We start from the raw sequence: 144,179 nt of genomic DNA, 5'->3' as shown, positions 1-144,179 counted from the left end.
TCTCTGACCATAATTGTCTGACTGATAATTTTTTCGGATGGACTGTTTTAAGTGTTTTTCACCACTTCCGATTAATGCTGAGAAAGTTCTTCATTAAGTCATTGTTGTGGTAGAAAATCCAGAATAATGTGCCTTTGGTCTTAAGCATCTTATTTTTAAGGTCATTTTGGCGTTGGAGCACAACAATGCTTGGATGTTAAGTCCCCAGCTAAGGATTAAGTCGGGCAGACGCCTCCACCCATGTTATTTCTGTATCTCCAACGGCCTGTCCTCCTCCTTCCACCCACCACCTTTCCACCTCTTTCAAGGCCCAACTCAATGCCTTTTTCTCCCTTTGAACCTCTGTAGTCACTCTAGTGCTTCGCAGCCACACTGGTAAATAAAAGTGCATTTATGGTTGCACTTTTGAGCTTCCTCACCCCCTGTGGGGCTGTGATTCTCAAACTCTAGCCTGTTTCAACATCGCATGGGGGCTTGTTAAACCTGGATGGTTGGGCCCAACCCAAGAGTTTCTGATTCAGCAGGTGTGAGAAGGGGCCTGAGAGTTTGCATTTCTAACAAGTTCCCAGGTGAGGTAGATGCTGCTGATCCAGGGATCACACTTTAAGAATCTCTGCAGTAGGGAATCCCCTTTTATCCTTCTCTGCTTGCTACATTCTCCCCTCACCCCCAGGAAAACCTTTTGTATTTGTATGGAGTATATATTGTTTTGTTACAACAAACAATAAGTCATTTATAAATTTTAAAAGTGAATATTTAAAGAAAATATTTAATTTCTATCAGAGCAAGTCAACTCATAATTAATTGTGCTATATCCCATCAAGAAAGTAAAAGAAAAACTCCTCTTATTCTTGAGTATCCACTAGGGGTCTATAATAATAAAAGGGTAATATGCTAATTAGACCGGGAGACCAGACATCTTCCTACCATCCGATTTCCTTCTGGACAAAGCCATGGTGGTGGGAGCTGAGGCAGAGGTGGTCAGGGGTGATCAGGCCAGCAGGGGAGGGCAGTTGGGGGCCACGAGGCTGGCAGGGGAGGGCAGTTGGGAGCCATCAGGCTGACAGGGGAGCGGTTAGGCGGTGATCAAGCGTAGGCAGGCAAGTGGTCAGGAGCCAATGGTCCCAGATTGCAAGAGGGATGTCTGAATGCTGGTTTAGGCCCCATCCCGCAGACATCTGGCCTAAACCAGCAGTCAGCCATCCCCCGAGGGGTCCTGGATTGGAGAGGGTGCAAGCCAGGCTGAGGGATCCCCCACCCCCATGTACGAATTTTGTGCACCGGGCCTCTAGTATTATAATACTGCTTAACCCAGGTATTCAAGTCCTTCCTCTTTCGTAAGTAAAAGAGTTAACATTTTTCCTATTTTATTAATTTATTGTTTTGGGGTTTGTTTGTTTTTTTGAGAGAGAGAGAGAGCGAGCAAGCGAGAGACTTCAACTTGTTGTCCACTTATTTATGTATTCATTGGTTACTTCTTGTATGTGCCCTGACCAGGGATTGAACCTGCAGCCTTGGCATATGGGGACGATGCTCTCACCAACTGCGCTCCCCAGCTGGGGCCTTCATTATTCCTGTTTATTAGATGAGGAAAACTGAGGGCCAGAGAAGCTGGATGACAGCAAGTGAAGGAACTGGGCTCTGGATCTAAAATCAGGGGACCTTCACTACCAAACGTTTAAAGGTAGACGTCACCTTTGGTATTTCATCTTCGTCAGAGCATCACGGCCGAGAAGAAAGGATATTTCAGCAAGAACTAAGCAGGAAGCATTTGGAAGTGCTTAGGCAGGGATGAGATACCCAAGTTTCAAATTTGACTTTCGACACAAATGAGATTTGTCAGGTTACTGCTGATCTTGCCTTTCATTTATTTCTCTCAGCAGAATCTACCCCAACAATTGACCAAAAATCTTGGAAGTGACCCAACTGTCTTTCATGGAGCATCAGAGGTGGCAGCAGTGTTAGAAATCAACTCTTGTGACATCTCTATTTTAGACAGGAACCTGAGGCTCAGAAAGGCCTGAAAACTGAAACACAGCCACTTGGGACTTGGCAGGGCTGGGACCTGAATCAACTACCAGTTTGGCCCAGGCAGGCCATGCTCATTCTCATGAATGACTCAGTGAGACATTGAACCAGCATTCCTACGTGACCCAGTTTATCAGGCAGGTGCTCCCACCAATTGCAAGCTGGCATAGGCAAGATCCTCACTGATTCAAAGTTCCCCAGGTCACTTTTAACGGAACAGCCAGTCATGCCATTCTCATCATGTCTTTTTGGAACTAGCTTTCATTAACGTGTTCTTTTACATCAGGGAGATCAGATTTGCCACATTCTCTCTCATCCTTCAAGACCCCTCTCCATATCACCTCCTCCATGAGTGCTTCCTCCTGGTAGAGCTGGGTTTCTCTAAGCTTGCACTCTCCCTCACAAGTTGTCCTGCCTCACTTCAGGCAGGGTAGCTGCATTTGTTCACCACAGACTGGGTGGCTGTAACAAGAGACATTTATTTCCTCACTGTTCTGGACTCTGGAAGTCCACTCCATAGGATCGCTGCATAGGCCGGAAGAGGGTTCCTCAGGGCCCTTGTGGCTCCTTGGTGTTCACTTGGCTGCTGAATACCTTCCCATTCCCTCTTCCCTTAAGGTGGACAATTAATTCACTTTGTAATATTTGTGTGATCTTGATCATTCTTGATCCAATGGGTGGTGCCAGTGTGCATCATGACAGCCCTCGTGCCTTCTCCTAACGTTGCTGGAAATCTCTGAACGTCTGATTTTCACCCAAGTCAAAGCTGGTAATGAAGTCTTTAGGTCAGTGGTTCTCAACCTGTGGGTCGCGACCCCTTTGGCAGTCGAACGACCCTTTCATAGGAGTCACCTAAGACCATCCTGCATATCAGATATTTACATTACGATTCGTAACAGTGGCAACATTACAGTTATGAAGTAGCAACGGAAATAATTTTATGGTTGGGTCACAACATGAGGAACTGTATTGAAAGGGCCAGAAGGTTGAGAACCACTGCTTTAGGTGGTCATTGGTTTACTTTTCAAATCTTCCCTTCTTTCCTGGAACTAAAGGCACAGGCTCTCTTTTATTAGCATCATTCTTGGCTGCGATGTCGACAGTGGCAAGTTAGGAGCTCCATTTGCTCCTCTAAGTGTCCTGTCACTTAGATACATTTCAGGGCACTCCTTGGCTCCAGACCTCCCTCTGGAGTTTCCTCAGCTGGACTAATTTGATATATCACCTCAACGAATCCCATCAGCCGGGCCCGATTTGGAACTGAGGGTGAAGATAGTTTATAGGGGCAATAACAACAGAAATGTCCTCTCTGAGACAGGCAAATAATTTCCTCTCTGCTCCAGTCCAGGAGCATTTCCCTTAATCTTTTTAATGCCCGAGGAGCTGCTGCCTCCTGTGTCCTGAAGGCTGTTTTCTTCCCTGAAGGTCATGCACTGAAGGTAGAGCAGGCTCTTCATTTCTGCTCTGTTGGGAAGGCACCCCATTTTATTTGGTTTCATTTGGCATCTGTGTTAAAATGACTTAGTGGTGAAATATAGGATTCAGAGTCACTGGTGGTCCAGGTTAAGCTAAGGTCCCATGTTGCCTAATCAAAGGGTCCTTTAGGCCTGAACCAAGCTGGCTTTCTGGGTCCCTTACTCACTGGGCAGGGCGGCTGATGACCCATGAACCTACTAACCCAACTGTGCCCCGAGGCCCTCAGCTCTGTTGGTAACTTGATTCCCATTCTCGCTATATTTCTGCAGGGTTCATCTCTTACCTTTTGTCCTACACTGAATTACCTATCTCTCCACCTTTCCTTAACCTCCCTGGGAAAGACTCCAGTCACCACTCTCCAGTCAGCTGACATCTTCCATCTCTGAGAAATGCCTTGTCTCAGGGAAGGAGGTGTTAGAGCTGGACTGGGGTGAGCGCCCCCTTGAATTTTTACTGACTTCAATGAAATCTATTTCAACACTATTTAATCAATGCCTCTGTTATCATTGTTTAATAAACATTTTTTTTTCCTGTTTAAAACAGTCCCTGAATTTAGTTCAGTAAGTTCACAGTTCTGCTGCACCTGTGTCCAACTAGCTAGCCTTGCACTTTCTCATCTCTCTTTTTGGATGAAGATCTGTAGTTCTCCGCTGTCAATACTTTAAAATATACATATATATATATATATATATATATATATATATATATATATATATATATATATAATTTATTTCATAGAGGAAGGGAGAGGGAGGGAAAGAAACCTCAGTGATGAGAATCATTGATCGGCTGTCTCCTGCACACCTCGCACTGATAATCATCAGTCTGTTCCATTTCCATGCCTCCGATTCTATTTTATTCATCAGTTTATTCTGATCATTAGATTTCTTATTTATTTTTATAATCAATTGTTGATAGAAAATGTATTGGCTGTCATTTTGTTCATATTTTTTATCTTTTTCTTTTCTTCTTCTTCCTCTTCTTAAAGAATACCCTTTAACATTTCATATAATACTGGTTTGATGATGATGAACTCCTTTAGCTTTTTCTTGTCTGTGAAGCTCTTTGTCTGACCTTCAATTCTAAATGATGGTTTTGCTGGGTAGAGTAATCTTGGTTGTAGGGCCTTGCTATTCATCACTTTGAATATTTCTTGCCACTCCCTTCTGGCCTGCATAGTTTCTGTTGAGAAATCAGCTGACAGATGAATGGGCATTCCCTTGTAGTTAACTAACTGCTTTTCTCTTGCTACTTTTAAGATTCTCTCTTTGTCTTTTTAATTCTGATGTGTTATTTTTATTATGATGTGTCTTGGTGTGATCCTCTTTGGGTTCCTCTTATTTGGGACTCTCTGTGCTTCCTAGACTTGTAAGTCTATTTCTTTCATAGGTAGGGGAAGTTTTCTGTCATTAGTTCTTCACATAGGTTTTTAATATCTTGCTCTCGCTTTTCTTCTGGCACTCCCCATACTGCGAATGTTGGTTTGCTTGAAGTTGTCCCAGAGGCTTCTTATACTATCTTTATATTTTTGGATTCTTTTTTCTTTTTGCTCTTCTGGTTGGGTGTTTTTTGCTTCCTCATATTTCAAATTGTTGATTTGATTCTCAGAATCCTCTAATCTACTGTTGAATCCCTGTATATTCTTCTTTTATTTATCAAGAAAAGGTGACATATTTTCTTTATTAAGTATCATGGAAGACTGGAGTTTGGGAGACAATAGGAAACTTTATAAAGATATTAATTCTTTATCAAATTAATCTTTAGTGTGATTCACAGCATTAAATCAGTGTACATATGTTTAAATCTTTTTTTTTTAATATATTTTATTGATTTCCCACAGAGAGGAAGGGAGAGAGACAGAGAGCTAGAAACATCGATGAGAGAGAAACATCCATCAGCTGCCTCCAGCACATCTCCCACTGGGATGTGCCCGCAACCCAGGCACATGCCCTTGACCGGAATCGAACCCAGGACCCTTCAGTCCACAGGCCGACGCTCTATTCACTGAGCCAAACCGGTTTTGGCTGTTTAAATCTTTAAGTCAAAATTTTCACCAGTGTTTCACATAAAATGCAGTAATTACATGATGAATAAAACTACCTCAAAAAATGAAATGTATCCTTATCTTAACCAAGGGAAATTTTAAAAAGATTATAATATGAAACTAGAAGGAAATAAAATCTACTTTTTAAAAGAGGATGTTCAGATAAAGACCTATCCCAGCATCAATCTTATATATATATACTGATTTAAATTCTTAAATAATTGATCTCTAGTTTTTTATTAAAAAAAGCTTTACTTCTGATATTTTATTCTATCAGTTTTTTTAGTGAGCAATGAAGTAAAAATGTCACATAATTACACTTATTTAAAAATATTCTTTTTAGTTTCAAAGACATTTCTGTAATAGTCATATAAATCAGCAACCATAACAAATTAAATCCAATTATTGTTGCCTTCAGTTCATGCAAGAAGCTATCTCTTAATTGTATGTTCTTTCTTTAACTACATTTCCTAAGATGGCACATTTTACTTTAAGATCTGGGGGGGTGGGGGGGTGGGGGGGTGGATTAATGAACCTTCTTAGTTTCATCATTTAGCATTAAGTAGCCGGTATGCCCTTCACCTAGGTTTACTAACACTGAACTTGATTTAAGATTATTATTTCTTTGCCTAGTCTCCATGTGTACCCATCTTCATCTTACTACGCGAAGACACCTCACTTGATATTTTCTAAATCATTCCTCCCAGGTATCTCTCTTATTCTTGCCTCTTCCCTCAATTTCTTCTCTGAGGTCAGAGGTCAGCAGACTTTTTCTATAAAGAGCCAGAGCCTGTATACTATTCTTTATACCAGTCAGTGTATGCTTAATTTCTGACTGGCCTTTTCCCATTTTTTTTTGGAGGTTTCTAGAAGATTCTTGAGTAACCTTACAACCGTAATGAAAACTTCCATTCAGCCAGCTTTCCAGTGGTTCTGGATGATGGTTGTTCCATATTTTATTTTTTTTTATTTTTATTTATTTATTTTTTAAATTTTTTTTAAAGATTTTTTTATATATATATATATATTTTATTGATTTTTTTACAGAGAGGAAAGGAGAGAGATAGAGAGTCAGAAACATGGATGAGAGAGAAACATCAATCAGCTGCCTCCTGCACATCTCCTACTGGGGATATGCCCGCAACCCAGGTACATGCCCTTGACCGGAATCGAACCTGGGACCTTTCAGTCCTCAGGCTGATGCTCTATCCACTGAGCCAAACCAGTTTCGGCTGTTCCGTATTTTAGTTGTAATCTTGATGTGGCTGTGGGAGGCGACGAGTACAGGCATTTACCTATGCCACCATCTTTGTTGTATATCGATATTTTTGATGAAAACGTACAAGGACACCCTCAACTGGATACCCTCTGCCAGTAACTACCTCTTTCAGAATTCTACTATTTTTTCCTCCAGAGTCATTTTTAGTGAACTTGTAATGAATGGGATTTGGGGGTATCTTTATCATAATCACCTATGTGGTGCATGGATAACTAGACCATAAAACTTTAATTGTAAAGCATTATATTTACAATTTTGCCTTTCCTTCAATGTCTACTGAATAATTTAGTTTTGTGCTGTTGAGATTCTTGAATTAGTTCATTCTCTTCATAGTGAACTTCTTTTTTATTAGCTATTGATGTCTGCATTCAGATGTTGTTAGGAGTCTGTGCAAGTTCTTTTTTTTAAAACTTATTGTTATTGTTAAAAGTATTACAGATATCCCTCCTTTTCCCCCCTAATAACCCCCTCCACCCTGCCACCACCCCTTCCCAGGCCTTCATCACACTACTGTCTGTGTCTATGGGTTATGCGTATATGCATGTAGGTTCTTTGGTTAATCTTTTCTTGCCCTTCCTCCCCCTTTCCCTCTGAGATTCATCAGTCTGTTTCATGCTTCCATGTCTCTGGATATATTTTGTTTGTTAGTTTATTATGTTCATTAGATTCCACATATAAGTGAGGTCACGGGATAGATGTCTTTCTCTGACTTGATTATTTCACTTAGCATTATACTCTCCAGGTTCCACAGCAAAAACAAACAAACAAAAAAAACACAAACCCACAAAAAAAAACACCCATCAACAAAATGAAAATGGATCCAACTATATGGGAGAACATATTTGCCAATGATATATCTAATAAGGGGTTAATTTTCAACATATATAAAGAACTCATACCACTTACTATTGATCCTTTTCACTACTGCTAAGGATTTTCCACCTCAGATGGTAATCTTGTCACCCTGACCTTGAATCGGCCCCATAATCCTTTCTTAATAACATGTTTGGTAGGACATTTTATATATTTATTTATATTTATCAGTGAGATATCCAATGCATACATTGCATACATATTATATAAACACTGGGGGCCCAGTGCACAAAAATTTGTGCACTCGGGGGGGAGGAGGGGTGCCTCAGCCCGGCCTGTGCCCTCTCGCAGTCTGGGACCCCTCGGGAGATAACGACCTGCTGGCTTAGGCCTGCTCCCGGGTGGCAGAGGGCAGGCCTAATCCCTAGGTGCAGTCCCTGGTCTGGCTCAGAGCAGGGCTGATTGGGGAATTGGGGTGCCGCCCCCTGTCATGCACAGAGCAGGGCGGATTGGGAGGTTGCAATGCCACCCTCAGTCACACTCAGGGTAGGACCGACTGGGGGGTTGGGGCACCGCCCCCTGTCACACTCAAGGCAGGGTCGATGGGGAGGTTGCGGCGCCACCCCCTGTCATGCACAGAGCAGGGCCAATCAGGGTGTTGGGGCGCTGCCCCCTGTCACGCACAGAGTAGGGCGGATCTGGGGGTTGGGGCGCCGCCCTCTATCACCCACAGAGCAGGGCCGATCAGGGGGTTGTGGCGCCTCCACTGTCACACTCAGGGCAGGGCCGATGGGGAGGTTATGGCTCTACCCCGTCACACACAGAGCAGGGCCCGTGGGGTGGGGGGGTTGGGGTGCCGCACCCTGTCACACACAGAGCCCCAGGGCGATCAGGAGGTTGGGGAGCTCCCCCCTATCAGGCACAGAGCAGGGCCGATGAGGGGGTTGGGGCACCTTCCCCTGTCACACAGAGAACCACAGGGCAATCAGGGGGTTTGGGCGCTGCCCCCTGTCATGCTGATCCCGGTGCCGGGAGACCTCGAGGCTCCGCTGATCCTGGTGCTGGGAGGCATATTACCCTTTTACTAGATAGACTAGAGGCCTGGTGCATGGGTGGGGGCTGGCTGGTTTGCCCTGAAGGGTGTCCCAGATCAGGGTAGGGGTCCCCACTGGGGTGTCTGACCAGCCTGGATGAGGGGATGATGGCTGTTTGCAGCTGGTCACACACCCTTCAGGGTGGGGGTCCCCACTGGGGTGCCTGGCCAGTCTGGGTGAGGGGCTGAGGGCTGTTTTCAGGCTGGGACTGAAGCTCCCAACTGCCCTTTTTTTTTTTTTTACTCTGGGCCAGCTTTAGCTCTGAGGCTCCAGCTCTTAGGCCTCAGCTCCTGAAAGCAGGTATCTGGTTTGTTTAGGTTCTACAATCGAAACTCTGTATCAACTCCAGGTCTGAGATCCCGGCTGGCTGAAAGCTGGTTTCTGGGGTTTTGTTTAGCTTCTATTTTTGTAACTATGTTTCAAACTGCCAGTTCAGAGGCCTGCAGCGGCAGGCGGGGAACGTTGGAGTCCTCCGCCACTGAGTCACTGAAGCAAGCAAGCCTCATGTTAGTTTCAAGCTGCCTGGCTGCCCGCAGTCATCTTGGCTGGCAGTTAATTTGCATATCGCCCTGATTAGCCAATGGGAAGGGTAGTGGTCGTACGCTAATTACCATGTTTCTCTTTTACTAGATAGGGTGCTTTAGATAGCTCTCTGAATTGTTAAAATATAATAAGCACAACATCCTGTATTTATTCCGGTTAGAATAAAAAGCTGTCTATGGAATAAGAAGTTGACTTTTTCAGACAATTATTTTCCATGTCACATTCTTCTTCTACAGTGCCTGCTATTCTGAATCCAGGCAGATCTTCCCTTTTTGAATTTCTGATAACCAAGGACATTTGTTATTTTCTGTGTAATCTCTACAGACCTTATAATCCAGTTACTAGTGCCCATCTGACATATTAAGTGATAATTGATTCCTTAATGGGCATTGCCATGAACCCGTTTCCATTTTTTATGCCAGAACACGTTTCTTTCAACAGCTGCATACAGCTTTCGAGCCTTTTCTTTTATGTCTAATTTCTTTCTGTCTGTTGTACTTTTTGCGACTTCCAGTTAATTCCTTAGCCTCTATCTTCTGTCCCCGATCTGATTTCTAATGTCATGGTCTCCAATCAAGTATTTACATTTTCTTGCCTCACTGATTTCTTTTCAGTCATTAAATTTTAATTTTAATATTTCTAAATATGATATTTTTAATTAATGTTACTTCCACCTAATGCTGGAGCAAAGGTGTATTCAATAATATTTTGGACATATATTGAAGCAGGGGGTCCCGCGGGGGTGAGGCCGACAGAGCCCTAAGGAAGCATGCCCGACTCCGGAGACCCGGTTCAGTGATGCAGATCTAAGTTTATTGTGTAAGTGCAGCAACATATAAACATTCTGGACCAATCAGAAGTTTATCCTTAGGGCAGCTAATGGTAGGAAAGATCAGGGTACTATGTAGGGGCTCTAGGGGGCTTGCTCAGGCGGGCGCTGCCACTTCCTGGTGTGCCGAGGAAGCTTGTATAGGCGGAGTGTGCTCACACCATTGCATCTGCCACTGCACTGAGATAAATCTCCTGAGCTCTTCCCACAATATATGTATATATTGTGGGAAGAGATGTTTCTTCTATGGATTCTGGAATAAGCTTTTCTCCAGTGCTAAAGGACTACTTAAATGAGAATATTTTTAAGACAGCTAGTTTAGGATTAGAATTCTAGAAGATACTCTGGGAATGGCGATTCCCTTTCAGTCTCACTGTGGAATTTCATGAGCCACAGCTGGTGAATCAGGGAAGAGGATTTTCTCATGAAGGTTCACTTTCCTGAATTCCTCACATCCTGCTGTTAGTGCCTATTCTGCCTGTTCACAAGGCCAGCTGTAGTTGGGGGTGGATTATTTCGGAACTTTGCAGCTGCATGTAATAGAAACTGAATTTAAGCTTTGTTAGGCAAAAAGGGTCATGGGACTGTATTAAGGATTCTCTTGCCACCCAAGGTCTAGAATTCAGGAATGTCTGGAATTAAGGTTAATGCTCTCAGGATTCTCTCACTTTGTTACTTATGCACATCTAATTTATTCTTTTCCCCCAAAGACATGCTTCTCATTTTCCCATGGCATAAAGAGGGATTTATGTTTCCACAAATCAAACTTTTCAAGAGAGATTGGCTCTCTCATTTCCAGGTCCAAAATTCCCATGGAATGAATCAGTATTCACCCATCTTGTGTGAGGTTTTCACTCCTAGGCCTATACAGAAGGTTGAAGCCTTAGGGAAGATGGGGTTAACCAAATTTAGAACAAAGACTCACCTCTCCATCATGACCTGTGGCCATGACAAAGAGTTACCTGATTTTTATAGGGGGCTTCTGCAATAAACATCTCACAAGGAGGACAGATAATAAAAACCTCTCCCAGGCAACTGGTTCACACCTTCTACTCTCTTCTAAAACTTCTAACATCACCTCCCCATTCCCTAGTCTCAACTTTGCTTTTCATTCCACTGGAAAATAAAAGCAATAGGAGAAAATTCAACATGTTCCATTAGTAAAGCTAATACTTCTTTTCTTTGCCTTAACCTCCAATAACCATGGGTGATCTGTCCTTCCTTATTCTATCTAAAGCCAATTCCTCTACCTCATCATTAGTTCCCGTCTTCTCTCTGCTACTTCAGGACTTCTCTCTTCCTGTACCTCCAATTTTCCCTCTTACTGCATCATTCCCATCAACATACAAATGAACCATAAAATCTGCCATTAAAAATAAATCCTCCCTTGACCCACGTGCTCCTCTAGCTACTACTCTGATCCTCTTGGAAAAAAAACTATTTATCTCTATTCTATGTTTTTGGTTACTCACCTTTCATTCTTCTTGAACCTCCTCCTGTCAGCCTCCTCCCCCACTACTTCTCAAAAACTGCTCTTATCATGGTCACCAATGACTTAAAGTTGTCAAATTTAAAGGTATCTGTCACAGTTGATCAGTTCTTCCTTCTTAAGACACTTTAAATATCATGTAAATAAGAAATGTGATGTTACATTGAACACCTACTTGATGATGTTACATTGCTGTTACAGGTCCACATCACTAAAAGATGAATGGTGGAAATCTTTTAGTGAATACATTTCATAGTGATTATTATACAAATGTTTGCTGTTGTTATTTCTAGGCTTCTCAAACATACCACATCTAAAATTAAACATTTTCTCTTTCATCTTTCTCTCACCTCTAAGCCACAGAAGACATAGACAATTATAAACATTCCTAGATATTTCCTTCTCTTCTCGAACTCCAACATCTCCTCTCCCATTCTTTACTCTCAGATCATGATCATGCTTCTTATTTCACTGAAAAAAACCTACTCCTCTTGTTGAGTTTTCCAACTCAAGTAAAGGCATTTCGTTTCCCCTAGGTACATAGACCAATGTCCTTGGTGTCAAGGTTGACCCATTTTTCCTTTTAACAACTCACGTCTAATCTGTCAGCAGATCCAGTTGGTTCTACAGAAGTTAATGTTGTGGGTTTTTTTTAAACCACCATTACCACCCTACACCATTTATTTTTTTGATTGGGATAATCTCACATGGATAACTGATCTTCCAGTGTCAACCTTTGATCTTTTTAATCTTTTATCCTTCGAGCAACCCAAGTGTCTATTGTCTCCTTTCCTTAGTAGAGTGTCACCACTGTGAGAACAGGTTTTGTTCGCTGCTATTCTCCCAGCACCTAATATAGAGCCTGGAACACAGAAAGCGTGCAGAACAATGTTAGATGAAAAACTCCACTAATGTGTGAGCTCACGGACAAACAAACCAACACCTTGGCTTATCAGCTTTTGTATTTCTTATGCATAATATACTGTCAGACAAAGAGTAGGTGCTCAAAATGCATTTGTTCAGTGAATCCCTGAGGAGTAATACAGGGAAAGCACAAATTCCTCTCTCTGCTCCTTTCACATGCTGTCCTTTTGATCCTCTCGTTACAAGGGCACTGTAAAAAGTCAGAGAGATAAATCTCTCCAGCATTACCAAGTGATCATTTGTAGGGATGAAGAGCTGCAGATGATAGTGGATCAAAAGGGCTGGAGTAGGGAATTTATTGAATAGAGAGTGCAGAAGCAGAGCTGCCTGGGAGATTGTTTACAGGGAATGAAGGCACAGACTTTCTACATGGGAAGTTATAACATCTCTTACTTAGGAACATGGGGATCTGTGAGCTTTCAGAAGCTAAAGAAAAAATAAGCCATGACTTTAGCATAGTAAGAAATAGCTTTGTTTTTTCCTCCCCCCCTCCATTCATTCTTACCTTCCTGTTTGTTCCATTCCTTTTTCTTTTCTTTATCTACTGTATCAAGCACTTATTACCTGCCAGGCATATGAATAAGTGCGGACACAGACAGGATCCTTGTACTTATGGAGTTTATTGCACTGGATTGGTGGGGCATGGAGAGACATTCAAGCTAGGAAGCACACATAGAACAAAATGGTAAAAGTTTTGAGGTCATTACACGAAGATGTAGGTACACCTGACGTATTATTTCCTTACACGTAGAGGAGCATCTAAAGGAGAGTGTGGGGAAGGAGGACATTGCCCAGGAGATTATGAGATTTGATCTGGGTTTTAAAAAATCAGTAAGAATCTTCTAGCTGATAAAAAGGAGAAAGGCATTCTAGATAGAAGTGACAGCAATGTGAATATGCTGAGAATAAAATAAGGTGTGTTTTTAAAACTACAATTGTCCCATATATCTGAGGAAGAGATGACATATTTGGGTAATTAAGAAGCTAAAGGTAGATAGAAGCCAGAATATAAAGTTTATTAAAAGTAAAATGAGATGTCTGAACTCATTCTGGGTGCTCTAGAAAGTAATATTAGGATTATAATCAGGAAAGTAAAATAATCAGTTTTTTATGTGGTAGTAAGATAACATTAATAAAGGGAGGGTTTCCTTATTTATTTAGGATTTTTTCAAAGCATTGAAATTTATTTTTAGAGAGAGAAGAAGGTAGAGGGAGAGAGAGAAACATTGATATGAGAGAGAAAAATTCTATCAGCTGCCTCCTGCATGCCCCCACACTGAGGATCAAGCCCACAACCTGGGCATGTGCCTTGACCAGGAATTGAACCAGCAACCTTTCGGTGCACAGATGATGCCCTGCCAACTGAGCCACATCAGCCAGGGCCTATGAGGATTATTTAATGTGCCATACAATGCTCGTGACTTTAAGAGCTTAACTACAGTGTCTCATTTAATTCTTCTAACAAACATTTGGAAAAGTATTAGTAGGTGCATACCAGCGTTAAGAAAACAGAAGTTCAGAGAACTTTCTCTGAAGAATATGGCTAGTGTGTGATCAAAATTCTTAGGCCTCTCACTCAAAATCCTGAAAGTATCGATGGGGTTGGGGGTGGGGAGAAAGGCATTCTAGATAGAAGTGACAGCAATGTGAATATGCTGAGAATAAAATAAGGTGTGTTTTTAAAACTACAATTGTCCCATATATCTGAGTAAGAGATGACATATTTGGGTAATTAAGAAGCTAAAGGTAGATAGAAGCCAGAATATAAAGTTTATTAAAAGTAAAATGAGATGTCTGAACTCATTTTGGGTGCTCTAGAAAGTAATATTAGGAGAGAGATGGAGGCAGTCAAAGGGGGTAAAGAAGGGAACATCTGTAATACTTTCAACAATAAAGATAAATTTCAAAAAGTCCTGAAAGTCTTAATCACCATTTTCATAATTGTGACTAGAAGAGAGGCTGAAGGGGGAGCGTGGTACAGTAGATACAGGAAGATGAGTTAGTACCAGGTGAACCTGGAGTGAAATGATGAGAGTCTGAACTAAAGCCACGGCAGTGGAGATTGAGGGAAACAATAATCTTGAGAAAAATGAAGGAGATATAATTTATAGGATGGTGACTAATTGGATGTTGAAGGGCAAGTAAAAAGAGAGTTTCGAATGTCGGGTGTTTGGCCATGTTAACTGGGTGGAAGGTAAGACCACTCATTCATAGAAATATAAGAAGATCTGATTTGGAAGGGTCCAGTTGTGTGTTGAGTTGGCGGGAACTGTAAGACCTGGGCAGTTGGATACACAGGAATGAAACCCAGTAGAAGGCTGTGAGCTAGAGGACAACTCTCAGCACATACACGTGGATAAGCTGACCAAGGGATGGCTGGCAGACTAATTAGAATAGAGGACTTAGGAAAGAGCTGTGGAAACCTAAACATTTAGTATGTTACAAGGAGAAGAAAACCTGTAAAAGGGGTATGAAAGGAGACTGAAGGAGCTGGAGCAGCCAAGTTGCAGGCTAAGGGAGGTGTGGGATGGTGGCTAGAGCAAGGCGGGATTATGGGAAAGATTTTTGGGAGGAGCTAGGAAAATGATTTGGGAGGGGATGGACTCCAGGGAAATGTTGAAAAGATTATTTTTTTATAACAATAATGTTGATAAACATCAGAAATAGATTTTTAATTTGTTTCAAATGTGCTGGTGAGGTGGGGATGGAGAGATGCTTCACCTTTATTCAGGTTTGCAATCTACACAAATACTGTTACCTTTTAAAGTAGAAAATAGGTATTTTCCTTCCTCCCTCCCTCTTTGCCTCTCTTTCTCTGCATTTCCTAGAACACAGGAACTTGGAGAATGGAGGTTCAGTTTTAATTCCTCATCAGTAGATTTTTTTTCCTTTTGCTAAGTCAGTATTAACAGTTCCCACCACAGTGCTGCCAGTGGAAGATTTTAAGCTGGGGTAGGATGTCTGTTTGACACAGTGTTGTATCCAGAGTTATTAACACTCTCAAGCTGACTTTCTATTTCCATGTCGATCCTTCCTTTAGAAGCAGGATGGATCCTTGATTCCAGCTTTAAATCCCTTCGACTGAAAGATTAAACATTGTAATATTTCAGATGTTTCAATACAACAATCAGAAAAATGCTTCTCCCTTTCTTAACTAGCGTAGGGGAACATTTATAGTGGGACCACGGTGAGCATTCTCTTCATCTTTATGTTCATAAGTGGAGACTTCAGGTAAGATGCAGTTCATTGATTTCAGAAGCATTGAATTGCAGTGGGAGCAGGTGGGGAAGGGAGCGGAGATAATGGGGGTAAAATGGATGGAACGCTTCCTCAGATGGAGTTCGTTACCTCCGTGGCAGGATGCTGGAAGATGTAGAATTACAGGTTGACTCTGCCCTTGGTACTTGTACACAGGCTACAACTTTTCCTGCGAATAAGTGAGACCATCTGCACTTTTGTCACATCTGAGTGCCAGTGACCTCACTCTTAGGCATGTCAAATGGCTTAGAACAAGTGGCATTTTCTCATTCTGCCAGGGGATGAAGCTAGTCTTCCCTGGACTCTGTGGTTGTTCCAGTAAGGAGGACTTAGACCAGCTGGGCACCACTGACCATCTAAGGACTCAACAAAATCTCCATGGTCCCTTCTGTGGATACTCAGTGGCAGTTAAAAAGCTGATATCAGCCTTGTCATCAGCGGCTTTTAACTACCACTGAGTATCCACAGCAGCCAGCACTGGATATTTTGCAAAATGGCGCACGTGCTACAGAAAAAAGGTATGGTGGTTCTTCAAAACATTAAAAGCACATGATATAGCAATTCCAATTCTGGGCATACATCTCAAGGAATGGAAAGCAGAGTCTCAAAAAGATATTCACATTCCCATGTTTATAGCAGCATTATTCACAATAGCCAAAACGTGGAAGCAACCCAGTGCCCATGAACAGATGAATGAATAAGCAAAATGTGGTATATACATGCAATAGAATATTATTCAGCCTTAAAAAGGCAAGAAATTTTGCACCTGCTACAACATGGATGAGGACATTATACTAAGTGAAACAAGCGAGTCACAAAAAGACAAATACTGTATGAGACCACGTACATGAGATATCTAGAATAGTCAAATTCACAAAAACAAGTTATAGAATGATGGTTGCCAGGAGGAGTGAATGAGTGGGGAGTTGTTTAATGGGTATAGAGTTTCAGTTTTGCAAGATGAAAATGTTTTGGAGATCGGTTGCTTAACAATATGAATATACTTAATATCACTGAACTGTATACTTAAAAGTGGTTAGTACGGTATATTGTATGTTAAAGGCATTTTATCACAGTTGAATACAAAGGATTATTGGGGAGTAACATTGGTGAAAGAAAAAATGAGGAAAGAAGAGGATTAGGCAGGGGAATTATCACACTGTGATGTAGACCTGACCATCGTTATCAGGCAATAGCAGCACAGGAGCAAAGATTGCCCCTGAGAGGGGGCTGTACTGGGTGGAAATGGGAGTAAGGGTGAGTTTCATTTTCCTTTAGTTTGCATTTCTGTGTTTTCTACATTCCTAACAATTAATAAAAGAAACAAATTATTATTATTAATCAGAAAAGAAATAAATTATTATTATAATATATGGAAATCAGTAATCTCAACTGTTGAGCAATTAATTACTAATTAAGTAATTGCTCTGCCATATTAGTTGATATATGTCAATTTGATATTGCATATAAAATAGACATCAACCTTATTGCTTTCTTTAATTTTACCCTGTATCTCTACTAGAGTATAAAAAGCATTCAAATGGATTACTGCAAAGATACTAACACCATCCATACACAAACCTCTGAAAGCATCATCTTATTTCTGTTGAAAAATGGAGTTCTCATAGCAGGTTTAGGCAGTGGTGGTGACTTCCAGAGCAGGCAGTGGGGGAAGCAGGAAGACAGTTAGGCAATGTCATTCCGCGATGTGGGTCAAATGTCGTCAGATCCTCACATGAAGGGAGCTTCTCAGAACAAGATGCAAGAGTAATCATCAGAGTTATGGCTCTTTAAACTTTACATTTTTTCTTAATCCTTACCCAATGATATGTTTCTATTGACTCTAGAGAGAGAGGGAGGGAGAGAGAGAGAAATATTGATGAGAGAGACACACATCGATCAGTTGCCTTCCATAAGCACCCTAACCTGGGATCAAACCCACAACCTGGGTATATGTCCTGACTGGGAATCCAACCCATAACCCTTCCTTGCATGGGATGATGCTCTGACCAACTGAGCCACACCAGTCAGGCTAAATTTTAAATTATTTGTGGGTTGTATACCTGGATCCTGGGTAGTTTGGTGCAAGAGGGCTTCATTCACAAAAGAATAAAAATTTTCTAATTTCAATTAGGGCAAATGTCTAAGGGAGCAAAGCAATTACAGAGAGAACTACAGACCAATGGTTGCGAGAAATGCAGAGCTGTTGGCTTTTCTATATCTGTTAGGTATAACTCCACTGTGGTATTGGGAATTCATTCATGCAAAACTGCATAAGTAAAATATTACTTATTCCTGCAAACTCACAAAATAGTAGATCAATAAACTGCCAGGAGACAGAAAACACTGAGTAATCACTTGTATCAAGCTGAAGCTATTCCTGTTTCACATTTCTGGGACCCAGCTTTATATCTAATTAAGCAACTGAAATGATTTATGGACTTTAACATTTACTTTAAAAGTGGAATTTGAAGGGCAAATTTGTCTTTCTCAGCTCTACCTGTTCTAATTGGAATCTTAAGTCACCAGTGATGAGACTCAATACAAACTCTAGTTAACGACTCGCCTGGGTTTGGATAAGGGTAAACTGATCATAGAATAATTTACTAAAATCTTGGTAAGATTTTATTTTTTTGGTAGCATTTCCTCTTTTATTTTTTTAATGGCTGATGGGCATGGATTTTGTTTTTTTAATATATTTTTTATTGTTGATAGTATTACAGATATCCCCTATTCCCCACACCCCTTCTCCCAACCCCCCCCCCCATGTCTTTAAGCTCTCTTAACCCTGTGGAAGTTTAGGAGGTGTCTTGCTTATTCTTTTTTTTTTTTTTTTGCATGCATTCATAAAAAGCTTCTGCAGCTAGGCACTATTCTGAGTGCTCATGATATTGCAGTGAATAACACCCAACAAAGAGTCCTGTTCTCAGTGAGCTTAGCTTCTATTTTGGGGGGGGGGGTGAAGGGAAGATAAGCAAGTAATAAAACTAATAAGTGAATAAATTGGACATTGGAAAATGATAAATTCCTTAGAAAAGAACAAGGTAGAAAAGATATAGGGAAAAGAGGGCGAGGAGAAGTGCAATTTTAAATTGGTAGAACAGGGAAGGCCTTCATTTGAGCAAAGACTTGAAAGAGGCTTGGGGTGGGAGATGTAGAGGAAACAGCAAGTGCGAAGGTGCTGCATTCAGTCAGCACAGAAGACCGATGACCCAATCAAATTGGATACTTGGAGGAGAGTTGATAAGTGGTCATTTACAAAGATGTTGGTAGGTTGTAGGGAAATGACAAGAGACAACCTAGTCTTCAGCAGCTAGAGACAGTGGGGGTGCTATAATCATCACTAGACTTGAGTGAGTGACTGGAAATTGGTTATTGGAACTTGGAGGAAGAGACAGCTGTGTTGAGAGTCTGCCTGAATGGAGCTGTGACCTTAGGTTGAGTGATGTAGACCTGTGACAACACTGCACAAAGGAAGCATCAGAAAGGAGAGGAAAGGAAAGACTTGAACCTCATGCTCATTCCCTCCTTCAGATCTTCTGCTGGGCTCTCCATTGGACAAATCCATTTGGAAGAAGAGCGCCAGGGAGACCACTCCATCAGTCATAGGTTTCATCCTTCCTGGGCACAGAAAAGAGATGAGAAGGGTGGGGTGGGTCTGGAGGGTTGGACTAAAGATATATGAAGCAAGATCTGAGGCAAGATCATGGCTGAAGTGAGGAGGAATAGCAAGGATGCCACTGTGATTACAGAGGAGCAATTGAGTTGAAAAGTGCCAGGAAATGAGGTCTGAGAAATAGAGTGGAATTTGATGGGCATTGTCAGGGATTCTGAAGTCCTTAGCTCTTACTATGAATGAAACAAGGAACTATTGGAAAGTTCTGCATGAAAAGATGACATGAACTGACATATCCTGAAAGTATCTTCCTGGCTGCTGAGTTAAAAACAGAATGCGGTGAGGCAAGGGTAGAATTGGAACACCAATGGGAACAGTATTGCCTAATCCTGGAAAGAGAGATGGTGGTTTGGACAGGAGGACACAGTGGAGCTGGTAAGAAATGGGTTCCTGAGTAAATTTTCAAAGTAGAACCCGCAGGACTTGGTGACAGACTGAATGGAGGGTGTGCACAAGAGGAAAAGAGAGGAGTCAAGGAATCAAGGATGGCTCCAAGTTGGAAGGATGTAATTGCCATTGCTTGATTTAGAGAAGACTGTGGAAGGAGCAGGGGTTTTGAGGAAAGCTCAGCAATCAGTTTGGACATGTTGAGTTGGAGGTGTCTGTTAGGACATGAGCAGGCAGTAAGCTTTATGAATCTTGAGTTTAGGATGAAGGTCTTACCAGGAGATAGAAATGTTGTGTATGTTAGTGTTAGATGGCATTTAAAATCATTAGACAAGATGTCATCACTAAGGGAGTCAGTATGGAGACAAAAGAGAGGGAGAGAAAAAACTGGGAAATGAAATACTCCCCAGGGGAAATCAACAAAGGAGGCAGAGAAGGAGCTGCCAGTGTAGCAGGGAGAAAAAATTGAAAAGAAGAGAAGGTTGTTTCCTGAAAAATAGGTGAAGAAAGTGTTTCTAGGAGGAGGAACTGATCAACAGTGTCAAGGGCTGCTGACGAATCAAGTGCAATGAAGATCTAGAATTAGCCATTAGCTTTAGTAGCACGAGGTCGTTAGTATCCTTGATACCTCTGGATTTCATTGAGCAATGGGGAGGGAGAAATTGGTTAGAGAGGATTTAATTAGAATGGGAATGGAAAGATATATATTGGAAATAATTAGTATAGATTTCTCTTAAGAGTGTTTTACTTCAAAGGTGAGGAGAAAAATAGGGCAGTAACTGGACAGGGGGGAGCCAAGAGGGATATTCTTAAACAAGAGCTAAAACAGCATGTTTTTGAAAAATAGGAATGCTCTAGAAGAGACGAAAAATTGAAGACGCAAGAAAGAGAGAAGAAAAGAGAACTGCTGGACAATGTTTTGGGGAAGACAAGAGGGAGTGGAAGCTACTGATCAAATTGAGGGATTGTCCTTAGATATGAATACAGACAGTTCATTTATAGAAATGGTTTTCAACCGTGCATATTAGAATCACCATTAAAACTCTTGATGTCCACCTCTCATCCCTTAGAAATTAAGACATAGTATCTAGGAGAGGATACAGCATAATCTTAAAAAATAGTTCTTAAACCTTAGCATGTAACAAAAATCACTTGGAGAACTTAGTGAAATGCAGATTTGGGGCCCTCCCTTAGATGTCCTGATTCAATAAGTCTGAGTCAGTCTGAGGAGTTGCATTTCTAATACCCAAGGTGATACTGATGCTGCTGAGCTTGGGACCACTCTTTAAGGATTGCTGATATATAGTAATAGGAGCAAAGTTGTATATGGGTTTCAATGCTAGTAGACTGGCCAATGCTGTGCTGGCCAGAACTTGAAAAACTTCTCCTCTGATTATTAAATATTCTCAGTAAAGTAGAAAGAACAATCATAAATTGGGAGAGTCAAAGGGTGGGAAGGTGTCAGAGATTCAAAGAAAGAGGTCAAGTTATCTTATAATCACTTAGTAAACAGGAGTGCTAATGGTCTAAGGAAATGTAGCATAATCTTTTGGCAGCAATAGGATCCACAAGAAGTTGGAAGCCAAAATTTAAAATGAGATTAACCAGCAATTGTGTCCGTTTTACTCTAGCCTGTATTAGTGCATAGATGGAAGTGTAGAGAAGGTAGAAGATGAATTTAATCAGGTTTTCCCTAAAGGGTGTTACAAAGTGAGAAGGGAATAAGGAATTGAGAATTTGTAATAATTGAAATTGAATTTACATTTTGGTAAGGAGAAAAAAAAAACCACTAGGAGAATGAATGGAAAGATGATAGAGTAAAAGGAAAGAAGATTTTTTTTTTTTTTTTGGAGTAGAAGGATTGTTGTATGTTGGAGAATAGAATTTTTGTAATTGAGATTAAGGAAGAATTGCATTTATTTATTATGCCCAGTCCTGGGTTATGACCATGGGAGTTTGTAGTTGAGGCATTGTTCAGATTAAGATTTTAGAGGAGAGAAGTTTAATGATCTGAGAATCCAGCATGCTGGGAAAATCATCTATATGAATATTTAAATCATTAGAGTGAAAGATTGAAGTAGTTTTGAAAAGAGAGTAACAATAAACTAGATTCTAAGGATTTTGAGAAACAAGAGGGATCCAGAGCTGGGGATTTTAGGGAAGATAAAATGCTGTGAAAGTGGCAGTGAGGGCCCAGGAGATCACTTCCCAAGCTCCCCACTCAGGGTATGGGATTGTGGGAGGAAATACTACCTCTTGAGAGGGATTGAGTGGCAGCGTACTACCAGGGAGATCCAGGTCTTAGACTAAGAAGAACAAAAATGCCCCAGGGGAGAGGTTGAGATAGTTGAGTTCCAGAGGACACTGTGGGAGAGTTGAGAATATAACAGGCATTGAGGATATAACAGGCATTGGGACAGACTCGGGGATATGGAGAGATGTGGAGATTAGAGAAGGTGAAAGGTCACCCGGGGGTTGGACTTTCTTAGGATGATGCATATAAATAGTGGAAAGGGCCATAATTTGATGAATCCTGATGATCTCAAAGCAGAGTGGTGTTGCGTCTTTGAATATTGAGAGGTAGAGTAGGGCCTGAGACACCCCTTTATGGCTTCTGAGTAGATGTGTGGAGGCCAGAGAGGGGTAGTCTTACTCTGAGAATACAAAGCTCTCTCCTGTCTCCTGAATATGGAGTCTTGGGTGTGTGGAGAGGGGATGTTTAGCTTGAAGAGCACAGCCAAAGTTATCTTAATTAAAAGCAACGATCTCATAAATGTTGCCAGATTCGGAGAAAAGAAACTCTAATGATTGCATGGAGAAGAGAGGCAAGATTTTTGGGAGGGCTTACTCCTTATTTCTGATACATAAGACATGAACAATAAAATGAAAATGTAGAGAAATTCCCACCAGCTACCCATCTCTCAGTTGGTTAGTTGGTTTTATTGTTCTAGCTTTTATATATTTTTTAGACATTTCTAATAGCAATTGCCCATGTATTTGCTTTGGCTTTGACCCGCACTGTGTAAGCATGGCCATTAAGATTTCTTGGCAGAACCCTGAGCTTTAGGCAACCTCAGATATTTTGTTTTGGTGTTCCCTTAAACCATAATTTCTCTGGATTTGGTGGGTTAAAATTCAACCCAACTTGTACTCATTAAGTGTTTTTGGTGTGCACAGTAATTGCTTCTGTCCTCTGGGAGATGCAGAAGAATGCTAAGATGCTTGCTAGCTTAAATGAAACTAGATGTTGTTTTGCCTTTCTCAGCATTTTTTTCCTGCTGAACATTTCCAGATAATATCAAAAGTGCATCCTGAGCTTAAGTTTGTGTCATTATGGCTATTATTAAAATTAAAGTTTATAATTTAAGAAAAGGCCTGTACATTTTGAACATTAAATTGTAGGTAGAATAACATCTGCCTTCTAACCAATTTAAAGTCCAATTTACATATGGAAAACAAAGTGACCTTTCACAAATGCTAATGAGATTATGTCCTTTCTTATCTCAGAACTCTCCCAAAGGCTTTGCATCAGCGACTACAAAATACAAAGAAAATGCCCTACATTTCCATCATGTTTCCCATTGCCCCTGCACCTGGCCACACCAGTCCTTGCTGTTTTTGAACATGCGAGGTATGTTTCTACCTAGATCTTTGCCCTTGCTATTTCCTTTGGCTGCAATACTTTCCCCCAAGATGTACACAGGCTTGCTCTATTATTTTAGTCAGGTCTCTGTGCAAATATCATCTACTCAGACAGGACTTCCTGGATGATCTTATTTAAATAGTAACTCCCCACCTCCTAGTACTTGCTACCTTTCTACTATGTTTATCATTCTTTGAACTCGACAGCCTTACATTATATTATAATGTTTATTTGTTTATTCTTGTTTCCGCCAATGAAATGTAAGCTTCCTGAGTCAGGGATCAATTTTTCTGCTGTGTCTGGGTCACCTAGGACGCTTAGAACCCAAGGTGAGGTGAGCCCGAGTTGCATCACCCTCCAGGGAGAGTGTGATAACAGGAAACACTTGGCAGATGGCCTGGAGTTGTCATGTTTTTCTAACAGTACTTATGGTCTAACTAAATATTTCTGATTAGGGAACAGAAAAGATATTTTAAACATTTTATTTTTTTTATCTTTTAAACCTTATGGTGATGAGCCAGGCCCATAATAAGTGCTCAACAATTTTTGTTTAATCAATGAATTAATGAATGAAAGAATGTATATTCTGAGATATGCAGAGATCTGTTACAAATTACTAGGTCTTCAGATAATTTCTTATTTTGCAACCACTATTCCTCTAATGCTAAAAGTATTATTTATTAAGACAAAGAAAATACCTTTCACTTTGCTTTATGTGAGTATAAGAGTGATTGTGACATTCTTTATGGCTTACTTAGGCCTACAATTAAAAGAAAAATATAAGTATATTTTAAATAATCAGAGATATGAACTTTTACAAATATACTTAAATTGTAGTTTGAGAAGCATTTAAAACAAAAATAACTGCATTTTTAAGCTTTCACATAGTGACTCTGTAACTTAAAAAACATCCTATATAATAAAAGGCCAGCCACCATCAGTGTAACGACCGGAACAACCAGAGACCAGAACCACCACAGCCCCTCGCTGAGCTGGCCCCATCCCCAAGCAAGCGATTAGGGGTTATCAGCAGGCAGGCAGAGTGGTTAGGGATGATCAGGTAGGCAGGCCAGCAGTTAAGGGCGAGTGCACAAATTTTCATGCATTGGGCCTCTAGTATCCAAAATAAAGACATATCCAAATATAAGTTAAAAACTTATTCATGTTTAGAGTATTGTATTCTTCCATGCTTCAATTTTTTTTTTATTGCTTAAAGTATTACAAAGGGTATTACATATGTGTCCATTTTATCCCCCCGCCCTAGACAGTCCCCTAGCCTCCCCTATCCCCCAGTGTCTTATGTCCATTGGTTATGCTTATATGCATGCATACAAGTCCTTTAGTTGATCTCTTACCCCCTACCTCCTGCCCCCCAACCCTCCCCGGCCTTCCCGCTGTAGTTTGACAATCTGTTTGAGGCAGCTCTGCCTCTGTATCTATTATTGTTCAAAAGTTTATAATGGTCTCTATTATCCATGAATGAGTGAGATCATGTGGTATGTTTCCTTCATTGACTGGCTTATTTCACTTAGCATAATGCTCTCCAGTTCCATCCATGACGTTGCAAATGGTAAGAGTTCCTTCCTTTTTAGAGCAGCATAGTATTCCATCGTGTAGATGTACCACAGTTTTCTAATCCATTCATCTACTGATGGACACTTAGGCTGTTTCCAGATCTTAGCTATGGTGAATTGTGCTGCTATGAACATAGGGGTGCATATATCTTTTCTGATTGGTGTTTCTGGTTTCTTGGGATATATTCCTAGAAGTGGGATCACAGGGTCAAATGGGAGTTCCATTTTCAGTTTTTTAAGGAAACTCCATACTGTCTTCCATAGTGGCTGCACCAGTCTGCATTCCCACCAGCAGTCATGCTTCAATTTTTAATGTAGAAAAAATTAGGGTTTGACATTTTTGGATATGAAATTCTGTCCTCCCTTTCCTACGGTGATTGCTTAACTCTTCTTTCTCTCCTTTGCTTTTCACACAGGATTTCAGAAAAGATGTGTGTGGATAAAGTAGGAGCTTGGGAAGAGCTTGGGTTTCAGGCCCCATTTTGCCTCTCATTAGCCATGGACCTCGGGCAAAGCACCTGACCTTTCTATGTCTCTGAAAAAAGGGTGTTCTTAATGGCTTCTAAGATGGCATTTTGTTCTTCAGGTCTCTGGGTTTATGGAGTCCCCAACAATTCACTCCAGATGGGATTTCCTGTCTCTGCCACACTCTACTCCACTGATGAGACCAAAGTCAAGTGGTTGCTTTTTTAAAATCATTTTTTATTTTCAATTACAATTGACATATATCATTATGTTAGTTTCAGGGTTACACTCCAGTGATCAGACATTTCATAATTTAATAAACGATCACCCAAATAAATCCTGTGCCCACCCAGCACCATGCCTAGTTATTAGAATATTATTGACTATATTCCCTATGCTGTACTTCACATTCCCAAGATTATTCTTTAACAACCAATTTGTACTTCTTAATCCCTTCACCTTTTTCATCCATGCCCTGTTATCATTTGGAACCCTAATTTTTGGCCACTCTTTTCAGTACCTCAACTTTAACTGTATTCATATCCTTGCAGTTTTAAAAAATATTAGTTCTTATTAGGAAAGCACTTGGCTTATATAAGAGATAAGTAGCAGTAACAAGAGTTGAATACTTTCATGCATGAGAATGAATGGGACAAGTTGTTGTGTGTCTTTTTGCTGAGTTTAATATGCTGGGTTTAATTAATATAGTTGGAGAAAATGCAGGACAAAATCAGGGCTTGTCATTAGAGCACAGTATTGTACTCAGAGAAGAGCGTGAGTTCTATAATATGCATTTTACATGTCAAAATTTTCATAGATGTCAACTTTTCTAAAATCAGTTTTATTGAAGTACAATTTATAAACAATATAATGCACATGTTTTTAAGATTTATTATTTTATTTTTTTACAAATGTATTTTATTTTTCCTATCACCATTTATCCTTCCTAAACCCTCTTCCACCCCAACACACACACACACCCTCCCCCTGCCATCACCACACTGTTGTTCATGTCCATGAGTTCTCACCCCATTTTTTCTCTCTCTTTTTTTTTTTTCTCAATTCATCCATGCCTCTGTCTCCACCATTTAATTGTGCAGCTCTTGAAGAATACAGGTGTTAAGACATGATCCACTGAATGTGTGATCTGGGGTCCGGTTCTAGAGATTGGATGTCAGTCTGCAGGCAAGAGGGAACCATTTGAAAGACCTTTAAACAGAGGAACCTGGTGGCAGTTGAAGGCTGTATTGCAAGAATAAAGAGCTGAAAGAAGGAATCAGTTTAAAGAGTCTTGTTAGAGTCCTTTTTATGAGGATTTGGAATTGGGAAATGGCAATAAAAGAGGGAGGGGCCAGAGTGGAAATATATTTAAAAGATAGGTTTAGTGACCAGTTGTATATAGGAGATGAGGAGAGGGAGATTCCCATAAATCTTTTCTGTTCAGGCTGCAGTAACAAAATACCAGAGACTGGATGGCTTAAAATTTATTTCTCACAGTTCTGGACGCCAAAGTATCTGAGATCAAGGTGTTAACATATTTAGGGTCTGGTGATTCTCTGATTCCCCTTTCATAGACAGCACCTTCCTCTGCTGTGTCCTCAGATGACAGAAGGGCAAGGATATCTTCCTGGCTTCTTTTTTAAAGTCTTTATTGTCTGGAGTATTACAGATGTCCATCTTTTTCCCCCATTGCCTCCCTCCACCTGGTTCGCGCCCCACCCCAGGCTGGCGTCACACAGTGGTTGAGTGTTGACTATGAACCAAGAAGTCACGGTTCGTTTCCCGTTCAGGGCACAAGCACAGGTTGCAGGCTCGATCCCCAGTGTGGGGTGTGCAGGAGGCAGCTGATCAATGATTCCCTCTCATCATTGATGTTTCTCTCTCTCTCTCTCTCTCTCTCTCTCTCTCTCTCTCTCTCCCTCCCCCTTTCCCTTCCTCTCTGAAATCAGTAAATATATATTAAAAACAAACAAACCACTCTCTCCACGGCTTCTTTTGAAAGGGCACTAATCCTTTCACTGGGGCTTCACCCTCATGAGCAAATCACCTCCTGCAGGCTCTGTCTTCAGGTACCATCACACAGGGGGGTAGGTTTCAACATATGAATTGGATGGGAGGGGTACAAATGTTCAGTCTATAGCACAGGATAACAGGGAATTTTAAATTAAAATATTGCTAATATTCCTTTCTATTTCACTTTCCTCTGCCACGATTCCTTTTCTACAGCATAAAGAAAGCCACAAGGTCAGAACAGTGGCTTCAGAATTTATCTCTATTAGATGGAGACTTTGACAAATAATAGACATTTTCACTGTAACATACAGACATTTTAACATAAAGCCTATTTTAATGATTTTTATGTATAATCAAGTGGCTTTAAATTCTATACAAAATTATAAGAAGACCGACTTGGCTAAAAATCAAGAAAATGTCACCATTTTGAAGGGAAAACAAGTAAAATGTACAATGTGGGAAGGCTGGGAAGGAAAATGGGGAAAACATTTGATGATGTCATCCTGCTATTGAGTTGATGCTAATATTCTGTCAATGATTAGTATGCAGACATTATCTAATAAATTGCTCTTAAAAAATAGAATTTCTGATGCATCCAATGTTCCAAATTCCTTTTGGCTTCTCTGTACTTTATCATATTTTATTAGATTTGGAAAGCTTTTCAGTCTGGAATAGCATATTCCCCATATGTTTAGGTAGAGAAATAAAAAGAGAAAGAAGGAAGACATTAAATGAAATAGAATAAATAGAAATAAGTATGCCTCATATTATCCTCATATTATAGTTATAATTGTAGTGTATATTTGTAGCACCTTCACTCTTCACATTTCACTTTCTTATCTTTTATTTATGACAAGAATGAGAAAGCAACATCATCACCTTCATTGTACAGGTAAAGGAATTGAGTCCATGATATTTTAGGTAATGTGTAAGGTTTTATAATTTATAAGTGGCCTATCTTCATCTTGACTTTGGTGTCTTAACTCTTTAAGCAGGGTTTATTATTCCACTGTGTGTATTTTTCTGGGGGGAGGGTATAGTTAGCAGAAGTCATTAGAGGATTAGTAGAGAAAAACATTATTCTTTTTAAAACCAATTGTCTCTCTTGAACTCCATCTTGCACACCTGAAATTCAATGGCAGTGCAAAGTGAACTGACCAAATTCCATTACCCTCAGACTTTGTGTAAATTTTCAGTAGGTATGAGTCGCTCTGACCACTTCTTTCCCCTTTTAGGAAGAAAGCCTTGGGCATATATTAGTTTACCTCTTAAGTATCTGATTGGTCACTGGATTGGTTTCACACACCCAATTCTTCTGACACTTGGAAAGTAATGTCAATGAAAAAAGGCTGAAATAAGAACTTCCCAATGTGTACCTTTTGTCAAGAGTTTTAAGAATGAAGTCATAATGGAAAAGCAGGCTCACTAATTCCCCATCTTCATGGTTTCCTACCTATTGAATTAGTGAGTCACCCCTCTGACACCTCTTTGGCTCCAGTCTGGCTTTGTCTCGTGCAGACGGGACTCAGTTGTGCTTTGACTCAACTGGCTGCTGCTCTGACTTGGTTGGTTCCCTTTGTCTCTCCCTCTGCTCTGCTGCTTCTTTCCAGAATTGCAGCCAACCCTGACTCTTCAGCAGTTTTTAACTCCAGCTGCTCTTGGCTTCCTGCCTCCTGACCACTCAAGTCTGTTTCTGTCTCCTGTGCTAGCCCAGAGTTCCCAATCCACATTAACATTCCCTATCTAGCAGGTAGTATGCACAGGTCTTTTGCTCCATTTAAGTTAAGACTTGCCCCCCTTTTTAGGCACTTGAATCCAATCCTTTGGGGAAAAGGCCGGTGGACAATTCTTACTAGGGTGCTTTTTTCTCTTCTCACACATCTGACTGTGCCTTTTGTGAGGTCTGTATTTTAGCTTTAAATGAATATATTACTATTCTAAAGGTTGTAGCACGGTCACCATGTTAACCTTCTGGGCATGGGTGGTCTTAACTCCTCACGGGGCTTGTGCATGTGGTTTCTGGGTCTTGCTTTGGAGAGCTCCACCAGGAAGTGTGAATCAGATTGAAGCAAAACTCCTGGTTGGACTATTGATGGACAACTGACAGCAGATCTGATTCCCAGCCAATATCCTGTGAAAGCATCACTTAAAGGTGAAGGGCCTGATTCCTCACCTAGAATACCTTTTCCATGTTAAAATGATATTATCCATTAAAATATCACATAACCCCAGCCAGTTTTGCTCAGTGGATAGAGCGTCGGCTTGCAGACAATAGGGTCCTGAGTTAGATTCCCGTCAAGGGCACGTACCTTGGTTGCATGCTCCTCCCCAGCCTGGGCCTTGATTGGGGTTTGTGCAGGAGGAAACCACTCGAGGTGTTTCTCTCATATTGATGTTTCTATCTTTCCTTCTCTCTTTCCCTCTCTCTCAAATCATTGGGAAAAATATCCTCAGATGAGGATTTAAAAAAATCTTTTTTAAGAAGTCACATAAAATTCTAGCTGGCTGTCAAGTACTTGTAGAGACACATTCTTGTACTGACATAAACATTTCCATAGCCATGCTCCGGCAACCTTGAGACAGCTGGTACCAATGTGGGAGAGGGCAGAGCCTTGAGCATCAGTACTAGCTGTTTGACAACCGCTTTCAGCAGTAAATTAAAGCTGAAGGAGTCAAATATGAGAAATGCCACATTTAAGATGACAAGGCCATATCCCAGGGGGGTAAGCTTGGGATGGAACCCCATACTTCCTACTGGGACTTCTAATAATGCAAGGTAGTGGGAGGATGGGCAAACCAGGATGGAGAGGAACCATGGGTGATCACAAAAGTGGCTGTTGGCACAAATTATAGTGCTCAACGGGATCTGGCTATCTCAGCTTGACCTACATCAGCCTACATTCTCTTTCAGGAATGGATGGTGGGTTAGGAGCAGTGAGAGGAGAGCCAAGTCTGAGGGTTGTTGCAGAGAAAGGGAAGGAGTAGTGGAGCTCACTCTTAGGTGTGAACTTGAATCGGTTAAAAAGAATACAAATGGCGGTGCAGCACCTACAAGAGAAAGGGGGAGGGTGTGGCTATCATCAAGGCCACAGGTAAGAGGTCAGGGGGTTATTTATAACGAGATCTCAGACCTACTACAGAAACAAATTCTCAGTGGACAAGCAGCTGGCTAAGGTTCTTCTCAGGCCCATTATATGGCAGCTGTGAAATAGAACTAAGACAATTCTAGATTATAATTTCCCATGTAAGGTCTTTCTTGATAGAGATGGACTCAGTCCCTGGGGGTGGGGGAACTGACTCTTTGACTGAAGACACTGACTCCTGTAAGAGAAGGAGGTGTGGGAGGGAGTGGCAGGTGCAGTGTGGGGAGATAGGGTGACTAGCCTTCCTGGTTTGCCCAGGACTGAGGGGATTCCAGGGACACGGGGCTCTGACTTGTAAAAGTGAGACTGTCCTGTTTTAATTGCTGGTCACTCCATGAGGTAATGTATTTGACAGTCTTGATCAAATGCCTTCTCAAGTGTTCCTCACAATTCAATAAGGGAATAATAATATCTTTACACAAAATGTATGGTAAAATGTGGGATTGGTAGTAATTTGGGTGAAAAACTAATATTAACTTGATTTTTACTGCCATGTTTCATTAGAGAATCTTAGAATCCTGGAATTGAGAAGGAAATGAAATGTCAATCTCTCATTGTCTAAATGATAAAAGCAAGACCCTTGGAGATTAGATAAATAACTCAAGTTTGTGTGGTTACTTAAGGGTCTCATATTTTGGGTCCAAATTCTTTGCATGACCTCATCAATTTTTTTCTGCATCACCTAAAGACTCTTCCTTTTTCTCTTGGCAAGAACCTTTAAGAGATTAGACCCTATGAGGTCTCATAGTCAAGCCATTATTCTGAACACCTTAACCTTACACAGTGCTGTATGTCAATTATAGCCTAATGAAACTGGGGGAAAAGAGCCCTTGCCACACATTGGCTAGTTGTTCTTCTTCAGTTAGATTCAGCCAGCCTCCTTCACAAGGTTATCGCTAAATCTACTATAGAACTCTAAGAATATCAGGTTGTAATATTTCTATGTTAAGTATCACTATTACTAGTAATAGCATGACTCCCTTTACCACCATTACTGCAGTAGGAGGGGAATATAAGACAATGCTTATTTCAACCCTAATTTCTTAGGTGGATAGTAATGCAGATAATCATGAATTCGAGGAATCCAGCTGTAATTCTTGGCAACTAGATATCTCTTGTGGTCCCTGCTGTAAATCTCTGGGATGGATACTCAGCTCTGGGGCCAGACAATTTAGTTTTTCCTACATGTTGTCAGTTTGGTTACTGCCTCGGCTATAAGGCATAGTCAAGTCTTGCAGAGGAAAAAGAATTAAAGTACTGCACAGTGGCCAAAGCGTCGACTCTGTAAACTGTTACAAGGGAATTCCATACCTGCAGAGTGAGTGAAAACGACAAGTCTTTACGCTTCAAAGTTTACAGGAGCAGATCGATTTCAACTGGAGGGTCAGCCTGTCATATTTCATTCCATATATTGTCAGGTCCATCATGTCTAACATGCCCAGAGCAGCTCCTGGGGGGATTGTCTGCTACCTGGAGTCACAAATGCAAGAATGTTTTGAACAGGTCTACGGATAAGATGTGTTCATACTTTAAATGTGCTTCAGGTGTTTATGGTGGAAAAATAGGCAGATTCCTCACTCTTTAACATTTACTTTAGAAGATTACTCTTGAAAAAGCTTCTTGGTATTTCATCTGGCCCCCTTCCAGGTTGAATTGAGCATAAGTTTGATCTGGGTTAAAGGTTGAAAGTATAAATTCATATTTTGATGCTTGAACCTATGAAATCACCAAATGGCAGGTTAAATAATTTAATATCATCATCAGTGACTTTGTTTTGTTAACATGACATCACAGATTCAATTTGCTTGAATTGGCTGACTCGTTTGCTCAAACAATGTCCTGGCTGTTTTGGAACTGAGTAGGTACTGTTTTTTGGTGAGAAAAATTCTCACTAGTCCCAGGAAAACTATGAATTTTTGGAATGGCGAATAAAGAAAATGGGGATTCAAAACAACGTATCTGGGCCTGAGAGTGTATTACCTATAGTAGTATTGAGTGACAGGAAGGGCAATTGATGCTTCAAGATTGAATGGTTCATTCCCATAATTCCAGGGAATATTATTCCAAACTGCAGAAGCTCACCTTAGTATTGTGAATCTCCAGGTAGTTCTAAAATGTCCCTTGATGACCAGTGGATAATCTCTCATGGGGAATTTTCTCGTTTTAATTTGGTTAATGTTACCTCTATCATGCTCTTACATAAGCACCAAGTTCAATGTTATATAAGTGGTAATAACCAAGAGTTTCAGGCTTCAGTAAATATACAGCCTATTAAATACAAAGTTCATTGCTTTTGCTACTTAATAAGTGGTTAACTTAAAATAGTTACCTTTTTGTTGGCATAAAAGACCTTGCATGTACTTTCTAAAAACAATTAAAAATTAGCTTCATGAGAAGATCAAATTTAGATGGTTAATAAGCCCATACTGGGAACTGGGAGATTGCTTTCTCAGACAGAGTGAGAGTTTTTCTCTATAACATATTGCTTTTAATAAAGAAGCAGCCCCTACATTAGCTATTCCAACATTCATTACGAAGGAAAACATAATAAAACATATCTTGTCAGATTAAAAAGCTCCTGGATCAACCTTTGCAAGACAAAGTGGAGCTCCTGAATAAATAGATTATATTATGTAGGGAAATGCCAGAAGGCAATTTTAATTATGCTTTCTGCAAACATGTGATAGTATTTCCCATAAATTATTGTAGGCGAACCCTGGGGACAGAAACCAGCCGTGTGTTTTTAGGGTGGTCACATTATGTGGTTGTTCTTTTGCATCTCTGCTGTGCTTAAGAATGCCTGGTTTTATCATTTTCCTTAATTTGATTCAACTCGCATTTGATTTTATAGCTTTGTCAAGAGTAAAATATTTATCTAATCAGTCAGACACAGAAAGAAAATACAGTATAGAGGACACATTGCATGGTTTGGCCACGTGCAAAAGAGCAACACCTTCTTCTTGTGGACACAATGGTGTGAAAACCATCACACTGTGTGAGCTGGGTAAGCCAAACACATCTTCTAGCCTTGGTTTTACCATGTCAACATGGGAAAATCGTAGCTAATGCTGCTTTTGAAAATATGTTGCAAGAAAATTGCCTGAAGTAACATAAAATATGATAGCCATGCTTTATGCACAAAGAGATTTCCTAAGGTTTTCATTGTAAATCTAGATTATACAAACAAACTTAAATTCACTAGGAAAGCTGTTTATTTAAAATGTAATTGATTCATGTTCCTATAAAACAGATTTTCACATCTCATGCTTGCTTAAACCACAGCAGAGACCACCAACAAAGGAAACCACTGTGTTTATAATGAACTTAATGAGGGTATGCAGAATTTTCCATATTTTGTGATATGAAAGTCTGTTTTGTAGCCAAAGTTGGATCTGACAGCAGAAGCACTTGGGGCCATTTTGAGAAGTCTACCCAAATCAAGGAATTCTTCCTTTGAAAGGATCCCACAAAATTTATCTGGATTCACCTTAATGTATTTCTAGAACAAAACTTCTGCATAACATACCACAGAAAATTAAAATGCTGTTGCCAGTAGGTTTAGTATGTTGTATGATATACATCTTCCCACTACTTTTTATATAAAATCAGTTTGAGGTCAGCTGAAATAGCTTCTATCTAATAGTTTCATTTTAACATTTCCAACATGTAGTGTCTAAAATGTAACTAAGTTAATATGATGATTGCTTTCTGAACTACTAATGCCTTTCCTATATAGAAAGTATCCTTTATGGGCAGATACTCTGTGACAAGTTTGACTTTTTTAGGTAATTTCTCAAAGTGACAATCATAGCATATCTATATTATTCCCCCTGCCCCCAATTTATATGACTGGGATAAGCCTGAATATTTCAGTATTCTCACAGTAAATAAGATGTTCTAACATTAACAAAGGATAATTTTATTCGTTTCTATTTTAATATTATTTAATTTTAAAATAGACAATATATTTACATGGTTCAACATTGCATAAAAGGATATGCATTGAAGGTTATCTTTTCACCCATCTCTTTCAGCCACCAGTTTCATTTCCTGGACACAAGAGTGTCACTGATTCCCCGGGTTTCTTCCCAGAGAAATTCTATGCTGCAAATACAAAATGTACATCTATGGATATATTCTATGTGCTGGGGACCCTCTAATGAGCTATGTGGAATGTATTTCCCATGTGGTGATAACTCCCTTCTTCTTCCGTATTGTGCCCACGTCAGATGGTTGAGTGGTTTCCACAGGTGTACCAGGCAGTAGCAGCAGAGAGGGCCTGGGACCGAACATGGTAGGTGGGTGGTACGCTGAGAAGAGGTGCCACGAAGTCATACTTGTGTTGAGGTGGTTCCTGAGTGACCACATGCAGTAAAATGTTGAGCCAAGAGGACATGAGAAAATGCATAAGAGATGTCCAACGCATGGTCTGACTATGCATGATACCTCAAAGTTAAAGAGGGGCCAGATAACGGTTGTTGATACAGAAATTCTAGCAGGGACTCAGATTTCAATAAATTTCTACAATTTTAGGAGATAACTCATCTTGAGACTTTTCAAATCATGGATTAGCTTTTTTGACTAGGCTTTCCTAGTAGGCTGTGTGTGTGTGTGTGTGTGTGTGTGTGTGTGTGTGTGTGTAGTAGAATATGCATAATAAAATTGACCATTTTAATCATTTTAAGTAAAATTCAGTGGCATTAAGTGTAGTCACACTGACGTTCAACCTAATAGGCTTTTGTAGAAGTGCATGATAGAATTTTTAAATTTTTTTGCTGATGTCAAAAGTTACTGTTTTATACCTTATTTTTTTTCACTTGAATCCCCAATATATCAAAAAATGTATGACTCTGAAGTCTTTCTGCATATCCCATGCCATGAAGATCACTAAAAGCCTGTGTTTTGTTTGGGATTCTAGAACTCCAAAATAATTTTAAATGGCCACTATTTCACTCATTGTTTTGAGAAGCGTTAGGTTTAGAAGGATCTGGACATGCATTATTGGTATTGTCCATAAGCCTGGGCAACATCAAATTGTGCAGAGATCTTTCTCCTAAGCCCAAAGGGTGATCCTTGACAGGCACTGGCCTTGGATGACAATTGGTTGTGCCTTTTGATTATATAATCCTTAGACAGAGTATATCTTTGTACCTTTTAGTGAGTTTGTGCACTAAAATAGATACTATTTTTTCTCCTTTCAATTCACAATCCTTAAAACATCTCTTGAGAAAAGAACTAGTTTCTAATAATAGGCTGTATCTTATGGGAGAAAGGCTTAAATTCCAAGGATGGGAAGCATTTTCCTCTCAAGAAGCATCTAGCCTTCCTCTCCCTAGGATGAATGAAGCTTCTCTAGTGGTGCCACACTGCACACTTGTAAACTCCTTTCAGCAACATCAACTCTATGGTTGTTGACAGACATATGCGTGCAAGCATGCACACAAACACGCGTTCACACATACAAACCACTGGTCAAGGATCTTACAGAAAGTATTTGTCAAATGTCTGTTCTAATTGTAAATAAATCAAATCAGTGTCACCTTCCATTCTGCACACACAACAATTTGCTGCAGGTTCCTGTCTTTGTTTAGCCTGCTATAACAGAATACCACAGACTGTGTGACTTATAAAAAATAGAAATTTATTTCTCACAGTTCTGGATGCTGGAAATCCATGTTCAAGGTACTGGCAGATTCAGTGTCTGCTGGGAGTTTGCTTCCTGGTTCTTTTGTATATTGATTGATTTCAGAGAGGAAGGGAGAGGGAGAGAGAGAGATAGAAACATCAATGATGAGAGAGAATCATTGATCAGCTGCCTCCTGCATGCCCCCTACGGGGGATTGAGCCTGAAACTCGGGCATGTGCCTTGACTGGGAATTGAACCATGACCTTCTGGCTCATAGGCCAACGCTGAACCACTGAGCCACACCTGAGCCACACCAGCGGTCTGTTTCCTGCTTCGTAGACAGCTGTCTTTTCCCTATGTGCTCACTGGGTGGAAAGGCAAGGGAGCTCTCAGGAGTCTATTTTCTAAGGGCACTGATCCCATTTATGAGGTCTCTGTACTCATGACCTAATCCTCTCCCCAAAGCCCCACCTTCTAATACCATCACATGGGGGATTAGGTTTTCCATATGAATTTTGTGGGGGACACAAACATTTAATCTTATAACAGTTCCTAAAGCATCAAGTGTAGGCAATTTTCTGTATGACAAAATTTTACTCATCTCACATGCTCAGGTTGAGTCTATCATGAGGTCTTTGGGGAAATAACGTGCTAGGTTTTCTGAACATGCAGTCTTTTTTTTTTTTTTTTAAAGGAATCTGTGCTTAACATTTTTGACCTTTCAATTGAAACATGAGTATAATTGTTCAATGACTTTGGCATGTCGGAACTAATCCAAAGATATTATTGTATCTGAGATTTCCTATGTTTTATCAAAGAGCAAGAGAAACCCTCTTCACATTATGAAGACCACGAATATCAGCAGCTTCCGAGTTATTTCTGTGTTATATCTTACTGAATTAGTCTTTATTTTGGCCATTGAAATATAAATTCAGCCAAGGAATATTATAAGAAATTATTATAACTTTTATATACATGCTTAAGGTAGTCTCTCAACTTCAGTACTATTGACATTTTGGGCCAGATGATTTTTTATTGTGAGGATTATAGGATGTTTGGCCTCTACCTACTCCAGCTGTGATAACTCCAAATATCTCCAGATGTTGCCAAATGTCCTCTGGTGTGCAAAAATATCTACATTTTATAAACACACACATATATAGGAAAACCCTGATTTAGGCATGGTTTCTAGAGCTAGTCTCAATGCCAGTTGAATAAATCGAAGACATCTAGGGCTGTAGCATTGTTAAAATATAAGAATACTTTATACCAGTTGTGAGTAGGAGCTGTTCTGAGTCCTCCAAATACTTCTCTCACCCTGCTCTGTCTCCTCCACATGACCCATTTTCACCTCCCTTCTATCTAGAAACTCAAGGCTTAAAACTCTCATAGCAAGGGGACTCCAAGATCTGTCTTATCGATTGTTAAATTTTATTAACTATTATTTTGTTTATTTTATTATTTATATTGTTTTTGTTGTCACCCCATTCTTACAACTTAGAAGCAACTAGGTTCATCACACCCCTCAATTCACAGTTGAGTCCTAGAACAGAAAGTCAAATTACTTCCTTTGTTATCTTGCTAGAAAAATGCTATATTTTTCTCTGTTCTACGTATGCATCATTCCTCTTCAAAAATGACTGCATTCCCCTTACCAATGATCTCATGTTAAACCATATTCTTGTTGGAGTTTAGTTTTAAGATAGACTTGTTATGAGAGTCAATGGAAAAATATCCGGAGAGAAATTGCTACTCAAACTTACAATGTAAATATAGCTCCAGCTGCAATGATAACAAAAGCTTTGTCAACTTGCACACAATGGAGTCAATGATAGTGCTTTGAATTCATTGCATGGTACTTGTCATTCACTGACAAACTGCTAGCACTTCCCCACAGATTTACAGACACCGACAGACATATTTATTCAGTAGTTAACACAGCTCTCAGCCATTTGCAGAATTATTAGGCATTTGAGTATTTTCTTGTAGGTTCCTTGGATTTCAGAGAAATCTTTTTTGTTTGAACCTAAAAAAAAATCCACTTCTGCTTATGCCTTATGTTAAGAATTATGACCAACTGAAACTTCAAAAATTAAAACATTTCCTTAAAACATGTAAAAATATGTCATATTAATTTATCTACAGTTAAAACTTGAAATAACTATTGTTTTTTGGTTATAGAAATCAATGGACTATTTATTGTGAAAAATAAAATCTAAAAAAGGAAGTAATAGTACTCTTTCATCTAACAACCCAGAGATAACAATTTTTAATCCTTTTGTATATATTCTTCTAGATTTTATATGCAAATAGTATTTTGATAAAAAGAAAGCACACTGTAAATCCTTCTTTTTCTGCTTGATATAATGTGGACATAAAATAGTTTGCATGGTTCACTGGTGGTAGCTGTGGAGTATTGTATTGCATAGATGATAGTTACACGTTTGGCCTTACTGATGCATAGTTATATTGATTTTCTTTTATGTGATATTCAACATTGCTGCTATGATTCTCATGCATATATCTTTGTGTGTTTGTCCTTTATTTCCTTTAGATCAATTCCTCAGGGTGATATCATGAAGCCAAAAGATACCCACATTTAAGCATTTGGATCTGCCCAGTGTCCATCCTAATAGGGCACAAGTGCATCTGTACCCCATATCGCTACTAGACACATCCTAACCTTTGGAAATAGGTTTTCAACACATGAAGAAAGCCACCCATATTTTGAAATCTTGGTTTAGTCTGACTGTGAAAGTTTCTGATTGTGTCTTCTTAAGCAACGATTATAAAATTCAACATCTTCCCAGGTAAAATCAGTTTAAGTGATAATAGAAGGTTGTCGTGAAGTCCAGTGAGATGAGAGAGTAAATTATATGTCTGGTTATTGAGAAAGTAGACTCTATCAATTTACCTTATGAGAACAGTATCGACTCTGCAGTGAAACTGACTTGGGTTTAAGTTTCTCCCTTAGAAATTCTGATGAAGAGCAGGGGTGGGATTTAAGGTATTGCATTATTTTTATCACACTCAGGACAAAGAATAACCTCAGCCTCACTTTATAGTGCTTCTGATGGAGTTATTTTTGAATCCCTTTTCTCCACCTGTGTTTTAGAAGCCAGAGCCCAAGTGAAACACAGTTTGCTTTTGGGTTTGATGTGAGATGGTTTCCAGAAGCCTGGCGATAGCTCTCAGTCATAATGACTCCAGCCAGGGACAGAGCCTCTTCTCTGGATCTGGGTAGAATGACAGCTGATGACACACTGGACTTTAATTTTTACATATACTGGTTCTTGGAAACTTGGACAAAGCAATAGTCCACGCTGGATAGCTTAACAATTTACAGATGAGGAAACTAAGGCTCAGAGAAATTATGTAATTTCAAGAAGATACTGCAGTTGTAAGCAGTGGTGCTGGGATTTACATACTGACCAACTCCAAAGTCCACAGTGTGTTCACTGCACACTCTCTCCTCTTCCCTCCGCCGCCCTGCACTAACCTTTCGTACCTTTTTAGCCTGATCCGTAGACAACTTATGTTACAGAAGAGGAAAAGTAACCCAGATTCTCTTTCATAATCATTGACATCTAATGGGGGTGAGGATAAACTGAGTCAGAAAGGAAGGCAGCTATCATAATAACAGACTAATACCTCATGATTTTGTTCAGGCCATATTTTATAAACCATTCCACCACTTTTATTTTTATTTTTTATATTTTTATTGATTTCAGAGAGGAAGGGAGAGGGAGAGAGAGATAGACACATTATTGATGAGAGAGAATCTTTGATTGGCTGCCTCCTGAATGCCCCTTACTGGGGATTGAGCCTGCAACCCAGGCATGTGCCCTTGACCAGAATCTATCCCAGGACCCTTTAGTCTGCAGGCTGATGCTCTCTTCATTGAGCCAAACTAGCTACAGACATTCCACCATTTTTAGACAAATAAAAATTGTTCAGGGATCTGTAGTTAAGACTGCGTCTTCTGTGCACAGAACCCAAAGGAAAGTATTTTTTCAACCATATTCATTAGTTGGGATGTTCCAAAACATATATTTGGAAGCAGCAGTTTACATCCTTTTGGAGTATTTTAGAGCACTTTAGACTCCTTTCTCACCCCTTTCCCTCTTTCAGGGAAATTCGAATGTTTTATTTTTCATCAGCTACTTCCTAGGAAATTGAATGGTTTGGTAATTTCAGATTTGGGTTCAGTTAAATTTCATTCTGTATGCATTGAAAAGCTTGAGTGTTCCTTCATAACACTCAGAAACATCAAATGGGATTAAAAAGTCAGAAATCAAATGACATTACTTTATTATAATATAGTCATTCAACCACTAAATTATCATATTTTGGTTCTGAGTCATGAGGCCGCATTGTTATTTCAGGAAAAAAAAAAAAGTTTGAGTAGAGAGATAGCAGTTTTCTTGAAAATGTCTACATTTATCTTCTTTCCTTTGACTCATCTTATAAGGAGAGCATTGAAAGTTAGAAAATACCATGAGCTATTGACACATAGAACCCAATTCTTTTCTCAGGAAACAATAAATTGGATGGTAGAACATTTCAGAGAGAAGACTTTGGCTTTTTTAAAAATGAAAACAAAATTTTGAAACCTAATCTTGTTCTAGGAAATCTTATTTTTGGGTGTACCTCTAGGGGGCAGGCTAAGAAGGTCTGGATAGAGTTTGACCAGTATTCTCCAGGTATTAGGGATCATTTTGAATTAAAAGAAAATCTTTAGGGAACCACTTTGAAGTATTCCTAATTTTATTTCATGTTGCCTCTCTGCAAGCCGCTCCAAACTGCTACCCAACAATCCAACCATGCCCCCAGCCCCCTCAAGATCTATGACAGTGACCCAATTTCCAACATTCTCTTTCTCTTTTGTAGTCTATGAATATCCGTTAGGGATGTGCTACACAAAGCAATGTGCTGATAACTTAATGCATGCCGCCATGGGACAGATAACCATGGCCTAATTTTAAGTGGTCTCAGGCTACATTTTTGCGTATATGCCTTAACCCATATATCTTTTCAGAGCTCTCAATCTCACTCCGCCGCTAAGCACCCCTATGAGCATAAAAGTGCAGTCACATAGATGAAAACTGAAGAGCAATGTACAAGTGTTCAATAATAGAGCAAAGAGATATGTATTATACAATTTTGCCATTTGAATTAAACACTTGAATTTTAGTAAATATATATATATATATATATATATATATATATATATATATATATATATATATATCTCACATGTATGACTCAAAGTCTCCCAGTGACTTTGACTTCCCATTTCACTCAGGATGAAATCCAAAATTTTTTACCGTGACTTACATGCTTGACCCGATCTGTTCTGATACTCATGCAACATAATCTTCCTTTTGCTCACTCTGTTCTAGCCCCAGTGGCCTCCCTGCTCTTCCTCAAATAGGTGGAGGGTTTGCCCATCTGAGGTTCTTATCTTCTGCTTTTCCCTCTTCCTGTTACATTCATGCCCTGGGTATTTGCAGGCCTCACTCCCTCATCTCCTTAAGTTTTCTGCCTAATGGCATTGAATCAAGAGTCCGTTGATCTTTTTGTGTGTGTGTTTCTTTTTATGTGTAAAAATTTTAATCATTATAAAAGAAATAGTTCATAAAATTTGTGTATTTTATTTTTTAGTTTAATTTTATTGTTTAAAGTATTACAAATAGTAGTACATATGTCTCCTTTTTCCCCCTTTGACCTTCCCCCGGCCTCCGGGGTGAGGGCATGTGCCAGGGGGGTAGGGGAGGCAGGAATCTTTTTGTTTTTAATAAGTCTTTTATTACCCCCCCACACACACACACACACAACTCTGTCATTCTCTTTCCTTTTACCTTGCTTATTTTCTTCAGAGCCTTTTCACAATTGATACTATTTCTTTCTTTCTTTGTATTTGAAGTTCCAGGGAGTTTTTGTTCCCTGGAAAATCCCCAGCACCTAGAATCATGACTGACACATAGTGGGTGTGCAATCAATGTCTGTTGAATAAATGATTCTAAAGAGGGTACCCACAAATGTTCCAGGCTTACTGTTGGGGAACTTACCAGAAAGAGGTTATTGTCTTTTTCCTGTGAAATCTACCAGCCTTATTTTATTTTTAAAATTAGGCCTGGAGTTGCCATTATATCAATGGACTCATTTGAATACATTTTTTTTCCCTCCTTAATATAAGTAGAAATGCTGCCTCTACTATTTTAATTTTAATGCTTTGTCATAGTTATAGGGCTTGAGTTAGTTAAATACATGCTCAGGATACATAAAAAAAAAAAACAATGTTTTTATTTCCAAAGATATTCTTCAAACATGGTGACATTAAACTGTGCTGCTTGATTAGATTTTCCCCTAACAAATGGAGACCTAAAAAGGACTTATGTCCAATATCAATTATTCATACTCCAACAATTTGTGCATCCATGAGTTGGCCTCTTGACCAACAATACACTGTACCTTCACCCTGAATAGAATGCAGGTTGCTGTCAGGTAAAAATATATCCTGACTTGAATAATGGATATTTGCATTTATCCCTGGGAGGCAGGCACACCAGGCCGTCAGTTGGGTGACACATAGCTGTCAAAGCAAAACTGCATAGAGAGAGACCAAAACACTGCAGTACTTGAGATATTCCTGCTGTTTAACCAACAGTGACTGACATTCGGAGGAGAGAATGGAGGTAGAACATTTATTTATACTCCCTTGTTCCTTAGACCAGCGCAGTCAGCTGAGCAATTCATTGCTAAAGGCATGTGTAAGGGTCATTAAACATTTCAAAACTAATCTACTTCATGTAATTGAAGATTTTTATCTTTTGGGTTGACTCTGAGGTACTGGAAGAAGGAAAACCTTAGGAAAAATGTTGGCCCCTGTGGTCTTTGCGGCAGGACGATTCTCTGTTTCATGTGATGGTCTTTGGCGGCGCTGATACCACCCCTCTTTGTGAATCATGCTCTGTTAGGGAAAGCAGAGCAGAAATGAAGTGGAAGGAAAGGGAGATAGATTTTTGAGATGGTCATTTCACATTGAAGAACTTTGGGCTTAAATCTAATTTTTCCCTTACTAGAGCATTCGAGCAACTCCATTCTATACCTTGGCTTGTAGTTCTATAAAGCACATTCAATAATGAATTCAACCTATACTTTTATTGAATGCCCCGGTATCTTACTGGGTGGTGGGTATAGAGTTATGATTAAACAGACATGCCCCTGGTTTTAGGAAACTTATAGTCTAATAGAGAAGGGGGACAGAACAGAAACAAGTGAACAAACAATATTTAATTACATTTTGGATAAGTGCTGGGAAAACAACTCTGGAAATAGTGATGCAGAGTAATGGTAATGGGTCGTTGGAGATTTATTCAAATCAGGTTGTCAGGGAAGCCTTACCTTATGATTTGGTATTTAAACTGAGACCTGAACAATGAGAAAGACAGGGATCAGCATGTGCAAAGGCCCTGAGGTTGGAAAGAGCATGGCAATAACAACCTGAACCAACAATTGAGTAGAGAGGTGGCATAATGTAGAGGATAGGAGCAAGGACATCAGGGACTTGCTGGTTGCCACCAAGTTGGCTCATCACCAGTTGCTGTGAACAAATCTCTTCTCTCTTCAGTGCCTGTTTCCTCACCTAAAAATAAGGGGGTTACCTAAGAATATTCCTATGGTGCCTTATAGCTCTGAGTTGATGGGAATCTTTTTATTGCCTTATTCATTTTTGAAAGCTATCACACCAGAATTTATTGGTCCCTCATAGGATCACAGAACTAAAAATGATCTTAGGAGATTAGTCTAACACTTTTATTTTGTTTTTAAGAAAATAGTGGCCTAGAGAATTCTTCATTGTCCTGAAGCCGGTTAGTTGTAGAGCAGAAACTACAGTTCAGGTTTTCTGCCTAAGTTGTCAAATAAATATGTAATCAAACCCAGAGAAGTTGAGAAAAGACTGTGGTCTATGTTATTTATTTATTTATTTATTTATTTATTTATTTATTTATTTAATATATATACTGATTTCAGCAAGGAAGGCTGAGGGAAAGAGAGATAGGAACATCAATGAGAGAGAATCAGAGGTAGAGGGAAAGGGGTCGAGACTGGATCCAGAAGGTCAAGGGGGAAGGTATGCAAAACAGAAAGGTTTAATACAAAGGTTCCTTTTAGCTGTTTTTTTCTATTTGACACTTTGTTCATCCCACACTTTTGTGTATCTTACGTTACCATATATTTGCTCAAAAATTATTATATGACAGAGAGACATTTGGCCCTTATTTTGGTTTCTATTGACATATTTTCAAGAACTTATCTACAGATAATCAAAATGACAGTCAATTCACATAAAACCTTGAAATAAATAAGTCCATCTAAATAGTTGATAAAATTATTCTTAGTTCACTTGAATTTGGCTAAACAATAGTTTAGTACTACTTTATGGCTACTTATTCTTTACTGGAAGAAATGGGTTATTTATTGAAAACATTGTATTTTGGCCTGAGCAGTGGTTTGGCATCGACCTATGAACCATGATTCGATTGCTGGTCAGGACACATGCCTAGGTTGTGGGCTTGATCCTCAGTGTGGGGTGTGCAGCAGGCAGCCGATCAACGATTCTCTCTTATCATTTCTGTTTCTTTCTCTCCCTTCCTCTCTTTTAAATAAATATTTTTTACAAAAGAGAAAACATTGTGTTTTGTGTGTAGTGCAGAAGGCAGTTGCCCATGGCGAGCTTACACTGTTCACTCCCGATGTGTCTGAAAGACTGAATGGTGGGGCAAGCCCACCAAGCTTTCACTTGCATGAGATTATGAAGTCTCCTGGGCAAAGCTCACCTACAGGAGGAGAGAAGCAGAGTGATGTTCCCATCAAACGTTCCAATCTTCAGAGGAGAGGAATCTTTTTATGTAATAAAGGTACAATGTTTATCACCACCATTTGTCCTAAAGCTCTTTCCAAATAGTATGTCTAAGTATGAGGGACAGGAGAGGATATTATGTCAAAACTGAAAGCAGTATTTTCACAAAATAGCCCCTGAGATATTGGGAACGTGAAGCATTGCTGCTAGGAGCCCAATGTCTTCAGTAAAAGGAAAAGAGGTATTTCCCCATTTAGCTCCGAATACAACATTTTCTTGGTTTGTTGAGGACTGGAGAGAACATAGGAAGCTCCAGCACACTGGAGGCTCTCCCTTTTCAGTGGGCCAGGCCTCAGGGTGTGGCTGTCGTAATTCTAATGACACCTGGGGCCAATAGCTTTCAACAACAGCCAGAGAAAGACACAGCATCCCAGTCATTCTCCATAATCGCTCAGCCACTGGGGTAGTGACATTGCAACGTGAAAGGTCCTGCAGTAACATCGATGCTGGTGGCTGGGCACAACAAACCAATTCACACAGCTCAGTGGTGGTGCTCAGCAGCATGGCATTGCCAAGTGATCTTCATGCAATCCAGTGGTTGGCAAGTGTCTAGTCAATAACAGTAAAGGGGATCTTGAGGAAAAAAAAAAAAAAACCCTGTAAGATGCAACCTGGTAACAGAGAAGCCAAAAAAAAATACCTTCTGGGGATTCCCCAATATATGGGTTGTACTTTGCAAGAGTCTGGAAGTCCTACAGTAGCAAATAAGCCCAAGATAGGTAAATTATCATTGTTCATTATAATGCTGTGGCCTGGAGAACCACAGACTTTGTAAATATTTTAATTTTGACATTCATGCATATGTGGCTTTGTGCTGGGTAAGAACTATTTTATTCCCCGATTACCATAGATCTCTGCTGTTTAGGCAGAAGTATCTGGAAGACTACTTTTAACCCTTTTCTCATTGAAAAATTCTTCCCTAAGTATTCTAACATATTATTATTATAAAGTTTAATATTTTATTCCTTATAAGTATTTTTTCTTTAAAAATTCTGCAGAGATCTTGAGTTTCTGAAAAAATGTATAACAGCCCTTAGCCGGTTTGGCTCAATGGATAGAGTGTCAGCCTGTGGACTGAAGGGTCTCAGGCTTGATTCCAGACCAAGGGCACATACCCAGGTTTCAGGCTCAGTCCCCAGTAGGGGGTGTGCAGGAGGCAGCCGGTCAATGATTCTCTCTCATCATTGATGTTTCTATCTCTCTCTTCATCTCCCTTCCTCTCTGAAATCAATATATTTAAAAAACAACAACAAAATAAAACGTATCACAGAAAATCAACAACCCATTCCATAGGACTTGAGATATTTACAAAGTAGACACCAATTTTTGCAATTTACATTGATGTTTACCAACATTCACTACTGTTCCTTTGAAATTAATTAAAATTTCACATCATTTTGTTGACGACCCTTTTTTTACCCCTTTCCCATTACTATTGACTCAATCCTTTGTTCTGATCAGGAAAAAATGTAGAACATCCACAAAAAAATGTATAGTGGTTTCGGCCCAGGTAAAAGTCATGACCTGGGAGACAGATGGGTGAAGTTGTCTGCGGGGACCAGGTGTTGTATCAGAGATAAAAGGTCCTTTTACTCTATGTCTCATCCATGCTGCACATAAAAACTGATGGAGACTGAATGGTGAATGGCAATAGTAGGACAAAGCGAAGGATGTGAGTCATTAAGAGTGTTCAAACACGTACAATCATCCACTGGAACTGAAGCCGTGCAAAGGTAGCTCATGATCAGCTCCAAGGTTGCCACAGGGACCTCTTCCAAGCAGAAGGTGAATACAGACATATTTCATTAAAAGTATATTCTCATTGAAAGATTTTTTTGAGAATTATGAAGTGATACATTTACTGTTTCTAAACCTGCAAAATGGGGCAATAGTAATTCTTACATCATGAAACTGGAAGATGAAATGTAATTAAATGTAAAGTGCTTAGAACAGTTCCTTGCACTAATCCTGGCCTCCTCTCTCTCCACCCACCAAAAACTATTGTGGTTATTAATATGATTTAAGGTGACATATTTCTAGGGATGATTCCATTGAGAATCAGTCTTTTTTACAATGTTTTTATTGCTTTTCAGAACTTGGATAAATGCACTTTTACTCTTTATATGCGTCAAATCATAATAGCACAAAAGTTGGTAGCCATTTTATGACCCATTTCCAGCAGTTTTTGTCTTTTTTTTGTTTCACTTCAGAACATTCAATGGTGTCTTATCAACAAATCCTGAAGAAATTGCAGTGTGAAAACTATGGCATCCTATTTTAATAAAAACATCTTCAGTGAATTCTTGGGACAATGCTTCTGAAATATAAAGTACGTTAGGATCCATTTTATGGAAATGTGACTTATGAGGCAATTCTTTTCTGATATTTAGTTGGTATTCCTTCTGTGTAAAAATAAGCCAAATTTTAATCTAAAAGATTACAAAAGTGCCTCTCTTCAACTGGCATGCTGTCCTGTTCCCATCGAATGAGTCTATGAAGGTGAGTGTGTTCATGAACTTGACATGCGCTAACACTGTGCTTAGTGACTGAATCCAACTGTATCTGCATTGGCACATGTCATCCATTAAAAACTAAGAAACTATCGCCCTCTTGTTCAGTTCTCTTACCCATACCTTAGATTATGAACCCTACTGAGAATATACTACTCACTCTCAAATTCTTAAAGTTATTTTAACATGCTTTCATGTCAGATATTATTTGCTGACTTAATATAGTCCATCATTTATGTCTTGTTCCACTTATTGTATAGTTACCCACTGGGGAATACAATGCCCAATAGACAGTTTTTATTCTCAAAGACCTTATGGTCTCAGAGGGGAGACAGACATTTAATAAATCTGTGAAGGGTATAAGAGGGCTACAAAACAAGCTACAGGAGAAGTGAGAGGCCCATCCGCAGCAAGAAGATGAAGGAGTGAGAGATCCAGGGGGTGGGTCCTCCATGTACATTTTCACAGGCAAAGCAGAAGGAATCAAACTTCTGAACGACTTCCAAGTTGTCCCCAAACGAGAAGATAATACACAACATGTGCGATGATGAAGACACTGACTCACAATCAGATACAAACATGGGAACATCAGATCATTTGGTTCTCTTTGGATTTTCATCTGAAAAAAAAATTTAAACGATCCATCCTTCGGGCCATGGAAACAATATGAGGGCTCTTATTCACTTGTCACCCACGACCAACTGTGATTCAGAAAATGATTCCCCTGCCTCCTCGTCACACCAAGCAATGGCAGGAGGCACACACTCAGACGCTGCTCATCCCTGGGTGAGAAGATGGGAACAGCACAGAAATAGGAACCGAAGAGTCTGACTTGGAACAACTTTTTAAAAACCAATTATGCTTAATGTGCCCATAGAAGGCAAACATTCCTGGCACGTGTTTCTGCAGTCCCAAACATTGCCTTGGGTGTGTTTTCCATTTTCAGCGAAGGTATTCAGGGTTAGGTTTGGTAGCAACGTGATCCACGGAACACTCATCCAGAAGTTTGTTGAGGAATGCTTTTCTGGAAGATGACTTATCTTAGAAGGGGCTGAGATCACGTTAAGGCTTGTTTATAAGGTATGTGGTACGCCTCACTCCTTGCCGAAACACGATGTGCTTTAGTGTGGCTCATTAATGAAGTTCATGAGAAACGCAAGTGTTCTGTGTCATCTTCTAGATATTCCTTAGGAATGTAGCACTTACCCAATTGAAATGGCCCGTGAAGGCTTCTGGCTCCATTCTACCCATCAGCTCTCTAAAAGCAATCTGATCCCAGTCAAGCACAGCCCTCGGATTCTTTCAGCTGTTGAGTTGGTCCAACCTGTAGGAACAGTGGTTCTCAACCTTCTGGCCCTTTAAATACAGTTCCTCATGTTGTGACCCAGCCATAAAATTATTTTCGTTGCTACTTCATAACTGTAATGTTGCTACTGTTATGAATTGTCATGTAAATATCTGATATGCAGGATAGTCTTAGGCGACCCCTGTGAAAGGGTCATTCAACCACCAAAGGGGTCTCGACCCACAGGTTGAGAACCACTGTGTTAGAGGAAAGATTGCCTAACGTCCAAATAATGGAGTTCAGGAATGAGATGAAATATCCTGCGATGGTAGGCTGACCACTAAGAGGGCTCCAAATGCTCTCACCCCTGCTGTTCGTGTGCTGGTGTGGCCCCTCCTCTTTTGTGCAAACTGGACCTAGTGACCCAATTCTAAGGACTAGCACATAGCAAAAGTGACAGATGTCACTTTCAAGATTAGGTTTTACAAGTCTATGCCCCCCCTCTTGCCAACACTATGTTTTGCGGACATGCTCCCTCATGCTATGCTCTGCTTGCTTGCTCTGGGGGAAGCAAGCTGACATATCTGGAGTTGCCCTGTGGAGAGGCCTATCTGGCAAGGAATTGAGCTTGGAGGCAGAGCCTTCCTCTGTTGCACATTAAGATGACTGCAGCCTGTGAGACTCCCTGAGCCAGGGGACCCAGCTGAGCCACAACTACACTTCATTTTCTATTGAAACTAAGATAATAAATGTCATTGTTTATAGCCAAAAAGTTTTCAGATGATTTGTTACACAGCAATGGATCACTACTACCCTTGCTTATAGAAGTGGTGAGGCTTGGCAATGGGGGCACAGAGTTTGGAAAGAGAATGGCATATATATTTGTGTCTGTCTGAGCCACCAACCAGACAGAATCTTTATGACAGATGTTCTGCATATACTGTTTACAATCATTGCAACAACCTGGCAAGGGTGGTGTTGTTCACATCTTTTGGATAGACTGAGATTATGAAAACTCACTTATTTGGCTCAAAACACTTAGCCAGAAGGTGACAGAGATGAGAGAGAAACCCCAGTCTTTCTTATTCAGAAACCTTTGTTCATTTCTCTGCATTAATGATTCATAAGAGGTAAGGGCTGGGTTCACCCATAAGAGCTTTTTAAAGCTAGTTATGTCACTTTTTCCTTCTGCAGGTCCCAACACAGTTTGCACTGAATCGTGCCACAAAGTGCCGTTGGACCAGAAGAGCATTGAACGTACACAAGTTCAGCTCTACTCCTTGCAGCGTGGGCCTATAGTTTGAAAATTAAAATTGCACATTTCCACCAGGTTCTGATTGAGGATCTGGTAGCCCTTAGCAGCCTCTCTGGTGATTAGTAAGATGATCATGTGACTGGCATTCTGGTGTTGTTTTAATTAAGTTAAAAATAAAGCAATAGCACCCAGAGCCCCACTAGTTGCTGGCCTCATCACAGTGTGATGTGTGCCAGATCCTACCCTGGCAGCAGCCCCACATTGGCAATGGGTTTGGCTACAAGGAGAAGTTGGGAAGAGAGTGGGTGAGTAGAGAGTGCAGCTTTCATCTGGTGGTGGCAACAAGACTATGAATTAATAGAAGAGTACACCGTAGTGCCACACCTGAGGAAGATGAAGATGTAGGTGGCCCTCAATACTCCTCTCAGGGATTCTAGGGCTGAGCAGGGCAGCTGCAGAATTGATTTGACTCTGAAAATAGGCTGTGGTTCTGCCTCACCAACTCCTGGGCCGGGTCCAGGGTCTCTCATGGGCTGTAGATTCAGCCCATCAACTCTTATAATAGCTTCCTCAGCCCTGGCTCTGAGTGGGCTTCTCATTGCTCATGAGCTTTCCTGCAGGTCACAGCCTTACTTCCAGAGCAATGGCCTCCTCACACACACTGGTGACGGACATCGCCATTAGCTTGCAAAGCCAACTCCTGGAATAGATGACTGTCGAGGTCTCTTCTTCAGCTCCTTCCTGCTACCTCATTGCGTTTCACATAAAGGATTTTTCTAGAGCAGTACTGCCCAATAAGGTTGCTACTAGCCATGTGAGGCTGTATAGCATTTGAAATGTGGCCGGTGAGAGGGAGGAAATGAATTTGCCATTTAGTTTAATTTGAACTCATTTACATTTAAATAACCATATGTAGGTAGTGCCTAATGTGTTGGATAGCACAGTCCGAGAGGCTGTCATTCTTTTGTTAGTGTATTTTTGGCAAATATTAATAGAACATTTTCTATGTGCCAGAATGTTGTATGTATTCATCCAATTTGCACAAAACCTGAGGAAGCCCTTTGTATGATTTATATTTTCCAGAGCAGAAAGTTGCATTTTAGAGAGATGAAGTGGCCTGTATTAGATCACACAGGCAGGAGACAGGATTGAAAATAAAGTCTATCTGGCTCCAGTCTTGCGTTTTCTGTACAGAAGAACAAGGCTAGATCATCAGGAAGGAAGGGCGAAACAAAATAGACACAATTAAAATATAACCCTTGTTATAATGGGTTGTTTCATTTTATTGCTTATTGTAAACATTTTGGCCTCAGCAAATACAGTAGTTTTTAAATAATCATCATTCAAAGCTTTCACAACAAATACTATTTTCCCCCAAGATGTTTCATCTGTAAAAATAATCAGTGAGCTCCAAAAGTCTATCCTGATAATGTGCACATTTATGCTATTGTGACACTAAATACAAATAATAAAAATAGTCATCTCTGGTAGGTCTATGGGTTTGTGATATATTTTATGGGAGGCCATAAAACGACTCAAAGAAGAGAGATGGTGTGGACGGAAATGGCTCCTATGTGGGTAATGATTGCAGACTATAGGAGGTGCGTAATAAATGTTTATTGATGGTGAAGATGATGAGAATTCAATTTCCACTGGTCTTTTCCTCTCCATTTTTCTTGAGAAATATATGGTGCATTTGCAACCAACATTCTGCAATTCAGTCACAGAGACCCCTGCACTTTGAGCTGCACAGCTTCAGTTGGATTGGGTCTGCTCACACTTGCAAAGAAGAGAGATGAATGAAAGCGGAGGTTCTGTGAAAATTGTGCTAAATCTCAGTCACTAGAACAGGCTGGAACTCTTGAATGCACTGTGTCTTCATGAGTAGGACAATTGTCAGTGCCTAAAACCAAGCAAGTCATTGAAAACTCACTAGTTTTTAAATCTCACTGGCAGTTAAACCGTATTTCAGGCAGATAGATGTATTTGTAAGTAAAATATGCTATGTATATTAGCTACTAAATTTCCTAACTACAAGAATGGGAACTATAATTTATACCTTAAGGCATTTTGTTTGTTTTATTCAGCAAATTTTTAGCACTGTTTTGGGGTTTCACTGAAACATGACAATGATGTCAGCTTAAACATTTTATATTTAATTGCAAAGTGATACAAAAATTTAATAATCTAGTCCCAATATTTTCTTAGTGTAAATATTAAATACATGAAAAGTACAACATAAAAACATAAATGTTAAGGCCACTGGCAGAAAAATATGGCACATTAAAGTTATTTATTAACAATGTTTACACCTAAAGATAGGCATTTGATAACATTTGGATTTTGGCAAAAGGCAACAAGTTGATATTAATATCCTAACTTTTCCATTAACTGTGTAACTTTTCAAGAGAATAGATTATCAAAATATCACAAAAGAGAAATAGAAATTTGTCCAAGCTATGGCTGAATGGAAATCCACAGAACAGAACCCAAACTTCATTTCTTCCTCTTCTTTTTTTTCAAACCTGTATATCTTCATGGTCAAGTTCTGAGACTTTTCTTCCTGACACAAAAAGAAAATATTTGACTTGTGATCTTTTAATCTGAAGTGAAGAATTTGTTGCTTATGGAACATTTTTTCCCACCATTGAAATAATCTTTATCATAATACACTAAGTAAAGCCAGATGATTTTTAGGTGGCAGTAATTAGCATTGAAGAGTTCTTGGCTTCAAGCAACTTTGAATCCCTTTGATCCTGTTTTAACTCTCAAATCAAATAGGTAAGATCCAACTATTCCAGTAGTTTTTGGTTTTGGAGGCATACAAATCTACCCCACACCTGCATATAACATGAGCAGAACTTTGAGGAGCACCTTCGACCATTTGATTGAGCTAACCCTTCTAGAGCAAGTCTCTCACAGATCGTCAGCCAGGTTCTATTTGAAGCCTTGGCAACAAGGCGCTTCACAAAAGCCCTGAAACCAAAGTTCCTATAACTTCCATCCAGTGCTTCCAACAGAATAAAGCACAGAGTAGGTTCTCAGGCACTTGATCAGCATTTGCTGATGAACGGAAGAATGAATAACTCTAGTTCTGACTCTTAAAGCTACGTGGAATACAGACTCTAATGGTTTCTTTATGTACTCCTGTCTTACATAAATCTTCTCTTTGGATCAGTGTTGCAATTCCCATAAGCAGCATTATCTTCAGGTATTTTGTGTATCTCATTACTCTCCTCCAAATGTGCTTACGTTGATCAGTAGATCTCTTCAAATGTGGTTCCATCAAACCAAACATAATACTCCAGATGGGGTCAGCTCTGAGAAGGGTTAAAAACCCTGTATCTCTTAGCCTGGATATTGCACTTGACGCATTGTTTGACCCAAAGGACTATTCCTCACAGCAGTCCTCTCCTGTCTGTTTTTGAGTGTAGGCATTCTATTCAGGGCAAGATGTGTGGCTGGCACATATTCTCTTCCGGGAGAAAGATTATTTCCTTGAGTGTCCAGGATAAGGAGGGGGTGGAGAACGCTGTGCTGAAGACGGTGGGGTTGGGGAGTAGGGAGGAGGCAGTTCTGCACAGTATTCCATCTCATGGTTGTAACTATAGGGAGGTGGTGCCACTGAAAAAGAAAAGGAAAAGGGCATCAGGCACGTAGCAAATATTTGAGAATCCACCATGTTTATGCCACTGGGCTAGGTGCTTTGAGAGGGGACATAATTTTTGCCTGCAAAAATCTGAGTTTTATCAGGCTGAGGGCCATTGGTCAAAGTATTTAGGGTTGGTGGCTTAGGCTAAGTTTCTTGGAAATATGATGTGAAAGGACAGATAGAGAAGAGACTAGAAGATAATTCAAGTTTGAGCAAAAGCACAGAAACAGGGGAACATTTTTTGTACAAAGCATAAAGTACACGGAGGGGAGAAATGGGAAAGATGTTGAGGAATTGGATAGTATTATCATCATGGTGGACTTTGAAAATCACATAAAGAGTGAACAATGTACAATTAGCAAGAGATTTGTTTTGAATATTCTAGCGAATGTGTCTTTGCAGTATGAATTGAGGTGGATCAAAGAAAAAGTGAGATGATGTAAGAGCTATGTGAGGGATTATAAGGGACTCATGGTGGTGTATGTGGTGGGGGTTGGGGGGGGATCATAAGAGCCCTTAGGCAGCTCTGAGAACTGAGGTGATGACTGGGTAGGTGGAGAAAGGTGTGGAGAGTAAAAAAGGGTGTTGAAGTATTGGACACCCAGTACTGGGCTCCCATACTTGGAAGGTCATGGAGCCATTACAAGAACAAGAAAAAAAAAAAGAGAGGATAAGCAGGTTTGCAAATAAGGATGAAGAATTTAGTTTTCTAAATTTTGAGAATTTTTCTTAATTTTTCATTGAAATACATGTCAGTGTGTTTTAAAATCACATTTAATACACTCTATTATGGCTATGTATGGATGTCTGTTTGTAGTGATCTCAACCCCATCTCTAGGGTTGGAAGAGAGGTACCCCTTGAGTACATGATATCTTTAAGAACCCAGCCATTCTTCAACAACTGAGCAAACCCTCACCAGGCCCTCTGATGACTTGCCAGTACTTGAATCATCATCCAGACCATGATTCTACTTGGAATTGCATGTTGAATTGCTTACTGTGAATGTAGCCTAGTGTCATAATAATGCAAAAACAAAACCAAAAGCCAGGTTCTTAACATTAGAATGGGAGGAGAGAACATGCACCATTTCAACCACCTTATTTCTAAAGTGTCTTCTAAAATGTGCTTGTACCAATATGATTATGACAGCGTTCTGACAGCTGCATGGGCACACACCAGGCTTCACCCTATTGGTAAACACAAACTGTTTCTTTCGGTCCCTTTTAGTTGGCTGACTTCACCAGAAGTTGGATGACTTGAGCCATTTACAGATCTGCCCATCCTCAGGGATATGAAGGAGTGGGATTGAGTCACTTAAGAAAAGAGGAAGATAGAGACATAGTTCTGGCTGGGATGTCCTCTAAGGATTTCTCTGGTCAGCAAAGGCTCTGCGAGTCTCTAGTGGTCTGAGCAGGTTGAGGGCTTCCGACAAGGACAGTGCTCGGTAGAGAAAGCAGCGATGCTATCTACAGCTTCCCCATGGCTGCTTTAGACCTGTGGAGGCTGGGCGATTTCAAGCCTTGTTTCTACAATCAAATGGAATAAGTCCTGTGGAGTCTAATCACACATTCCCTCTGCATTACATCCACTCCTTTGCTTCATTCTGTCCAGGAGGACTGAGACAGAGAGATTTGTAATGAACTTCCTCCAAGCTAAGAAATGCAGCCTCCATGTAAAACAGGAAGCTGCAGCTGGATACCCACTGAACTGCTTCTTTCCAGCATGTGGTTTGAAGTTGTTTTAATATCCAGGCTTTTCCCTGCTGCCCACGTGAGGAGCGCACACTGGATGAGTCTACAGATTGACTGCATCACTCTCTGTCCTGAAGCCGCAGCACGCGGCTATGCCTCGGTAACAAAGCGTTTATGTTTTGCCATCTGCATAAAAACTGCCGGAGGACATTTCAGTGAGATTCCCCATGGTTTCCACAGCTGCATGTTGAACAAGAAAATCTAACATATGAAACAGTGTTCTTGCATTCATCTAGCCTTTGAATTTCGATGAAGGGATAATAAAATGCTGAAGAGCGATATTTGGGCTATCCATCATGAAACAGACATGGCACATCGTTTATGGTACCAGCTACTGGCAGACATTTTTGAAATAATACTTGTATATCTGTGGGCTGTGCTATCTTTCTTTCTTGCAGATAATAAGGTTTCACTAGGAAGCAACTTTGCACGGTATCAATTTTTAGAATTCCGGATTAACTCTAAAAGGATTTGTTCTTCCTTAAAGGTTAACTCGTCTCTAAAAGATATATGGGTGCAGACGGAGATATGGTGCCTTAGAAATTCTTTTATAACCGATATTCCAATTTTCTGACTTAAGTAGAGCAAGCGTGCCATTTATCCTTAATGTCATTATAGTTGTCTACAATATTAGAAAATGTAAGGAAGCTATGAATTCGTAGGAGAAATTTAATGTTTTTCACCCACTCAGGCCAACATTTCTAAAGCAAATGTAAAAGGAAGATGCATAGTGTTATAAAAACTATGCAACATTATTTTAGAAAAATTGCAAACAAAAATTATCTATAATTTTGTCACCACAATTTAACAAAGATTATCTTTATATATTCTCTTTTAGTCATTTGTGTTTTTTATATCCTTGTGGTCATATAAAATGTTATATGCTTTTTTGTACTTTGTGTTAGAACATAGTGCCTTTCATTGTGCTATATATTCTTCATAAACATTATTGTTAATAGCTGCATATTATTCAACTGATCATTCTCTTGTTTTGAGATCAACAATTTATTATTATTATTATTATAAATAACGGAGTGATAAATGTCTTTCTATACATAGACTTATATTTTGAATTGGTTATTTAGAATAAAATTCTAGGAATCACCTAAAATTGCCTGTCACTTACTATTTTTGTCATTCTTGTTTTTATTTTTTACCTGGTAAAAGCTTCCTCCCTTCTGCTCATTTTGTAGTCTTCATTTTGAAGATTGCTTACGTCATGGTGTTGGTTTGTTATCACCTAAATTATCTGCTTTAGTCATTCTTTAACACAAGTGACCCTGCTTCTCAGTCCCTTGAACATTTTTGTCTTCAAAATCATTCTCTCACTTTGTAACCAATAATACTACCATTTTGCAAATCTGAACACAACTCTTTATCTTTCTAGAAGACACATTCCAAAACAACTTGAACCTCACCTGAATTTTCAATTTACTGACATTTAAAAATTGATAATTTAAACTGATGTCACCTCTTTTCTGTCTTCATATCTTTATGCAGCTTAGATTTATGGTCCATCACAGAAATCATTTCTGTGCATCCATCATCAACTTTCTTTTCTCTTTCTTTCTCCATTGGCTGAGGAAACTCCAATCCTAATTAAATCCAACATTTTGGCTACCCAGCCCTGTATCTAGGAGCTTAGAATAGGAGGATAAAAATGCACAATAGTGCTGATTGATTCTTAAGTGTGCAGGATGTTGGTAGTGCCTGAAAATTGTAATTAAACAGATATTATTCATTCTACCCAACATGACAGGAATAAAAAAACTATTTCAGAAGGTCACTGTCCAGAGTGTCAGGGATAGCAGATTACCTTTTCTTGTTAATCTCCTTCCCAGTGCAGAGTAATTATGTTCACTGTTGGGTTCCCCACTGAGCACTTTCAAGGGGTAATGTAACCTTGGCTAAATTATTTTCTACTCACTTATGTGGCCTCAAGACTATCTCTATTATCGCAGGGTTAATTAATTACTGTGGGTAAAAACATTTTATATTTCCACACATGGAAGATTTTGAAAAGCCTTCAATTCTACTCTGAGTTGCTTCCTGATCCTTTAAGTAAAAGCTTAATTAGTGTCTTTGAGAAGGAAATGAGAAGTAATCAAGCACATTATGTCTTGAAGACCTTGTCTTTTTGCAGTAAAAATGCTTCTACCATGAGATTTATTATGTTTCTTGTATTAATCGGTTCTCAGAATCATACATTTACTAAAAATGCAACACACCTCTGTGATCTGCAGTATTAATGATGCCACTATAACATGTAGAAAACATGTTTCCATGTATGAAATAGAAAGTGCAAACCTGAAAAAACACAAGACTTCACATGAAAATATTTTGTGTCTTCTACTCTAATTTTATAAATACTATTTTTAAATGTTTTAAAAATTAATTTTAGCCCAGCCGGTGTGTCTCAGTGGTTGAGCATCAAGCTATGAACCAGGAGGTCAAGGTTCAATTCCTGATCAGGGCACATGCAGGCTCGATCCCCAATGGCAGATAGATACACTGGAAGATTGCTCACTGTAGTCAATGAGACAGCCATGGAAAATATGAATATCTTCCAATATCAGGTGGATTTTATTATTTGTATCTAAGTAATCACCAATAAAAGCTATATAGTGGGGCCTTGACTTACGAGTGTCCCGACTAATTAGTTTTTTGAGATACGAGCCGTCTTTCGGCTGATTTTTTGCTTTGAGTTGCGAGCTAAATTCAGATTACGAGCCAGCTTCAGATACCCCACCGCTAGCTGGCTCAGCGAAAGTCACAGTGAACGCCACAACATCAGCCCAGCATTCAATTCATTGTAATGGTGAAAATTGATTTGACATAAGAGTAATTTGAGTTACGAGCTCCGTCACGGAACGAATTAAACTCGTAAGTCAAGGCCCCACTGTATTTCCATCTACATTAATTTAGAAATACACTACATACTTGGAGATTATTCCAGTGAGTTTCTTTAATTTTTTAAAATTATTTTATTGGTTTTTAACAGAGAGGAAGGGAGAGGGATAGACAGAAACATCAATGAGAGAGAAACATTGATCAGCTGCCTCCTGCACACCACCCCACCGGGGATGTGCCCACAACCAAGGCACATGCCCCTGACTGGAACCGAATCTGGGACCCTTCAGTCCGCAGGCGAACATTCTATCCACTGAGCCAAACCAGTTAGGGCTCAGTGAGTTTCTTTAATGTTTCCTCTCTCCAAGGAGTAGAGCATGACGCTTTCCTGAGAAGCGAGCTGTTTGCTTACCAGGATAGGAGGTGATGGCATTGATGCGGGCGGTGCCGAGGACGCCCACCCGGGTCCCGCGGTTGTTTCTCATGCACATGCAGATACATATGGCGATTCCAGCAATGACCCCCATGATAAATACGATTCCAAACACAATACCGGCAATCGCCGTGCCCCTAAAAAAGGAGCAACGAAAGTACATTTATTAAAAAGTCTCATAAGGATTCTTCAGACTTTCAAATACAGCTCAATGACTATATGACAAGTGCTTTTTTTAATGAATGTTCTTAAGGAGAATGTTTAAAAAAAATTCCCTGGTTTAGTTAAATAGTCTTGTGCATTCCAATGAATAAATGAAAGTTACAAATCTTCAGGGAATTCTCTTCCAGAACAGTAAACTCATCATTCAGATTCCGGTTTTAAAAATTCAGGTATTTATAAAAAACACAATTCTCCTGATATGTTCTCTAAAAGAATAATTAAAAAAACACACACATTCTGCCATGTACTTCAACATCAAATGATTTATCTGTTTTCTGTAGAGTATATGTGTTTAATGAAGACAATTTGATACATGTCAAAATATTAAATATAATTTAACATTCATCCTCATTAAAACTCTTCATATAGAACTAGAATTTTTCTTAATAAAACAGAAAAAGAAAAACAAACATTTAAAAAAATTTATACAGAGAATAGTTATGCCAGATTCCCATTAGATTCAGCAACAACGTAAACAAAACCTTTATTTTATCAATGTTAATGTTTTTCTCCAGAAAGTTTTTTCTCATGCAACATCACAGAAAAAAAAAAAATGCTGCACGAAAGAGTCAATATTATCATTCTGTGTAGAGAATATGATTTGGATGAATCTATTTGTCCACCATTTTGGAAAGTAATGGGGGAAATCTTTAGCAATATGCAAATTTTCAATAGGCAGTATCATTTGTAGCAATGCATCCTAAAGAAATACAACACATATAGGTACAAATAATGTACTAAGGATATTTATCCAAGTGTTGTTGCTAAGAGCAAAATATCAGAAACACCCTAATGTTCCTAAAAAGGGAATTGACAAAAAATGACAATATAATACATCAGAGAATGAATCCTATACAATGATTTAAAAAGGTGAAGAGGTTTATAAATTGAGATGTTCAGGATACATGGTTAATTGAATAATAATAATACAACAAATGAAAAGTCAAATGTCAACAGAATAAGACCAGTGTCAACTGAATGATTGCAAGAGGATAAATTGTATTTGTATCTATCACATTTTTGAATGTATAGATAGTGATTACCTTGTAGAATAGGAAAATAAAGCAAATTTTAATTTGTGTACTCTCCTTTAGCAACAATTTTCAACTCTATTGGCATTTTTTAGTATTTTCTTCTTATTTCTCAAAAATATTATTATATTCCTTTAAAAAATTTTATTTCCAAGTATTAGCTATTGGCTTTTCTTACAGTTTTTGGGATTGTAGATTCTTCAGACAAAACTAATCCTTCATTAAGTCAGTCATTAGTATATATATATTACCTTGATATTACTTACTGCTGAGCCATTGTTACCTTTAATTTCTCTTACACTTACACTGATTTTTAAGGTATATCCATGAGATTCCATTTTTTTCCATAAACCTATTATTACTCCCCTTTCTCTGTCCCCAAATACTTAGAAATCTTTCAATTATCAGTTACTTTTGAATGCTCAGACACAGGGACAAACACTTTATCAGTTCTGTTTTATCCCCATGGTGATTTCCTTCAGAGCCTGCCATCTCCAGCGGTGCTTTTTGAACCTGGAACTGTTTCTAGACCTGCTTATGGTCCATGGATGTCAAGTGTCTGGACCGCATTCTTTCTCTTTCTTGGTGAACTGCCCTGTTCACTGAAGCACATTCCTGAGTGGCTTCTTAAAGAAAGGTTTAAGGGAAATAAATGTTTCAGGGTCCTTGCATGCCTGGAAGTGACTTAATGCTACACTCACTTGGTAGTTTGACTGAGTATGGAATGCTAATCTGAAATACATTATTTTTCACAAATATGAAGGCATTATTCATTGTCTTCTAAAATTTGGGATTGCTATAGAGAAATCCCATAGCATAGTATTTACTTTTCTTTGTGTGATACTATTTTTTCTTTCCCTTTCTGAAGTTCTTATATTTTCTTTTTACTCCTAGTATTCTGAAATTCAATAAAATGCTTGGATTAAAAAAAAAAAAAAAGGCCAGACACTGTAGGAAGCAACCAATCAATGGTTCTCTTGTCATTGATGTTTCTATATCTCTCTCCCTCTCCCTTCCTCTCTGAAATCAATAAAAATATATTAATAAAACAAGCTGTTAATATTGAATTGGTATATATTTATATTCATTAATGCCTTTTAAAACACAGAAAAGTAGCTTCATTTTGTTTCCTTGGCAGCTCCAGCCAAAGTGCCTGCTCTGGAGGTCAACAATGAGGTTGCAACTACTGTGTTAGGTTAGGTTTCTTAGTAAATCATAATTTTGGTGCCCTTGATCCTCTGATACCCATTAACAATTGAAAATTAGTTATTTAAGACGTGGCAAGGATAAATGTATAGTATAATTTACTATTATACAAAAAAATACAGTAACAAACTAATCTTTCCGCATATAAATAATTTGGTTTGCTCAGCTGTTGGAAAGAGACAGCTATCAATTTGAGCAATTTGGCATCACAAAAACCTTGAAAAAAATGTAGGGGATTCTTTTTTTGAAAGAATGCATTTATTTCAGGGTGTGCACATTTTCTGGTTACCAGAAAGACCAAAGTGTGATTAGCCTCACTTCTGACCTCTGGGGAAGGGGGCAGGGGCTGGAGATTGAGTTAATCCCTATTGGCCGGTGATTGAATCAATCACACCTGCCCAAGGAGCGCTCCATCCAAACCCTTACATGGTGAGGTTCAGAGCATTTCTGGGTTGGTGATGGGAGCAGTCACAGGAGCTCTGGACCCTCCACTTCCCTTCACCCACACCTCGTTCTATGCATCTTTTCCATTTGGCTGTTATCATATACTGGTGATCAGGTAAGTACAGCATTTTCCCGTGTCGTGTGAAATGTTCTAGAAATTAGTTAAATCTGAAGGAAGGGGTTATGGGCATCCCTGAGACAGAGGGCTGTATCTAGCGGCTTGATACTTGTGACTGATATTTGGAGCCAGTGCAACCTAGTGGGACTGAGCCCTGAGCCTGAGGAGTCTGATTCTAACTCCGGATAGTTAGTGTTAGAATTGTATTGAATAGCAGGACATCAGTTGCTATGAGAATTGGTTGGTGTCAGACGTCCTTCTCTGGTTGCCCAAAATCTTGATAAATGCATATAAGTATCGGTGTGTATTGTCAAACTCCATGGGTGGGTATTAAACACTTGCTTAAAATGAAAAAGTTTTGAACAAAATTATAGCTTAAAACTTGCACTAATATTACACTTTATAATTAAGATATTAAATGTATTTATAGTGGCTCTAGTGATACTATGAAACTGTGGTTTATAACAATGCTTAGAGATAAAATAATTTATTCCATTAATAGATTTTCATAAATAAAAAGATTCTGATAAATGTTGTAATTGTTGAGAGGAAAGCAAGATGGCGGCATAGGTAAACACAGGAGTTTGCTGCTGTGAACATCCACTTCAAAAATACAACTAAAAGACAGAACGGACATCATCCAGAACCACAGGAAGGCTGGCTGAGTGGAAATTCTACAACTATAAGGAAAGAGAAAAGCATACTGAGACTCAGAGGAGGCGCAGTGCGGAAGTAAAATACTAAGGTGCAGAGTGCATGCAGAGCGGGCTGGCGGCTGAGGGCGCGATTGTCATTTTCAATCGGGAGGGAGTCTCAGGCTCTGAGCTCCAGTTCCAGGTGAGTCTCTGGGGACCCAGACTCATACGGGAGAAGCGGGACTGTCTGGCATCGGTCGGAAATCGAGGGCAGCTTTCTCTCCGAGGGGCTTGCAGCGATTGCCAAGACACTGAGAAGCAGAGCCTCTGAAGGCAGGACTGAGAGCAGACATAACTGCTAGCCCCGCCCTGTTGATCCCATGAGACCCGCCCCGCCCAAGCCCTGCAGGGAGGCTTTTGCTGGATAGCCTCAGCCAAAGGCTAGATTAGCACTTCCCTAGGGAGCCAGGAGCCAGGAAACCCAGAGGTCAGAGTGGGACCATCCAGTTTGCAGCTCCGTGGAACCATAAAGGACACACTCAGGGGGCAGACGCAGTGAGCACCAAAGCCCTATTGAAGCAAGTCTTGCCCCAGAAGGTTGTCTCCAGCACCAAAGTTCTCCCACTGCAGACACAGCTGATTCTCACAGCCAATTGGCCTGGAGGTTAATTCCTCCCAGTGATACCTACAACAATCAAGGCTTAACTACAACAAGACTGTGCACAAAGCCCACAAGGGGGTGCACCAAGAGTGTCCTCCTCAGGTAATTGGGGAGGCTGAACCACTGGGCCCTAGAGGACACTTAACACAGAAAACCACTTTATCAACACAGGGAAGCATAAAAAATGCAGAGACAAAGAAAAAGGACACAATTGACAGAAATGGAGGAAAGCAAACTACTGGATATAGAGTTCAAAACCACACTTTTAAGGTTTTTCAAGAATTTTCTAGAAACTGCCAATAAACTTAATGAGATCTACAAGAAATCTAATGAGACCCTCGAGGTTGTGATAAAGGACCAACTAGAAATTAAGCATACACTGACTGAAATAAAGAATATTATACAGACTCCCAACAGCAGACTGGAGGATTGCAAGAATCAAGTCAACGATTTGAAATACGAAGAAGCAGAAAACACGCAACCAGAAAAGCAAAATGATAAAAGAATCCAAAAATACGAAGATAGTGTAAGGAGCCTCTGGGACAGCTTCAAGCGTACCAACATCAGAATTATAGGGGTGCCAGAAGAGAGAGAGCAAGATATTGAAAACCTATTTGAAGAAATAATGACAGAAAACTTCCCCTACTTGGTCAAAGAAATAGACTTACAAGTCCAGGAAGCGCAGAGAACCCCAAACAAAAGGAATCCAAAGAGGACCACACCAAGACACATCATAATTAAAATGCCAAGAGCAAAAGATAAAGAGAGAATCTTAAAAGCAGCAAGAGAAAGAAACTCAGTTACCTACAAGGGAGTACCCATACGAATGTCAGCTGATTTCTCAACAGAAACTTTGCAGACCAGAAGGGAGTGGCAAGAAATATTCAAAGTGATGAATGCCAAGAACCTACAACCAATATTACTTTATCCATCAAAGCTATCATTCAGAATTGAAGGTCAGATAAAGAGCTTCACAGATAAGAAAAAGCTAAAGGAGTTCATTACCACCAAACCAGTATTATATGAAATGCTGAAAGGTATCCTTTAAGAAGACAAAGAAGAAGAAAAAGGTAAAGATACAAATTATGAACAACAAATACACATCTATCAACAAGTGAATCTAAGAATCAAGTGAATAAATAATCCGATGAACAGAATGAACTGGTGATTATAATAGAATCAGGGACATAGAAAGGGAGTGGACTGGCTATTCTTGGGGGGGAAAGGGGTGAGAGGGATGTGGGAAGAGACTGGACAAAAATCGTGCACCTATGGATGAGGACAGTGGATGGGGAGTGAGGGAGGAAGGTGGGGTGGGAACTGGGTGGAGGGTAGTTATGGGGGGAAAAAAGAGGAACAAATGTAATAATCTGAACAATAAAGATTTAATTAATAAAAAAAATGTTGTAATTGTTATAATAATATTCACAACACACTTTTAGGCTCAGCACTCCAAAGAGTAATTTGATATAGATATTTTATATGGTTTCACTATTAATGTTTAAGATAAATAGTAGTTATGAAAAGAATATAATTGTAATATTTCCCTTCTTCTCTGACATGATCAATTTACAAAAGCATTTTATAAAACAGTGTAATATGAGTTAATTTTTCTATTATGATAAATTATAACTGAAGGAAAGTATTTAATCTTTTTTATCAAAGGAAATATTAAACAATTCTATTTATTTATGACAATTCATGTGTGATGAATGAAAGCAATGAAAAATATCATTCCAAACTGTAGGGATGGAAGTAAAATGTACACATGAGAAAAATAAAATTTGGCAAAATTCTTCAGATTATTCCATGTTCTTAATAGTTCTTTCTTTTGGCCAATGCATTAAAATATTGTAATGAAGAGAGTAGTAATGATTTCTTTTTAAAAAAATATATTTTTATTGATTTCAGAGAGGAAGGGAGAGGGAGAGATTGATAGAATATCAATGATGAGAGAGAATCATTGTTCAGCTGCCTCCTGCATGCCCCACACTGGGGATGGAGCTCACAACCCCGGCATGTGCCCTGAACAGGAATCGAACTGTGACCTCCTGGTCCATAAGTGGACATTCAGCCACTGAGCCACACTGGCTGGCCTGATTTCTTAATACTTGGTTGTATATACAGTTTTCTGACCAGGAGGATGTTTTTGTGAAATAGAATCCAATCCACTTATTTTAGCCCCAGAGCTGTTTATACTGCAGTGGCTGACTTGCTCACATTCTCTCATCTACTCCGCAAAGGTCATGGAGTCGCTTCACTCTGTCAGATCAATGGACAAAGTCTTATTGGGAAGCAGAGAAAAGGAGAGAGAGGATTCCCCGAACAGTTTGGAGACTGAAGCCCTGAAGCCTGATGGCCAGATTGAATTGGGGAGGACGTGAGAGGAGAGAGTGTAGCGTGTCTTCCATGTGGGTGATTGCATATGGTTCATAAAACTGTGTTGAAATGGAGACTATATGAGACACGCGATCATAAGCTAGATTTAAACAGAAATTGCATGAAGGTTTCCCTGCCTTCTGCCTCCCAAACCGAAAAATCCCCAATTACTGCTAGATAGGATTCTCTCCTTTCTAACGCTTTGGCACAGCTCACCCTTTTGAAGTAACCTTTGCTGAAACTTCACACTGAGGTAATTACCTTAATGTATGATGATTACTTTAGACAGGGCTTTCTTCTTTTCCTTTCTAGGCCTTTTTATCATAGTTTGAGTGGTGGGAAAAAATCACGAAGCAGTTTCTCAACAGTGACTATGAGGATTTCTATTGAAAATCTATTTGTTGAGATTTAAGTCCTAAGACGTGAGGGATGGCATCTGATTATGAAAATACAGAGCCCTCAGAGTAACCTACTTTCCTTTCCATCGACCGCAGCGTGGAGAGTTTCAAGTGAATATGGAGGCTCCCACAGTTATTGACCTGGCAGAATAGCAGCCACCTTTCAGACTTACACGTTTAAAAATTTAATCAGGTTCCTGTAGGACTGGGGTGGATGCTGGAGGTGGTAAACCTTTCCAAATTAACTGCTGAAACCGTAACAGACCATGAAGGCACTATGGGCCCCTGGCAGTGAGCACACATGCTCTCTAGCCCCGTGCTTTCTCCTGGGGCGCTGCCAACTGCTAGGCCGTTCATGACAAGTGGGCCTGCCCACCCAATGATTGTGATCCTCTTCCTGGACCTTAGCAAGGCCTCACCCTCTGCTGGACCAGGCTGTGCTTGATCAGTGTCTGCGGGGGAGATCCCCTGTGCGAGGCCTGCCAGGGACCTGCTCAGTTCTGGCATTTGTTATCAGCACACAACTCTCCTGAGCGTGCGACTTCCAAGCCCCAAAGCTGATCACACTCATTCAAAGCTGATCACACTCACCTGTGCCCACCTGATGTGGTTGATCAGAAATGCCACACTTTGGCTTCCCTGGAGGATGTAGCCTCATGCTCATGTTAGTGATTCTTAAAGCTGTTTAAAAGCACTCCCTCCTCATCATAGCATCACTATCATTCTCTCTCCCTGTAGGTGGCTGCCTCTATATAGCTCCAAACAGTTTCTGAGGGTTTTTTTTTTTTTGTGTGTGTGTGTGTGTGTGTGTGTGTGTGTTTTGTGTTTTTTGGTTTTTTGTTTGTTTGTTTGTTTGTTGTTGTTTTTTTTGCCTTACCATTATCCCTAAGAGAGAAACTTATTTCAACCATGTCTCATTCCAGTGGAGCCAAGCTCAGAGAAGGGATGCGATTGGCCGGGGCTGGAGTTAAGGACCCACCTCTCAATCCACTTGGCCAAGGCCAGGAATACCGTGATTGACCCAGCTTTGATCAAATGCCTGTCCCCAGACCTTCAATATATAACCAATGGAAAAAGGCAATGGGAAGAGAGGTAGTCTATTCAGGTGCACAGGCAAAGGGTTTGGCAAACATCACACACACTATAACTCTGTATAATTGGCATTATTAGGATCCCAGGTCCAAGTTGTCCAAGTTTGAGTTTGTAGATGTGAGCTAGAATTATCAAGAATGAAAGACAGATCGAGACAAATGACCCCAAATCTCAGATCTGTCTACCCTTCACCAACATATATGTGGCACTACAAAGTCAGAAAGTAACTCAGACAAGTTTGCAGGTATGGGAGTGTGAGGATTTCTAGTGGCCATCTGTTCTAGCAGACACTATTTTTTAAAAAAATATCTCAAGGTTAGAGAAAATCATAAATTATGTAACACCAAACATTTTTTAGTGTCTACCCTGGTCTAGATATGATGTTGGAGATTCAAGGAAGACAAATACTGGGGAAGACACAGACACGCATGCATGTAATAATAATGCATGGCATTGAGTCAAAGAGGAAGCACTGACAAAATTCTATAAAAACAGAGTACAGTGCCTAATCCAAATGTGTTAGCACATGTGCAGGCATGTGTGAGTGTGTGTGTGAGAAGAAGGCATGTGTGAAAATGTATGTGAGCAAAAGAGGGGGTGGGTATATATGTGTATGTAGGGGGTACTGCTGGAGGATGGGTTCCTGAGGTGGTATCTTCAATCTTAAAGGAAGATTAGGAATGAATCAAAGGGATTTAAAGGGATTGGAGCAGGAGCACATTTCAGCACAAAAGAACAACATGCAAATGCCATAGAAATGTAATATATGTATCATGATGGGTTTAAGGGACAGTGAGAAGTCAGGCGTTTCTGGAATAGAGAAGGGGGAGGTGAGGCTGGAGGATAAGAAGGGGTTGGGGGGCTGGTCAGGAGGAGGGTCTTCAATGACATGGTGAAGAACTTGGCTTTTTTGCTGGAGTGTGTAGAAAACAGGTGGAAATATGTAAGCACAGATCCGCCTAAAAGGAATGCGGAAAGTGGATTTGATAGGTATCAAACGGTTCTCAGGGAGCCCTATTAAAAGACCACTGTAGATGTACCACAGTTTTTTAATCCACTCATCTGCTGATGGGCACTTAGGCTGTTTCCAAATCATAGCTATTGTAAATTGTGCTGCTATGAACATAGGGGTGCATATGTCCTTTCTGATTGGTGTTTCTGATTTCTTGGGATATATTCCTAGAAATGGGATTACTGGGTCAAATGGGAGTTCCATTTTTAACTTTTTGAGGAAACTCCATTATACTGCTATAAAAAAGAAGAAAATTTTACCATTTGCAACATCATGGACGGACCTGGAGAGCATTATGCTAAACAAAATAAGCCAGTCAGAGAAAGATAGTTATCACATGATCTCACTCATTTGTGGAATATAATGAACATAAACTGATGAACAAAAATAGACCCAGAGACAGGGAAACACCGAACAGACTGTCAAACTTCAGAGGGAAGTCAGGGGAGGGGGCGTGGTAAGAGATCAACCAAAGGACTTGTATGCTTGCATACTGGCATAACCATTGAACACGAACACTGGGGAAGTGGGGGCTTCCCTTGTGGGGGGGGGAGTGGCTGGGGAGGGGTCGATGGGGGAAAAAGGAGAAATATGTAATACTCTAAACAATCCTATATAATAAAAGCCTAATATGCTAAGTGTCCAGTAGTCCAGTGGGCCATTCAACCAATCAAAGCATAATATGCTAATGATAAGCTAAGGCCTCTCAACCACTTGCTATGACATGCACTGACCACCAGGGGACAGACTCTCTGACTGGTAGGTTAGCTTGCTGCTGGGGCCTGGCTGATCAGGACTGAGCAAGATGGTCTGGACACACCCTGGAGCCCTCCTGCAGTCCCTCCCTGGCTAGCCAACCTCACGTGTCCCTCCCTGACCCCAATCATGCACTGGTGGGGTTCCCCGGCCTGGCTTGTGCCTTCTTGCAATTCAGCACCCCTCGGGGGATATGTCAAAGAGCCAGTTTTGGCCTGATCCCGCAGGCCAGGCCGAGGGTCCCCACTGGTGCACAAATTTGTGCACCGTGCCTCTAGTAATAATAATTTTAAAAGACCATTGTAATCTGGTCAAAACATGGTAAGATACTGAACCTGATAATGGCCGAGGGGCAGGGGAAAGGGTGGCGAAGAGGGAGTGCAGGAACATAAAACATAGAAGGTAAAGCTAGTGGTGGTTTAAGGTCATCAAGTTTAAACTTCTAAAGATTATTTATTATACCTCTATGCTCTCCCCAGGCACACAAAGCTTTGGACACTCCCAGTACTTAAAAGGCATTGACTGGTGAGACAGTTTATTCCAACACAGAACAATACCCTGGAAGTGTGTGACACTTCAGCATGGCTCAGTTCACCAGGTGTCCTACGTCCCCCAAAGAAGGGGCCTCTGCAGAGGGAAAGCATTAACCTCTTGTAGGAAAGGAGAGAAGTGTTAGGCTCAGAAGATGGCAGAGAGGGGGCAGAAATTAAACTCCGCTCACTCTCCTTGCTTACTGGCCTGACTTTAACCAAGTGTGCTTTCCAAAATGAATATGTTTATAAAAGGCATATGCACTCTCTAATATTGTATACACAAACTTTTAGCAGAATGTGCATGTATTGATAGGAGGGTTTCTTCATCTGTATAATCAATGAACTCTTAATTGTCCTTCTCTGAAACAAATGTTCCCAAACCTCCGGAAAACATAAGTGAAAAATAATAGTCTTTGAGTTATTCTTAGATTGCTACATGCAGTCTAATCTTCTGCTCCAGGTTTTTGTGCTGCTAGAATCTAATTGGATCAGAGAACGCCTGAGGTCCCCTTCAGCTCCTCAGTAGCACTGCTAATTAGCAGAAATTCCACTTTAATAATACAGCTGTTGCAGGTCAAGAAAAGAAAGCGAAGCAGAGGTGGAAATCTCAGACTAATGAAGATACAAGAAAAGATTAGAAGAGTTTGAAATTTCTGTGTGATAATTAATTCCATCCCAACAAGAACCAAGTTCTATGAATATTGGCGAATTGTAATAGAAGCTATCCTGACTTATTCACACAAATCTCTCCCACAATATTGCCTCTAATTCTGAGGTGGGAACAGATAACGCTTTTCCATAATTTTTATCTCATTTATTGTCAATTTAAGCAACAATCTCAAGTCTGTAGAGATGTAATAATCATCCAGGTAGCATTAAGTATTTTATCTAAGTAATTAAAACTGCATGTACTTATTCATATCATCTATCTAGCTCTCACTTACTAGTAATTATTTCTACTTTGAAAGATATAGCCTTGTCCCGAAGTTATTGGCTAAAATGGCTATACCATGACACAGTGCTTGGTTTGGAAGGTATTGTACGTGATTTTTTTTTAAGAGCACAAATGATTCAAAAGTCAGATTGATTCTGTGCATTTTTAGGAGCAGCTAATATAATGTGCTTGAAGGTTTCACTGTATTCTTTGGCATCCCAATAGGCTAGGGAGGGGCTCCTCCCTCTCATTGCCATGAACCATGTGTGTGTTTGGAGAGATTACGCTGGGTATCAGAGTGGCAGCCCACCAGTTTTGTCTCTTTTGAGTGCCTCTGAAGACAGGCAAACTTCATATCCTGTTCCATCTGGTAGGACAGAGGAAAAGAAGGAGAACTGGACTGGGAAATGACAGCTCTCCTACTGGAGAGAAAACTAATTAGCTAATAAAGCTGTGTTGTCTGGCAGAATAAGGCAAACTGTAGTTATTCAGGTAATTATCTTGCCAGTGTAGACAAGCAAATAGCAAATTAGAGTGTGGGTGTTCACTATAGGTCAGCGATTTACCACCTTTTGCATCCCATGGCACACATAAACTAATTACTAAAGTTCTGCAGTACACCAAAAAAAATAGTATATTTTTTGCTGATCTGACAAAAAAATAGATATAATTTTGATTGACTTACAAAACAAACAAACAAACAAACAAAGGCAGTGCCCTCGACGGTCCCAATCGGTCTCCTGCTTCAACAGTATTTGGATGGAACAGACCCAGGGACACCCCTTCTCCCAGCCTCCAGCCACCTTCCTGCATCTCATCCAGTCACCACTTTCAGAACCACCTCCAGGACCAGCCAACACACCGGTTTCTTTTCTACCTTAACTCCTTATTGCCAAACAACTACCAACCATGAGCTCCCAAATTCGTCAGAATAATTCCACCGAGGTGGAGGCTGCTGCCCACCGCCTGTCCCCCCGCCTCTGCGGGCCTCCCACACCTACTTCTCTTGGGGCTTCTATTGTGACCATGAAGATGTGGCTCTGGAGGGCATGGGCCACTTCATCCGTGAGTTGGCGGAGAAGAAGCCGAGGGCACTGAGCTTCTCTTAAAGTTGCAAAACCAGCGTGATGGCCGCATTCCCTTCCAGGACGTGCTGAAGCCTCCCAAGGTGAGTGGGCAAAACTCAGGGCCCATGGAAGCCACCCTGGCCTTGGAGAGGAACCTGACCCAGGCCCTTTGGAGCTGCAGGCCCTGGGTTCTACCCCAGACCCTCAGCTCTGTGACTTCCTGGAGAACCACTTCCGGGGTGAGGAGGTGAAGCTCATCAAGAAGATGGGCAACACCTGACTCACCTCCACAGGCTGCTGGTCCCCAGGCTGGGCTGGGCGAGTAACTCTTCGAAGGGCTCCCCCTCAAGCATGACTAGGAGCCTTCGGAGCCCAGAGGCCTTTGAGGGGCCCCTCTGCATCCCCTGGTGTCTGGCTTTTGCCTGAGCCTCTTTCCCAAACTACTAGCCATTCTTTTAACCACCCTGAAACCCTCTCCCATGCATTGGGCCAAATGGAAACAATAAAGCTTTTTGCAGCAAAATAATAATAATAATAATAATAATAATAATAATAATAATAGTTACCTACCATTTTTGCTCTAAAGTGACTCTTTAAAAAATCAGGTGCCTACACTTGTATACAGTATAAAGATTTCTGGTACCAAGAATTAACCAATCAGATGCAAGTTTATTATGGGACATGACCAATAAGATGCAACTCTATTATATGACCAATATATTTACAGTTGAAGATGGAGCATGCACACTGGACAACTATTGTTGTGTTGGTTATTGTCATTTTTTAAAATTTGACAATCTAAGGGGGAAAGGTCAATGCTCCTGACTAAATAGCCAGGTTTTTAAAAATAGCCATGTTTTAAAAGTTCTTGCAGCACACCAGTGTGTTGAAAATCACTGCTATAGATGAAAGATTCTTCTAATCAAATTAATGCAGAAATTGGGCAGAAAGAGGCAGATCCAACAAGGAGAACACAGCAACAGGGAATTAGGGGGGTGACCATCTTTACTGCCACAGATTTATCTGAGGCGGGTGAGCGAAGGCAGCGGGGATGTGGAAGAGACAGTAAGAGCCTTGTGCTCCTGCGTCTTATCCACTCACCACCTTCAGAACCACCTCCTCCACATTTCCCAGCTTCCCCGGCTTCTTAGAGGAGAGAGACTTTGTGACAAATACTCCCTAAAAGAATATTAAAGGAAGTGCTGCATCCATTCCGGTCAAGGTCAGTAAAGATTTCGTGTTTCTTCCTCACCTTTTACTATCCCAGCTTGTCTGTGGTTCTGGAACCATCCTGGGATGGTGAGCCTACAGTATGGAAGGAGACCAAGTCCCTGCGTCACAGCTTGAGAGAGATACAAACAGCTTATGTGTTCAAGAAACGAAGTGGTATTGGGCTAAGACCCTGAGATTTCAGGGCTTATCTGTTTTTGCAGAATAGCCTAAATATCTTGACTAAGGTATGGGTGTTTTGATTCAGAGCCTAGGATGTGGATTTGCCATGACAAAGTTTAAATCCTGTTTCTACCACTAAATGAGCTCTGTGACTTGACCTCTCTAAGCTTCAGTTTGGGGGGGCAAGAATCTTGCTACCAGAATGAGACATCATAAAAGGGTTTCAACTCAGGAAATAATTATGGAAGTCCAGGAGTGGGCCCTGGAAATGCTACCTTCCAAGGAATCAGGTGTGGCTATTAGGCTCCCTGAGTTACACAGCTGCTCCTGAGTGGGTCAAGAATATGAGCGCCAGTCCCATTATGCCTCAGAGTGACACCCGTGGTCCTCACCTCTGGTTTCACGTTAGATTTAAATTAAATCACGCGCGCGCGCGCGCACACACACACACACACACACACACACACACACACACACTACTGATGCCAGGGCCCTAATCCAAATGAATTAAATCAGAATTTCTGGTGATGAGATCCAAATATTCTTATATTTTTTAAAGTCAGCTGCTGGTGCTAATCTAGAGTCAGAGTTGGGCTGTTATAACGAAGAGGTCTAAAGCTGCTTACGAGCTTTCCGTTTCAGCCGAAATTGGTTAAGAAGGTGAAGGACAGGGCCAGGGGGAAGAAACATAAGGTTGAATCTGATATGTGGAACTGGAAAAAGAGGTGATTTTAGCAGCAATTTCTCACCAAAAAGGATAGTAATTTAAGTCAAAACATTTCTGTTTACAGAAATGAAATAGAAGAAACGTCATTATGTATGTGACTATTATTTTCTTTCCAGTCCTCATTTTATTTCATGTTTTCAGTCTACTGAATGCATTTGAAATATGGGGAGAAATCACGGGTGCACAGGTGCAAAATGAATTTCCAACATAGAAAAATATGTCTGATTGGTAATACACAAAACTAGGAAAATGTTAACAAAAGTTAAAAAAGTACAGAAACTGAACAATTGTTTGCAATCTTTACTGCTCAGAGATAGTCATTAAAGTATATGTCTGGCTCTATGAAACAGGCGGGCCAGTGCTTCCCAAGTAGGGAGAAAATTTAGTCCAGCAGCCTGGAATTGCCAGATTGGTTCAGACCCATTATTTATCCAACATCCTGTTCTATTGCTGACCTAAACCACATCCAGCAAGAAAGATCAATTTTCTAGAAGATTTAAGTAAATCTCAGTGAAAAGGTATACTTTAATTTCCTTTAGTCATTTATAACTGTTACTAAAGTTTCTCCTAAGCAGTTTTTGAACTGCTTTAGTCCAGTGGGATGACAAATTTGAAAGCATCTGCTCGTAAGGAAAGGTATTAATTGGACAGTAACATATTAATCTCTTAGCTTTGAGGATATAGAAAGGTCATTAAAGAATACTCCATTCACTTACACTAAATTGAATGGGTGCCAAGGGATTTTATTTTTTCTTCTTTACTTGGCATCAAAGTCAACAATCTTAATAATTTTTCTGGCCCTTCAAATATTCACACACTTGCTTAGATTTAATTTTCAAGTAAGCCTCTTTTCACCAATGCACCCTCATCAGGAAATCCAAATCATAAAAATTCCAGGGAATAACACCAATAACTTATTTAATGTAGAGTTTGGGATTATGTCCATCATTTCACCAGTTCATGACTTCAAGACTGTTGCATCAATCTTCTATCACTCAAGCCACAGAACATAAAATAAATCTAACAAGAATTCGGATTTTGTTCTATTGAACAAAGGTCAGTTTTTAAAAAGCAAATCCGCTAGCATGCCTACAAAGAAAAATGATCATAGAGCCTTTTGGCTCTATTCTATAAATCTTGGCCTCTTTTCCCCCCCATCTGCTACTAGCAGATAGTTTGCTGCTTGTATTTGTACCTAAGGGAAGTTCTAGTACTACATGGGGCTAAGAAATATAACTTGGTCTTTTACTATTTTAAGTTCAAGTTATTAAAATGCCATGGACTCAGTGAAATGTGGCTCATATATGACCAACCTGAGAAGGAGTCACGCATACTGCTTCTGACAACAATATTGTGATAATCTAAAACTAATAATTGTTTTTTTGATAATAAATCCATTTAAGATCAAGGCTCCCTAAATGTTATGTTTTAAAATGCCTAAGAAGCACACAGTCTTTTCTACATTGAAAGACAAGCAAAACATGGCTCTTTTAGGCAACCATGTGTAAATATTGATTTTATGCTCTCCACTGAATGAAAAAGTCTGAATTAAATCTCAAATTGAGTTCCCATATGTCATTTTTGTCATATATTTTCATTTGGTTTGAAATTTCAAGCAGCTAAATTTGACATCAGCTTTACAATATTTTCATCTTTTACATTTCAAGAAAGAATGAGTGCTGAAAGCTACCCATTGTCTACACTGTCATGAAAGTGCAGCAGGGAACACAGAAGGCTGATGGACCTTGGGCTTTAGCAAGGGCTAAAAGCTATGCACTGATTGTTCTGTGGAGATAATAGTGGCTCAAGGCAATCCCCTAACCCAGTGGTCAGCAAACTCATTAGTCAACAGAGCCGTATATCAACAGTACAACGATTGAAATTTTTTTTGAGAGCCAAATTTTTTAAATTTAAACTATATAGGTAGGTACATTGTTATTAACTTAATTAGGGTACTCCTAAGGCTTAGGAAGAGCCACACTCAAGGGGCCAAAAAGCCGCATGTGGCTCTCGAGCCGCAGTTTGCCAACCACAGCCCTGATAATTTTTTACTGTTTACCAAACCTTACCTTTATATGCGTGTTTGCTTTGCTAAAGGGGAAATGTGTATTCTAGTAAATAAAAAGCCAATGGTCCAGGCATTCGGGGAACCTCTCCACTAGAGAGTAAGGTCTCCACCTGACTCCCCCCAATGCCTTCTAAATTTACATTTCTTGTCTAGTATATCCGTTTGTGCACAGCCCCTTCTCCAGATCCTGAATCCTCACTGCAAAAGGTTGCAGCAAATGAGAAACAGATCTCTTCATATATTTGTCCACTGTGGATATAGTACCTATTCAGATGTTTGTCTGGGAACTGTAGATCCAGAAAGTGTCTCTTTTGAATGATACCAGGGAAGGAAAACAGTTAGACAAGATATTAAGAAATATGAAAGAAATGATAATGAAAATGAGCTTTGAAAGGTGAGTTGGTCAAGGAAGTAAAAAAAAAAAAGTATTCAGAAAGAAAAACAAGCCATGAGAGAGTGAGAGAGAGAGTAGGGCAAATATTAAGAGGAAACAGTTCAGTAAAGTAAGTACTATAAGTAGCTTTGATGGCAGGAAGATGTTTGACTAATGGTTGCAGATGAGACCAGAGAGCTAAACTAGAGTGAGTTCATAAAAGGCCTTGAAAACCACAGTAAAGGGTGACTGTATAGCGGAGAGGTCAGCGGCAGGAATAGAGGTGTGTTTCAGGAGAATATCCATAGACTAACAAATAGCTTGCAAGAGGCAAGAATGGAGAGACAGGGTCATCAATTAGGAGTTTGCAAAAGAGGTGAGGAAAGGCATGGGCAAGTACAGTGGATTGAATGATGCTCTTCAGAAAATGTGTCCGGTCCTAACTCCCAGAACCTGTGAGTGTTATCTTATTTGGAAAAGGTCTTTACAGATGTACTGAACTTAATCTTGAGATCAAGAGATCGTCCTGGACATCTGGATGGTTCCAAACCCAATGACAGGTATCCTTAAAGAGACATGCAGGAAAGATTTGACAGACAGAAGCAGGCAGTGTAACCACAGTGACAGAGAGTGGAAGAAGCCAAGGAATGTCAACAGCCCCCAGAAACTAGAAGAGACAAGAGAACATTCTCCCCTAGAGCCTCCAGAGGGAGCCAGGCCCTGCTGATACCCTGCTACCTTGATTTCAGACATCTGGCCCCAGGACTGTGAGAACAAGTTTTTGTTGATTTAAGCTACACTTTTCGGTAATTTGTTATGGCTTCAACAGTAAACGAATTCAGCAAGGCAAGAGAAAGCCAAGGCAAGGGGGAGGGAGGGGACACAGTGCATTTGGGACACTGCAAAGTATGGTAGAGCAGAATGGCTGGGAGTCCATGAGTGAGGCCAGACATGAGGTCAACCGACAAGCAGGAGGTTCTGTTCGTGAAAAGCTGCTGGGTCCGAATGCACAAAATATCAGCGAGCATGTGAAAATGACTGAAAAAGAATTATGTTCTTCAACAATGGGAAGAAAAATGGGAAAGGGTGGGGAAATGCAGTATTTTCTTGCTAGAGGAAGAGTCTATGGCAGTGCAGGCAGGGACGGGGCAAGGGCTGAGTGAGGGAATTTCTACCCTGGTCAAATAAAAGGCAGTGTCTTTTCTTGATTTTAATATATTTTTATTGATTTCAGAGAGGAAGGGAGAGGAAGAGAGAGATAGAAACATCAATGATGAGAAATTCATTGATTGGCTGCTTCCTGCATGCCCCACATTGGGGACCGAACCTGCAACCTGGGCATGTGCCCTGACCAGGAATCAAACCATGGCCTTCTGGTTCATAGGTGGATGCTGAACCACTGAGCCACGCCAGCTGGGCCAAGACAGCGTCACCCAGTGACTTTGTTATGGTAGCCCAAGCAGACTAAGACACTGCTGTTTCCTTTGCAGGTAGTCAGGGAGTAGATGAAAATGTATAGCAAGTTTGATAAGAAGACTAAGTTACATTTGTAGAGCAATAGGAGAACAGTAGGTTATTTATGAATTTAAGCATTTCAAAAGAAAGATATAGTCACAGTGTGCTTCTTATACACTAATTACGTTAAGCTGTAAAGCCCCGAGCAAATAGAAAATAGTTAAATTATTTTGGCCCTTATAATGTCTCTTGGTTTTTGCACCTACAAGGATGAGATATCACAGTGTCTGTCTTTCCTTTTATAGGCCACTGATTCCTTGTATTCCCGAAACAAGTGTTATAAGTCTATTTATAAATTGTTTAACTCCAAATATATTTCCTTTTTTATCCTGTTTGTCTCCTTGTTGTAATACACCTGTGAGCTGTAGCCAATGTTAAAGCTAAGATTTAATTTATCTTTAATGCTACCTGTGGGACAGGTGGTGCTCTGCTTCTATAGGTGCATGCTTTTGTCGATGAATTTTCTTCTTTTTATTCTTTATTCACATGTGCTAGTTTGTTTTTGTCCAAATGTTTATATTCTGATCTATAGATATGGTCAAGAGGGTATTTGCTCTTTTCAAAAGTGTCTGTTTTATACTTGATTCTGGAGGTAGATGGGAAAAGGAAAGGAAAAAAAATTGGATATAACTCCTAACAAGTTTGGCATTCTCCCTCCCTCCCCCGCAAGATTCTCCATTATAGGAGAGAATGTATGGGGACCTCATTTATTTAGGATATTAGTGAGATAATTTGGAGTCTGTTCTTGAGTGGTGGGATATACTTTCAAATATCCAAGTCCTGCCTTCCTAAACCATGTATTTCATTCTTTTAAAAAGGGAAAAGTAATTTGAGGTATATGATCGAAATTGAATCAAAATTATATTTTAAGAATGCATTATTGAGCACTACATGTTATTGATTAAAAATTCAAAGGTGATTAAACAAGTCCTGAATGAATAATAAAAAAGAATAGTCTAAGTTAAGAAATAAATTTTAGGTTAAACATCTTTCTTTTAACTCCTCCCTCCAAGATACTAGAATGTTCTCATATATGTCTCATCAGACATGTCTACATTTCTTCTACATTCTTCTTTTTTCCAACCTCAGCATCTTTATCTGATTTCTGTTCATTTTTGTGTCCTTCCCAGTCTCTATCTGCCTGGAATCCTGTTGCCTAGAGACCACTCTTGAAGAACATGCACTGTCACGGCCTCTTGGAGATTTAACATCTAATGAGGAGCTGACAGAAATCATCAGCTTGTCTTGAGAAGGTAACATTGTTAAAAAGTCACAATAAAACACTTGTCTGGATATTACCTACTCAGGTTATCATAACACTTAAGTATAGCAGTCAGAGGAGAAAAAATACCTTTGGGAAAATTGGAATTTTATAACTCCTTGCAAAAGGGAGGTGTGATAAAAATTAAACTCTGTACTTTTTAAAAAAATAAGTGAACATTTTAGGCCTCCCCACATTGCTTATCTATGTATATATAAAACCCTACTATGCAAATAGACCGAACGGTGGAACAACTGAACAACTGAACAACCGGTCACTATGACGTGTGCTGACCACCAGGGGGCACACGCAGAACATAGCGGGTGTCAGCAGCAGGCGGCAGAGTGCAGAACATGGCAGGCATTGGCTGTGGCGTGATGGTGGAGCAGGTGAGCAGGGGAGCCAGACCAAGCCAGGGCGCCGGCTGCTTTCATGGGGTGAGCCTCTGGTGGTTACTGAAAATTCTTTGCTCCTGAGCACTGCGGTCCTGCCAGGTGCTTGCATCCACTGCTGGCACCGGAGCTGCCTCTCGCACCCACTACCCGCACCTGGCGCCGGTCCTGATCGCTCGGCACTGTCAGCAGGTGTGAGCAGCGGCTGCTGGCCCCAATAACCCCTAAGGGCTTCTCTACCTCCACTTGCTCCTGGGGGGCGATCAGAGCAGCAGCCTCCGCTTGCAGTTGCTGACGGCACAGTCCCGTTCACACCTGTTGCTGGTGCCAGCCCAGTTGTTCCGCCATCAGCGGAGTGGTGCTAGTGGGGCCGGCGCCCTCAGTGTGTGGGAGTGGAAGCAGCAGGAGTAGGGCTGCTGGCTAACAGGGGACCAGGATCTCTGGTGGGGGAGTCAGGCGGGGGCATGAAGGATGGGCCGAGACCCACCCCTGTGCCCATTGCAGCCTCGAGGCTCACAGTTCCTTTCAAGGTGCACGAGTTCATGCACTGGGCCCCTAGTATATTATAATTTTAAAAACTATTCTAAAGGCTCTATTATCTGTATTTTAGTTCTTCTGTGGCCCTATTGACATTCTCTTTATCCCAAGGGCATTTTGAAACAGCAAATTCAATAAAATGGCATAAGAACAACTGTTAAAAAAAGTCGACAATAAAGGAGAGAAAACACAGTTATAAGAACATCATGTCAGCAAAGAAACAATCAACAAGAAACAATCGACAAATGAAAAGGCAACGGATGGAATCAGAGGAAATATTTGCAAATCATGTGTCTCATAAGGGGTTAACATCCACAATATATAAAGAACCCATTTAACTCAATAGAAAAAAACCCAAATGGGTAAAAAAAAACCCTGAATAGACAGACATTTTTCCAAGAAGACAATCAAATGGCTAAGAGGTATATGAAATGTGCTCAGCACTAATCATTTGGGAAATGCAAATCAAAACCAACAGTGAGATACCACCGCACACTTATTAGAATGGCTGCCATCAAAATGACAAGATAACAAATGCTGGGGAGAAGGTGGAGAAAAGGGAACCCATGTGCACTGTTGGTGGGATTGTTAATTGGTGCAGCCACTATGAAAAACAGTATGAAGGATCTTCAAAAAATTAAGTAAAAGCACAACCCCCATATGATATAGTAATTCCACTTTGGGGTACTTATCTGAAGGAAACAAAGTCACTGCCAAACGCACACCCATGTAGAATCTTAAGAACAAAATAAACAAACAAACAAAGCAGAGACAGACTCATAGGTCCCCAAAGATGTTTTTGGTTCCACGTTCAGAGTCAAAGCATGATGCGATCGATGACTGAGCTCGGCGGTTTTAGTCTGAAGCAGCTCTCCGTGTTTCTCTAGCATCAGTGTCTCCTCTGCCCTGAGTCGTACACCTTAGATACCTGCCCCGGATGCCCATGCTGTGAATCCTTTCATTGGAGGGAAGAGAAACAGGCTCCAAAAGTGCATGATCTCTGGAGGCTCCCTACCCAATCTAGGTGAGCGCCCACTTGCTAAAATGACCCTGGTCCCTCATCTGAGCTATTCAAACAAAGTGCTCTAGGTTTATAGTTGATTGCAGAGAAACTAGAATCATTCCTACCACCATCCTTTTCATAACAGTACCAGTGAGCTCCAAGCTTGCATTTTCCCACTTGCTGCACAAAAGTGCGAAGAGTATAATAATTCAACTTGGGAAGAACTCACAGAGTAGCTCTGAGAACCCTCAGCCCACAGGTTGCTGTGATTTCTCACTTTTCTCTTCTAAAGGGTTCATTTTACTTTTGACTTTAAAATTCTCACTCAATTTTGACAGGAGACATATGACTCAGTTCTTTACAGGACCAATCCTGTAAAAACAGATGAGTCAGCCACCAGTTATAACAGCACATTATTGCAGTATTCAGCCAAACATGCCTTATGCTGTCTAGAGAGGGCTTTCAAGTTGATGAGGCAAAACCAGCAATGCCCCAACTCAGAACATATGTCGTCCTGTAATAAGAAAGAAAAGAGCCAAATATAAATACTAAACAACACTGTATTCCGGAAATGTAATCCCTTAAAAAATACCCGGCATCTCTACTTCCCCCATGATTTGATTATTAATTTTAGAATAGCTGCTCTCTTAAATGAAATCTGTTTTCATACAAATTTCAGAATTCAGATCCCCATAGGAACAAAGAAACCAGGAGCTGATTTTTCTCAACAAGTTCCCCTTTCAAAGCCAAAGCACAGAGTGCACAAGGAAAATAAGCTTAGCTCTAAGAAGAATGGTAATCATCTAATACCAACGGCTGCAAGCCAAAAAAAGAATTACAAAGATAAATCAATCTGGAGCAATAAAATGCCCCCCTCAAAACCTGAGTAAGAACAAGTTCAACATTAAAGTACTGTTTTTTTCAAGTTTCCATATAAACTGCTGAAAGAAAAGATTACATTTTTCCCTCATGAAGTATATGACTGAACAGTGCCACTTTTTACCCAGTGAGCATCCCAGGATGGATGGGTGTCGAGATATAGGCATGCCATCTTTTAAATTCCATTAATACCAGGCAACAGAGCTAGAATGGTATTTAGAGCTATGAATTCATTCCACATGGGCTGAGCACCTACTGTATATCTACTATGTATGGCTCTGTGTTAGGGGTTTGGCACACAAAGAGTTGTCTTGGGTGAGTGGGGGTGGGGGAGTGAGGTGACAGATGTAAGCTCAGTGTCACCATTGAAATATTTATATATGAGGAGCCCTGGAGGGGAGATCAGGGAAAGTTTTACAAATGGCATGACATGTAAGCAGAGGCTGAAAGCAGTAGGAATTTGCCAGTTAAACAAGATGAAAAAATATTCTGGCAGAGGGCATGTGCAAAGTCACTGATGTGGGAAATAGCTTATAAAGTTTGTAAAACAATAAGCAGTTTGGCGTGGCTGAGGCGAAAGTTGCCATCCTCTCCCGCCTTATTTTCTCACAGTACCAGAAAATGCTTTTTGTACTTCTCTGAAATATCTTAATGGGAGATAGTGGTGTATTGGGATGTTGGTAAAGTGCTGATAGCAGCTGTAGAAATAATTGAGATGAGAAGTATTAAAATAGGCGGAGCTTATGCTGCTGTGACAAACAAGCCCAAATCTCAGTAGCTAAACTGAGAAAGTGTATCTCTTCTTCCACCAAAGTCTACTTAAGTCAGACGACTCACCAGGAGAGCTCTCCTCCATGCAATGACTCAGGGATCCAGGCTCTTTGCATTGAAAGGTCCCACAGAGGCGTTTAGCTAACCCAGTACGGAAGTGGTGCACAGTGTTGCTCATTGTGCAATGATCAGAGCTATCCCATGAGTCCACTTCACTACAAGAGGGCTTCCTAGGAAGCGTAGTCTTCTATTTGCTCTGGAAGGAAGAGACCTGGATATTGGTGAGCACTCCTCAAGTCCACCAGAGCAGCCCCAACTGGCACTGGGCAAGACAGCCCCGATAGGCCCTGATCACCGAATTTCATGCACCGGGCCTCTAGTGCACAAATAATGTAGTATGAAACATGGAAAACCCATCTGCATGAGAGAAAATAAATTACACTCCCATTTATATTAATGTTGATAAAGTTATCCCATTGTTAGAGCCATAGAGAATGGTTACATTTCTAGATCTGCCAGTTCATAGCTGTTGTAACTAAGCACTGAAGTTAGGAGCTGTTTATGTCTGTGTATTATATGAAAGGAGCAAGAAGAAAATGCCAAGGAAATTCAGAGGTTGAACAAACATTTAAGATTACCAAAAGCACAAGTTTGCTGACTATGAAGACACTTTTGTGTTATGGTTGCCTGCAAGCGTGGATGAATCCAATATTGGCAGCTTGTGTGGTATCTTGTGCTCTGTTTCTGTTTTATGCAGTGTTGTAAGAAAACAGGACTAGGTTATTGCAAGGTGAATGCTCCTTTGTCTCCACATGCTGACAACTCATACTATTGCCTTGACTCAAGGGTTGGGGTTAACACCCCTGTCCCCCACCCCAAAGATTGTTGAGAATGATTGCTTTTTTTCTCTTAATCTGCCCTGGTTGGGTGGCTCAGTTGGTTAGAGCATTGTGTTGACACTCTAAGGTTGCTCGTTTGATCCCAGGACAGGGCACATACAAGAATCAACCAAATAAATAAGTGGAACAACAAGTCAATCTCTCTCTCTCTCTCTCTCTCTCTCTCTCTCTCTCTCTCTCTCTCTCTCAAATTAATAAATAAAAAAATTAAGTACTAAAGAATAATATATAAATGAAATTTCACTTTCTTAGATTACTCTCTGTTGGCAATTTTTTCTTCTGAAGTTTGTCCCCACATTCAACCCTTTTTGTGTGTGTGATTTGAGTCTTTGCAGTTAATACAATTCTTTCAGGCCGCTGGAATTATTTAGAAAGAAGCAGCCCTCGTAGGCCTGCAAACAAAAGGGTCCCGGGTTCCATTCCAGTCAAGGGCAAGTACCTCCGTTGCAGGCTCCTCCCAGGCCCAGGCCCTGGTTGGGGCTCCTGCTGGAGGCAACCAATTGATGTGTTTCTCTCACATCAATGTTTCTCTCTGTCTTTCCCTCTTTCTAAAAATCAATGGAAAAATATCATCGAGTGAGGATTAAAAAAAAAAACAAAACAAGCAGCTCTATGAAATGGAAGAAAAGGTTAGATTATAATTTAAAGGTAGACTATGGCTCTTTGTTCTACACCACTTGTAAAGCCAATATGAGGATCTGAGTCTAAAAATACTTTCCATACCACTAATATGTACAGACTTATTGTCATACAAGCTGTTTCTCAAAATTTTAATAAAACATACTGATTTGCATCCTATGATCATGTATCCTTCCAAGAATTTCTATTTAAATAACTGCATACTTTCTTGTGCTACATAATTTACATCATTGTGACAGTCCTATTGTCCAAGGGCCCTTTGAAAGCCAATTTGAATGGGAGAGCAAAACATATTTAGGATATTTAAAAATTATATTAACAGAGAATTTTCTCATTTTATAAATAGTAACGTATTTATTAATGGAAACCTAAAGGGTACTAAATTATGAAAAAATAATTTTGAGTTTGCAGTGACTATAAGAAGAGTCACCATTATGAAAGCAAGCTAAAACTAAGAAACATATTCTTTTGAAAATTGCACCTTAAAATTATTGATTGCAGAATATCAAAATGATGGATTTTGCTAGTTGATAAGTTCCCTAGTTTTGATAGGTATACAGAGGCTTCCCAAAATATAATCAATTTTTAATTATCTATGTACATAGACAACAGTAGCTGTGTATATTATGTGCCATAATGGTCAAATTTAAAGCTGCTTATATTGGTCCCTAGAATGTGTTACATATTTTAAGGGCTATTTACTTGAGAATTCTTTGCTTAACTTAATGTTAAAATTATTCTAAAGGCTGGCAAGTAATGAAGGGATTCTAGGGAATAATAAAAGAAATGTTTAGCCAGGATTTAATAAATCACTAGGCTAATCTATCCAATTTTAATTTTGACTACCATCAAGGTTAAAAATAATGTACCTATCAATAAAGAAGAAAATAGAACACCCTATACTAGGATTATCTGAGCCTATTTCTTCTAGAAGCCATTTTTTACTTTTCGTGTTATTATATGCAATTTTAATATGGTATTACTTCTAATCTTTCAAGTACTGCTGTCAGAAAAAACTAATTATTTCCCAGAAATGGGTTGCTATTAAAAAAATATGCAGCTGAAAACTTATTCATTTAGTCATATTTAGTTTACATAAAAATATTTTTTTTATTCTTTCATGTAGAAGAAAAGAGACTCAGATGGATGGGGAATTGGACATATTGGCACAGGTGGGAGTAGAGGGTGTTTGTTGAGGAGGGGAGAGGGAACCCTAAAATTTGAGATAGCACAGACAACTCTTCATTAAACCTCTAAGAGACCTCTGAAAATTTCTACACAGGCATATACAGGCATTTCTCAGGGACTGCTATGGATTGAATATTTGTGAACCTGCAGGATTCATATGTTGAAGCCCTAATTCCAATGCAATGACATTTGGAGGTGGGGCCTTTGGAAGGTAACTAGGTATAGATGAGATAATGAGGGTATAACCCCCAGGATGGGATTAGTGTCCTTATAAAGAGATCATCGAACTGACTCTCTCCCTGCCCTGGCCCCAGTATAAAGGAGGCTGTCTATAAATCAGGAAGAGAGCCCTGGCCAAGAACCCAACCATGCTGACTGATCTTGCCTTCCCAGTATCCATAACTGTGAAAAATCAATGTTGGTTGCTTGAGCATCCAGTCTATGACATTGTGTGATCACAGTGTGAGTGGACTATGACCTGAATGTTCACATCAGTGTTCCTCTCCCTCGGCCCTAAGATCTTGGCCCACATCAGAGAATCTTTGTGTCTCAGCTCCAGCACTGCCTACACACAGCTATGATAAAGACATTGGATCTTTAACAAGAAAAGGCTGCTTTCAAGTGTGAGTTATGAAAGCAGAAATCAGCACCTGTGGACCTGCAACCCTCTGAGATCCCCAGATATGGCTGTCCCAGACACAAACTTCTTAATCAATTGCTTTTATCTCTTCACTTGTGAAAAACAGAAATTATGCTACTTTATTCCTTATAGCTTCATACTTTTTGTTCCCAAGCTGCTCTCTCCCTAAAGCTCAGCCTTCCAACACACCAAACAATGGTTCAACTTAGTTCCTCACCAATGGACTACTTAAGAAAGAGTTCTGAAATTAGGCAGTAATTCTTTTTTTTTTTTTTTTAATATCACTGAAATCTTTTCTCCTGAAATTGAGTAGATCTGGTAGAACTATCCCTGCTCCTTCACTCAGGCCTGTCTGAGGTCAGTGGCAAACACTTTAATGTAGCTCTTAAGATTAGAGGTAAACTCAGGTTTGGGCAGGAGCATGTCTTCTTATTCATTTTGGTTTCCTCAGAAGGAATTAAGACATACATGTTAGGTTGTCCAGCCAATCTGTTCATTCATCTGATCATCTGATTCAACAAATATACTGAGAGCCTATACTATGTGCCAAGAGCTATTTTAGATGTTTGGAATATATTATTAAGATACCTATCCTTGAAGAGACTACATCCTCGAAGGAGTTGGGGAGCAAGCAATAAACATAACAAATATATATTTATAGCATAAATAAAGTATAAATATTATCCAAAGCTATTACATTTCACAAGGAATAAAATAATGTCAGCAGGATAAGGAGGACCAGGGAAGGGATACAGGTTAGCTGAGAGACAAAGAAAGACTTGAAGGTGGTGAAAGAGTTGGCCAAGCAGACACCTGGACAAGGCCATTCCAAGCAGATGGCCCAGATAGAGCAGTTGCCTATGGCAGTTGTCAGGGTGGTTGGGGAGAGTGCCTAAGGGGAAAGATGGTAGGAGATAAAGTCACAGGCTGAGAGGCCTGAGGGACTTGTAGGCCTTTTAAGGGCTTTGGCTCTTACTCTGCATGATAATGGAAAGTGCTAAAAAGGGTTGTGAGCAGAAGAGTGACATAATCCAACCCTGGGATTTTGAAAGCTATCACTCTAGTTGCTGAGCTAAGAGACTGTGGGAGTAGGGTTAAAGTGGGAGAAATTGCAGTAATCCAGGTGAGATATTTTTAAGAGATAAAATCAGCATTCCTGGTCCCTACTTGAATTAACCTATCATGCTCTCTATGCCAGGCTAAAATGGCTTTAGAAGTGTACTAAAGGCATCTAATTAAATAGATGCAGCAGCACTGGCCAATAAGATATTCTCAAAGTTGTCTTAATTCTTAAATTTTGTAAAGAGCTGGTACATTAAATAGATACTGAATTCAATAACAAATTCCAGTAAAATTCATCAGAACCAATGCATCTAAAAGGAACATTTAAATTCACATTAATTAGTAATAACAAAGAACAGTCTCCTTCAATGTTTTTGAATTTTGACCATGCAATAGTATTACTATCTATTTTTTTTGTAAAGAATTCCTGATGAACTGCAACTATATTTTTCTGTGTATAAGATGCCCCCATGTATAAGATACCCCCCACTTTCCAACCTAAATTAAGAAATCAATATTTTAAACATTTTGCTGGTTTTCCTCTTAAGGCCTTCTTCTTTTTTGGCATCTTAAGGAGTTGTTCTTCCTGTTTTCTCCACTGTCTGATCATATACTCAGTGGGAGGAGGTCCAAATTGTTTCTCTGAAGCTCTATTTCTATGCTCTTTTGCATAGCTGATTACATTCGTTTTGAATTTTGCAGAGTAAGACAATTGCTTACTGGTATTTATCTTCTTATTTTTTGACATCTTTATGGGCTCAGAACACTCTGGTCCATCTTGCATCTGTGCACTCTCCACCTCCACCTCCAATAAGGGCATCAGCTGATGTCAGTAACAATAAGGCTTGAGATTGGAGGAAGCCTATTTGACAAGGTATAGGCAGCTACGCACCCTCGTGGCTCCCTCCTTGGCTGACTTCCATGTATAAGAAGCTTCTCAATTTTCAGTCTAATGATTTTAGAAAAAAAATAGTGTCTTATATATGGAAAAATATGGTACTCTATTGAACACTTGAGTATCTTATTCCAAAGAGAATGATCAACAAATTGCTGTTCCATTGGGTCCTGAATACATGCTACACATTTGAATATATCTACTCTTAGCTCATCTGTGACATAGCATCTGAGTCACAGGTCTATAGTATTCCAAAGGAAAAAAACATGATGAAACAGAATCAAATATTTACTCATGTTCAGGAAGCTAAGGTAGCATTTGTAACATTTCTCTCTCTTTTTTTGAGCTTCTTGTTGGCTGTTTTGTCCTTCAGAAAAGAATCTGTTGTGGTATAGATTGAAAAGGTTCACTGTCATCCTTGTACAGATAAAGTCTATCCGAAGTGAAAATTCACCAAGTTTTACACTGATGCTGTATTGTTCTATGTAGTATTCTCCCCAAACTATATGCTGTAGAGAGCAGCGATTTTCAACCGGTGTGCCACAAGAATTTTAAAATATGCAACAACTGGTTATTTAGTCAGGGGCACTGACCTCTTTTCCCTCAGACTGTCAAATAAAAAATGACAACAGCCAACACAACAATAGCCTTCCCGTGTGAAAGAATCAAAATTATACCAATTGTTCTTGTCAGATCAGCTAAACTTTTAACATATTTTTTGGTGTGGCACAGAATTTTAGTAATTAGTTTATGTGTACCATGAGATGAAGGTTGAAAATCGCTGCTCTAGAACAAAGAATTCACCTTTATTTATTAGCACATTTTAACCAGCCATAGTATTAGACACCTATACTATGAGAATAGTAGCAGTAGACAATGTGGGCAATAATATAAACACAGAGGAGTTTTATTGTATATTATTTTTAGAAATCTAAAAAAGTATAGTCTTGACCTATTTCAGGAGTGGGTTTAAAGGGACCTGGTAACCTCTAAAATTATTTGCAAAGTCACACATTGATATGAATCTATTAATTGATCTATTTTTATCACAATTTCAAAGGCACCTGTGATGACAGTCCACCTCAAAAAACACTTAGAAGAAAATATTTTATTTCACCTGGTATAGTGTATTTGTTTTTTACGATGGAATAAACCTTCATTTATTTCAACCAATATTCATGAACACCCACTATACACGGAGGATACAGTGATGGGGGGAAAAAAAAGTCTAGGCTCCTGCCCCTGAGAATCTCATACTGTATCAGGAGAGATACAGACACAACTCATAATCATATACCATGAAAAACAGTATTAAGGAAATGAATTCAAGAGCAGTTTTATCCCCAGGAAAACTGAATTCTGCCAAGGGTTATTGAGGCTGGAAAGATGAACAAGATTTCCCAGGCATAGCAAGAGAATTAGAGTGTGAGCATACTATATTGTATTTCATCGCCTGAATATCCCACAATTTACTTTTTTTCCTCCTTGATGAATATTTTGGGGTTTAGTTAGTTTTATTTCTCTCTCTCCTGACCCCAGTGAACATCTTTGAATATGCCCCTTTCACCATGTGTCAAAGGTTCTACTGATTTACATTCCAATTACTGGTGCAAAAGAGATATTTTTATCATTTCTTTTTACTTTCCTTTAAGCTCTATTGCTGTCTTCAGACTTCCTGAGCTGAATGCTTAACTCAATTATTTTCAATCTTTTTAAGATGATCCATTTTACTCTAAGTAGTTTGGTTGGCATTTCAGAAAACTTCATATAGTTCTTTTGATGCTATCGAATTCAAATCATTTTTATAATTTCCATTAAGATTTTCTCTTTAGTCTATCATTTATTTATGAGCAATATATTCCCCCCATTTTCTAAACTCAGGTATTATAATTATCTTTAGATGCTTGATATTTAACTTTCATTGTAACACGGGTGGATGGTCTGTAGGATATTATTTCTTGATATCTGTTTAAATTTTCTTGGTAGTCATAATTTGTAAATGTGACATATATTCACATATATATAATTTATATATATACTAGAGGCCCGGTGCACAAAAATTTGTGCACTCGGGGCGGAGGGGGGGGGGGTCCCTCAGCCCGGCCTGTGCCCTCTCGCAGTCTGGGACCCCTCGGGAGATAACGACCTGCTGGCTTAGGCTGCTCCCAGGTGGCAGAGGGTAGGCCCAATCCCTAGGTGCAGCCCCTGGTCGGGCTCAGAGCAGGGCTGATTGGGGAGTTGGGGTGCCGCCTCCTGTCATGCACAGAGCAGGGCCGATGGGGAGGTTAGGGCTCTACCCCGTCACACACAGAGCAGGGCCCGTGGGGGGGGCGGTTGGGGCGTAGCCCTCTATCACCCACAGAGCAGGGCCGATCAGGGGGTTAGGGCACCGACACTGTCATACTCAGGGCAGGGCTGATGGGGAGGTTATGGCTCTACGCCATCACACACAGAGCAGGGCCCGTGGGTGGGAGTTGGGGCGCCACACCCTGTCACACACAGAGCAGGGCCGATCAGGGGATTGGGGCTCCGCACCCTGTCACACACAGAGCCGCAGGGCGATCAGGGGGTTGGGGAGCTCCCTCCTATCAGGCACAGAGCAGGGCTGATCAGGGGGTTGGGGCGCCTTCCCCTGTCACAAACAGAGCAGGGCGGATAGGGAGGTTGTGGCCCCACCCTCTGTCACACACAGAGCCGCAGGACGATCAGGGGGTTTGGGCACTGCCCCCTGTCACGCTGATCCCAGTGCCGGGAGGCATATTACCCTTTTACTATATAGGATAGAGGCCTGGTGCACGGGTGGGGACTGGCTGGTTTGCCCTGAAGGGTGTCCTGGATCAGGGTGGGGGTCCCCACTGGGGTGCCTGGCCAGCTGGATGAGGGGATGATGGCTGTTGGCAGCTGGTCACACACCCTTCAGGGTGGGGGTCCCCACTGGGGTGCCTGGCTAGTCTGGGTGAGTGCCTGAGGACTGTTTTCAGGCTGGTGGGTGACTGAAGCTCCCAACCGCTCCTTTTATTCTTTCTTTTTTTTTTTTTATTCTGGGCCAGCTTTAGCTCTGAGGCTTAGCTCTAACTCTTAGGCCTCCGCTGCTGAAAGCAGGTATCTGGTTTGTTTGGGTTCTATAATCAAAACACTGTTTCAACTCCAGCTCTGAGATCCCGGCTGGCTGAAAGCAGGTTTCTGGGGTTTTTTTTAGCTTCTATATTTGTAACAATGTTTCAAACTGCAAGCTCAGAGGCCGGCAAGGCAGGCGGGGAACGTTGGAGTCCTCCGTCACTGAAGCAAGCAAGCCTCATGTTCACTTCAAGCTGCCTGGCTGCTGGCCGCCATCTTGGCTGGCAGTTAATTTGCATATCGCCCTGATTAGCCAATGGGAAGGGTAGCGGAGGTACAGGCTAATTACCATGTTTCTCTTTTATTAGATAGGATAATTGATTTCAGAGTGGAAGAGAGAGAAAGCGAGAGATAGAAACATCAATGATGAGAAAGAATCATTGGTAAGATGCCTCCTGCACGCCCCCTACTGGGGATCAAGCCTGCAACCTGAGCATATGTCCTTCCCTGGGATTGAACCTGGCACACTTCATTTAGTAGGCCCACACTCTACCCACTGTGCCAAACTGGCGACATATATTCTTGAAAGAAAAGTGAAGTCCCTGCTTCTTGGTGCAGAGTTTTTAACCAACATATTTACCTGTCTTCTCATCATCTAGATCAGCCGTGGACAAACTATGGCCCACGGGCCGGATCTGGCCCGATTGAAATGAATAAAACTAAAAAAAAAAAAAAAAGACCGTACCCTTTTATGTAATGATGTTTACTTTGAATTTATATTAGTTCACACAAACACTCCATCCATGCTTTTGTTCCGGCCCTCCAGTCCAGTTTAAGAACCCATTGTGGCCCTCGAGTCAAAAAGTTTGCCCACCCCTGATCTAGATCCTCACAAATTATATTTCTGAAAAGTCTATTCATTTCTGAGAAGTGTGTTAAAATATCCCATTGGCATGATTGTGCATTGTCAATTTTATTTGTGGGTTCTATCAAATTTTGCTTTAAATAATTTAAGATTATATTGATAGATAGGCTTAGGATCATGTATCATTCTCATGATAACTGAACTGGTGGGTAGTGCCTTCCGCTCTATAAGTAATAAACATCCTTGCATAATATTACCTTTGCTTTCAATTTTCCTTAATAGTGCTTTATGCTTTAAAGATTTTTTTTTGTCTAATTAACTTTATATTGTCATGCTTTCTTTTGATTAATATTTGCATGGTGTATTTTTTTCCTTTCTTTATTTTCAAAGTTTCGTTTGTCTCTTGTAAAAAACTAATAGTTGGATTAAATGAAAAAATCCAACCTGAAAATTTTGGTCCTTTCATAGATGATTTAGCTGGTTTACCTTTGTTGTGATTACTAGAGGCCCAATGCACGAAATTCGTGCAAGAGTAGGCTTTCTTCCCCGGGCTGCTGGCACTGTCTTTCCTTTGCACCCGGGACCCAAGCTTCCCTCCGACCGCCAGCAGGCATCTGGGACCCGGGCTTCCTTCGCAGCCCTGGCTTCATCCGGAAGGTCATCCAGAAGGATGTCCAGTCCAATTAGCATATTATAGTTTTATTATTATAGATAATAATTTTGGCGCTTTCTCCTCCATATTGTTTGTGTGTGTGTTTTAAACCATGGTTTCCTTTTGGTTGTTTTTTCCTCTCCTTTTCATCTTCTTTTGGATTGATGAAATTGATTTAATTTATTCCTTTTTCTTGGTACTACTTCAGAAACAATACATCATATCTTTATTCTTTCAGGATACTTAACATGCAGAGTTGACATAAATAAATCTAAAGTTAATTTGTATCTCCATTTACTTTCCAAATAATGGAGAGATTGTCTCAGGATATAGGGAAGCATGGGAGACTTGGTTGGAAAGTTTGTAAGGAGGACATTCCGAAAAGGGGAAGCGTGCTGAAGGCAGCCCACCCTGTCTATCAGAATTCCGACTTAGGGGAGTGCCAAAGGTGGGCAAGAAGGATGACACCCTCCAGAGAGCAGGCGGTGAGCGGGTGATTGGAAACCGAAGGTTTGGGCCTGCAGAGCCAGTGGCAGCATGCAGCTATGGGCTGCATGGGCATCTGCAGAGGGAGTGGAGGCTGGGGATGCACTGCCTGTAGGAGGCCTTTGGTGCTGGCAGGAAGCCTTTAGGGCTCGGTTTCCTTGGTTAAAGGGCCCGGGAAAAGATTACTATCAGGCCAAAGCTGCAAGGTTGTTGGTAGATTTTGCATTCTTGGTGGGTGCTCTCATTCACACGTCTGACCTTCTCCAACTCCATGCACCTCCAGTGCCCTCTACTGAGAAAGCTCAACATCAAGCTCACTTTCAAAGAAAACGTATTGAAGGCGGAATATAGAACTAACAGGCAATACATGGATAATTGGCATGGAGACGTGAGAACATTCTCTTTGACATCCCTTTTCTGATGCCCTTTATGAATTCCTCAGTTCCAATTTCCAATTCACTAAGTCTCTCTTCAACCATATATAGATCTCAGTCTATGCAATTTTCCTTTTATCTCAATGTCACTTTTTAAAAAAAACTTTTAGGATCTTTAATTATTTCTCTTCTTTCACCTACTTCTTTTTCATTTCTGCCTGCTTTTCTTTGTTGTTCTCTCAAAATTTTTCATAAAGTTCCTCTATGTCTCTGAGAATCTTTAAACTATTTATTCTGAGCCATTTGTCAGTGCTTCTTTGCAGCTTTTTCAGCTTCTCTGATTGGTGGATGAGCTGACCTCAGTCCATAATTGCCACAGGTTCAAGCAGTGAGTCTGTTTCCCAGCCCCATTGTCCCCCATCGCCTCCCCCCCCCACCCCCGCCCCCATAAGTGCAATACTTTGGAATCTAATTCCTAGCCATCCCTGTCTGCTTCTCTTCCTAAAGGCTTCCATGGAGATATTTACCCTATTTTTGAGCCCTACTATAGCTTCCTAAGTAAAAATAGTTATTCTTATGTGTACATGGAAGCTTATCATTTTTCTGAAGGGACCCACTTATTGATTAAAGCTATCCTAGGCTATCTGACCCTCATGAACCTCTATAATCATTGTCTACATTTAAAATCATTTTACTCTGGCCAAAACCGGTTTGGCTCAGTGGATAGAGCGTTGGCCTGTGGACTGAAAGGTCCCAGGTTCGATTCCGGTCAAGGGCATGTACCTGGGTTGCGGGCACATCCCCAGTGGGAGATGTGCAGGAGGCAGCTGATGGATGTTTCTCTCTCATCAATGTTTCTAACTCTCTATCTCTCTCCCTTCTTCTATGTAAAAAATCAATAAAATATATTTTAAAAAAAAAAGATGGACTAGATGAATTTAAAAAAAAAAATCATTTTACTCTGCTAACATGGTGAGTGGTTCCCATTGGTTGAAGAGTTTTACTTTAGCTTGCTGAAATAGCCAGAGGGCAGTCTGTAATCTATCTATCTACCTATCTATCTATCTATCTATCTATGCCTAATGACTGTTACAACCGGTCAACTGAACAACCGGTCAACCGGTAGCTATGATGCACATTGACCACTAGGGGCCAGACGCTCAACTCAGGAACTGCCCCCTGGTGGTCAGTGCGCTCCTACAGCCAACCTCCCGCAGTCCCTCCCCCTGGCCAGCCGGCCCCGATCAGCCCGGATGGGGAATGGGTGAGACAGCCCCAATAGGCCCTGATTGCCGGCCAGGCTGAGGGACCCCACCCATGCACGAATTTGTGCACTGGGCCTCTAGTTTACTAATAAATTGTTTTACAGCAGTTACATTTTAAATCTCTTATTGCAATATAGAAATGACTTAAATGTTAAGACCATGACAGGCATTTTGAATTATAATTTATTTAATGAATATGATCATTCAAGCTGCATTCAAAATAAGTTATATGTTTTTCAAATAAAAATTTAAAAAAGGAATCCAACTTCAACTACAGGATTCCAGGAACACCTATTTCCACCTTGGTATCCTGGCATAAGATTAAAAACAAATGAACAAACAAATAAATTTCAATCTCAGATCAACAATCTAGCCTTCTCTGGTTGCTTCCCTCTCCAGAGACTTCAGCCCTAACATGTGTATGTCTCTTTTTCTACTACTTCTTTTTTAATCCATGGAGATATTTACTTATTTTGGGGCCCTACGATGACTTTTTATTAGCTGAGTAACTGTGTGAAACTTGTGTAGAGCTCTTCACCTTCTTGAGTCTTTTTAAAAAAATCTTTAAAGTGATATAATAATTCTTATCCTTACTTCAGGGTTCTATGTATCAAAAGAAATAAGAAAGGTGAAAACACTTTAAAACTCAGCAACTCCACTTAAGAATACATCACATGTCCTCCAAACACTATGGCCCCATTAATTCTCAATGTAGGCCGAGAGGTCCTCTCCTGCATGAAAGAAGCCAAGAATTCAGGCCAATCACTCATAATGAGTTAGACCAGAAAGTAGTTGACCCCAAAGATAAAGGTGCTCTGAACTCTTCTATTTTTTTTCCTTGCACATATGCTGGTGTGTTCATAACATGACTGATCAGAAGTCAGGGAATGGCTGCCCCCATGTGACTCTGTTCTGTCCTGGCAACCTATGAAAGGGCATTTGGACTAGAGCCAGAGAAAAGGCCAAAGCACTGCCCGATTTCCTCTTTTCTTTCTTCACTGTCCACAATATCAAAACAGGTAGTCTTGTCAATACAGTGAGGCTTAGAATTTGGAGGTAACCTAGCATGGTTTCCAAAATATTATGGCTTTTATTTGTTTTGTTTTTGCAGGCATGGAGTTGTGTAAGCTCAGTATATTTTAATTATGTAAAATAATCCAAATTATAACCAACAAAGTCAAATCTCTTTTATTTTTCTCAATGACTGTGCTGTAAACCTCAAAGGTAGAAAGCCAACTCAGAAAGGATATCTATTAAGTAGCTGTTTACATTCTTCCTGAATTTAGGAATCTTTCCTTATGGACAATTCTTGATTGTTGAATACATCTGTTTTCATCATCAGGCAAAAATGGCCGATGCTGGGATGGATATATTCCATTCCATTGCTGCCCCTCAACGATTCTTTTGCATGAATATGGCCATTTGAATGATTTATAAAGAAAGTTCAGCTCCTCTGGAACACTGCTATGTTACAAGGGCTTCTGCTGCCAAATTCAAAGCTAAACTCAGGTTTGACCTCAAACTTTCATAGGTCCTGGGTGAATATTTACACTTAAAATGAGTAAAAATCTAGAAATGTTGTTGAAATCTGGTCAACTGTCTATAAAAAAGAGGCAAATATCATTAAAGGAAAACTATTTTGACAGAATAAAAATATTTATTTTAGCCAACATATTCTTATTAATTATTTTGGTTAATAACTAAATTATTGCTTTTAGAGCAAGAAGGTTTCCATTTAAACAGTTTTTATTTTTTGAAATTTCTGTTAGGTAAAAACTTCCAGAAATTTGTTGATGCAACTTTGGAAAGACCGTGAAATGGAGAAGAAAGTGAAAATTTAATATACAATTTAGTTCAATCTATTGGGCCGGTACTTGCATACTTGGAGACAGGCAATTTCCTGATCATAAATCAATTTGACCTAATGTTATTGAAGAGCTTGGTTACTGATTATATGTGGGCTTAGAGGAGAAAGTATACAAGAAAAGAAAAAACATTCAAATAGGTCTGTTACAAGCCTTTTCAATAAAGGTTTTGCTGAGGCAGGCAGGCCAACACCATAAAGCTTTACTAGTTTATTATCTATTTCACACCTATCTACTCCATTATTAATAGCAAACTGAGATGTAAAGGTGAAATTAATTACTGAATCAATCTGTCCTCTCTACACTTTACAAGTATACCATACCCATATTACTTATTTCTCACAACAATGCAATAGGTATGTATTGTCATTGCTACTTAACATATAAAGTAAGGTCCAGAGGGGGTTAGTAACTTGCCTAAATTAACCTAGTTAGTAAAGTGGCAGAGGTGGCAATTCAAATAGAAATCTGCTTAGTGCAAAGCCCATCTGTGTCTATCTCATCAGATTTTCCTACATATGTTCCCTTTGAATATTTTTAGAAAGATTTAGAGTTTTATGAAATAAACTAGAGGCCTGGTACACAAATTCATGCACAGGTGGGGTTCCTAGGCCTGGCCAGGGATCAGGGTTGATCAGGGCCGTCTCACCCAGTCCCGATCAGGGCCTGCCGGCTGTGGGGAGGGATAGGAGAGGGACTGTGGGAGGTTGGCCAGCTGTGGGAAGTTGGCTGTGGGAGCGCACTGGCCACCAGGGGGCAGCTCCTGCATTGAGCATCTGCCCCCTGGTGGTCAGTGCATGTCATAGCAACTGGTCGACCAGTCATTCTGGTCGTTCGGTTGTTAACGATCACTTAGGCTTTTATATATATAGATGAGTTTCTGATAAACTGGATATAAATGATCTTTTATAGATTAAATGACATACTAACATATATGGGGCAATCATTAATTTGAGTGCCATGCATTACATTTATAAAGTACACAATTCACAAAGAAAACAGGTCACCACAATTTTTATTTAGATTTTAATACAAAGGCGCACTCATGGCTTTGTCTAAAGTGGATGAAATCTGTGTAAAACATGGTTTTGTTTATGGCAGCAGCAGCTGTTAGCATGGGAATAAGTCCACACTGTTGTAGACTTGGAGTGTGGCTGTACCAATAGCATGGCACATACAAACACAGATCCTGAAGGCACAGGAGAACATGGTTGACACAGTCCCGTTATTATCCATCTCTCTTTCATTTAATTTAAAATTATTGGCTGCAGTTAGTTTTTTTATCAGAGATCATTTTGGTTCAATGGTATTAATCATTAAGCACTTAAGTTGTTTGCTGGAATGGTTGAAGGACAGAGGTGTATTGGGAGAGATTAAGAGTTAGCCCTTAGACCTTTGGTAACAGTGGACTTCAAAATGCAGAAACCAAGGGATCTTGAAAGCTCCTTTCTTGACAATTTGTTATTGTACCCAACTCATCTTTTCTAGAGACAACGATGAACTGTGTATCAACACTAGTATATATCCACAGGAATACTGACATGTTAGTATTGGTAAGCAACTCCATAACTATGATAAATAAATGAGTAGTTCTTCCATTGGAGTCTAGAGCTAACCCTAAAAGCTATATTATTTGGGGTGCAATGTGAAGCTTAGATTTGTCAGTCAGTTTGCTCGTGTTTGTGTGTTATGAAAGTCATTGAAGTTGAGACACTGTTTATAGAATTCAGGCTATTCACAAGCAGCCTGCATGATTGTTCTGCCATAATCCTATATAATAAAAGTCTAATATGCAAATTGACTGAACTGCAGAATGACAGGTCACTATGACACGCACTGACCACCATGGGGCAGATGCTCAATGCAGGAGCTGCCCCCAGTGGTCAGTGTACTTCTACAGGGCGAGTGCCACTCAGCCAGAAGCCAGGCTCATGGCTGGCGAGTGCAGTGGCAGTGGCGGGAGCCTCTCCCACCTCTGCGGCAGCACTAAGGTTGTCCAACTGCTGGCTTAGACCCGATTTCCATGGAGAGATCCCCCATGACTCCTGGACTGCAAGAGGCACAGGCCAGGTTGAGTGACCCCCCCTCCCCGGCCCCTGAGTGCACAAATTTCATGCCCCGAGCCTCTAGTAAAATTATGTTTTGTTTTTGTTTTCTTAATGGAGAAATTTTGCTGGTATTCAGAAGTAGAGTACTGTCTTATTTTGGCCACAGTATAGGCAGCACTTTCAAGAACTGTTCATGAAAAAATGTCAAGCTGACTGTTGCTATTGCCAGTGGTGGTGGTATGTGAGTATGTGTGTGCATGCGCTTGTTTTCTGTTCAATGCTTGGCATTGGTTCTGAGAGTGAAAAGACTGTAAAATTGAATCTTAACAAACACCATTTTACATAACATAGCCAGCCAAAACCACTTATCCTTTCATGGCAAAAGACCTAGAAGCTTCTGTTAATAATTTAGGACTCAGGTGTACTTGCTGTAAGATTGATTCAAATGACATAAAATTCAAGATCATATTCCAAGTAAATGGAGGTTCAAGCACACATGGCATGCCATTCACTAATATTTCTGTCACTGCGTCAGCATCTGTTTCAAATCAGTTCAAGTAATTTGTCAACCAGAACCTCAGAACAATGACCTTGCACAAATACTTGGCCAATATTTCACTACTATCATTTGCCTGTTTATTTGTCTGATTTCTCCATTACAACTCTTGGAAGGCAGAAATGATGTCTTCTTTCTTTATATCCCAGGGAACTGGTTGACTTCCTTTATATAATAAGGGCTTGATATAGGGTTCCTGTTAAATGAGTGAGTCAATGAATATGAGTTGCTGATTTCTCGCTTCATCGCTCAGCTGCAGATTGGTGTCCACACATTGCATCTCCACATTGTGTTAATGTGCTGAATATTTTCTTCTTGGCCCTCCTGACCCACCTTCCGCCCTTCTCCATCTTGCTCAGTATTCAGGAAGGCTGACCCATAACAACTGAATCACCAGTCCTACTTGCCTTCTGACTTCTGTTTGGGTTTGGCCAATGAATGTTTGCTGTAGGAGACTGCAGGTTGAAAGTGAGAATGAGATCTATGATGCTCTGGCTCCCTGCCTGGTCAGTCCCTCCAGTTGGCTGCCTTCCCTAGACCGCCCTTCTCTCAGGAGAAGTCCTTTTCCTACAGCGACTCTCTCTGAATTTTGGTAAATGCTCCCCCTCCTCATCTCTCTCAGGCTTAGGGGTGGTAAAGGTGCTCTGCCCTGATAACCCAGAATACCGCACCATCTTGTGCTGGTTTCTCCAGTCCCTCGCTGCACCTTTATTCAAGGTCTTTTATTAAACTCTTCAAGTTTCAGTTTGAGTATGCTGTTTTCTGCTGGGACCCTCATCTGGTATCATAATAGTTGCATACATAGATCTTATGTAATTAATTTTATTCCTTACATTTGCAAGAAAATTAGGGCTATTTCTATTTTGTAACTTAGCTGTGATAGAAATGCATCTTGCCTGGAACTTGTATTATATTCATTCATTTATTTATTCATTCATTCATTAAATTCTTTCTCTTTCCCCTTCCTTCTTTCCTTCTTCCCTCCCTCCCTCTCTCTCTTCCTTCCTTCCTTCTTTCTTTCCTTCCTTCCTCCCTCCCTCCCTCCCTCCCTTCCTTCCTTTCCTTCCTTCCTTCCTTCCTTCCTTCCTTCCTTCCTTCCTTCCTTCCTTCCTTCCTTCCTTCCTTTTTTCCTTCCTTTCCCATAGTAATTGCAAATTTGTCCGTTGGCACAGTAACTGCTAGGTGTAATTCCTGATAGAGCAGAATACCACAGAGAAGTTCTGGCCCAAAGTGAGTGCCTCTGTTGGATAAACAAATAAATCTGTGTAAGGGGGCCTTTGCGGTGAAGGTTAAAGGGGGGAGGGGGAGTTATAAAAGGAGAAATGGAGGAGGCTCAGCTCAGAATATGTTTGCTATTGTAAAGAACAGTCCTATTGAAGTTTTGCTCTTGTATTCATTTGTGTGGAGTGAGGGGGGTTGGGGGAAGGAGGCAGAAATGATGAGACCTCTGCTAGTCTACTAGACCTCTGTTGTGAGACCTCTACTAGTACCAAGCCCAATGACTCTGGAGTGAATTCCAAACCAGGCTTTCCTACAGCACCCTCTAAAGTCTAGGAGACTCTCTCCTCTCATTTGTTTTATACACAGTGTCTGCATCCTGAGGGTTCTTTCCCTTGCATGTGCTGCCACAGAGAGTCACTGGCCACTCTCAGATCCCACTCTCCAAGGACTTGCCTCAGTTTCTCCATCAGGCTCAAGCGTCAAGGGAACCCGGAGGCACCGCCGCCCGAGGATATGTGTAACTTGCTTATCCAACAGACCAGCAGTGAGCTTGTGTGGCTCCTTTGCCACTTAACCCGAAGTTGCCAGAGGAGCATGAAGAAGAAGGAAGATGTAACATATTGTTGAAAGTCATACAGGAATTAAGCCCTGCTTTTCTATGAGATGCTTACACAAATAGGTAAATGTATACAGTCTATGTGAATTAGGAAATGGTGCACATTATCAAAGGAAGGCAATGTCAAATGATAAGATTCCAAAATTAGGAACCTAAGATTTTTGGGAAAGTGCAAGTCACCTGAACACATTTTAAACACCATTTTATCCATACTTCAGAGGTTTTCCTTTTAGAAAAGAATGGTAAGAGTCACTCTAATGTGATTATAAAGGGCCTTTTGCTTTTAAAATTCAATACTTGGGTAGAAAGAAAATGAAAAAAACTTTTCCCTTTGATTTTTGTCACTATTTTTGTCACACTAGCAACCCCGAGACACCAGAATGGAAATGTACCTTTTTCTTGATGTTACCTGGGCAACGCAAAATCAAGTCCCTTCCCAGACTGTTTTCATCTGTGCCTTAATCTTTACCTCTGCATTCCCCCGAAACCACATCATTTCTGTATTTTCCAGACTTAGTCTCAACTTTCTTGACATTACATTTACTTGTTCATTAAAAATGTATTGAATACCCACTGTGCGCCTGGCCCAGACAGAGACGTTGCACTCATGGAGTCAAAGAAAATAAATAAATATTTGGAAACACGGATAATAGTAAACACTGTGAAGGAACAGTCCAAGTGTAGGGGTATAAAGCTAGGGACCTTACCTGGCAACTGGGTTTAGAGATATTTTCTTAGGGAAATGATGTTGGAGGAGATTGCGATGGATGGGAACACATTGGTTAGTTGAAGAGTAAATGAGAAGGTCTAATAAATGTTTATGAGTTAGAAGAAAGGCATATGCAGGGGCCAGAGAGTGTGTGGTGCTGAAATATGGGATGGATATATGCAGTGTTTGACTTAAAACCCCTGGACTTCAGGCAACTTATGACTAAGATCAAGGCTCAGATATTACAGGGTCCAAGTTGGCTTCCTCTGTCCTATTCTTCTGTGTGGCATCCATCTTGGTTCACAAGTCAAAACACATGAAGAGCAGATGCAGGGAGGTAGACGGTAGAGATTCTAGCTGATGCTGCAATACAACCCACCTCAAGCTCTCAGTGCTTGGTCCAAGTGAGCTTTATCTAGTGCTCAAGCTTTGTAACCAAGATGGGTTGATAGGAAGGGGTTTTTGTCCTTTATCGATACTCAGCAGCCTAAGCTGGCAGGGGTTCTACTGCAACAAAGAGCACCTGCCAAAAGGCGAAACAGTTCAGAAATGTTTCCAGAAGTGCTGCACAGTTCACTGGACAAAACAAGTCACAGGGCAATGCTTAACCTCAGACTACAGGGGAGAGGGAGCAGCCTGCTACCAGGAGGCTGAGAAGCAGAAAGGCAGAAAAACTCGGTGAGGAACAGTAGTGTTCACCTTGGAGATGAACCTTAGTTTATCAGATATTGCTGTCGACGGAAAGAGCAAATAACTGGTGCCCTGCTTGCAACCAACCCATTTTCTAGTCTTCTCTCCTTTCCAGCCCCTGGCTACTGCAGAGATGAGTGGGCATGGGTGGGGCATTCTAATGGATGGTAATGTGAGGGAGTGGAGGTCAGAAGGCATTGACTAAGCAGTGCAACGTTTTATGAATGGAAATAGGTAGAGCAGATAAAAGACCGTTTCCATCTCTTTGACTTCTCTACTTCCTGGAAGAAGGAAATGAATCATGTTGTCCTTATTATATTCTGCATGTCTGTTGACCTTTTTATTGAAGCTGCCATAATTGAGTTTCCAAGAGCTTCTTTGTATTCTTTGTTCCTTTGTACATGGTGCCGTGGTCTTGTGTTATGGATGCAATAGCGTCTCTTATTTCTCTTAGGATATGAGTGCTGTTTCTTTCACATGTGTATTTTCACACCACTTTGTTTCTCTCCCTTCTTTGTTTCTTATTTGACTCTATTTTGTTTTGTTCTGTCTCGGCCTTTCATGGTAGAGGCTGGCCTCAACTGTCTGGTCTTCCTTAGATGTCAAATAACATTTGAGAGTGAGGCCTGGAAGTACCCCTTTTGGGAGCATGAGTGTGGCTTACTCATTTGTGAGTCCCGCTGTAGGACTGCTACTGTTCGTTTGTTTGGGGGAATCTCCAAATGCCTGTATCCATAATTTAGGGGTTCTTTACTGTGTGTGTGTGTGTGTGTGTGTGTGTGTGTATGGTCCTCTGGTGAAGCCTATGAAAACTCTGTTTCCGAATGTTTTAAAATGCATGAAACTAATTAAATAAAAATCTTAAAAGTTAAATTTGTGTTATAGTAATATGTGCGTCATTATTAATGCATCATATAGTAAGCTTTAGAATTGTGTCTAATAACTGTTGTTGGGTCTAATAACTGATGAGTGTACTTCAAAGAAATGTCATAAGAAAATAACAGTGACAAAGGTCACAGGTACTGCCATTATTATGGTGGTTTGTTTTCTACATTCAGAAATAACAGAAGTGCTAACTTTCAGAGGATAGTAAAAACAAAAATGCATTATTATTCTCATTTGAGTTCACAGACCCTCTGGTTAAAAATCCCTGCTGGAGGTCTATACTTTTGGGTGGATTGTTTTTTTTTTCCAGAAGGCAGTACCAATCTCCCACCTCAAGTTCATATGCCTGGCTGCAAGCCTTTCTGGAGCTTTGCAGGGAGCAAGTCTCTCTTCAGTGGGAAGATTTTCCCATAATCCCTCTGATTTCAGCACAGTAACGCATCCTCTGTCCTCAGCAATTCTTCGCTGTTTCCAAATCCAGAGCCTGCCAGTCAGATAAAAGCTCTCCAAAAGTGGACCAGGTTTTCTCTAGGTGGAGTAGGGCTAGAGAAGGAATATGGAAAATCTAACTCCTCTTTTAGAGATGCTCAATCCAAACTCCCTTTTCAGTCACTGTCCCCCCCTCTGTTTTTTTTTCTTTTGCCTTTTAAGCATCAGTTGCCACCAATTCATGAGATTAGCTATAGTTTTGTGTGAAAATGACTTGCTTTATGACTTTTTTGTCTCAACAGACTCAGATCATTATATTTTTTAGTTTACAGTTACCAGTGGTTAAAGTAGCCCAGATTTCACAATGTTACTTACGTTGTCTGTTGTCTTTTTTTTCCTTGTGAGTTTTTTTTTTCTTAATTATTTTATTGTCATTGCTCTGTAAGTCTTCAGGAGGAAGTACAGATAGACATTTGCATTCAATCTATGCTGTTTAGCAGAAGCTTTGGTGCATTCATACATTCATAAGCAGCATTTTATTATGTCTGAATTCACATCTTTTCTTCCGCTCATAATAGCATATCTACTTCTCTCTGATTTAATATAAAAGTGAGTGGAAAACAAGGTTGATATGCAATGCCACTGCAAAAAAGACATCTATTTTGTATTTTAAAGAAATCATTTCTTAAAAGAACTAGTCAGAGACTCTCCCTAGGTGCTTTTAGTATCTCTCCTTAGGACATCAGATTATGAGTTCCTCAAAGGCAACAACCAGAGGTATAGGCAGTTTCTTCTTCTGGTAGAAAGGTAAAAGTGGAGTAGGTTCTATTGGTACAGCCATACCACAGAAAACAACCACACATTCTTGACAATATGAAAAATACATCCTGAAGTCACTAGAGAGAAACTAAAAGCAGGCATAAATTGGAGGAGAGTCAAAACTTAGAAATAGGAAATGGGATTGTGTGAACTTCCTGTTTGATAAGACATTTGCTCAAGGGCATACCCCAGTCAGATTAAGCAAATTGGCTAAATCTTGGCTACAACCCACAGCAGTGCACTGGTTTAAGAATCACAGGACAGAGTTTAGGACAATCAAAGTAGAGGAAGGTGGGGGGGAACGGGGAAATCAGGGAAAGGAGAAACGACAAAGGGAAAGGACATTAAATTTTGTACATAAATTCTGGGAAAAGTTTCAGAATCACCTCTGAATGGCTCATGCAAGGGGCAAACTGCCAGCAGCTCAGCCAAGGCTTACAGAAAGGAACAGAGTTGTGAGCAGCTACCCACTGCAGGAGGGACCACGCCTGGTGGTGAGTCCTGCCGTGTTAACTACCTGATAAAACAAACAAAACATCAACTCTGAGGAAGTAACAGAATTCAGTTTCTACCCTGTATTTTTCGCAATGTTCGGGACACATCTCAAATTACTAGGTATATAGTATGAGGAAAGGAAGTTAAAGGCCTGCAGGACATTTTCTCCTGTCCAAAGCATCCATGGAGACATCTGGTCCACGCCAAAAGGTCCTCAAAATTTGGTCCTATACATAATGTCTGTGAGCATATTTGGTCCACACCAAATGGTCCTTGATATTTCGTCCTGTCCAAAACTACCATGCTGAGGAAATGTCTTGGGTTCAAGCAACCCATAATGGTCATTTATCCGTATGGCTTATAGGATTAATATATTAAAAATACTATATGTTTGGTTGGTCCAATAATTGTTCTGTGGCCATATTGCCAATAATAACCCTGCTTGTCTCGGAGGCCTTGTTTGTTGTGGCACATGGGTTAGGTAGATGGGTTGGTGTGAACCACATGTCTCCATGAACATTTGGACTGGGCCAAATGTCTGCTCATCAATTAAAGAGACTAATTATGAGATGACCCTGATGCTAAAATTAGCAAACAAGGATTTTAAGGTAGCTATTATAACTACATTCAGGGTTACAAAGGAAAATATGTTTCTAATAAATGGATAAACAGGAAGTCTCAGCAAAAAGATATTAACTATTAAAAAGAGCAAAATGGAAACTCTAGAAACGAAAAACACAATATCTGAAACAAAAAATTCCACAGGTGGGTTTAACAGCGTACTGTAAATGAAAGAAGAGTCAGTAACTCGAAGATAGTTCAATCAAAATTGTACAATGTGGAGAACAGGCAGAAAAAAATATCAGTCTCAGTGATTTGTGGGACTATATCAAAAGGTCAAATACAAATGGAGTTTCAGAAGGAGATGAAAAAATTGGATAATTCCAACATTTGAAGAAAAAATGGAAGAAATTTTCTGAAATTTACAGATTAGGAAACCTTTTGTAGAACAAATAGAAACAAAACAAAACAAAACAAAATAGCCTTGGAGGTCTATGACAGTTAAACTGATGAAAGCAACAGATGAGGAGAATCTTGAAAGCATTCAGAGGAAAAAAAGACACCTTTACACAGACCGGAACAAAAATACTAGTTTCCAACACTTCTTAGCAGAAACACTGGATGGCAGATTACAGTGAAATAGCAGCTTTAAAGTGTCATATGAAAACAACAAACTGTTAATCCAGAATTACATAAGGAGCAAAAATAACCTTCAGGAATAAAGGTGAAATAAAAGCATTTTCAGGTGAAAAGAAAAAAGAAAAGGTAATTCTTCAGCAGACCTTCTCTATGAGAAAAGCTAAATGAATTTCTTCAAGCCACAGGGAAATGATGCCAGATAAAAATTAAGATCTTAATTTTAAAAAGTATTTATGACTGTTTAAAGTTAAAATGATAGCATATATAGCATATTATGTAATAAACATAAAAAGCATAGCATAAATGGTAGGAAATAAAAGACCTATAAGATTGCACTAAAAAAAGATTGCAAAATTATTACATTTTATGACACCATTAACTTTCACAGACTGAAAAAATAAGGATGTATATTGTAATCTGCAGTGCACACTAAAACAATAATACCAAAAGGTAAGCAAAAAAGCCAATCAATAACTTAAAGTAGAATTTCAAAAGCAATTTCAATTAACTCAACAATGATAGGAGCAGAGGAACACAAAACAAATGAGACAAAGCCCTAAAGCATAGATTAAGAAAATTATGATCTAGTTAGTTTTTAATTTCAGAAAAAGTTTGGGTCATATTTCTGTGGCCTTTAATTCTCTTGATATTTTTCTTAAAATGCAGTTTTTCAAACACAAAAATAGAGAGCTTTAAAAATACAATATAAAATGCAAAATCATACTAAAAAAATCTTTCTGTTACTGAACAGGTTTGGTTAAATGTATCCGTCCTTCATCATCCCAAAATCCAACAATTGTAGTGATAACAACAGCAGCAACAACGGCAGCTATTTCTGCTATAACATGATATATGCATTTCTGAGAAAAACTCAAGGTCTACAATATCATGAATTAAAAATAATATGATTTATGGGAGAAACAGGTTAGAAACAGACCAGTTGATATCTATGCCACTTGCTAACCAAAGCTATTGGCGATCAGTGTTTCCTGGAGTCTGAAGCATGTAAAATTTTGGGGACACTTAAAAGAAAATATGTTAGTTTAACTGCCTGACACAACTCAGCAGTGTGAATTCTGAACGTTTCACTACATTTTTTTCCCCTGCAAATTCTTTGAGCTCCTCTTCATAAGACAATAACTTTGCAATATCTTTTTCCAAACAGGGAAGAGAAAGATAATATAGTGTTTCATCTAACACAGTGATTTTAAACTTTTTTCATCTCATGCCACACATAAACTTATTACTAAAATTTTGCAGCACATAAAAAATGTATTATATTTTTTGCCAATCTGACAAACATTAGGTATAATTTTGATTCATTCACACCAGACAGCTATTGTTGTGTTGGCTGTTGTCATTTTTAATTTGCCAATCTAAGGGAAAAGAGGTCAGTGCCCCTGACTAAATGGTCAGGTACTGCATATTTAAAAAATTCTTGCCGCACACCAGTGTGCTGGTACATACCAGTTGAAAATCGCTTCTCTAACATGATGGATTGAAATTTGATTTGAGTTGTTTGATTATTTTGAGGAGCCATTCCTGTATCAGAATGGCTAGCAATAACTTAACTATACTTGGAAGCATCAATGAACCACATAAATGTATACTAAACTTAGAATAAATCTATCCACAATTCCACTTCCCCCGGCTGGATCCCTAAAATGGTGCAGCCATTCCAAAGCCCCTGGGGAAGAAAACATTGAAATAGAAAGAGACCGTGGTCTTAAAAGAAATAGCCAAAATATTTTACTATGCAAGTGTTACAAAAATGCCCCACCATGTGAATGTGCCATCTTAGACGCAGTGAAGGGGCCCATGCAAGATAGGAGCTCTGACAAGAAAGCTGCATTAATGCCACAATGGACTCTGCTGGGCTTGGAGTACTCCAGCAACTGTAATGGACATTAAGGGAAAAACATGCCCAGCTCGGGGAGGAAGTTCACTGTGGCTGGAGGCTGCCTTAGAGGATATTTAAAGGCACAAAAAACAATCTGGTGGGAACGCCAGCATCCCAGCACTGAGGCAATGCAGATGAAAGTGCTATCTGCCAGAAGTTAAGAGCTGAGCAAGATTGAGGGTACAGTTTCTGGCTGGGGGACCCCAGGTACCAGCATTCATTTTGATTTTTCCTAAAATAGAGCAAGAAAGGGTCCAGCCTGTGCAGCATTTAAGCTAAAGCTTTTGTCCTGTCTGGCTGAAGATTGTAATTCTATTCCCACATTTTTTTTTTACTGCCTTTGACAAGAAAAAGTCATGTTTAACACAACTTTCCTCTTATAGTAATACCATTCCCAGAATCACCCATCATGAAAGTGCTAATTGATGTAATGAAAGCATACATTGGCAAAAGATAGGCGGTAGGTAATAATTACTAACCTCCAGCTGCTGTCCTAAGTGGTTCATAAGTATTAACTAGTTTATTCCTTGTAGCCACCTATGGAACAGATTCCTGTGTTACCACCATTTTACAGTCCTATTTTAGGTAGAGGTAAAAGCCTTGTTCATTTGACTGTTTGTGGGCTTACTGAGAACCCACTGGTTCTCGAGTAATTTCAAGAACTCTATTCAATTACTTTGATTAAACGTGAATAAATCTTCATGGCATTTGATTTTCAACACTCCAGGATATTTTTACCATAGTAAATTGAACTAAGCCTTTATGTAAGTCTGTGTAAGTATAAAGAAGCTATAGTTCATGAAATGACAGTTTTATTATCCTATATAATAAAAGCCTAATCTCTATATATAAAAGCCCAGTGACCAAAGGGTGGAATAACCAGAACGACCAGTTGACCAGTCGCTATGATGTGCAATGACCACCAGGGGGCAGACACTCAACACAGGAGCTGCCTCCTGGTGGTGAGTACACTCCCACAGCAGGAGCAGCCACTCAGCTTACGGGAATGAGCAGCTCTCTCATAGTGGGAGCAGCCACTCAGAGGGCGGGTCCACAGCTGCTCGACTGTGGATGAGCGATTCTCCCACAGCGGGTCGATCCCTGCAGGCCATGCCCCCACCAGTACATGAATTCGTGCACCGGGCCTCTAGTATGCTAATAAAAGCCTAATATGTCCGGTTGTCTGGTCGTCCGTTCAACCAACCAAAGTGTTATATGCTAATAATATGCTAAGGCCACTCAATCACTCATTATGACATGCACTGACCACTAGGGGGCAGATGCTCAACATAGGAGCTGCCCCCGGTGGTCAGTGCACTCCCACAGGGGTGTGCCGCTCAGCCAGAGGCCAGGCCTCCACAGCAGTGCTAAGGATGTTCAACTGACGGCTTAGGCCCACTCCCTCCGCCCTGGACTGCAAGAGGGCGCAGGCCAGGCTGAGGGACCACCCCCCTCTGAGTGCATGAATTTCATGCACTGGGCCTCTAGTATCTCTTAAATTGATAACCAAATAGGATAATAAGAGTCCCAAATAAAATGTTTTTGATATGGTTTACTTAGACCAGTGTGGTCCAAGGGTCATTTGTTCCAGAATCTCCTAGTGGGAGATGGTTAATAAAAATATGCATTTCTTTACTACATTTTGGATCTACTGAACTTGAATTCCTAGATATGGTCTTGGAAAATGTTTTTAGCAAGCACTCCCAGGGGTTCTCATACTAAAGTTTAAGAACCTCTAATTTAAACTAATGTAAATGCTGTGAAATTTCTATGCTTAACAGACATAATTATTGTATCACAAGGCATTTACAAGCTTGAATGTTACTTAAAAAATGAATCAATATATTTTTGTTTCTTCCATGCTAATATAGGCTTACACGTGCTATTTTAAACAAATGATATAATATGGGGGGGGGGGAAACTACAAGATTTTGCAGATCTTTAAATCAGATCATTGATGGATTGAAACACCTGGGGGTTGGTCTTCCTAATAGCATAATCTGAAAAGTAGAATAGAGTTCACTGGCTTTAAATGAATCATTTCAGGATAAACTCTTTTCTCTTATGAGCTACTTTCTCCCTTATGACCTAATTTCATTCTAGAAAGAAATGAATTTTGGGGTCTTGCAGTTCTGTGTGAGCTCTCCCTTCTCATCAATATTAGATTAGAAGAAACATCCAGGATCATTCTTTTAAAAAGTTTAATGAATTTTTAAAAATGTATGAATATAGTTGGAAAAGCCTGCTAGTGATTAAAGAGGCTTGGTTTTAATATTACACTCATTTCCCTTCCAAAATTCTCTTCCACATTTCATGAGGCAATAATTCTCCTAATTAGCCCAAGTTGAAATTAATTATTTTAGTCATTTTCATCACAACATTTAATTATCGACGCTCAATTTTCTAGGGTTTGTGTCCATGTCTCTCTTCCATGTCACCTACAGAACGCACTTTCCATCCAGTATGTTAAATTAATATTTCTACCATCATTGAAATGGGTTTTTAGTGCACTACAAAAATGCATACATGTGGGACATCTCTGGGAAGATTTCATTTCCTCATGGAAGTGTTTATAAAAAAACACAACAGATTATCAAGTTTTAGATTGGTTTAGAATGGGAATAGAGTAAAACTAAGCTACCATTTATTATATGCATTAATTGGTATGACTCATAATTAAAAATAAAGAAGAGAGCCCAGTCAGCATGGCTCAGTGGTTGAGCATCAACCTATGAACCAGGAGGTCACAGTTTGATTTCCAGTCAGGGCATATGCCCAAGTTGTGAGCTTGATCCCCAGTGTGGGGCATGCAGGAGGCTGCTGATCAATGATTCTCTCTCATCATTGATGTTTCTATATCTCTCTCTCCCTCTCCCTTCCTCTCTGAAATCAATTAAAAATATTTTAAAAAATAAAATAGCGAAAGAAAGGGAAAATAAAAATAATTTCATTTAACCCTGTATGTAGGTTAACATACATGTTTTGTTCTTTTTCTATTGTAAACTGAGTTTCAACAAACAAAATTAGTTTCTTTACTTGGTGTTGATAAAAACAAAATGTCAAAATTTTTAATTTCTCCTTTTGATTGTTAGTTCTTCCTGGTTGATTGATCCTTTACACATTAAGTCACTTTTTATGGCTGGTAATATTCTCTGCTCTGAACTTTGTGTTACATTAATGTAACAACAATCCAATTTTATTTTGCTTAATGTTTACATGGTATATCTTTTTCCATCCTTTCTCTTTTATTCTTTTCATGGCTTAATAGCTCATTGCTTCCTCACCGCCAGCTTTATCAAGGTATAATTGACAATGAAAATTATATATCTTTGATGTGTACAACCTGATGGCTTGATATACATTAATAAATAATGATCACAGTCAAGGTAATTAACATATCCATCACCTCACATAGCTAGCTTTTTCTTGTGTGTGTTTGTTGAGAAAACTTAAAATCTAACCTCTTTGCAAATTTCAATTACACATTAGTATTGTCCACTATAGTCACATTATCCAGTAGATCTCCAGAATTTATTCATCTTAGATCACTGAAACTTTGTACCCATGACCAACATCTTCCATTTCCCCTCCTCCAATACTTTTAACCTACTTATATCATTGTAGTTGAAGTGAGTTTCATGAAGATAGGACAAACTCTGCCAGTTAAAAATACCCACTCGCTATCCTTTATTTTAGTTACTGTGTTTTGATCACTAATTATCGATGTTGGATTTGGGTCTATTATGTTATTATTTGCTTTCTGTTTGTTTTCTTGGTTTATCATTTCTTGATTCTCCTTTCCTGCCTTCTTTTAAATTAAATTGCACTGTAGGTTTTTAGTTTATTTGTGTTTTGGGCTATGTTTAGTCCAGAGTGGAGTAAGCAGAGGGGAAAAACTGGTAAACTCATGGCTAGTTAGGTGGTACTTCAAATTTTGGTCTTGTTCACCGATCTGCTTACTATTCTTTTCTTCCCATATACCTGAAATTGCCGGCTCTGCACATTCCACCCAAATTCCATAGCTGCATTCAGCGGGAGGCAGAGTGAAGTGTGCTTTTTGTCTTACCCCAAATTGGAGCCAATTCTTCCAACAAAAGGTAATGAAACAAAAACTACTGCAGACACTGTGTAAAATATAGAGCATGGTAAACTGGCTGTTTAGAGCCAACAAGCTGTGTAAAAAGAAACTCATTCTAGAATTGATAGACCTCAGTTGATCCTTGGTATGATCAATGATGTCTTATTCAGCATGCCAGCTAGCATTTATTGCCATCACTGAAAATTCATTCAATCTGGCAATTGTTGCCGATGTAGGTTGTGTATAATATCATCAGAGGCATGTCATTGCTCGTTTTATTCTTGTAAATCTCCTAAGCACTTGATATATTGAAAGAACTTCTGATGAACACATTTTCTAAAAATGCCCAATCAGGGTAATTCTAAACTTTTCCATGCAAAAGCATGCTCGAGGGTATGGAGTACTGTGACCACTGCTGGAATGGCTAGCAGGTAAACCACTGTTTTGTGCATAAATTGTTGTGGGCAAGTCATCAGTAGAGACAAACCAGTCGTATGTACAATGTGCACTTCTGAAAAGTTGTGAATAAAATAAATTTTGAACAGTGAATGATCTGGAGCTCTATAATGAATTATTTTATAAAGCAAATTACTGCCCTCTGATTTTTGGTATGTGTTATGCTTATATAGTATTTTTGTTTAGACTGGTTTCCTCTAATGGACAAGTCAGTCTAGGGCAGTGGTCGGCAAACTCATTAGTCAACAGAGCCAAATATCAACAGTACAATGATTGAAATTTCTTTTGAGAGCCCAATTTTTTAAACTTAAACTATATCGGTAGGTACATTGTTATTAACTTAATTAGGGGACTCCTAAGCTGGCCTTTGCTAAAAACGTCCTCAATCTGATTGAGGTATGTTGGCTGAGGTCGACCCCTTTCAACTCTCCCATCCACACTCGTCTTATATACTAGTTTCGTCTATCTCCTTTCTGAAAATCAACTTCTGCGCATGGGCCACGAAGTTTCAATCGCACTGTACGTGTGCGCCCGCACATGGTATTTTGTGGAAGAGCCACATTCAAGGGGCCAAAGAGCCGCATGTGGCTCGCGAGCTGTGGTTTGCCGACCACTGGTAGGGCAACAAGGCAGATTTGTCTACTTAATGCACATGACTTTGGGGGCGGCATTTTGCTTTTAGCAACTGCTGGGCAGCGGGGCATGGTGCTTAATTAGCTACCTTTGCCATCATCAGGCCGCAGTCACATTTGATTCAGTAGATCGTTTGTTTCAGTCAGTGCTGAGAGTGCTCCCTGAGGCGAGACGCCCATGCTTTGGTCTAAAGACCAGGGAGAGAGCCTCCCACCCAAAGCCATGCTCTGCCGGTCAGTGCTGAGCTTCCAAACGACCTTGGGGGAGTCACTTTGCTCCCATTGCTTCCATCTTTTTCCAAGCTCCAGATGGTTTCACCACCCAATGTTTTCACTAATGACAGAGAACACTTCCAAAGCCATTCTAAGTGCTTTTATGTACAGATTTTTCTTTCTTTATGTGCAAATGTTTCCTCCAGCTTTATTCTCAGATATAGGTAACCTATTACTGCTATTCCTTTTAAAAAATATATATTTTATTGATTTTTTACTGAGAGGAAGGGAGAGGGATAGGGAGTTAGAAACATCGATGAGAGAGAAGCATTGATCAGCTGCCTCCTGCACACCCCCTACTGGGGATGTGCCCACAACCAAGGTACATGCCCTTGACCGGAATCGAACCTGGGACCCTTCAGGCTGACAGGCAGACGTTCTATCCACTGAGCCAAACCGGTTAGGGCCTATTCCTTTTTTATAAATGAATAAACTGAGGCTCAGTGATATTAGGAGAATAAAGTTCACACAGCATAAAAGAGGAACTCACAACTTTTATCAGTTGTCCTACAACCTACTATCACTGAAACCACTGTGAATTAAGAACACTCACAAAGAGTTGTTTCCTGAAAAAGGGCAAAGTCTATTTATTTAATATATTGCTCAAGATTGCCAACTGCATAGTGGAGTTTTTACCATTTATTGGATAAATTTAAATTCAAATATTTCCCTCTGGGTAAGACTTTGAAGACTGATTTTGTTTCATTTCTGGTGTTTGTAGAGGGAAAATGCTGTATCAACATTATGCAGTTGGTTATTTGCAACTACAGGTAGCACTTATTTTCTCTGCAAAAGGCAGCAAAGCATAGAGAGCTATTGTTCTGCCTACCTTTTGGGCAGTGTGAATTCATAAAGAGTATGTGTGAGGTAATTTGTCATATTTTTTTCCTGTTTTTGTCAGCTTGGTGCAAAGGCATAAAAAGGCTTTCTTCTCGTTACCTGTAAGATTTTTCTTCTTCCTGTTTTTACAAGAAAGGATGTCGACACTAGAAATTCTGCTCATCTTGAGTTACTATGCGTTAAGGAGGCAAGGCTTGCACCCATGGCACTTTCAGATGGAATCCTATTACACTGCAGGGGCTACCATCGCCCTCTGAAATTGTCATTCGTCATGGGTGTGTTCATCCTAACATTTTACATTTCGGAGGCAGCTGCATGTTGTGTTCTGACCAGCAGCTGCCCACCAGAATTCTTCCAAGAAAATGGGATAAACATCACTCTGTGTGTGCATAATTCTTCCTTCCACAACATTATCAATAAGACATTTTATTTCCAAAAATTGCGCAACTGAATGGAGTTGTACAGCAGCCTGTTGCCTCAATAGTCACAGGCAGGCAGGTCACACTTCCTCATTGATGGACCACATTCAAATATGTGCTGTGTCAATGAAACATGACAATAGGTAAAAATTATTATAACTAAATTGGCATTTGAGTTCTAATCTTATTATCTGACTTTTAATTTATTGTCATACAAAGTGTGACTAGAAAGTGATCACTGAATCAATCCAATGGAATGATACCTGATTTGTATTCTGTGAAAATAAATTCTAACATATTCAAATTACAATTTGGTTTTTCTAAGCAAATATATATCCACATGGTACATATTTATTTAGAACCCACAAAATGTCAGATTTTTCATGTTTAGATAGAGGATTGGTCTGCATTTAGTGACGTATCATCGATCACTGAGTGGCCAGGCCCTGTACCTTCCACTAAGTTGTCAGATTGGCTTCATGTCCCTTCGTGGTCTAGAGCAGCGGTTCTCAACCTGTGGGGTCGCAACCCCTTGGCGGTCGAACGACCCTTTCACAGGGGTTGCCTAAGACCAACCTGCATATCAGATATTTACATTATGATTCATAACAGTAGCAACATTACAGTTATGAAGTAGCAACGAAAATAATTTTATGGTGGGGTCACAACATGAGAAACTATATTTAAAGGGCCAGAAGGTTGAGAACCACTGGCTAGAGTGTGGAAGGTCAGACAGGTAATTTAGGAACTTGAATAAAGTCATAAATAATAATATAGTAGGTAAAAGATAATGTATGGCAGCATATAAGAGAGAATTTAATCCAGATATTGAGGGTAAGAAAAGGCTCACCCCAAAATATGGTTTTAAAACTTCACAAGGTCACAGAGCAACGAATAGCTTCCATTCTCCCATCCTGAAAGCTTCAGATTTTCAGGAGCTGGTGGGGAGCAGCAGAAAGAGTCCAGCACATGTATTTTTAAATGCCGGCTCATTAAAACTAGTAGCCATGTGAATTCTGAAAAAAGTTCCCTAATTCTGAGCCTCAGTTTCTTTATCTCTACAGACTAGAGTAATAATACTTAGGTCATTAGGGCTACTCTGAAGATTAATAAACTAATATAACCTAAGCATCTGGAACAGGAAAAGGATAAATAAATGGTAGTTCCCATGACTTTCGTAATCCTTGCCAACACCAAACAGACCTTCTCTTATAATACCCAACTCTGATTTCTATCTAAGGTAGTCCCTAAACCCTGGAATATATGACCAGATATGATTGGGTACAATCAGGATACCTGAAGATGGAGCCTTACATCAGCTGCTTTGTTATGGCAATGTATGCAATTCACACGAACTAAAAGACCAGCACTTTTATTTTTTATCATAATAATAAAAGGCCAAGAGGCGTCACGACCAAAACTACCAAACGACCAAATGACCGGTCACTATGAGGTGCATGGAGCACTTCTCGGGCCCTCCCCCACGGCCCACAGGCTCTGATCCAGCAGCTGGTGGGCAGGTAGGGCAGCGTGCGGGTGGGCGGGGCTGTGCAATTGCCTGCACTGGGCCTCTAGTATAATATAAAACACAAGAAGAAAATAAAGTTATTTACTATTCCTACCACCACAGGAAGTGTCTTCAAGCTTATTAGGGAAGGACAGATTAATTTTCATAGGGGTGAAGGAATTTTGAAAGGATGAGGGGCACTTGAAGGAAATAGATGTAGAACAATTTTCAGGAAGCTGATCAAGTAACTGGTATAGAACATAGGATATCTCTGTCCTTATTTATAGAAATAAGTTACTGAGACTTTTTCCTAAAAACTTAATCTATGCCTTCCTAAAAACAAATTATGATTTTGACATTAGACTTAATTTGCAAAGACAATTCTGATAGAATTGAATATAGATTTGACTGAGAAAAGTTTTAGACATTTAATAACATAAAGTTTGCTTTTTATAACATAACCCATAAAATGTAAGTGTATGTAAGTTTCTGAGAATCACTGACTTTCTTCTTATATTAAAATCATTTGTTAAGCCCTAGCAGGCTTGGCTCAGTGGATAGAGCATCAGCTGGCAGACTGAAGGGTCCCAGGTTCGATTCCAGCCAAGGGCACATGCCTGGGTTGTGGGCTCAATCCCCAGTAGGGGGTGTGCAGGAGGCAGCCAATCAATGATACTCTCTCATCATTGGTGTTTCTATCTCTCTCTCCCTCTCCTTTCCTCTCTGAAATCAATAAATATATTTTAAAAAAATCATTTGTTAAATTTAAATTAAGTTCATATATTTTTAACATTGTTAGTTATTTATCTTTATGTCATTACTAAAACAAAAATAAGACTCCCACAGACTTTGGTTTGCTTAATATGCTCCATCCAGAAGTGTTCTTTTCCTGAGTACTAAGAAAATTTAAATTTAATTAATTTAAATGTGTTTACCAATGCCAAAGGCCTTTCAAAATGCATTATGTTTCTGTCAGTATTTGCATAGCCTCATATGTTTTATTCAGAATGCTCAGCTACTTAATGAGCATAGAACCTCAAATGCCATTTGAAAATATGAAACCTTTATCTTTTAACTTCGTTTTGCTTTCATGCATAACATGACTCTAAAATCACAGTTGTGATATTTAGTAGCTGTCTTTGCAAAACTCCAGGCAATACATCTTTCACATTTCATTGAGAAGAAAAGAACCTTAATCCCACCAGGATCTTCATTATTAGTTCTTCCTCTGGACTTTTCCCCATGGGGATTTTGAGTTGGTCAGATGTCTCTCTGATGAATCCCTAGACAGACCTGCATCTTACAAAGGCAAGCTGGAAGAGCAAAAATCTATTTTTGAGGAAGGGGATTAAATCTTACTTCTTGTCATCTGGCTCACTGTGTCCAATCCAGTCATTACTGCTTCCTATTCGATATTGTACAATTATTCTCTTACTCATGTCGTAGCTTACCTTCACTTTCAGTAGTCTAACAGTAATTAGCCACTCAACTGCACTCTCTATTCCCTTGAATTCTACTAATTCTAAAGACTATTGTAGAAACCACATCTTTACACTGGATCCTCTCTCTAGGGAATGCCAATTCAATTTCATCAGCAGCAAAAATTGAAATAGCCTATTCCATATTCATCACAGATGTTTATCTTCCGTGGACAAGAGCGGCTGAATGAAATGTTTGAGAATCAATTGGATGAGAAATTGTTTATTTCTTGAATTGGCCCAATTCTCATTTTTAAGCATAGTGAGGCTTTAATCTTTAGGTAGTTGCTTTTGTGATAAAAAATGTCAAAAATGGCAAAATGATTCCAAAGTCACACAGTCTGTCATAAATGGTTCTAAATACTGTAACAACTCAAATGTTTATTCAAAATCTTTTCTCTATGGAATGATTAATTATCATCATTATTTGGTACCTTCTCACCTATATCCCTTGTTTCAGTGCTAAGAATTTGTTCTTTCTATAAAAAACCAGCTGTCTTATTTCTAGAAAAATACTGAATTATTTTGTTTCAATTGTGTTAGGCATGACCAATAAATGTATGAAATGTACCAATAAAAGTATGCAAATGTAAGAACTTATCTTTTGACTTAGCGACCTATTCTTATGTTATATTAACCCTTTGCAGTCGTTTGTCTACTCTCAGCCACCAAAGCTTTTTTTTTCTTTTTTTTTTAATATATTTTATTGATTTTTTACAGAGAGGAAGGGAGAGAGATAGAGAGTTAGAAACATCAATGAGAGAGAAACATCGATCAGCTGCCTCCTGCACATCTCCTACTGGGGATGTGCCCACAACCCAGGTACAAGCCCTTGACCGGAATCGAACCTGGGACCTTTCAGTCCGCAGGTCGACGCTCTATCCACTTAGCCAAACCGGTTTCGGCCACCAAAGCTTTTTTACTGTTCCAGTCGTATGTCTGCTCTCAGCCACCACAGCAAGGAACCGTATGAATCTTAACTCTATTCATTCATGTATCAGTTCATAATTTCTCTGAAAGCTCTTAAGTGTCTAAGCGACCTTGTCACGAACCAAAACATTGCCCTGACAAATCGGAGATATCGCAACTCAATATAAACAAACGCGGTCGTTCCACCCTCGCCATGCAAAACACCCTGGCGAGTCAGTCGCCTTTGGAGAGTGAAGAAATCGACAAGCTTCGGAGATACTTCGCAGAATTTCAAATAAAGCTTTACATATTACGTTTAACTGTAATCAGGCATTCTCGCTTGTTAAGATATTTAAAAATAATACTCCAAAATGGCAAAAAGAAAGTTACCAAAAGAAGTGTACTGCGAATCTGAAAGTAACGATGAAGAGTTTTATTTTGGCACCTTGAATACTGACTCTGACATAGAAAGTGATAACGTTTGTAGTGATTCTACTAGTAGTGACGTAGTTCCAAAAAAGAATTAATAAATCTTGTTTATCCTTCATAATCTTGCATGTTATGTATCACTGCTCTTTCAATGGAAATTAATTCCGACCAGTACGACACCCATGTCCAAATTTAATACGACCGCAAAGGGTTAAAAGGTTACCCTTACCTCTCTAGCAATGCTGGGCAACATGGCTTTTTACAAACTGGCCATTGCCTTTCTTATATCTTTGTTTTGAAAGCACAAATCCATCTGTCTAGAAGGGCTTACCTTTTTTCACTGTCCATTTGCAAATAAAGTTCTTTCAAAGTTCTGTTCAAATTTCATGTTTATGAGGTTTTCTCCAAACATTTTTTCTAGACACACACACACACACACACACACACACACACACACACACACACACTCTGCACTGTTTTCTCTCTTCCTGGCCCTCCAATAGCACATCATGTATTACTTCATCAAATTAGAATGTTTTGCCTACACTCTCTTTTCTTATTATAGAAGATCCTCAAGGTCAGGGTACATCCTTTATTCATCTTTGATAATCTAGCTCAGTACTGCCATGGTTATGGCACACACTATGTATTTGTTAATAACTGATTGCATAGTATATGCTGACTTCTGTAAAATTATTCCTAAATTCTGGAAAATAACTACTACTTTTCTATATTGAAAACATTATCTGTGACCATAATGACTTAAGTAGAATATTCTATTTTAAATAGACATATGTTAAATAGATTTACCGTGGTGATCAAACCATTACCTTATACACCTGAAACTAATACAATGTTATATGCCAATTATATCTTCATTAAAAAGGTAGATATGCTATTGTAAAACTTTAATTTTTAAGGTTTTCCATGAGATACAAGTAAATTTTAAAGCTACTAACCACAAAAGGAATAAAAGGGGGAGGGGTCAATTTATTTGTAAAAATTAACTCATCCAGGGAAAATAAGGTTTTTTAACTCAAAGGTAAAAAGAAAGTTGGCTCTTGTGATCTCTTCAAAATGAGTCTTAATGTTTAGTCTGCAAAACAGAGCAGAGTTGAACTAAAGAGAATTAAGGGTGAAACATGTGTACTCCGATCATTTCAGAGGGTGACTAGGGGAGCACTCAGCAACCATGATACGCGTTCCAGACCTCACCAGTTACCAACAGTCTAGAACAGGTGTGGGCAAACTACGGCCCGCGGGCCGGATCCGGCCCATTTGAAATGAATAAAACTATTCAAAAAAAAAGACCGTACCCTTTTATGTAATGATGTTTACTTTGAATTTATATTAGTTCACACAAACACTCCATCCATGCTTTTGTTCCGGCCCTCCGGTCCAGTTTAAGAACCCATTGTGGCCCTCGAGTAAAAAAGTTTGCCCACCCCTGGTCTAGAATGACCCAAATTGTACTCTTTTTAGCTCATTGTAAGCTGAGCCAAGATATTTTCTATTTTTAAACAGACAAAAATAGAAGCCAATTTATAAAGTTGTTCATTTATGAGACAAAACATCCATTGTGTTTATTGCTTTCTTCCTTATTACTTTTCTGATAACCACAAAGATTTAATTTTCTGTTAAGATGATTAAAATGATTTTGCTAGGAATGTGCCTAGATGCTTGGAATAGAGAAAGCATAGCTTCTGAGTTCCAAAATAGCTATATTTGAAGGCATGTGCATGAAAGAACTTTCGTAAGCATTCTTGGACTGATATTTTTTCTCTCAACCCCTCCACCCACACCCAACTTAAAAAAAACAACAACTTTGGGTGGAGTTAAGAACTCTTTTCAAATCTTAAACAATAACTGGAAATCCTGAAAATGTATTCTCCTTTATCCAGTGGGGAAAACATTTTAAAGTACCTCCTCCTTTTTCCCCCTAAGAATTGTTTAGCAAGGGATTTACTTAGGGGTTTCTATTTTGAACAGAAAATTCAGTGTTAACTGCCTGAAACATAATGCCATCTGTCTCAAAGACAAAATCTCCCCCCCCCCCAATATTACAAGTACATGGCCCTAATAACCCAGATAAATATATCAATTCAACTACTTCTTTACTTTAATTAAGTGGTGAAATTAGTGACTTAGAATATGTACCATTAACATGTGAATATGATTGCAAATTAAAACATATCAAGCATGCCTAAGCTTAATTTTTAAGTATTCTGATTAATAAATTATGTCTCACATATATATTTACCAGGGTGGCGGGAGCTATCAGATGAGAGACAAAGGCACAGAGCACGGTGTAGTTAGTGGACAGGGAAATGGGCCAGGAATCAGAGGACCAAAGAACCACAGAATCACTCTGATGTCAGCTTCCTCAAATGTATACCACCTGCTGGGACCACTCACACATCTACCCAGCACAGCAGTATCTGGCATGTGGAGACCACTCGAAAATAAAATTGGAACTTAGTCATAATGTAGTTTAAATGTGAAGTGATATATAAATGTGCAACAGCATTCATTACATACTTACATTTAGGGTATTCTGAGCTAATTCCTATAACTAGCATTCTGACCATTCCCTAATGTAAGAAGGAAACTTCATCTCTTTTCCACCAAGTCTTCCATGAAAAAAAAAAAATTCAAACATTTTATTTAGAGTTTATATGCATTTCAAACATGCGAAAGTTCCATCCCTCGGTCTTTATTACAGCCTGCCCTTTCTTACAGAACCATGGCATTCTTCGGGAGGAACCGGAAGCCTGCTGCTTTTGGTCTCATTCAGAGAGACAGGGTCTCCAGGATCAGCCCCAACATTGAGTCTAGAAAGTCTGTTACACCAGGTTTTCTATTGTCAGGAAAGGGATGTTGAGTTATATGCCGTCGCAGGGGACAACCTTTAGGTTAGTGCCTAATCTTTCCTGGTTCCAAGCAAGCCCTCATAGGGCCTGAGTGAAGCCACAACAGGACAGCATCTAAGTCATCCTGATGTTCACCTGATGAATAAGAACTAAGGAAAAACAGAGGAGCTAGACGCTTGCAGCTATCTGAAAGACACAGGCAATTCCGACTCAGAAAAGGCTTCCCTTCCTCATTCTCCCTCTGATTTCCCACCATGCCGGTCTGTGCAGAGAAGCTGAGAGGTGTATACTTTTCAGACCTACGACCCTGAAGGCAGTTCCTGCTTCTCCATTTCCCGTTGACTAGATACAGTGGTTCTCAACCTTCCTCATGCCGCGACCCTTTAATACAGTTCCTCATGCTGTGGTGGCCCCCAATGTCATTGTTACAGATTGAACATAATTAAAGCCTAGTGATGAATCACAAAAACAATATGTAATTATAGATGTGTTTTCCGATGGTCTTAGGCAACCCCTGTGAAAGGGTCACTAGAAGCATCTCTAAAATAAAATGTTAGTTCGTTATGGAGACATGCTTAACACAGGCGAAGTGTGTATGTCTCATTGCTTTTCGTAGTTGGTTATTACTTTACGTTGCTGACGCCTAGACTATCTTGGCTCTAAACTTGGTTCCTGAAGTTGCTTTATATGCATTACATAGAAAATTGACATTTCATATCTCAGCTGTTTTTATTCATAATGTCTCTTTTCCAGGATATTTACTGAAGGAGTTAGACAAATACATGGATGGCAAAATAAACTGGCTATAATTACATGACAAATTCTAACTTATAAACGTTGTAACAAAGCAGGCAGCGTAATTTACAATGTTGAAAAAAAGATCAGTAATATGAATAAGGTCTACTTTAAACATTGTTATTATTTTAAAACACAAATTAAGCAACAATCAAGGCAATTTATTTTATATATTAACTTATACATGTTGTCCAGTAATATAACATACTAGAGAGTGATGAGGATTTAGTATCTCCAGTACAGATTATATGTCAACAACCACTCTTAAAAATTTCTTGCCAATGCCTATAACAGTACATTTTGAAACCATCCCTGGACATGGGAAAGGGCATCAATATTGCCAAATTTGACCACTACTCACGAGAGGATATTCCCAATATAGGCGTAGTAGGAGCAACAATAGGGCGTGGTCCCATCACAGCAGTAAGATCTGCAGTCTTTGCCACACTGAGCAAGGCAATTGTCTAAAAAACAGAAACAACATATCCAGTTACAGTTCTGAACTCACAACTTCATGAAAAATTATCCCATTTCATACCTTAACCATTCCTCAGTGGATTTAGATTTTTGTTTAACGTACTCAGAATGGTAAAACATTTGTAAACATCTGAACTAATCTTCCTTCTCTATTAGATATAAAGCTAGAAAGGCAAAGACCATTCTTTGAATCACCTGCATCCAGCACCAGAGTTGGTGGTCAGAATTGAATTAGACAATGAAGGGAGGAATGAATGACATAACTAAACGGTCATTCAATTTGTCAACTGAGTTCTCATAATAATTCTTAAATGGTCAAGTCTTTTGACTTTAGGGTATTACTTTCAACTTCATTTAATGGAAAATGTCATTGACATGAATAATGTCAACTGGAAATAATTTTAAAATAATGTACAATGATCACGGTTTGCTTACATATGGTAACACAAATAAGTCTGCATATCTTGTCAACGTATTTGGATTAGAAAATACGAAATTTCCCTAGATAATTAACTTGTGGAAAAATTAAGAGTTTAATGTCAGGTTGAAGAATCAATAAACTATGAAACAGCACTCTGTGATGGGGGGAAGGTATTTTCTGATTAAAAAGGACATTTTAGAGTTAACAAAACCAAATTACTATCTTTTTTTTGCCACATGTTTTTGGTAAGGAGAATTATACCAAAAATGTTGAATAGAAATTACCCTGGCTTTAAAAAATTCTTTATTCCATCTAAATAATTTATGTTTAACAGGTTAAGCTTACCATTTAGTTATGGTTAGTGGTATACATTATAATGGATATATGAGCTTCAGGTATAGTATTAGGAAAACATGAAGTACAGCCTGATAATTTAAGTTAGATGTTCAAAATTCACAAAATAAGTCATTTCCAACTCAATCTCTGAAGGTAATAACAATTTTCTAAATTATGTAAGGCTTTTGCTTTCTTGCTCAAGTCACATAAAAATATAAGATGTTATATTTAGGTCTACATGCCCAATTGATTTATCTGGAAAGAAAAATTTTGCTTTTGCTTTTAAATCAACTCCTTGCCAAGATTAACTTTTACAAAAGGATGTGACCAAAAAGTAGCAAAGTTCATTCACCTTTACCAATAATGTGTGGCCTTTGTGGAACAAGATAAAAAAGTTCACATTTTCTTTCCCCCAACTTTATTTCTAACTTCTAAATTAACAAACTTTAATGTCTTCCTCTGGGATGGGGTAAAAAGATAGGGGGGGGAGGATAGTTACCTTTGTAAGATGCAGTAACTCTGCTTAAATTTACTTGAAAATTTTGAAGATAGAAACACAATCTAATGATTTATTGACTGTATGCTTTTTGCAGAACGCATCAAACTTTTAAAGGCTATTTATTTTCTCATTTTCCCAGTGAATGTTTACTTTAATGCTCTCATTTTTTGTGTGCTGTTTAATTAATTCAAATATTTAGGAATGTTTTGCTTCATGATCTTAAAAGCTATAAAAGACATTGAGATACAGGCAGAGCTGATATCCTCATCGGAGGACAACCGATATGTAAGCAGCTTTATGAGGTGCCTTTTCAATGACATCCAGGACAGGGATCTTATTAAGCACTCCATGAATATTAAAGACACAATTACTACTATTGCACTCAATTACTCTTAATGTAGGGACATGCTGATATCAAAATATTTTGAGCCAATGTGACAGGAAACCAAGCCCAAGATCTTGTAGCCAAGAAACTGGCTTTTACCTGCAGCAAACATCTCCATCATGTCACACATTGTTCATGATTTTTATGGCATTTTCCAGTGCTCCTGTCTACTTCCCAGAATTAAACGACTGAAAAGGGCAGATTTAATAGCTCGGCAAATACATTCACAACCATGGCATTTCCAGACTGAGGTTCCAACAACACCTCAAAGCTTATTTTGATATGTTAGTTGCTTTCTCCACTTAATTTGAGACTAATTCTACAAAGATCAGAGTCTGAACAATACAGGAGCGTTTTCTCACTTGTAAAAAAAAAAAAATGGAACATTTTTATTGTCTTCAGAAAACAAATAATATTGCTTCTCATATTCAAGGTAATATCCTTGAAAATCAGCCAATGCAAACTTAGTTAAAGACATGAAGATCTGGATGAAGGTTTCCCACCCCCACCCCACCTTAAGGAATGTGTCCTACAGGAAAAACAGCAGCTGGCTGCAAAGATTTGCTCAGAACAAGGTTCTTATAAACTACAGCTAAGGATAAGAGAGGAAGGAAAGGGAGGGGACAGAAGTCACTCTAGCTGAGACTGCAAAGGCAAAACCTTGGCCAAATCCTGTCTTTGTAGCCTGTACTGGGTGTTGGATAATAATGTAAACACTTCACTGGGTCTCATTCCAGAAGTGACTCCACAATACAGCATGATGCTTCAGGTATAGAAACTTGCTCGTATCTCCTTAACAAATGGGCCAGGAATTTAATGCGTTTGCTTTGGGATTATAATTCAGGTTATGGACAGCACATCTACTTGTGTTTTTGTCCCATTAAAACAATTAATTTAACAGGGTGTCTGAACTATTCTTACTTCTGTAGTGTTCCCTTATCTCATCTCAATCCTCACTTCCAGCAATAACTCTTACTTCCAACCAAACTGAATTATCTATTTTTGTGAAGACACATCTCGTGGTTTTTGCCTTTGTGCATACTATGTCCTATTACTCCATCTCCAAGACCTCCCTATCTTTCAAAGGCCTAGTTCCTAAAAGTCCTACTCAATTCAGTTTTTCTGAACAAATATTGATTGCGTTCCACTTATGGGCCAAGCGTTTTGCTAGTCTCTGAGACTATTAAGCTGAGCAAAACAGACATCGTTTTCATGGAGCTTACACTCCTAGGCCAGCAATCAGGCCCGCTCCTTTGAACACCAATAGCACGTGATTGTACCTCTCCCGTGACCCATTTGGGTAATGGGCACACTATCTCCTAGCCAAGACTCAGAGGAAGACCTCTGTCACTCACCATATCTCACTCAGCAAATATTAGATGAATGAATATGGAAGCCTCTGATATAAAAAAAACCTCTGCGATAAAGAGTTCAGGAATTAATACCAAAGAACACATTAACTAAATATTTCTTATCAAAGACAATAAGTCAACTTAGTATTTTTGGCTTCAGATTGTGTATTTTGTAGCTTAGCAGGGAGAGATGTGGAAAGAGAGAAGAAATGGATGGAGAGAAAACTTTCTGAACTAACCAACCAGCTCTGCGGAAGGGAACCTGGGGAAGGGAGCCAAGAGAAGGAAAAGTGTGCAAATTAGAAGCTTTCTCTTCACCACAAAGTATAGAATAAGACAAAAGAATAAGAAAAAGTTGTTATCAATGGTGTGGTTGAGTAAGAGCAAATGAGGTTATTACAGTTGCATTTGCTGTGTTCGATTTTCTTATTTTTGTATTCTCTTGATAAAGACAAGGGGTAGGAAAGAATTATCATTACTTCAAAGAAACGAATAAAGAGATAAAACAAATATGAGTGCAGTTGATTCTGTTAGTCCCTCAAGTTCTGAAACCTTGTATGATTTAAGTAAAAGAAATAAGTGTAAACAGATTAGAATGTGAATTCTTCTCATTAAACAGGAAGTGCTTTTCCTACTTTTATAAATTTCTTCATTTTCCCTACAGGAAAATATCTTTGAACTAACTTATGGAAACCACTAATTTGCATTTCAATAAACAGACTGAAAATTTCCATAAGAGTTATTGTGTGTCACTTCTGGCAGAGTTGAAAGAGGAATTCAAAGCTTTTGATGTGCAGATAATGTTGAAGAACTCTTCATTTCAGCTCTCCTATCTTTATAGGCACTTAGAAAAACAATCTTTCTATATATTAAAAAGTAAATCACACTGCTATACATAAATTTAGTATCGCAAGGTCATGGGTACCAGCCTCTGGTTTTCCTCATAGGAAATTAGAGACAGGGAAAACCTTTTGCCAAAACACTTCGCTTTTAGCTTGTGTTGTGAATAGAAAACAGATGCAAAAACCCGTGTGTAATTAACTTTAGACCTGAGTAAGGAATGGAAGGCCAGATCATCGGGCTCCAGAGCAGTAGCTAAAGAAGAAAAGCACGTTGCCTCATCAGTCATCAGCAATGCTCACTGAGAGGAATTGGGAGGAGGGACATGAGGGGCCCTTCACTACAAACAAGGGCTCAACCAAATCCACGAAAACAGACTAGACTCCAGGTGAATGTATGCCGCCCAAAAACCTTATGTTTGACTTCAAAGCATCCGATTGCCCAGGCGACTGCACTAGAGAATCGGCCTCTAAAGAATAAAAACAAAGGTCTCAGGGTTTTTGCTTCCAGAGGGAAAAAGCGGAATATTCAAAACGCGAGGGTGGAGAGGCAGTGCGGAGCCTGCAGTGAAATGCAAAAGTCACCACTCTGGTTCGTTGGAAAACGTCCGCAGTACTCCTCAGACTTCAGGTGCTTTTTAAACATGTTTTCCTTCCACCCCGTAGCCTCCAACCGCCCTGATTCCGGAGTCGTGGATACGGACACAACTGGATAATGTTCCGTTATCCGGAGAGTAAAATCCCCTGAGTGTGGGGTGGGGGTTCCAGGTTGCTGGGTGCAGAAAGGGAAAGAGAAGTAAAGAACAGCGAGGGGACTTCAGAGGAAAGGGCACCATAAAGGAAAGGAACAAAACCAAACCGCGCGGAGGTGGAGACCAGGGTCCCCTTCTCCGGGGACCACACCATCTTTGCGCTCCCGGGGCGTCGACTCAGACCGCGTCGCCCCGCGTGGGACCCAAGCGGGGCCCCGGGGACCCCCATCCCGCTCCCCCGCCCTGGGTCACTGACCTGCGAGCACAGAGAGCAGAACCAACTTTGGAGGCAAGAGCCCTGGACCGCCGGGCAGCCTTCGCGCGTCCATCCAAGCCGGTGGCCGGAGGTCGCGCGCCAGGCCAGCCGGACAGACAGACAGACGGGAGCGGCTGGGAGCGACGGCAGAGCCCGGAACGGGAAGGGGACGGAGGGGATGGAGGGGACGGAGGGCGGTCAGATGGAGCCGGCAGTGCTCCCGGGAGGGGGGTCGCGCAGAGACCTGGCCATGGCCCGGGAGCCTTGGAGGGGAGCCCGGGGGCCGCACCCGGCCGGCCGCGCTGGGGCCGAGGTCTCTTTGTCTCTCCCGGCGGGGCCCTGGCGGCGGGCGAGGGGGGCGATCGTGTGTCCTGGGCTACCCGGGTTCACGTTTCATCGCGGCCGGTGGCACCGACGCGGGCTGGGGGCGGAGGTGGCCCGACTCCTCCCCAAGTCCCAGTTCTTCCTTCTGCAGTGACCCCGGGAGCAGGGCGCTCTCCTGAAAGAAGGTCCTCTACCCCTGGGCTCGGGCTGTTGCTATGGGGTCTAGCAAGCTCCTTTTCGCCCTGACCTCCACTCCATTTTTTTTCCCTTCCTTTTGAAGCCATGGATAAGAGATGAAGAATCCTATTTTGTGTTTTTTTTTTTGTTTTTTTTTTTTTTGTCTTTAAACAAATGAAGGGCATTTTCAAGGTGGCAGGCATTGGACAAAAAAGGTAGTGATGAAAATGCAGGAGAACTGGAAAGTACACATCCAGTATATGGTAGCTCCACTGAAAGCTGTTAAAAAAAATTGTTTATTTGTTAAACATCCAAAGCACTTCCCATATAATTAGGAAAAACAAAAACCAAAAATGCACACCATGGTCACTATTGTTTGACAATGCTATGGAGTTAGTGGCCTATGGGATTAGGCAAGAGAAAGAAAATGGAATTATAAAAGTTAGAAGGAAAATTATCACTTGCTGATGATATATGCGTTTATACATGGAAAATCAAAGAGAATAAACTCTAAAGCTCTACTAATACCGTAAGCTAGAGGTGAATGACTAAAAATTCAATAGCATTCTTTTAGGAAGTGAAAAGTCAGTTGGAAAGTTCTCAGTTATATGCACGAAGTAATAAAAGGCATAAGCGAACAGAATACTTCTCTTGACTAGAAAATTCAATAATATGAAGATATCAGTTTTCCCTCAATTAATCTCTAAATATGGGAATCAAACTGAACTCAGCAAAAATACCAGTATGATTTTTTTCAAACCACTCTGAATCTAAAGATTACCCCCAAAAAATGGACATGTAAGATCTATTAAAAATGAGTAAATGAGCTGACAAAAATATTTCACAAGAGGATAGGCAAAATAAATATTTCAATTAACTAAACAGAAGTTCCCAATTTATGTTGTTCTAAAGTAATATTAGCGTAATTTACACTTTGGCAAAGGAACCCTATCATCCATACTTTCAGTATTTTCTTTTCTTTTTTGAGGTAGGTGGTGTATATTCTCATTTATTCTTTGTATGCATACATAACTTCACATAGTTGAAGTGTAATGTCTGCTCAATTTTATACACTGACTTTGGTTCCGTTAACATTGTATCCTAAACAGTTGCATTATTTGTACCAGCTCCATAATCTTTACAGTCAGTAGCTGCTTACAATTCCAGTAGGTCATGTCAGCATATTTTACTTAGCCTTTCTTTATTGCTGCAATTGTCTTCTTACAGTTCTGTCCATTTCCACTTTCTCGTAGTCAATCCGTCTTCCAGGCATTAGCCTGTTTAATTTTTTAGAAGTAATATCAGATCCCCCATCCCACTGATTGGATTTTTTAATGGATTTCCTTTTCATTTTGAATAATATTCAGACTCCTTACCAAAACCTACAGTGCCATGCACAGTTTGGCTCCCGTCTGTCTTTCTGATTTGTCATCACATGTTCATCCCTCCTTTGTATGATCTGGCCACAGAGCCTCTTGGCGCTTCTCAGAAGTACCGGTCGTTTTCTTGCCTCAGAACCCTAGCTCATGCTATCCACTCTCTCTGCAGCAGACCTCTCCCTAAATCTTAAACTTTGAGTTCACCTAAAAGGTCACTTCTTCAGATTTCTGCCTTGATCATCTTCTGTTATTATCAATTAACACACTGTATTAATTTAATATGACTTCCAGGAAATTCTGATGTATATTTAAATTTGAGAACCGTTCGTCTAGGAAATTGCTGTCCAATGAAAATATCACATGAGCCACATACGTATTTTAAGTTTCCCATAGCCATGTTAAAGAAGTAAAATGAAAGAGTGACATTAATTTAAAGATATATGTTATTAACTTTGGTCCATCCAGAATATTATTATAACATATAATCAACATAAACAATTATTGAGATATTTTGCATTATTTTTTATATCATCTTCAAAATCCTATGTGTATTTTACATTTAATATCCTGTTTTAATTTGGATACTAAACTTCTATCAGAAAACCCAATCTAGATTTTGATTTCATAAAATTTACAGTTGAAAAAGTAGATACACATACCAAAGTTGTTCCAAATATACCTAAAAGTTTTCTAATAATGAATGCAGCAACTGAGTTGACATTTTAAATTCATTTAAAAATTTAGTAAGTCCATTGCTCTAGCCATATTCTGAGAGCCCAAGAGGTGCATAAAGCTATTAGCTACCATATTAATTGGCACAAATCTAGCAAATGCCCAAATTGTACCACGAGGAACTTACCTGAGGACTCTGCCCCTTGGGCACCAAATGCTACTACAAGAATCCCTATTACTGGTCTGTCTCTGGCCTAAGTGACTTTTTTGCAACACCACAGCACTCACAAAAAATATAGATCTCTGTATGTCTTTGTCTTTATGGAACTATCTTATTTATTCTCTTATCAGTGCATGTGACTGGAAGGGCCATAGTCACAGCCCTGTGATCTAGCTGCAAGAGAGTCTGGGAAGGGTGGGGGCAAGCTGGGAGAGGTCAATGGAGGAAAAATGGGACATACGTGATACTTTCAACAATAAAGAATTTGGGGGGAAAAAGAGAGAGTGTGGGGATGTTGAGTTTTGGCATCTTCCTTGGGGAGGCTGGTCTATGTAGGTAGAAAATTTGCAAAACACTGGAAAGGTGCTCTAAGAGTGCTGGGCAGTCACAGAGGTCTGGAAAACATCCACTGCTTGTCCCCACTACAGGGTAAGCTCCCATCTCAGGGATTTCATCATGTTGTTCAGGGATAATTCACCCAGAGCTTTGAACTTAGTTTGGCTCAAATGGCAGTGCAATGGTTTTTGGCTTAATCTAGAAGTTTATGGTTCACACCAAAGAATATGAACTAAGAAATATAAAACATGTGCGTTTCCCTGTCTGGGGAAAATCAGTTTCAATATGACCCTGCTGTGAGGAAGACATACTCTTATCTATTTGCTTTTAACCTCTGCTACTGCCAGGATGATTTTTCTGATAACTTCCAGGGCCTTCTCTGGATGATAAGTTAAAAATGGAACATGAATGATAGCAGAGATGAAGGGTAGAATGACCTTGAGTGCACAGCAAAGAGTGATCCAGCTGGTGATGTCAGGAGATGTGTCCATCAGGAAGCTTGCTTCCCCAGACTCTTAAAGAGAAACTGACTTGACTGCAGGCAGGTGTAGTACCAACTGCCCTTTCTCCACCACAGACTTTTTGTCTGATTAGCAAGGACATCTGATTCAAGAGTAGTCAATCCATAGACTGGCAAGCAGTTTATGGCATTACTTGCAGCAAAAGGTAAGTTCAGCCCATCAGATGAATTCAAATTATGAAATACCAAAATACAGCAATAGTAGAAGCTGAAAATATAGGAGGGTGAAATGAGGAGAGAGAAGGCAACTGTAATGGGCCATTTGCTGGCCTGTGTTAACAAGAAAGGAGTAACTATGATTAAACAGAAGCAAAGGTGTAGAGAAAACGTTAAATGTGCATATGTGTACATTCTGTTTTAAGTCTATTCAGGCTGCTATAACAAAAACGTCATAGACTGGTAGACTTATAAACAACAGAAATTTGGTTCTCACAGTTCTAGAGGCTGGAAACGCCAAGATTAAGGTTCTGACCACTTCAGTTCTGGTGCAACCCCACTTCCTAGTCAGCTGCATCCTCACATGGTGGAAGCAGGTAGGGAGAGCAGTCAATTTTCTGAGGGCACTCATCCCCTTCGTGAAGTCTCCCACCTCAGGACCTAATTACCTCCCAAAGGCCTCATCTTTTTTGTTTGTTTTTTTGTTGTTGTTAAATCCTCACCTGAGGATATTTTCCCAGTGATTTTTAGAGAGAGTGGAAGGGAAGGGGAGAGACACAGAGAGAGAAACATCAATGTGAGAGAGACACATTGATTGGTTATCTCCCCATGCTTCCTGGCCAGGGCCAGTCATCAAGCCTGCAACCCAGGTACATGCCCTTGACTGGAATTGAACCTGGGACTCTTCAGTCCATGGGCCAATGCTCTATCTATTGAGCCAAACAGGCTAGGGCAGGCCTCATCTTTTAATACCACCATTTTGGGGGATTAGGATTTTAAATATGAATTTGGGGGGACACAATAATTCAGATCATAACACATATGTATACACACATGTGTGTATACCCATATATGCACACATATATTCACATGTTCACACCTACACATATGGCTCTGGTTGTTTCCTTCTCCTAGTATACTCTTTCTAGGTCTTTAAATGGGAAAACTTTCATTATATCCTCTAATTATGTTTTGGGTTTGAGTCAGATGTCATTTATTCAGTGGATCTTCCCTGACTTCCCAGTCTAATTTTGTATTCTCTGTTTCTGTCCTCACCACCATTCATTTCTAACTCATCACAGTCTTTTATTTTCTATACTAGAGGCCCAGTGCACGAAATTCATGCAAGGGGCTCAGCCCTTGCAGCCTCGGTGGCTTGCCTTGACCCTCGCAGCCCCGGCTTCATCCAGAAGGTTGTCTGGAAGGACGTCTGGAAGGTCATTTGGATGTCCTGTCTAATTAGCATATTATGCTTTTATTAGTATAGATAGCACTCATCACCCCCTGAGATAACTTATTTGTTGATGGGTTTACTATGTACTGTCAATTGTTCCCTTGAATTTAAACACCATGAAAGTTGAAGTCCTAATATCATACACACTGCTGCAAGTATGTACAGTGTCCCCAGTGGTCCCTGACATAGTATGTGTCCAGGGGAATAAATGTATGTTAAAAGAATATGTGATAAGTATAAATGTATATATGACATACATTGCATCAGGTTGGTAGGTAGAAAGGAAATACTGAGAACTGCAGTGATGCTCAACTCTGAAAATAGTGAAACACACGTACAAAGACTTCAGGACCCTACTGCTCAGTGCCTCAGATCCACCTTGGCTCCTGCCGTTTCCTGCTTGTCCTGAGATCAGACAGTAATTCAGGGTCAAAATTATTGGCATGTCTCGGTGCAAGCCTTTCCAAGTCACATTTTATTGGTTAAATTAAGGAGTAGAGGATTTTTCTTTTATCTGTCACTTTCTCTTCTTTCCTTTGGCAGCAATACTCCGATTTCTCTCTAAACTAGTGCTTCTCAACCAGGGAAAGTCCTCCCATCCCCCTTCAGGAGACATCTGATAATATCTGGAGACAGAACTGGGATGCTTCTAAACATACTACAATGCGTAGGACAACCCCGCCCAACAGAGTTATTTAGTGCAAATGTCAATAGTACTGAAGTTGAGAAACGCTGCTGTGAACTATCACCCCCATCCATTGTTCTTATACAAATGATGCAGTGTTTGTTTTGACCCAAATATAAGGGTTTTATGCCAGTTATTATAATAGAAGAGTTGGAATAGAGAAATCAAGTTAATGCTAGTGATGCTTCTCATGAATCAGCAGATGATTACACGCACGTACCTACTCTTCCTCCCAAAGTCCACGAAAGAAGAATTAAGGGGTAAAAGTGTGTTGATTCATAAGGTCAAAGAGAATAAGACAAAACATATCTGTAGACAAATATTGTCATGAATTTTGGAAGCTAGGAAGTCAGTTGAGGAAAAGTATCTGACCTGGCAGGGGGCAAAGACACCTTCGCTTGAGCATCTGCAAAAGGTACTCCAATTGCAATGTTTAGAAGTTGGAGGTATAGATGCACATGGATGGTAGTGATAGAAAGCAGGAGCGAAATGAAAAGGATTGGTTTAAAGTGAGTATATAAAAATAGGTGGACTCCAGGTCTCCCTGCAGCCATGAAATACCAGTTGCTATGCTTTCCTTTCTCTCTCCCTCTTTCATCACTTCCCCTTCCCCCTAGCCTCATGAGCACCTCATATTTGGACTCTAGAACATTCAAACAAGAGAATTTCTGATATCAGTGAAGTCAAGTGACTAGGCTAATATAGGCAGGGGGTTAGTGATATGAAATGATGGTGTTGGATTTAAGCCTTGTTAGTCTTGGTAGACCGCAATAAAAAGTTCAAACTTTATTCTAAATATAGCAGAATGACTTTGAGAGTTTCAAGAAAAGGAATGCCAGGATTTGATGTATCTTTAAATTTTTTTTCTCTGATTGCGGTCTGGAAAGTGGACTAGAAAGAAAGCAAGGGGATAATTTTGGAAGCTTTTTTTGTATTTCATGGTGATTTGGATCTGTATGGTGGCAGAATAAATTAGAGAAATGGATGACTCAGCTCCCATCATGAAGGTAGAAGAACAAGAAAAAGCTGTTGATGGACTCTATGTAGAAGATGAGGGTAAGAGAGGGACAAGAGATGACTTTTAGATTTTTTTTTAATTGAATAGTGAGGCAGATGTTAGCCATCCACTGAGATGAAGAAGGCTGAGAATGGAAAGGTTTGGAAGTGGAGGGTTGGGACAGTTGAGTTTTGCTCTTGTTGAGATGCCCCTTTCAATATCCAAGTGGAGCTACCAAGTAGGCAACTGGGAGATGGCTCAGGATCAATGCTACAGATATAAAGTTGGGACTCATCAGTCTATTAATGGTGCTGTGGGTTGAATTGTGTCCCCTAGTCCCCAAAAGATATGTTGAAGTCCTGACTCCCAGTACATCAGAATGTAACCTCTTTTAGAAATACAGTGGGGCCTTAACTTACGAGTGTCCCGACTAATGAGTTTTTCGAGATACGAGCCGTCTTTCGGCCGATTTTTTGCTTTGAGTTGCGAGCTAAAATTCGGGTTATGAGCCAGCTTCAGACACCCCACCACTAGCTGACACAGCGAACGTCACAGTGAACGCCACAACATCAGCCCAGCATCACGTGTCTCACTCATTCACTTTTTGATTTGACATACGAGTACTTTGAGTTACGAGCTCCATCACGGAACAAATTAAACTCGTAAGTCAAGGCCCCACTGTATGATCATTGCAGATGTTAATAGTCAAGTTAGGATGAAATTATACTGGAGTGGAGGAGGCTCTCAATCTGATCAGACTGGTGTCCTTATAAGAAGATAAGAGACACAGAGATTTGGAGGAGAGAATGCTATGCGATGATTCAGGCAGAGACTGGAGTGATGCAGCTGCAAACCAAAAAAAGCCAAGGATTGTCAGCAAACCAACAGAATCTAGGAAGAGGCAAGGAAGGATTCTACCCTACAGACTCAAAGGGATCATAGCCCTGCTGACAACTTGATTTCAGACTTCTGGTCTCCAAAACTGTAAGACAAAACCTTTCCGTTGTTTTAAGCAATCTAGTTTGTGTACTAGGCTATGGCACTGGCCCAGAAACTGATAAGATGGTATTTAAGGGCAAGGACCTGGCGAAAACATTCAGTGTGAGAATATATACAGGAAAGAGAGCTAAGAACTGAGCCATGAGGCATTCCAACTGGGAAGATCTATGGCTTTGCCCCAGTTTCTGGCTGGTTTCTGACTCCGGTGGAACTTCAGTGCTTCCTCCCACATTGACAAGCTTATTACACCCTACCCAGGCGCTGAAGACATGTGTCATGGTTCCCCCTGGTGTTATCTTCATGCCTCTGTCTGCTACAATGACTCATGCCAGTGCTGCCTCACTAAAATGAGAGAAAGGCTGGCAACCTTGAGAAGTACCACTTTTGTTACCATATGTTAAAGGAGTTTACGGAATTGTCCGATTCACAACTAATAAACAATGGCATCAGAATATTAAGATCAGAGTATTTAAAAACTCATTATTTTTAGTTATAGTCTCACTATAGCTTCTTATGCCAATAAGAGGGAGCCTTCACATCATTGTGAACATGGTGATATTCTGCGTTAGGACTCATAGGCCCTTTTATAACATCTGATGCAATCCACGTTCTAAGTCATAGGCATAATGAAGACCGTCCCTTCAACATAGGGCATTCAAGCTAACGCGGGGGCAATCTTGCCTTCTGTCTACTGCAGTGGTTCTCAACCTTCTGGCCCTTTAAATACAGTTCCTCATATTGTGACCCAACCGTAAAATCATTTTCGTTGTTACTTCATAACTGTAATGTTGCTACTGTTGTGAATTGTAACATAAATATCTGATATGCAGGATGGTCTTAGGTAACCCCCGTGAAAGGGTCGTTTACCGCCAAAGGGGTCACGACCCACAGGTTGAGAACCTCTGGTCTACTGGAATCAGTGCCTCTGCTCTGCCGTTTATCAGCATGCACACAAGGCTTCTCATATATGTATTCCCTCTTGACTACAGCAAGATTGTGCACTTTAACGCTGGTTTTCCATCTTCCATTTCTCTATGACCATGCACTTTATTATTTCTATGTCTTAATGTGAGAAGCAGGGGTGCAATAATATTTCTCTTTTATAGAGTTCATTCACACTCAGGAAGGCGAAGCGGCTTCTTTACTAACCATCCAGAAGTTAGTTGTGGAATTGAAAGGAATCTGTTTTCCCCTATCTATTTCCCAGATCATAGCAGGGGTTTCAGTTTTCATTTAGAATCTTTGCCCAGACCTTTATTCCTGAGCTTCCACCAGCTTTTCTGTCCTTATAAGGCTATTTCATCCACTGTGTTCTGACTTCCATCTCCTTCTATCTCCTAATTATAGCCCTCTTAAGAGAACATTTTTCTCCATGTATCTCTTATTCAGCATCTTAGCACCCCTTCCTTTATTCTCTGGCTCTTTCCTGAGAATGTAAACAGGACTGCAGATGTTATAAACTGAAAAACAATGTAGTCTCTTTGGTAATTTTAACTGATGTGTGTATGTTTTTGGCACAGCTATGTCTCTACAGGTTTTGTTGCTTCTCTGAGAGATGTGTTTCTGCTTTATGAATATACAGGGATTGGCAAAAGTAGGCTTACCATTGAGAGTATGCAAAAACAGTTTATTCTTATATTAGTATGTATTAATGATTCCATTATTTTCCATACAAGGAACTGAAGATCTATTTTTTTGTCCACTCCTGTATTTATAATGTAGTCTACTTGTATACTATAATTTGCTCTTTAACATTACATGTATTCTTGCTTGAACAGCTGTTTTCTGGAATGAGGATCTGAGATGAAGAGGACTCCAGGAAAGAGATATAGATATAATTTTTAACTTACACTGGAAATACGCCAGAAAAGGAAGGACACTTGTTCTTGTGCGTGAACATTATTGTGGGCCTTTGATTTCTCAGCAGTGGTATTGTCTGAGACTGAAGGACCTGGATGCTGAGGAATGACTTTGTCCCGAGCACCACAAGGTCACTGGTTCGATTCCTGGTCAGGGCACATGACAGGGTCATGGGCTTGATCCCCATTAGGAGCCATGCAAAAGGCAGCCCATTGATGTTTCTCTCTCTCTCTTCCTCTCCCTTCTTCTCTCCCTAAAAAAACAAACAAACAAAAAACACACAAAACAAAATATAAAAAAATAATAATTAGCTGATTTTTTAATTTTTCTTGAGAGTGTGGCTTAACTAAAAATGATTATTGATTATAAAAAAATACATTATGCTTCAGTCCCAGGTATGGAAATATTGACTATTATTTTCTAGTATAAAATATAAATCATGATATTAGAATACAGGATATTAAAACATTGTTTCATTTATTATAATCAAGGTCCCAGGTTTTATATGAACCCATATAAACAGAGGACAGTTTGGGAATTTTCTAATTGTAATACAAAGTACAATAAAGACGACGACCTAAGTGTTGGTAAGTTAAGGCAACACTGGCAGGAAATAATAGCCCAGTACCCTTGGGAAGGTTGCTCAATCTTTTTGACTCACAGTATTCACAGTTGCAAAATGGAAGAATTACTTTAGTGAAGATCTTTTTTTTTTCATCTCAAAAGCATACATAGTTCTCTGCTGGGTGCTAGCTCAGGGTGAGAAGGTAAGGGATTCAGTTGGGTTGAGGGTGGAGGGAATGGGATGGAGAGAAAGTTCTTAAAGGAACTCTCCTCCTTCCCTGCCCAAGGAAGATGAACTACTATTCTAAGTGGTCAGCTTAATAGTAAGTCTTGAAGTCAGATCGCATCAGTCCTCCAGCGAGGTTTGTCTCCTTCATTACTGCGTTGGCTATTCTGGGTCTTTTGCCTCTCCATATAAAGTTTAGATTCAGTTTGTAGATAGTCACACAATAATTTGATAGGATTTTTATTAGGAGTGTATTGAATCTATAGATTACATTGGAAAGAACTGACACTTTAGTAGTATTGAATCTTCCTATCCATGAACATGGAATATCTCACCATTGGTTTAGTTCTTTGATTTTGATTATCAGAGTTTTGTAGTTTGTACGTATTTTGTTAGATTTATACCTAAGTATTTTACTTATTTGGGGTGGTAATGTAAATGGTATTGTGTGTCCTCTCTCACCACCACTGTTCAACTTCATATTGGAAGTCCTCACTAATGCCATAAGACAGGTGAAAAATCACATACAAATCAGAAAGGAAGAAATAAAGTTATCTGTTCACAGATGACTTGATTGTGTATAAAATCCAAATGAATGGGAAAAAACTTTTAGAATGAATAAGCAATTATTGCAAGGTTGTAGGATACAAGGGTAATACACAAAAGTCAGTTGCTTTCCTGTATACCAGCAACAAGTCTGTCAAGAAAAATATATTAACTTTATTTTATGTGAAAAATTTTATAACACCTTTCTCCAGAAATAGCTTTATTATTTCTTTAATTATATATAACTTTAAAAACAACCTTTGAGAGAGAAATATCTTGAAAGAGGAATATACAGTGCATGCTCTATTATAGGAAGCTTAACCTATTTTCATGATAGTTATATTTATTACCACTATAATGTGACTATATTACCAACTGACATAAAGAAAAAAATGAAAAAGAAAAAGAGAGAATATGAGAGAGGGAGAGGTTATTTCTGGTTTGAGATTATTATGTTTTTGTTTTTCACTGATTAGGACATCACTATAGGTAATATAATAAATGTTTGTCTTCCATGACCTTATTTTTAATCTTTCAAGTAACAGGATTGGGGATAAAACATTTTATATACATTGCTGGCTTCTCAAGCTTCATCACTATTCTAGGAGATAAAGCTGGTTTAGATGACAACATTCCTTGCATTTAAGTTTTTCTGTGAGTATTTTGCTAAGAATTCAAGTCATATACATTTTATTTACCTGGAATAAATATACCTGAATGATAATGATTATCTTGATTTGTAGAATCATTTCTTATTGCTATTGATTCTTAAGATAGCTAGAATTTTATTAGCTAGCCTTCGAGATCCAATATAAATTTAACTTATTAATATTTTAGGAGGGAAAGTATTTACCAGGTGTCCATTTTTGTGGCTTCTACATTAAAAAAAAATTATCTTTATTGTTGAAAGTATTACAGGTGTCTTCTTTTTTTTTCCCCATTGACTCCCTCCACTCCACACCAGTCCCTCCCCCTCCAGGCCTTCAGCACACTATTGTCTATGTCCATGGGTTATGCGTACATGCATATAAATTCTCTCCCCACCCACCCACACACCCCTGCCTTCCTTTTGAGAATCATCAGTTTGTTCTATGCTTCTATGTCTCTGGATCTATTTTGTTCATTAGTTTATTTTTCTTCATTAGATTCTACATATGAGTGAGATCATGTGATACTTGTCTTTCTCTGACTGGCTTATTTTGCTTAGCATAATACTATCAAGTTCCCTCCATGCTGTCTCAAAGGGTAACCCACTCCACTTTCAAACTGTATCTCCCCATTGTCAGTCAGCAAGTAGGTAGGGAATTAAGACTAATTTTATTAATACACAAAACATAACATAATTAAGAAAATGTATAAAAAATTAAAAAGCTGCAATTTTCATAATGCAATTAAAAGCGAAAGAAAAATGATTTTTAATTATATGCTCATTTGAGTTATGTGTCATAGCTCCCCAAGAGAGATGTCTGTGTAGACCCAAGTACTGGCCTCAGTAATTCATTATGACATCATGGGGTGGTGTAAAGGGAAGTAAAATTGCTACTCCCTCCACCTGCTCCTTCCTTTTTTTCCAGGCCTGGGGACAGAATATGATAAAATATGGCCCTTGCTATTCTCAATCAAAGATTCAATCCTTGTTTCAAGTGTGTGCTCAATTCTGGAGCATTGGGTAGGGGAAGGATCTATTATTGAACTGTTTCTTATAGTGAATTTCAACCACTTCCTCTTTTGAGCCCCATCTGCTCACTCATTCCATTCCTCAGCTCTTTTGTAGTTCTGTAGGCCAGCACATGCACTTTGGGGAAGGCAGGTAGCTTTCAGCTAAATCCTTTATCACGTTTCTGTTTCCCTATTTCTAATTTTTTTTAACATGTCTGCTCTTGTCTCTTTTTTTTTATATTTTATTGATTTTTTACAGAGAGGAAGCGAGAGAGACAGAGAGTTAGAAACATCGATGAGAAAGAAACATCGATCAGCTGCCTCCTGCACACCTCCCACTGGGGATGTGTCCGCAACCAAGGTACATGCCCCTGACCAGAATTGAACCTGGGACCCTTCAGTCCGCAGGCTGACGCTCTATCTACTGAGCCAAACCGGTTTCGGTTGCTCTTGTCTCTTTTACTACTTTCTTTGTCCTTGTGAGATGATGGCTTTCTCCTTTTGTTGTTGTTGTTTATCTCTTTACTGTCATCTTGGGTAGAGTCCTGAGGACAGCATGGGAAAATGCATCTGTGCAATCTGCCGCTCTAAACACCTGCCCCTGAGACAATATATTGAACGAGGGGAAAATAAGTCTTGGCTCTTTGCTTTGCTCTCTGCAGTCTGCCCCCTTCATTTCTGTCTCACTTATGCCTTGAAAGATACCTATAAAGTTTTCAACCAGCTGTCAGTTCATCTCCACCAAGGCATTACTTGATATCAGCTTAAAAAAATAACCTATGGCCCTAGCTGGTTTGGCTCAGTGGATGGAGCGTCAGCTTGCGGACTGAAGGGTCCCAGGTTCGATTCTAGTCAAGGGCACATGCCCGGGTTGCGGGCTCGATCCCCAGTAGGGAGCAAGCAGGAGGCAGCCGGTTGGTGATTCTCTCTCATCATTGATGTTTCTATCTTTCTATCCCTCTCCCTTCCTCTCTGAAATCAATAAAAATATATTTTTAAAAAAGAAATAACCTATGGAGGAAATATATATATATATATATATATATATATATATATATATCCAAAAGAAATACATTCTGTTTTCAGTAATATAAACAATATAGAAGGATACAAAGAGGTAGCAGAATTTCTTTTAAATGGGAGTCTAAAAAGACTTTAAGACTATCAAGGAATAAATAAATCTTAATTGAAAATTCAGATTGAGTCAGTTGTTCAGGAATAGAAGATTGTCTTCAGTCTAATCTAATTAACCTGTATCAACTCAGAGAAACTGCTCTCTGAGATGTAAGCAGCAGGTATGATATTAACCAAAAGTTTCCTATTGTAGATAAACAACCAAATGAATCAAAAGAGGAGTGCATCTCTTTTCCAAAAAAGTTTGTAGTTTTTACTCTAGGCTGCTTTTTTATTAATTAGCTTAGATGACATTTCTAAGTAATGCTTATACTTCAAAAGATTGGTAGAAAAAAATCCATTTTTTTTACAATATGATGGACACATCATAATCACCCCAAATCCATAGTTTACTTGGTGTTGTGCATTCTGTGAATTTGAACACATGTATAATGACATGTATCCATTATTGTAATTAATATACAAAGTAGTTGCACTACCCTAAAAATCCTCTGTGCTTGCCTATTAATCCCTTCACTCCCAACCACTGATCTTTATACTGATCCATAGTTTTGGCTTTTACAGAATGTCATATAGTTGGAATCTTACAATATCTGGCCTTTTCAGATGAGCTTCTCTTACTTAATAACATGAATTTAAGATTCCTTCATGTCTTTTCTTTGTTTGCTAGTTCATTTCTTTTTCCAAGAATCAGTTCAAATTTATAACAAAGTACATTTTGAAAAGCACTTCAGTTAAAGGCATAAAAAGAGGTTAAGAAAATATCCTGTTAGTCAATTGTATGAAATAGCTGAAGAAAATTACTAAGACATCTCTCTTTTTTTTTTCTTTCTTTTTTCATCCTCATCTGAGGATACTTTTTCCATTAATTTTTAGAGGAGTTGAAGGGAGAGGGAGAGACAGAGAGAAACACCGATGTGAGAGAGACATATCAATTGGTTGCCTCCGACATGCCGCTCCCAAGGTATGTGCCCTTGACCAGAATCAAACCTGGGGCCCTTCAGTCTGCAGGCCAATGCTCTATCCAGTGAGCAAAACTGACTAGGGCAAAACATCTCTCTTTTGGCTTACTGTTTATCCATATGCCTTAAAACCTTGATAGCTAGAGAGATCCCAGCACAACCTAAGAAACAAGTTCTTGAATGTTCATAAATTCCTGAAAAAATAAATTCTTGAGTGTATTATTTCTCCATAAAGAAGACAGAAAATAAAACAAACCTCCCAAATCCCAAGGAAAAAATAAGCAGTAATTAAAAATCTATTATTAAACAGTGAGAGCAGCAAAATTTATTTTTATGGCCCTTTGGAAATATTTTTAAAGCTGTATATGTAGCAATATTTACTACAAGCCAGCTCCGTGTACAGAACATTCCCAAGTGAAAATTTTAGAAATTTTATCAGGTGTTAAATCTTTAACAGGGAAGCTGACATAGTAATAGTCTTAAGTCCCCCTAGGAAAACACCTTGTTTAAGCTGTCATCCTCTATTACCTTAAAAAAGAAACTTTCTAGGTTAGATCATCTTTCTAGTTTTGATCTAGCGTTAAAGAAATATTTTTCATATTAAACACTTAATGACTATTGGTGTCTGGGGTGCTGAGCTGAAGGTAACGAGGCACAGAACAAAAATTCTGACTTAATTGCAGAATTTCCCATGTTATTTGAAATGTTAATCTTATCACAAGTTTTCCTTGATCTACCTTCAGGAGTAAACCTCAAACAGGTCTGAGGTCTGGATGGGCTTAGAAAAGAACCTGGAGATTTTACCTCTGCCTCTCAGAAAACATTTATAAACGTGCTGGATTCATGTTCCTGCTGAGGAGGCAAAACCACTGTCTCTGTCTTTCCAACAATTCAGTGGTGAGAAGGAGGGACAAGAGAGCCTAAAACCCCTAAGTGAATGTGCCAGGAACTTCTCTCACCTGGTTGTACTCTTTCTCTCCATAGATGGAATCATGCTCAGTTACGCATCCCTAGCTCTTCCCACAATAGTTTTGGGAACTGAAAAAGTGTAGCTATGTGTAACCTTCTCCGTATGCAACCAAGTCCATACATTTCCATATCTTTTGCTATTAGCTCAGCTTTTTAACTGTATTTGTTGGCTTCTTTTTATGAAGGACATCACCCTTTCATTGTGATGATAATGCACTGATTTAGAGAATTCAAGACATTGGAACATTTTATTGGAAATAGGTCTGCCTTCTAGAAGGATAAGACTTAGCCTAGCTTTTCTATTAAGATCCTGCCCTTCTACCTTTTCTTCAGTGTGTATTTTCAGTAACTGTATTCGTTTGACCACTGGAAAAATCTCAGTTATCATCTTGGACAGTGGGGGACTTCCACTGTGTCAGACCTCTCTGGTTTCTCAGGGACATGTTCTGTGACACCTGTCTCTCACAGTGAAGTGCCAGATCTCATCGTACCAGCCAATTATGTTCATCTCTTCCCAACTTTTCATTCATCAAAGTCTAGTCAAGAGCATGAATCAGCCATGGTGGGAGTGTTGACAACATTGAAATTGATCATAGCTACAAATGCAGGCTTTCATTGCCTTCTCTCCCTATGCAGGTGGTTAAGCCTTTACCAGCATTCCACTGTCCCCAAATTATCTATATGTCCATACACATTTGAATCTATGTAAACATTATGTTTTAGCACAGA

The 144,179-nt window shown here is 39.7% G+C and overlaps 1 protein-coding gene across 1 annotated transcript; it reads right to left on the bottom strand.

Annotated features, from left to right (window-relative positions):
* Positions 1–51,533: 51,533 nt before the first annotated feature.
* On the bottom strand, positions 51,534–127,904 carry CYYR1 (cysteine and tyrosine rich 1; the record flags this gene model as incomplete). The annotated part of the gene is made up of 4 exons (XM_081086566.1): positions 51,534–53,904; positions 58,947–59,104; positions 122,876–122,978; positions 127,832–127,904. The coding sequence occupies 4 exons, from the start codon at positions 127,902–127,904 to the stop codon at positions 53,771–53,773; spliced, it is 468 nt and encodes a 155-aa protein (XP_080942692.1). The 3' UTR covers positions 51,534–53,770.
* Positions 127,905–144,179: the final 16,275 nt, after the last annotated feature.

The sequence above is a fragment of the Myotis nattereri genome, assembly GCF_964212035.1.
Source record: "Myotis nattereri genome assembly, chromosome: 3".
NCBI lineage: Eukaryota > Metazoa > Chordata > Mammalia > Chiroptera > Vespertilionidae > Myotis > Myotis nattereri.
Note: the sequence above shows the minus strand (reverse complement) of the source record. Positions and strands in the feature narration are given on the sequence as shown.